The 144,179-nt window shown below is 42.0% G+C and overlaps 2 protein-coding genes across 2 annotated transcripts; both read left to right on the top strand.

Annotated features, from left to right (window-relative positions):
- The first annotated feature begins 46,844 nt into the window (after positions 1-46,844).
- Positions 46,845-85,547, top strand: dmac2 (distal membrane arm assembly component 2). The gene is given in 7 exon segments (XM_060905735.1): positions 46,845-46,881; positions 50,929-51,113; positions 62,550-62,630; positions 66,091-66,230; positions 80,561-80,723; positions 83,444-83,580; positions 83,583-85,547. Coding segments are annotated over 7 exon segments (768 nt in total). The 5' UTR covers positions 46,845-46,863; the 3' UTR covers positions 83,627-85,547.
- On the top strand, positions 85,459-140,373 carry sirt2 (sirtuin 2 (silent mating type information regulation 2, homolog) 2 (S. cerevisiae)). The gene is made up of 16 exons (XM_060905734.1): positions 85,459-85,547; positions 85,706-85,752; positions 106,574-106,625; positions 108,862-108,972; positions 109,089-109,130; positions 109,231-109,337; positions 115,485-115,541; positions 115,685-115,753; positions 115,837-115,966; positions 117,669-117,728; positions 124,641-124,696; positions 124,795-124,871; positions 127,910-127,961; positions 128,053-128,120; positions 135,620-135,686; positions 139,220-140,373. The coding sequence occupies exons 1-16, from the start codon at positions 85,532-85,534 to the stop codon at positions 139,343-139,345; spliced, it is 1,137 nt and encodes a 378-aa protein (XP_060761717.1). The 5' UTR covers positions 85,459-85,531; the 3' UTR covers positions 139,346-140,373.
- Positions 140,374-144,179: the final 3,806 nt, after the last annotated feature.

Below are 144,179 nucleotides of genomic sequence, written 5' to 3'. Positions count from 1 at the left end.
AATATCATGTATTGCATACTTTAGCATTTCTCCCTTAATGATGTAAATAAACAACAATAATTTTGTATCTCTTAAAGTGCTATTGTATGTAATGATTTTTAACAGACAATCTTTCCGTTTTGTGGCTGAATCTCAAATGACCTTCTATTTTGCATGTAGGGTTGTAGTCAGAGTTGGTGATTTAAAGGGCATATTCTGGACCAATTTCGTTTTTTATATATGAAAGTATGTCCCTTTCACACTCATACAGAAGGGTAATTTTGCACAAGGCCATCTGTCTACAGCAGAAAAAAATAAAATAACAAAACGCATCTGGAAAAATCCCAAGGGAGTCTGGAGCCAGATTCGTGACGTTACCTGCGGAAGCGCCAGCAGGCTGCGAGAGCTTTGCACGGTTTCAGTGCACAGCCTGTGTAGACCAAGCGCTCCCATTTCTCTCATTGTCCGGTCTTTTGGGAAACAATGAGTACTAATCCCATCAAGATTGGTGTTGCTACACCCTCCTACAATACATCTGTTAACCATTTTAATAATTACGTGATAACGTTGAAGAAATTTGCAGAAAACCACCAGGTCATTTCCTCATAAACAAACCAGCGCTGACGTAGGATTCAGAGGGAGGCGTCCCGCACGTGACGTCACGAAAATCAATGTTTGCCGGGAAATCCAAATGCCAAGTTTTTTCAGAGGCGGACCAATTCGCCTCAAATGGCTTGATTTCAACTGAATTTTTCTGGTATTGCGCAAGGTAAAAAAATTGCAGAGAATGCAGAATGTGACAGATATTTGACCAAAGTTTAATATAAAATAGGAGAATTACATTGATCTTGCTCCTGAATTTACCCGTGATATGCACTTTAAGTTGATGACGTAAGTCTAGAAGTTATATTTAACAGTTATTGCACAAAATCGAGTCGTACATGAACTGATAGCCGACGAGGTGCGTAGCTCAGAGACGTTTATTAGCCATGTACGACAAGATTGAGTGGAATAACTGTTTTATTCTATCCACATTCACTGGATTTTGAGAAACAGAGCTTTTTTATTTTTCATCTCATCTCATCTCATTACCTGTAGCCGCTTTATCCTGTTCTACAGGGTCGCAGGCAAGCTGGAGCCTATCCCAGCTGACTACGGGCGAAAGGCGGGGTACACCCTGGACAAGTCGCCAGGTCATCACAGGGCTGACACATAGACACAGACAACCATTCACACTCACATTCACACCTACGGTCAATTTAGAGTCACCAGTTAACCTAACCTGCATGTCTTTGGACTGTGGGGGAAACCGGAGCACCCGGAGGAAACCCACGTGGACACGGGGAGAACATGCAAACTCCACACAGAAAGGCCCTCGCCGGTCACGGGGCTCGAACCCGGACCTTCTTGCTGTGAGGCGACAGTGCTAACCACTACACCACCGTGCCACCCCCATCAAATCATTTCATTTCATTCCATATTTTGTTGCTTTTTTTTTTGTATTTTTGGGGGTTTTCTTCTTCTTCAGGGTTTTTTGGCAGTTGACGAACCAACTTAAAAGTGCATTACTGCCACCGACTGGGCTGGAGTGTGGAACAGGAGATATTGGGGGAAAAAACAACTATATTCTTTTAGCCATTTCTGCTTCTTTTAAATACTTGATAACAATTTTGGGGGTTTTGTTTCCGAATAGAGTTTTATTTCATCCTCAGTTGGTTCAGTTACACGTACCGCCATGTTGTTTTTTTTTTCTCTACTCACAGTATATGCGCTGATAGCCTGGTAGTAGACTAGCCAATCCGAGCGCGCAATTGCTCATATCCAGTGAATGTGGATAGAATAATAATATTTATCCATGGGAAGTTACTCATATTCAGAGCACCTGTGCATGCCATTGAGTTTGCTAGATTTTCTTGAGTAAAAATATCTGATAAAGGACTCTTCACTAGCGTCTTTGGACTGACGACACAGCCAATGTTTGTTCTTTGCTGTCAAATGTATTACGCTGCAATATAAAAACAAGAGACAATTTAAAAATCCAAAAATAATAAAAGACTATTATGATGATACTTTTATGAAGGAGAAAATAGAAAGCATTCAAATAAACATCTACTTACTGTATATATTACCAATTTTGCTGCAGGAATAGTAATGATTATCACATTAATCACTGTAAATTTGGTTTAATTTAACTCTGTGTCCTAAAATAGCGCCTCATCCGATGTATCCTGTTATTTTGCGTTGTTTTTTATATTGTACACACAGGATGTCACAGGATGCTACATCGAGGTCATGAAGTTAGTGTGTGTGAAGGATGTGGGCTTAAAAGCCTACATCAGCGCAGGTCACACAAGAGTAGTTGGCCATTTTATCCAGAAAAATTGAGTCCTCGAGACAAATAATTTCACAGGATTAAGATGCTGTCTTCTCCAATACCCTCTGTGCAAAAAAAATCTTTTCAACTTTAATAGAATGATGCCATCAATTGATTGATTGATTGATTGATTCCATGCTTTTTAGGCTACATCCACACGACAACGGCAACGAGATTTTTTTTTAGCAGGTAAAAAAAATATCATGTTCACATGGGCAACGGATCAGTAAAATATCAGGTTCATATGGCAATGCAACGCTTGCTGAAAACGATGCAATACACATGCCACACCTCTACGTGCGCTGTAAGACGGTCCCATCGGAGACACCAGAACAATAGAAGAAGTAGACGCATGCGCATAAACCCCTTCTTCTACCCGGCCTGAAGCACTCACAGGAACAAACACACAACAACAAGAAGAAGATGGCTGCGACTACGCGAGGAAATCGTGCCTTCTGTGTGTACAAATTAGTTTTATTAGTGTGCATAGTTTTATATAACTTAATTTTCTTATTGTGTGTGAACATTTTGAAAAGCATTTTTATATAATTTATATAACTTTTTATATTGTGTGTGAACATTTTGAAAAGCAGTCTTATCCAATAAAAAAAAAGAAATTCAAGAAATGGTTCAGTTACTTGTTTATTTAAAAGAAAAGCTGTATACAAAAGTGAATGCAATGCAGTGGTTCGTACAAAACAGTCTGTTGAAGGGTCTTCTGACCCTTTTCCCCTCTGCCTCCATTATAGTCAGGTAACTGTTGCTTTGTGTGGAAGGCTGTACTTTCTGTTCATCCAAGCAGGTGTAAATTGTCTGTCTGGCAGGTCAGTCAGGTTAATGTGTAAACAATTTCAAAACATTTTTATCCAATAGAAAGCAGGCAAGAAATGGTTTGAGTCACTTGTCTATGTACAACACCCGCACAGTTTACTAATGGCGCTTTTCCACTACCAACGCGGCTGAGTTGGGCTGAGCCGTGCCGTGCTGAGTCGAGCTGAGCGGGGCTGTTGGAGTTGCATTTCGACTACAACCGCGCTGAACCGTGCTGGCTGGAAGTGGGTGGACACATTGGGTGGAGTTAGCGAAAGTGGGTGGACGTCAGGTGATGTCGTTAGGCGGTGCAAACAGTGACATCAGTGACCTTTTAAGCGGTAGTCTCACGACCCGGATAGTAAACAATAAACATGTAGGACATGGAGTCGTTAGTGTTGCTGGTCTTGGTGCTGTGGCTTGTTGTCACCGACAACGCCAACAGATACTGGCAAGAGCGTATAGATGAGGTGAGGCGCATAAGGCTTCATAATTCTCGTAATTCGTAATTCTCCTTCTTCCGGGTTTACGGTGTTTACAGATCCCAGCGTGCTCACGGGGCATGTGTGGGCGTGTGAGGACACTCCTCCTCACCAATCAGTGCACAGGGGAGTGTCTCCTCATGCCCCTAGCCTCACTCAGCTCGGTTTGGCTCGCTTCAGCCCCACTCCAAAACCGTGCGAGTTTTGGGGGCTGAGCAGGGCTGAAGCGAGCTGAGTCGTGCTGTTCTTATATAGTCGAAACGCGAGCCGTGTCGGGCTGAAGTGAGCTGAAAAAGGGTAGTGGAAAAGGGCCATAAATCCACACTAAAGAATACTATATACAAAAGTGATTGGTACATTAAAAAAGCAGTGAACAGAAGTGACAGATGATGCGCGCGAGAGTGCTGCTTGTTCTAGGCTACATCCACACGACAACGGCAACGAGATGTTATTTAAAAAAATATCGCATCCAAATGGGCAACGATCAGTAAAATATCAGGTCCATATGGCAACGCAATGCTTGCTGAAAACGATGCAATACACATGCCACACCTCTAGGGGCGCTGTAAGACGGTCCCTTCGGAGACACCAGAACAATAGAAGAAGTAAGGACGCATGCGCATAAACTATTATGCGCGAGACTTCATATTAGCCACAAAGTCAGAAAAATCTGTTCGTAAAATTACATTATAAGGACCAAATACAATGAAAAGTATTTTTCCAGTCTCACCTGTGAAAGGTAATCCCATGTGATCTCGTTTGGATGGTAAACCTGTTGGTACAGTTAAATGCAGCACATGAATGAGGCATCTTTATTCTCCGCTTTGACCTATCCAATATGGCGGCGAGGATGACGTATGATTCTACGCGGAAGGCGGCGTCTTTAATGGTCCGGAATAAATTGAATGCTACACGTTGATGGATTAATTTGTTCTTCTACGCCCTTTTTGAGGAATGTATTGTAGGACTTAAACCAACATCTGAAGAGGTGAGATCGCTCCTTTTTTTCCCTATTTTTGCTGGCGGGATTGACTCTGCCCTAAGGGCTATTCTCTCTCTCTCTCTCTCTCTCTCTCTCTCTCTCTCTCTCTCTCTCTCACTTTGCACCATTACACAATAAATATTCACAGTGAAAATATTTTTAAGCGTCTTTCATGAACCAAGTTATAGGATTTGTTGACAACTCGCATCGAGTTCGTTACACTTCTACCTGGCGTGAAGCACTGACAGTCATGTGGTTGTGACGTCATCATAAACAAATCCATTCTACTCATCCAGATGACTTCGCAATGGCAACGTTGCCAGATCTTTCCACTCTGGGACCCGTTCTCAAAAGATTGCGTTTTGGGGCACCCAAAACGCCATTGCTGTGTGGACGCCAGGCCGAAACGATAAACAATTGTATCGGATTCACCTGAATCCGTTGCCGTGTGGACAGGGCCCTAGTCATGTGGTTGTGACGTCATCGTAAACAAATCCGTTCTACTGATCCAGACGACTTCGCAACGGCGCCGTTGCCAGATTTTTCCACTCTGGAACCCGTTCTCAAAAAATATCGTTTTGGGGCACCCAAAACGCCGGTGCCGTGTGGATGCCAGGCCGAAACGATAAACAATTTTATCAAATTCACCTGAATCCGTTGCCGTGTGGACAGGGCCTTAAGTGGATTTATAACCGAAACTCGTTTTAGCATGACAGATTATGGTTAGATCAGTGCAGAGTTTCCCAAAAGCATTGTAGCACAAAGATCATCGTTAAATGGTAGAGTGAGCAGCACAGTGAACACTCTCTCTCCTAGTTAAGATGTGTTTGTAATGCAGCAGAGTTGCAAATGACTCCATCAGAGAAACATCTACTTGGCTGGTGCTGCTGCTTCTGCTTGCGCCTCTTCTGTCTTGTCTTTTATCTTCAGAGCTATACGCTAGACCAAGGAGAGTGGTAACCAATACATCACAGAGACAGAGAGATAAACAGAGAACAAGAAAGGTAGATAGATAGAGAGAGATTAATGGAGACAGGGAGCAGTACAAGTCAAGGGGTCTAGCGAAAGAAAATGGAAAAACCATAAATGAATGATATGAATAGGAGAAAAGATGGATAGATAATGAAAGAGAGAGAGAGGGGAAGAGTGATAGAGAGGGAAAGAGAATGGAGATAGACTGTAGTAGCTGTATGCTGACTGAGACTAAAGGAAGCATCAGATCTTCAAAGTTCACCAATCAGCCACCAGCCAGCCATGAAAATCATGCCCTCTATTCCTCAGGTATTTGGCAGCACTCTGGCGGTACGAAACCACATGCAGCCGCATTTGGCTCACTCTCACGGTGCACACTAGCATCCACACACACGGCGGCATGCTTGGACCAGGGCCACAGCTCATTCACACACGTCTCTGTCCTCCTCAAGCCTCGACAGAAATAATCCTGCCAATTAGACACGAAACACGAGGTCTCCTAAAGGGAGAAGTTTACACACACACACACACACACACACACACACACACACACACACACACACACACACACACACACGTCTGGATTATGTAACACTTGTCACAGCATGTACTTTTAAGTAGGACCTGAGTCTAAGCCATAAAACTCCATGTTAGCAACCTTAAATAGCCAATGACGTCATTCTATCCACTTTAATGTGAGGACATTTGCCTCCCACCCACCCATTCTCCCTTTGAGCACTGCAAAATGATTACTTGTCTCTGCACATAATGTGATGGTTCCCAAAAATGAAAATGCAGATGAAAATGTAATGGCATACAATTATTATTAGTGAAAAGGTTTTATTTTATTTGAGCATTTAAAGACTAAAAATCACTGAACTTTCGATTTCTGCTGCAATACAGAATTTGACACCAATAGCATGGACCTGGGGCGGCACGGTGGTGTAGTGGTTAGCACTGTCGCCTCACAGCAAGAAGGTCCTAGGTTCGAGCCCAGTGGCTGGAGAGGGCCTTTCTGTGCGGAGTTTGCATGTTCTCCCCGTGTCCGCGTGGGTTTCCTCCGGGTGCTCCGGTTTCCCCCACAGTCCAAAGACATGCAGGTTAGGTTAACTGGTGACTCTAAATTGAGCGTAGGTGTGAATGTGAGTGTGAATGGTTGTCTGTGTCTATGTGTCAGCCCTGTGATGACCTGGCGACTTGTCCAGGGTGTGCCCCGCCTTTCGCCCGTAGTCAGCTGGGATAGGCTCCAGCTTGCCTGCAACCCTGTAGAAGGATAAAGCGGCTAGAGATAATGAGATGAGATGAGATGAGATGAGATGAGAAAAGGTTTTATTTTATTTGAGCATTTAAAGACTAAAAATCACTGAACTTTCGATTTCTGCTGCAATACAGAATTTGACACCGATAGCATGGACCTGGGGCGGCACGGTGGTGTAGTGGTTAGCACTGTCGCCTCACAGCAAGAAGGTCCTAGGTTCAAGTCCAGTGGCTGGCAAGAGCCTTTCTGTGCGGAGTTTGCATGTTCTCCCCGTGTCCGCGTGGGTTTCCTCCGGGTGCTCCGGTTTCCCCTACAGTCCAAAGACATGCAGGTTAGGTTAACTGGTGACTCTAAATTGACCGTAAGTGTAAATGTGAGTGTGAATGGTTGTCTATGTGTCAGCCCTGCGATAACCTGGCGACTTGTCCAGGGTGTACCCCGCCTCTCATCCATAGTCAGCTGGGATAGGCTCCAGTTTGCCTGCGACCCTGTAGAACAGGATAAGCAGCTACAGATAATGGATAGATAGCATGGACCCTTGTGTCAACATTTCGGGCTCGTGTTGCTCAGATAATGGTGTGAGGAATGTTTTCTTGGCACACATTGGGACCCTTAATACCAATCAAGCATTTAATTGAGTACCACAGCCAATCTGAATTTGGTTGCTGACCATGTGCCTCCATTTATGGCTACAGTTTATCTTATAATGGCTACTTGCAACATGATACTACTTCATATCATGAAGCACAATCTGGCTCCATGAACATGACAAAGAGTTTGGTGGACCTCAGCGGCCTCCAGACCCAAATCTAGTGGATCACTTTTGGGATGTGGTGGAACAGGAGATTTGTAGGATGAATGTGAAGCAATTATGTGTTGCAATCAGAATCTCAAAAGGATGTGTCCAATATCTTGTGGAATCCATGCCATGAAGATTTGAGGCTGTTCTGAGAGTAAAGTGGGGTCCTATCCAGCATTACTATGTTTCAGATCAAATCAGTAAATTTTTTTAAATTTAATTAATTAATTATTTATTATTATTTTTTCCAAATGAATTAGAAACTATAAATCATACTTTATCTGAATGATGTAGATAAACTAAATGATATAACTGTACTGTGATGAAACATCAGTGCTGGTGTTAATATTGAATTTCTTCCCAAATTTATAAAAAAAAAATGGCATTTCGTGGATTGAAAATGGCTCAACGTTCCATCTACTGTTAAAAACCATCCTGCATCTTTCAGGGCCGAAGCTTATGTAGAGTAAACCGTTTGGTACTTCTCTACATCAACCACATGATCAAAATGTGCTACGTCATGAGCGTCCGCCATGATGGTGGATATACAAAGCAACTAGGACAGCAGCTGCTGAAAGTGTGTCTGTAAACAGAGCTATTTTGGTTTTATCCTCTGTTAGATCAGCCCTGCCGATGTTGTTCAGCTGTGCTCGTCTCCTCTCCGTACTAAGCCTCAGAGTTTCCTGGCTCTCTTTCCCAATCACGGACGGAATTCTAAAAAATTGGAACGTGCCATGGTCACGAGTACTGTTGTGACCACAACCATATACAGCACAAAGATATGGCATAGCTCAAAGAACACTTAAAGCAGTGGAAAAACAAAGAGAGTTGCGCGTGCATGACTATGTTTTGTATAGAATGTCGCTTGACCCCGCATTTGTATATCCACCAACATGGCTGACATCCGGGTTTCTATTTTGCTTTGACGTCACTTGCAAGTCAAGGATAGCTAATCAGCGGTGGGCGGCCCACCTTCCCCAGCCCCCACCCTTGAGTATTATTATTATCAAATAATAATAATAATAATAATAATAATAAATAAGGCACAAAATTATGGCATTAAACACTATATTGCCAAAAGTAAGTGGACACCTGACCATCACACTCATATGTGGTTCTTTCCCAAACTGTTGCCACAAAGTTGAAAGCACACAATTGTGTTGAATGTCTTTGAATGCTGTAGCATTACAATTTTCCTTCAGTGGAACTAAGAAGCCCAAACCTGTTCCAGTACGACAATGCCCCGTGCACAAAACAAACACCATGAAGACATGATTTGCCAAGTTTGGAGTCAGAGCACTTGAGTGGCCTGCAGAGAGCCCTGACCTCAACCCCACTGAACCCCATCAGGACGAATTGGAACCCTGACTGTGCACCAAGTTCTCACCCAACATCCGTGCCCAACTTCACAAATGTTCTGTTGGCTGAATGGGCAGAAATTCCCACAGCCACGGTTCAGAAATCTAGTGGAAATCCTTCTTAAAAGAATAGCGGGTGTTACAGCAGCAAAGAGGGGACCAACGTTGGGAATATGATGCTCAATAAGCGCATATGGGTATGACGGTCAGGGGTCCACATACTTTTGGATATATAATGTAGGTAGTGATGGTTGGGTGTGCTGCGATATCAAATCAAATGATCTCTTCACATTCTCTATCAGAACTGTGTATGTATGCCAGCATTTACGTTTATGTAATGATAATAATGTCAACATTTTAGTGGTAATGTCACAAAAGCAAAGATTTGGACCCAAATGTACTTAATAAAGCACTGTGGCTGTCATATTAATATAATTGTATTGATTTGGCCAAATGTCAAAGCATATTAATTCATTACCAAGTGTTGTAGTACTTGAGGCCGGTCTTGGTCTCAAGACCAGCCTCAAGACCAATTTTTGAAGGTCTCGGTCTCGTCTTGGCATCGACCGCATTTTTTCTTGGTCTTATCTTGGCCTTAGTCATAGAGACTCAGGATTTAATTTCAAGACCGGTCAAGACCTCAACTGCAGGGATTTCACTAAATTGCCTATGCAGTGTCTGATTTATTTCTTGACATCAATAACGTGACTCATTGCTAATTTGAAAATTTTCTTCCTCTTAACAGCCATCACCCCTCCCCACCACTATTCACACACACTGGTCTGGTCCTGGTCTTGACTCGGTCTCGCCCTGCCTTGGTCTTGGGCTTGTCTTGGTTTCGAGACACTTTGGTCTTGGTCATGACTTGGTTTCAGTTTATGTGGTTTTGACTACAACACTACCATTACCCATTCAGTTTTGAACACTCGGTGGTGTGGAAACTTCAAGTCAAAATAGCCAAAACACACCTTTGAAACCTTTACTGTGAAAGTAGGAGGTATGTGGCTCTCTGCAGCCGATATGCACATTACAGAAAAGAGCAATAAGGACAATAAACAAAACAGGATACAGAGATCACACAAACTCACTATTCATAAAATCACACATTTTGAAATTTATGGATCTGGTCAAATTCAGAACAGCACAAATAATGTACAAAGCGAGAAATAATCTATTGCCAAAAAATATACAAGGAATGTTTAGTGAGAGAGAGGGGGGATTTAATCTAAGGGGAGACCTAAATTTTAAAAAACCAAAGGTTCGAACAAATATGAAAAGCATGTGCGTATCGAGCTGTGGGGTGACTTTATGGAACAGACTGGAGACAGAAATAAAACAAAGTGCAAATATAAATCTGTTTAAAAAAAGGTACAAAAAATATTTTTAAACAAGTATATGGAAGAGGAAGTATGTTAACGGAGGATGATGAGGGATAAATCTATAAATAGAATAGGGTTGATTGTTATATTAGAATTAGCTTAGTATATGGTATATATTTATTTATGGGGATAGTTTATATATTTATATTTACAGGGATAGGTATGTAGTAGATATTTATTTTGTAATTATATATTTATATAGATATTTATGAAGTGTATATATGGTATATAGTATATATATATATTTTTGTAGTTATATATTTATATAGATATTTATGAAGTGTATATATGGTATGTAGTATATATTTATTTTTGTAATTATATATTTATATAGGGCGGCACGGTGGTGTAGTGGTTAGCGCTGTCACCTCACAGCAAGAAGGTCTGGGTTCGAGCCCCGTGGCCGGCGAGGGCCTTTCTGTGTGGAGTTTGCATGTTCTCCCCGTGTCCGCGTGGGTTTCCTCCGGGTGCTCCGGTTTCCCCCACAGTCCAAAGACATGCAGGTTAGGTTAACTGGTGACTCTAAATTGACCGTAGGTGTGAATGTGAGTGTGAATGGTTGTCTGTGTCTATGTGTCAGCCCTGTGATGACCTGGCGACTTGTCCAGGGTGTAACCCGCCTTTCACCCGTAGTCAGCTGGGATAGGCTCCAGCTTGCCTGCGACCCTGTAGAAGGATAAAGCGGCTAGAGATAATGAGATGAGATATTTATATAGATATTTATGAAGTGTATATATGGTCTCATCTCATCTCATTATCTCTAGCCGCTTTATCCTTCTACAGGGTCGCAGGCAAGCTGGAGCCTATCCCAGCTGACTACGGGCGAAAGGCGGGGTACACCCTGGACAAGTCGCCAGGTCATCACAGGGCTGACACATAGACACAGACAACCATTCACACTCACATTCACACCTACGGTCAATTTAGAGTCACCAGTTAACCTAACCTGCATGTCTTTGGACTGTGGGGGAAACCGGAGCACCCGGAGGAAACCCACGCGGACACGGGGAGAACATGCAAACTCCGCACAGAAAGGCCCTCGCCGGCCCCGGGGCTCGAACCCAGGACCTTCTTGCTGTGAGGCGACAGCGCTAACCACTACACCACCGTGCCGCCCTGGTGTATATATGGTATGTAGTATATATTTATTTTTGTAATTATATATTTATATAGATATTCATGAAGTGTATATATGGTATATATTTTTATAGGTGTATTAATGTAGTTTGGATTTCGGGGTAGTTAAAAAGGGGTGGGAAATTAAAAAAGTATTGTACTTCTTCCCACTCCTTTTTCGAGCAATGTGCGGTGTTTTGTAATGTCTTAGCTCTTTATGTTATTTTATTTATTTTTTAATTTCTGGTTTTCTTTCTTTTGTAAGTACAAATAGTTACATACATTTTTTATACATGTTCGAAATAAAAAATAAATTCATTAAAAAAAAATCATTCATTCATTCATTCATTCATTCATTCATGTTTCATGTGGAATGGTTTAATTTTCATCTTGTGTCAGTTCATAAGTCAGCATTTCCATTTCCTGAAGTGCTCACACCAGTTAGAACACTATATCACAAACACACAGATCAGACCCCACTAAACGCATTTAAATGATTTTTTATGCTACATTTCATTTCCATTCTGGACTACAACTGTTACTAATATATTATTTGTCATGTTGTATGGAACGTTATTGTGCTTTGCAGCCTCATTGATTTGACAGAATTCACTATCAAAAAGCTTTCTTTCAGTGTCAGAGAGAAAGCTATTATTAGTGGTATGGTACAATCGTTTGCGAAGAAGAATATCTACTTGGGTGTGTAAAAATAACACACGATGGGACAAGATAATGATTTTCTTTATTGAGGACAACTCAGGAGAAGTAGGCAGTGGAGTAGAGTGCAGATCCTGATGTGATAATTACCCGAAAGGTGTTTGTTTTTCAGCATATCCTAGAAATAGAAAAGTAACACTTCTTTTTCAAACTGAAGGACTTTGAGGCTGTTTATTGGGATTCAATGCAAAAGAAATAACTGATTCCATCTACATTCCAACACTAAGACAGATGATTGGCGTAGATAATGAATGTTACTATAGCCAGCATGTGGTAACTTTTATCCATGCATGGAAAGTTAATACTTTTAAATATATTCAGCTACATTAATCAAATAGTTTATTTACTTTTAATTCATTTAAGAAGATGAAATCGGATTATTATTATTATATGTTTTCTTACTGTTATGTTGTTTAGGCTATAAGGATTTGGATAAGGAAATTTAAAAGACTTCCCTTTTGGGAATCTTTCATCTGATTGGCGAAAAAAACTCCTTTAAAGACAAGAAGAAAGCATATTTACAACTAGACTGCATTTCCGCAGAGAAAATGCAAAGTGTGCTTGCTGAGCTGTAGCAGAACAGCTATCATGCTAGCATGCTAAGAGCTAGCATACTAACATGCTAATAGCTAGCATGCTAACATGGTAACAGCTAGCATGCTAACATGCTAACGGGTGCATCGATCCAAAAGCTGTATACAAGCACACTACACCAGTGGATGTGTGGTGAAGTGTTACTGAGCAAAACTCCATTCATTTGAATGGGGCCAAAAATAAATGGAAGCCTATGGACGGAAAAAAGGACGTGTGAAAACCAAGAAAAAGACGAGTGCAGGTCTCAGATGAAGGGATGGATATGTGTGGGGACTTGCCCTGAGGCATCATATAAAGTCTCTTGAAGTTTGGTCACTCAGTTAAAAAATTTGACGGAGAGTGTAAGCTTTTTTCCCGAAACGCCATTAATTTTCAATGGGGCCAAAAATGAATGGAAGTGAATGGATGAAAAATTGGGGGATGAAAAGAAAGGAAAAAATGAGTGCGGGTCAGAACCGAATGCATATATGTGTCTGGGGAGTTGGCCTGAGGTATCACATGAGGTTCAGTGCGTCTGCGATGAAGCGTGTCCGAGCAGGACGATTCGATTCGTGAGCACTATTCATTCTCTATGGGAAAAAAATGACAGAAAAACGACAAGAATGAGAGAACAGGTGTGTCGATCCAAAAGCTGAGAACAAGCACGCCATTCCAGATCGGCCCCTACGTTTCAGCGTTGGAACGGTGTCTCTATCTCGAAAGCCCTAGGAGGAGTAGTGGATCCAAAAAATGGGTGAAAACGAATAATAATCTCATCTCATTATCTCTAGCCGCTTTATCTTTCTACAGGGTCGCAGGCAAGCTGGAGCCTATCCCAGCTGACTACGGGCGAAAGGCGGGGTACACCCTGGACAAGTCGCCAGGTCATCACAGGGCTGACACATAGACACAGACAACCATTCACACTCACATTCACACCTACGGTCAATTTAGAGTCACCAGTTAACCTAACCTGCATGTCTTTGGACTGTGGGGGAAACCGGAGCACCCGGAGGAAACCCACGCGGACACGGGGAGAACATGCAAACTCCGCACAGAAAGGCCCTCGCTGGCCACGGGGCTCGAACCCGGACCTTCTTGCTGTGACGCGACAGTGCTAACCACTACACCACCGTGCCGCCCCACGAATAATAATAATAAAAATAAACTTAAGAAGAACAATAGTGTGCTTTTTCCAGCACACTAATAACTGTTGATGGTTAGATAGTTTTTTTTTTTTAAATCTGGCAGACGGTCCCTTAAAAGACAACCTGACAATTCAGCTAGGACGGAGCTCCTCTTCAACACTCAAAACCCTAAAACCCTTGGACATGGTTTCTAAAATGAGTATTAAAGATCTAGAACAGGGGTTCTCAGCCTTTCCTACTTTAAGATCCACCTATTCATACTTGTAACGAGTCGGGGCCCATTAAAAAAGATCCCCAAATATTTTGGCTCATCTATTCTATTAGAATCTAATAATCTATTATAAAATGTATTAATGATATGCAACATCACTCCCTGTTACAGATGTACAGATGGGAGCCCAGGAATTAAATAAATGAAAAAACAAATGGTTTTTAATTGTAGGTATTGTAGTATTTAAAACTGTCTGGTTGTGCCAGAAGCCAACATAAAACCATACATGCAGGGCATTCTCAGTCAAAAGGGATTAATGATCCAAAAGTGGAGTCTGGTCCATTAACACAAGAACTTATTGTCATTTTGTATACAGCAAACAAGCAAGTTATTCAAACCAAGAAGTACATTCAAAAGAAGTGGATATAGAAATGGGCGGTACGGTGGTGTAGTGGTTAGCACTGTCGCCTCACAGCAAGAAGGTCCTGGGTTTGAGCCCAGCGGCCGGCAAGGGCCTTTCTGCGTGGAGTTTGCATGTTCTCCCTATGTCCGTGTGGGTTTTCTCCAGGTGCCCCGGTTTCCCCCACAGTCCAAAGGCATGCAGGCTAGGCTAATTGGTAGCTCTAAATTGACCGTACATGTGAATGTGAGCGTGAATGGTTGTCTGTGTCTATGTGTTAGCCCTGCGATGACCTGGTGACTTGTCCAGGGTGTACCCCGCCTCTCGCCCATAGTCAGCTGGGATAGGCTCCAGCTTGCCTGCAACCCTGTAGGACAGGATAAGCGGCTACAGATGATGGATGGATGGATGGATATAGCAACCACTCAATGGGATTAGATCCTTACACATTAACAAAGAAGATTTTTTCCTATGATTAGGAAAATTATCCATCCATTGAGTTCCCCAACATCTCAAACTACCTGGTGCTGCAGACATCGTTCTACACGGACAAACAGATGAAAACCTGGAAGAGCATCGAGGTGTACAACTTTTTATATGTGGCTGGTTTAAAGATCTGGGGATCAGGACACTACAAGATAAATCTTGTGTCGTTTATGCCCAGGTAATTAGGCATTTTGGGGCTTTTTTTGCAATGGTTGCTAGGATGCTACAAGTTTTAATATTGAGTGTAAACAAACCACAGCCACTCAATTCTGAATCCTCTCTGCACTTCTCTTCCAGGTAAATTATTCACAAAGATCCACAGAAAGGGGTGGCACGGTGGTGTAGTGGTTAGCGCTGTCGCCTCACAGCAAGAAGGTCCGGGTTCGAGCCCCGTGGCCAGCGAGGGCCTTTCTGTGCGGAGTTTGCATGTTCTCCCCGTGTCCGCGTGGGTTTCCTCCGGGTGCTCCGGTTTCCCCCACAGTCCAAAGACATGCAGGTTAGGTTAACTGGTGACTCTAAATTGACCGTAGGTGTGAATGTGAGTGTGAATGGTTGTCTGTGTCTATGTGTCAGCCCTGCGATGACCTGGCGACTTGTCCAGGGTGTACCCTGCCTTTCGCCCGTAGTCAGCTGGGATAGGCTCCAGCTTGCCTGCAACCCTGTAGAACAGGATAAAGCGGCTAGAGATAATGAGATGAGATGAGATCCACAGAAACCCCTTTGAAGACCTGGGTATTCCAGGCATTATATACGTGTCAGTTTACAATATGGCGACCGTGACCAAACAGTAAACAAAAACACATCTGAGGACTGAAGCATGTCCTGAACTTCCAAACATCACGAAATAACAGAAAATGGCGAGAAACGTGATTTTCAAATCCAAACGAAATAAATCAGAGGAATTTCCCAACCTTTCACGAAGTGATCACTGCAAACTTGAGCGTTCTTCAACTCTGCTCCCTTTGATTGTGGTGAAAGGTTCAAAAGACACCTTTCTAGTCGTCTTTTGGTAAAATCCTTTGCTTTTTCACCCTTTTAATCACTTCACAGGGAACCCGGAAGAAACTTTCATCAGTTTCACAGTTCGTTCGATTTGAACAATGCAAATGAATGCAAGCGTAGGGCATTTTAATGACTAGCGAGGCACCCCAGCAATAGTAACACTTTGTGAACAGTGGGCTTAGCTGACCACCACTTCATGTCTTGCATATTTAATGTGGCAGATGTGACATCGGATGCAATCCAGCAATTGTACCCTACTAAAAATTGGTTTCAACTTGGTAAAAAAAATTGTGGCCCACTAGATGGTGCTCCATTTACCTTAAAATTTAAATTTAAATTAAAATTATTTTAATAAATTTAATTTAATTAATTTAATAAATTTAATTTAAAATTATTGTACCTACTATTCAAAAATGGAAACTGCAACACAAGCTAATAGAGGCCCATTGGGGCATGAATCATGCTGCCCCAGGCTCAGGGGAAAAGTAACAGACAGAACAATTAATTGGGTTGCCATATTGGGGTACTTTAAATATACTCTGCGGCCATCAAGATGTTCTTTTACAGCAAATAATCAGAATTAAATCTAATAAAGTGCAGCTAGTGTGTTTACAATGTACACAACCATTTCTACTGTAAGATGCGTTTCAAAGATTTGGAGACGGAAAGGGATTATGGGCTGGACAGTGTACATTAGAAATATGTGTCTACGACAGTGACCTTATTTCCCAAGCAAAAAAAGAAGAAAAATGTTTCTCTTTTGTCAGTGTCTCAGGGTTTTATTTATTCTGCTCCACTATTTCACACTACAGACGTTTTAATATATATATTTTCCTTCATTCTAAATCATCTTTCAAACTGTCATGAAACAGACAGATGCATGTGCAAGGCAAATTCTCAGAAACGTGATCAAGGCAAATGGTCAGTCACACAGCAAACAGGCATAAACTAGACAAGGCTAAATCAGTAAACATTTAACAGAATAAGGTCAAACTATTAAATCAAGACAGGTAGAGAAGAAAGGCTTGGAAATATCACTGACATAATGCTGGAGGCTCCACAAAGTAAAACTTAGGGCTCTCATTTATCAACCGAGCACATGCACAGACTTGTACGTAAATCGTGCATACACGTTTCTGTACATAAAATGTGATTTATCAAGTTCTTCTTCTGTATATACAGTATTTTTACACACACTCCTGACCATGCTATGGTAAAACCCCTAGTGGTAGAAAAGTATAATCATAGGTAAACCGATTATGAGCCGTTCCCATCACACGTATTGTCAATCAAATTATAATTCCCAGCAATTGCTGACTGTTGTGCTCACAATAAGGTGCACACACATGACTCAAATGAAAAGTAAAAGCACATGAATGGCACATTGAAAGATTGCCTGGGATGATGCCTTGCTTGAGGATTTGTCACATGTACAGTAGCTTTGCACAGGGAACATCTTTTAAGGTTTTGCTGAGTGTCAAGTGGCTCATCAGTCGATTTTGTTCACCCGGCATAGTTTTACTTAATCTCTGCCAGCAGTTCATTCCACTTTTGGAACAGCTATAAAAATTTACTGTTACGCCATTAAGACTCAAGTTTTTTGTACTTCAATGTTTTTGATCCATTGGTTAAAAACTTCCATCCATCCATTATTTGTAGCTGCTTATCATGTCCTACAGGGTCGCAGGCAAGCTGGAGCCTATCCCAACTGACTATGGGCGAGAGACGGGGTACACCCTGGACAAGTCGCCAGGTCATCGCAGGGCTGACACATAGACAAGCAACCATTCACACTCACATTCACACCTACAGTCAATTTCGAGCCATCAATTAACCTAACGCATGTCTTTGGACCATGGGGGAAACTGGAGCACCCGGAGGAAACTCACGCAGACATGGGGAGAAAATGCAAACTCCACACAGAAAAGCCCTTGCTGGCCACTGGGCTCGAACCCAGGACCTTCTTGCTGTGAGGCAACAGTGCTAACCACTACACCACCATGCTGCCCTCCACACCATTGCAGCTTTTCCAAAAGTAATTGAAACACATAGCCAAGTTCATTACCGCATATGGCATTTTTGGGGTGTTTATTTATGTAAATGAGTGTTGCTATGAATAAGCAGAGCAATTTAGGCCCAATTCCAAGCTTCATACACAGGACATGGAAATAAATAACTACATACCTGCCAACCTCCAGAGAACAAAAAGCGGTAGATCAGATTGCATGATGCAGTCGAGGCCTTCTGGGGGGGTCTGGGGGCATGCTCCCCCTAAAAATTGTGAAAAAAATGGTGCATTCTCCTGCATTCTGAATACCATATTTGAAGAAAATTGATCGGGAAATCGGACTGCCGTACCTCACAAAATACATGCTTCTCACCTTGCCTTGATGCTTTGATGTTGGATGATCTGATGACCAAGTCGACTTGAAATTCTTGTCATCGCGAATCATTTTTTCTTCAGAGTTTTCATTGTTCACAATCACCAGAGTATGTTTGGTTTTTCCAAATACTAGCACAATTTGTTGTAACATGTGACCTCATTGCTGATTGGCTAGAACTATAACAAGAACCAATGGAATGGGAAGATAGAGTGATACAATTTAGATTCAACATCATTATCGCACAGTTCCATTGGCTCTCGGCTTCACTTAATATGACTATTTGACGCTGTATACTTGGATCCCCTCTGCTGAAAACAGCTGAAGCGAGGTCAGGAGAGCAAAACCAACAGTGTTCACTGATTATTTTGTAATGCAATAGGTGGTATTCACCTGTCAAAAGCAGTAGACTACCGCGTGAATCGGTAGAGTTGGCAAGTATGTAACTGTACTCTCACTCACCAATCGCCATTTACACAACGCTTTATTGACATCTGTAATTTTTCTGAAATACTTGTTATAATGGTCCAATTACATATTCCTACACTGAGAATAAAATAAGATATTCCAATTGAATAAAATTTTTTTGCTTGATTATTGGTGAAGATATGAGCTTCTTTCCCCACACCAATAACCATGTTCCATGTTACACTGAGGAAGGCGTTTATAAGTGAACACCATCTCAATTATCAACTTATAAAGAAAGGTAATGTTAGCTTGCTAGCTAGCTTAGCCAAATGCTGCTGGGTTTTCAGTAGCTTGCGAGGTTTGTTAGCTAGCTACCTCATGATAATACTGTAGTGGAAATAACGTGTGGGTGGAGCACAGAGGACGGCAGGACAGAGATCAGGGTGAATAACAGGCTTTATTGCCATACTTTTCAGTCGGACAATTCAAAACCAACACTCGGAGACTCGCACACACACACACTGTAGTGTCCTCTCGGGAAGCTCCCCTCCGCTCTCACTCTCCCTCCTCAAATAGGGCGCGGTTTACTGGGGAAAACACACACAAAACACAGGTTAATTACACTCAGGTGTAGCGATTCTGCCACTTACCTTCCCTGACTCTGCCCTCCTGTCACAGACCGGCGCTTGACCACACCCCCGCTGCCACAAATACCCCCACCGCCCGAGTCAGGCTGGGCGCCCGTCCGGCCCGCAGCCGACTCCCCCCCCTTGACGGGAGAGGAAGTCCGCCACGACCATCTGCGCCCCCGGCCTGTGGACCACCTTGAAGTTGAAGGGTTGGAGTGCCAGATACCAACGGGTGATCCGCGCGTTGGCATCCTTCATGTGGTGGAGCCACTGGAGGGGCGCGTGGTCCGAACAGAGGGTGAAAGAGCGCCCCAGCAGGTAGTAACGGAGGGCGAGGACCGCCCACTTGATCGCCAGGCACTCTTTCTTGATTGTGCTGTAGCGCCCCTCACGCACTGACAGCTTTCGGCTGATGTATAGGACTGGGCAATCCTCTCCCTCCACCCGCTGGGACAAAACGGCCCCCAGCCCTCTGTCCGACGCATCCGTCTGTAACAAAAAAGGGAGAGAGAAGTCAGGGGAGTGCAAAAGTGGCCCCCCACACAGTGCAGCCTTTACCTCAGAGAAAGCCTGCTGGCACTGCTCCGTCCACTGGACCGGATCTGGCACCCCCTTTTTAGTGAGGTCAGTCAGCAGGCTGGTGACATACGAATAATTAGGTATAAACCTACGATAATAGCCAGCCAGCCCCAGGAACTGTCTCACCCCCTTTTTGGTCTTGGGCCTCGGGCAGGCCGCAATCACTGCTGTCTTATTAATTTGGGGACGCACCTGCCCGTTACCCAAGTGGAAGCCCAGATACCGTACTTCCACCCGCCCAATCGCACACTTCTTCAGGTTGGCAGTGAGCCCCGCCCGCCTCAGCGACCTAAGGATGGCCCTCAGGTGTTGCAGGTGCCGCTGCCAGTCATTACTATAAATGATGATGTCGTCTAGGTAAGCGGCCGCATAGGTGGCGTGGGGCCGGAGGACCCGGTCCATCAGCCGCTGAAACATAGCGGGCGCCCCAAACAGCCCAAACGGAAGTGTGACGAACTGGTGTAAGCCGAATGGTGTGGAAAAGGCCGTTTTTTCCCGGGATAATGGAGTCAAGGGGATCTGCCAATATCCCTTCGTCAAATCCAGTGTCGAGTCAAAGCGAGCCGTGCCTAGTCGATCGAGCAGCTCATCAATACGAGGCATCGGGTACACGTCGAATTTAGACACCGCGTTGACTTTTCTATAGTCCACGCAGAACTGGACCGAGCCATCGGCCTTGGGAAGCAAGACCACCGGGCTGCTCCAGTCACTGTGGGACTCCTCGACGATGCCCATTTCGAGTATGGCCTGAAGTTCTTCCCGAACCACCTTTTTTTTGTGTTCGGGTAATCTATAAGGATGGCTATGCACTACCACCCCCGGGGGCATCTCTATGTGGTGTTCTATGAGGTTGGTGCGACCGGGCAGGGGCGAGAACACATCCGAAAACTCGGCCTGCAACTGGGCGACCTCCGTGAGTTGGGTTGGGGAGAGGTGGTCTCCACAGGGGACCGGAGAGGTACAAGATGCCAATGACCCTTTTTGGACCTCCGGCCCCAGCTCCGCCTTCTCCGGAACTACCGACACCAACGCCACGGGGACCTCCTCGTTCCAGAGTTTCAGCAGATTGAGGTGGTAGATCTGTAGCGCCCCCTCCCTGTCCGTTCGCCTAACCTCATAGTCGACGTCCCTGACTCGCCGTGTGACCTCAAAGGGTCCTTGCCACTTGGCGATTAATTTGGAGCTCGACGTGGGCAACAGGATGAGTACCTTATCTCCCGGAGTGAACTCTCTAAGGCGCGTGCCCTTGTTGTACAGGCGGGTTTGCCGTTCCTGGGCCTGCCACAAATTCTCCTGAGTTAGGTGAGTGAGCGTGTGGAGTTTTGCGCGCAGATCCATAACGTACTGAATTTCGTTTTTGCTCTGTGAAGGTCCCTCCTCCCAATTTTCCCGCAGTACATCTAAGATGCCGCGCGGCTTACGCCCATATAATAATTCAAACGGGGAGAACCCCGTGGAGGCTTGGGGGACCTCTCGCACTGCAAACAACAAGGGTTCGAGCCACTTATCCCAGTTACGTGCGTCCTCACTTACGAATTTTTTGATAATATTCTTGAGGGTGCGATTGAACCGTTCAACTAAACCGTCCGTCTGTGGGTGATACACGCTGGTGCGGATCGGCTTAATACCCAGTAGTCCATACAGTTCGCTCAGTGTTCATGTCATAAACGAGGTGCCTTGGTCAGTCAGAATCTCTTTTGGGATTCCAACCCGGGAGATGACGTGGAAGAGGGCCTCTGCAATACTACGTGCTGAGATATTGCGAAGAGGCACCGCTTCCGGGTATCGCGTTGCATAGTCCACCAGAACCAATATAAAGCGGTACCCTCGTGTTGACCGATCTAATGGCCCGACGAGATCCATCCCAACTCTTTCGAACGGGGTCTCGATTAATGGTAGGGGGTGCAAGGGCACTTTTGGAATGGCCGCTGGATTTACTAACTGGCATTTGCGGCACGCCGTACACCACTTACGGACATCGCCGCGAATCCCCGGCCAATAGAATCGGGCCATTATCCGGGCGAGTGTCTTATCCTGCCCGAGGTGTCCCGCCATGGGATTAAAGTGAGCCGCCTGGAATACCAATTCCCAGCGGCTCTTTGGAATTAACAACTGGGTGACTCGCTCCTTCGTCTGAGTGTCCTGCTTCACTTGGTATAACCTATCCTTCAAAATGGAAAAATAGGGAAGGACGGGGTGGCGTTCGGCTGGAGCGTTTGACCATCGATTACTCTCACTTGGTCAAACGCGTGTCACAGAGTCTCATCTCGTGATTGTTCCAGTGGGAAATCCGCGAGGGATTCCCCAATAGAAAGAGGAGGGGCCGGGGGCTCCTCACTCTGTCGCGGAGATGACGTAGACGGCTCTGCGACCGCAGCTCCAGCCAAAGCGACACCGTGACCCTCCCCTGTCAACCGGCAGGACCCACTCTTTACTAGGCGTGCCATCAACCCCCGAAATCCCAGCCAATCAGTCCCCAAGATCAAAGAGTGGGTAAGGCGAGGATTAACTGCCGCCTTCACTATCGATTTTTCCCCTCTGAAATGTATGTGGACCGACACCAACGGGTAGCTGTGAATATCCCCATGCACACACAACACCTTCACCCCTTGTGCTCCCGCCAATGCCTCGTCTTGCACCAGGCTTTGGCGGATCGAGGTCTGACTGCAACCTGAATCCACCAACGCCTGATATGTTGCCCCTTGTACACTTACCGGTATGCGATACGCTCCGGCCTGATCGAGGGCAGCTTCTGGCACGTCGGGGATCCGCACCACCACCCCCACCTCCATCGCTGCACACTGTTGCTGTAGGTGGCCTGGTTCCCCGCAGCGCCAGCAAACCGGCCCCGGCCTTCCCTCTGCAGAAGTGTTCTGAGGCTCACTCACCTGAGGGGGGGGAGAGACAGACACAGAAGGGAGAAACGGGAGGGCACCACGGGTGCGGCGGGCCGGCTGGGGTGGAGCCGGCCCCCGCCTCCGTGGTGGGGGAATGGGGCGAGGACGGGACACGGGAGGAGGGGGGAGAGAGAGAGAAGAGGAGAGAGAAAATGATGTCATCCGTTGTCCTGCCACCAGGACAGCCGCCAGATGATCCTCCGCCAGTCCTACGGCCTGATCCAGCGATGCCGGGCGGTGGCACTGGACCCACTCTGCGGTTCCGGCGGGTAGGCGGGCGATGAACTGTTCCAGCGCCACCTGGTCGATGATTCCCTCGGCGTCGCGATCTTCAGCCCTCAGCCACCGCCAGCAGGCGTCCCGGAGCTGCTGGCCGAATGCGAACGGGCTGCCGACTTCCTCCATCCGCAGCGCGCGGAAGCGCTGGCGCTGCTGCTCCGGCGTGCGCCCCACGCGCTGGAGGACAGCCCGGTGAAGGTCGGCATAGGCCAGCCGGCGGTCGGCGGGGAGCTGTAGTGCGGCTAGCTGCGCCTCTCCCGTCAGGAGGGGGAGGAGGCGCGCCGCGCGCTGCTCCACCGGCCACCCCGAGGCTTCGGCGACCTGCTCGAACAACGCGATGAAAGCCTCGGGGTCGTCCTGTGGGCCCATCTTGGTCAAGGTGAGGGGAGACGGGCCCGCGGCCGGGGCGCTGGTGGACCCCGCCGACGCGAGGAGATGCTGGAACGCCTCTCGGTCTTCCTGCTGAGCCAGCACCAGAGCTTCGAAGCGGCGCTCCTGCTCCTTCCGGAGCGTGACGAGTGCCTGGTGCTGGCTCTGCTGAGCCGTGGCGAGGGCGTGGACCAAGTCTGCGAACGGGGAGGATTCCATGGGGCTGCAGGACTGGTGCTCCACCTTTTCACGGGTTTCGGCACCACTGTAGCGGAAATAACGTGTGGGTGGAGCACAGAGGACGGCAGGACAGAGATCAGGGTGAATAACAGGCTTTATTGCCGTACTTTTCAGTCGGACAATTCAAAACCAACACTCGGAGACTCGCACACACACACACACACTGTAGTCTCCTCTCGGGAAGCTCCCCTCCGCTCTCACTCTCCCTCCTTAAATAGGGCGCGGTTTACTGGGGAAAACACACACACAAAACACAGGTTAATTACACTCAGGTGTAGCGATTCTGCCACTTACCTTCCCCGACTCCGCCCTCCTGTCACAGACCGGCGCTTGACCACGCCCCCGCTGCCACTAATACATACATGTTTCTAGCTAACACAAATGCTCCTTATACATTATTCTGAGCATTACCTACAGACTGTAGCAGCACTTAGATATATTTATCACAACAGGTATTTGCTACCAAACATCAAAATGACCTCTTAAGTTTAATTCAGTGTTTTCATACGGTAAAGCATCAAAAGATCTGGCTGGCTCGCTAGGCTAGCTCATTCAGTCACTTTACTGTAGATGTTTCTGCAGGTTGGATGTTGAACTCAGATCTTCAGCACACTGTTTTCTTTTGGAGAATTTAGCCCATAAGAAACCAGACCCAGTTCACCTGAAAGGAAAACTGTGAGGGATATACGACAGACCAAATGGACCACATGGAGCACTTTTTTTGTTTGTTTTTGACATTCTACCTCAAGTGAAAAAGATCTGTAATGTTACATACAGTATATTTTGGCATTTATGGTAAATTTATGTCTCATTTGGAAATACATCAGTTCGACTTTTTTCTTTTTTGCCTAATAACACAGATTTACCTTTTTATTTGCATTTCCACAACACTGCGGTTGGGAAGTAAACTTGAGAAAATATGTACATCAGGGGTCTTCAATCCTATCCACAAAGGGCCAGTGTGGCTGCAGGCTTTCATTCCAACCAAGCAGGAGCTACACCTGATTTCACTTGTTTAATCATTTCACCCTCGTCTCCAATCAACAATCAAGTGAGCCTCCAATTTGGCTGTAATGAAAGCCTGCAGCTACACCGGCCCTTTGCGGATAGGATTGAAGACCCCTGATGTACATGGTCAAAAAAAACCCTGTTCAGAATTAAATGATTGGTGAGAATCACTGAAGGGAATTGTATTATCAACACCATGTTCAAACTATTTTTATTAGTCCTTACATCTGGTAAGAATTTTTGGCAATTTAGCCTATGCCAAATGATAGTTTGAAACAATTACTTTCTTCAGTGAAGCAAAGATGCACATCACATTTCTCTCAGAAGGAGGTAATTGCATTGACTTTGCAGATTTTACAATGGCCATGGTTGGCACATTTCACAGGCCAGTGTGCAAACTGTGAACATGATCTGGAACTCCAGCATGAACTCTGTTGGGTGGTGGTGATGGAGATGTGGCATTAACTGATGAGTGACCCCTTTGAGAATGCACAAGAATCAGAAGCTCCTTTGTTTCAATGGCTTTTCGACACCAAGTAGTCTACAGTCATGGTGGTAGATCAACTATGCATTAGGCCCCCGTCACACTTACTGTATTCAGAATTAGCAGGAATCAAACAGAACCAGCCGGAATGTAAAATTTTTCAAAATTCGTGCCACATTCGGGTGGGAATTTCAAACTGACCAACATTCTTACAGCTTTGTAAGAATGCCGTTCGAATACTTAGAATGCGCTTCGAACCCACCTCGAATGATTCTTGCACATTCCGGGTGTATTAGCTTTCGAACGCAGTTCAAATGTAGTTGGAACACAGTAGGAATACCTAGGATGCTATTAGAATGCAGTAAGAATATTAGTAATGCACTTCGAATGCCGTACGAGTGCGGTTCGATTGCTGCCCAAATACCACCCGAAGTCTGGTTGGAAGGTGCCTTGAATGCTGTACGAATTCACCTCAAATGCAGTCAGGACACTCCCGGAATAGCTGCCGAATATGTTTCGAAGGTCTAAGAATTCAAAGAGAATGCAGCTCGAATACTTAGAATGTACTTCGAATATCCCGGAATATACGAAGAATTTTCATTCCGACGGTATTCCGGCTCATTCGAGGCACATTTGGGACATTCTGGCAGGATTTGAAGTGGCTTGCTATTTTGATTTTTCCCTCGAACATGATCAGAATGTTTCAAATGCTGTTGGAATGCTGTAAGAATATTTAGAATGCAGTCAGAATACACTTTGAATGCCGTTCGATATTTCTCCTCTTCGAATGCACCTCGGATGTTTTGAGCATGAGCAAAACATTCGGGCTGGCCACAAGAATGGGCCCAAATGTTTGGAATGCACTCAGAATGCAGTCAGAATTTTTAGAATGCACTTCGAATATCCTGGAATATACGAAGAATTTTCATTCCGACGGCATTCCGTCTCATTCCGCCTTAGTGTGACTACCCTATTAACAAGGCCTAACATGATGGCTTCCCAGAACAGTTAGAGGTACTACTTCCGTGACCTCATGTGGTACTTGTAACCTGTGATGCATGCATCAAGGAGGTCTATTCCCCCAATGAATGTGTTGTACTCTTTCACAATGTGTGGCCTATTCGCCATTGTTCATTGTTCGTGTGATCCCTTATATGGGTAAGTTGGTAAGTGCCAACCATTGAAGGGTGTCAGAGTTGAGGGCTATCAAATCTTTGCGGCCATGAGGAGGATTATGGCAGGCGTCAATCAGATGTTCAATGGTTTGCAGTTTCCCATATGTATGTAAATTTAAACTCTCTGCTCTAATTTTGAAGGGAAACTAATGGGTTTTGCCAAAGCCAGTATGTAGCCAGTTCAGCCAGACCCATGATTGATGTGGGAGCTGGCATCCAGCAAATTTGCTAGATGGTTCTTGGATTAAACTCTGTAGGCTGGTATTGTACATCTGCCATGCTTTCCTCCATCTGTCCTCTACCCAGGATGGTGATAGTGGGGAAGTCCTGGTAATTTCTTTTGCAACAACTGCAAAATGCTTGTGGTTGATTTGCTGAGGAAGAGCATCATGGTGTAGACTGGGCACCAGGCTGTCTGTCTGGTTTACCTTTGCAGCAAGCTTCAATACAAGATGCTTTCATCTGATGTTAGCAGGAGCAGTACCTGCAAGGACTGGGAGCATATTTCTTGAAGTTGAGACCAGGGCTTCAGAGATAATACCGAGGGCATCATTAATATCTAGCGCTCTAGTGTGACAACTGTGGTTCCAAATGGGGGAGGCGTACTCTGCAGTGGAGTATACAACTGCAAGTGTGAACATACAACAGTGTTAAAGTCTGCTTCCCAATTGGTTCCAGCAAGCTTTCTGATGAGGTTTACATACTTTTGGGTCTTTTCAGTCAATTTCTTAAGGTGTGGGGCAAACATGAGGCTCCACTCTAGAGTCAATCTGAGATAAACAGGTTCTGGTTGGAATCTCAGCTTCTTTCCTTCCTATATGATTATGAGCTCTTTTTTAGCTAGTCTGTTAACAAGATGGAAAGCAGAACATTCTGTTTTCTTTTGGCTTACATTTAGCTACCACGCCTCAAAATAATCACCCAGAATTCTAAGGTTATCTTCAAGGATGCACTGGATGGTGTCAAGAGACTTGTCCTATGTCCTGTGGCCTACTGACCTCCATGAATGTCTTGTTTGATTTGCTCCAGGGTTGTGCTTTGTCTTGAGGCCCAATTTCACAATAAGATGAGATCAGGGGAACAGGTTTGTTGGTGTACCACTTGATATTGACAATGCTTTCTTCTTTCTGTCTTTTTCACCCTAGCATCAACTGATCCTTTCCTCTCTTGGCAAGACTTTTCTCATCTTCAAGCAAACAACTGGTCAAACAATTGCTACAGATTTTTCCTACAAAGTAGATCTGTTGCTGAAGAAGCTTGAGCACCAGTGGTGCTGAAGAAAACATAAATGTCAGCAAATAATTTGTAGTTTTGTTTTGATGAGAGTGTTTCACATAGCTGGACCACAACATCACCTCCCATACCAGGTAAGGTTTTCTTCCCAGTGCCACATTCATTATCTAAACCACTCAATTCGCTACTGTCCAAATCATCAGACCCACTTGACTCATCACTCTCCATGTCTTTGTTGCTGGGAGTGTGATCAGGGTCTTCATGGGGAAGCCATGGTCTAAAGGAGAGGTCTTAGAGAAGCAGTTTTGGGACCAAAAGGTCACTGGTATGATTCCCTGGACCAGCAGGAATGGTTGATGTCCCCTTGAGCAAGGCATCTAACCCCCAACTGCTCCCTGGACACTACAGCACAGCTTCCCATTGTTCTGGGTATGTGTGCTCACATCCCCAAGTGGGTTAAATGCAGAGAAAGAATTTCACTGTGTTCTAATGTATATGTAATGAACAAAGGCTTAAAAGTCCCGAAATTCATCAGCATTATCTTCATATCCCTCATTTTCATCTCCAGTGATGATCTTGAGTGCATCCTGCACATTGTATTGTTTCTTTGTATCCATACTACTTCTTCTTTTGGTTGCTCCCATTAGGGGTCACCACAGTGGATCTGTTCCACATATTTGATTTGGCATAGGCTTTGCACCCTTCCTGACACAACTCTCCACAATCTATCCAGGCTTGGGACTGATACGAAGTATGGACTGGCTCGTACAACCGCAGTGGCCGGAGGAAACCCATGCAGACACGGGGAAAACATCCAAACTCCACACAGAAAAGCCCCCATCAGCTATGAGGTTCGAACCTGGAACCTTCTTGCTGTGAAGCGACAGTGCTAACTACTGCCCCTCCATGTCACCCATTGGTATCCATACTTCAAGTAATTAAAGTGACATTGAAATAGTCATTAAAATGACAAGTACATTGAAATCTTGTTTGTTTGTTTGTTTGTTTGTTTGTTTGTTTTATTTCCCTGTAAAGCATCTCAGCCAAGGTGAAATTTCAGGACTGGTGCAAAAAAATTGCTTCATAATGCATTTGATTAATAATTGAAATGATTTGACATTTTTATGTTTACATTTGTTCAACTATGAAGCACAATTAAGAATGAAACCTTAAATAAAACATAGAAATAAAATGAATGAAATGTCACAGTAATTCAGCTATAAAGGCAAACACTGGGCAAAAGTAAAACTTTTTTTTTTTTTTTATCCTGACACCCTGTAGGCCGAATTGGCCTGTCAGTTGCCAGCCTCTTATGAGGCTCTCTGTGTCTATCGAGAGCGCACTTAATCTACCGCCAGCTTGCTAGGCCTGTCCCAGCTTCACAACCATTCACACCTATGGTCAATTTAGAGTCACCAGTGAACCTAACCTGCATGTCTTTGGACTGTGAGGGAAACCGGAGCACCCGGAGGAAACCCATGTGGACACAGGGAGAACATGCAAACTCCGCACAGAAAGGCCCCCGTCAGCCACTGGGCTCGAACCCAGAACCTTCTGGCTGTGAGGCGACAGTGCTAACCACTTTACCACCATGCCACCATAAAACTTATTAACTATATAAAATGTATAACTTTTACATAAAAGGATAAAACTCTGTATAGACATGCTCAAATGTGCAATCAGATTGCCTTGCAATACTGGATTTCTGTGTGCTGGAAGCCTTTATTTAATACACATGGAAGCTCATTTAATTCAAAAACTGTACATATTACACACTAAATTTTGGAGACATTTCAATGTACCATGGTCTCATCTCATCTCATTATCTCTAGCCGCTTTATCCTGTTCTACAAGGTCACAGGCAAGCTGGAGCCTATCCCAGCTGACAACGGGAAAAAGGCGGGGTACACCCTGGACAAGTCGCCAGGTCATCACAGGGCTGACACATAGACACAGACAACCATTCACACCTACAGTCGATTTAGAGTCACCAGTTAACCTAACCTGCGTGTCTTTGGACTGTGGGGGGAAACCCTTGCCAGCCACAGGGCTCGAACCCAGACCTTCTTGCTGTGAGGCAACAGCACTAACCACTACACCACCCATGTACCATGGTAATTTACATAAAAAATACTAACCCCGTGTTGCAGTAAACTGTCACCTGCATTCATTAAATGATACTGGCAGTATCATTTAAACACATATCCAGATGTTATATCCATCATACAGTATGCATCCAGTAAAATCTTTAATGAGTAAGAAATGCCTCCCTACTACTTCCCAAAAAGGCTTTTGTTTGTACAAATGTTTTTGCATGCACAGAAAAAATGACATTCAAGCCCAAATATTTTCATCTGCCATGCTTTTTGAGTCAAACGAAAAGAAAATGTGTCTGTATTTTAAAATTAGCCGTAAAAAACATGGATTTCCAAAAAGCTACATAAAACTAAAACAAAAATAGGTTCATAGTTCAAATCACAGAGATGGAATATCTTGCTTCTGTCAATTAAATTTCTTTGTCACATTAATATTTATTTTTGGAAGGTTTTGGAACAATGGATCAACAGAAGATTAGCAGAAGTTGTTTTTTTTTATTCTGTGATCCTAATAACACGCAATCTGTGTCCACCTGATATCTCCTTTATGATCTGCCACAGCATTTTGCATTTCTTTGTTTCCATAGGGACGTTCTTCTTGTTTTTGCTGGAGGTCAGGCACACTTCGTTGGATATGAATCAGGAAATTAATTATACTTTGGGTGCAGATGGTACCTGTACCCTGGAGGATTTTGATGATTTTAGCTGCAGTTATATTAAGCTTCTTCTTCTCCTTCTCCTTCTTCTTCTTCTTCACCCCTGGTCATTTTGTTCTGCTGCCAAGCACATGAACAATTTTTGAAATTGTTTCAATTAAATAATGTTTAAACAGCCATGCATTAACAAAGCCTAACATGATGGTTTCCCAGAACATTACATGGCATTTAGCAGATGCTCTTATCCAGAACGACGTACCAGTAGAGGTACCACTTCCGTGACCTCATGTGGTACTTGTACCTCGTGACACATGTATCAAGGAGGTCTATTCCCTGAAATAGTGCGTTGTACGCCTTCACGTTGTGTGATCTTTTAACCTTAAATTATATTCAACCACAAAAGTCAAGTCAGTTTATTTTGTTTGGTACTTTTAACAACAGGCATTGTCGCAAAGCAGCTTTACAGAAAAATAAAGACTTTAATCATATGAGCTAATTTTATCCCTAATAAATGTATTTATCCCTGATGACTGGTGATGGTGGCAAGGAAAATCTCCCTCAGACCTTGAGAGGAACCGGACTCAAAAGGGAACCCATCCTCGTTTGGGTGATAACAGATAGTGTGATTATAAATAACTTGCTTCTATAACTGTGTCCTATATAGGGACAAAGTACAACTGTGTAACCAGGAAATTCATTAGAGTTTTAGCCTGAAGTCTATTTTGCTGAAGTTATCAAAATGTTTGAATGCAAAACAACTACATGACAAGTGCATTGCTAAAATTATCACAGCAAAACTGTAAGTGTCCAGAGCCATCTTCGAAGTGTGTCTTTAGACTGTCCATATGGGGCCGTCCTCCACAGGAGTGATGTGATAAGACTCCAGCCAGATGTAGGGAATCAGGATGGATCAGGTCCAAAAAGCAGGAGAGGTTAGCATCACTATTGTCTTAGGATCGATATGTAACTCAACAGAGAGAGACAGGCAGAAGGAGAGAGAGAGAGAGAGAACGAACACAGGTTGTTAGGTATGCCCATTGTCACCGAATGGTTAAGAAAAGTATATATTTTGTGCTGAGTGCAAGTGGGCACTCTGGCAAGATTAACTATAACAGCAGAACTAAAAGGGGAGAGCCAGAAGGTAACACAGTCATGAGGGAGCCCTGGGATTTAAAGCAGCCAGCCACTCCACCATCAACAAACCCGAGTGAACGAGTGAGAGTCGGGGGGGCAACAGCATCCATACATCCCAGTTTACCAAAACACTCTATGCCTGAGGACCCTCCAGGTCTACTCCTTTACCTAATAAAAAACTATTAACAAAAAGCTTGACTAAAAAGATATGTTTTCAGCCTAGGCTTGAACACTGAGACTGTGTCTGAGTCCCGAACACTACTTGGAAGGCTGTTCCATAACTGTGGGGCTTTGTAAGAAAAGGCTCTGCCCCCTGATGTAGCCTTCACTATATGAGGTACCAGTAGATAGCCTCCACCTTTTGCTCTAAGTAGGCGTGGTGGGTCATAAAGGACCAGAAGTTCGATCGGGTACTGTGGTGTGAGACAATTCAGTGCTTTATAGGTCAATAGTAGTATTTTATAATCAATACAAAATTTAATTGTGAGCCAACGCAATGTTGATAACATAGGGGTGATGTGGTCTCCTTGATATCTTCTAGTTCTAGTAAGGACTCTTACTTCTGCATTTTGAGCTAACTGGAGCTTGAGCTTTAAAAAAATCTTTAAAAAGTCTTTTTAGGAAGGTGGGAGTCCAAAGACTGACACAACTGCTCAATACAATATGCTCATGATCGCAGAACAAATCCAACCTCATCTCATCTCATTATCTCTAGCCGCTTTATCCTTCTACAGGGTCGCAGGCAAGCTGGAGCCTATCCCAGCTGACTACGGGCAAAAGGCGGGGTACACCCTGGACAAGTCGCCAGGTCATCACAGGGCTGACACATAGACAAAGACAACCATTCACACTCACATTCACACCTACAGTCAATTTAGAGTCACCAGTTAACCTAACCTGCATTTCTTTGGACTGTGGGGCACCCGGAGGAAACCCACACGGACATGGGGAGAACATGCAAACTCTGCACAGAAAGGCCCTCGCCGGCCACGGGGCTCGAACCCGGACCTTCTTGCCGTGAGGCGACAGCGCTAACCACTACACCACCGTGCCGCCCCACAAATCCAACCTGTTCAAATTTTTTTTAATAATACATGCATTCACGGGTGGCACAGTGGTGTAGTGGTTAGCACTGTCGCCTCACAGCAAGAAGGTCCGGGTTCGAGCCCTGTGGCCGGCGAGGGCCTTTCTGTGTGGGGTTTGCATGTTCTCCCTGTGTCCACATGGGTTTCCTCTGGGTGCTCCGGTTTCCCCCACAGTCCAAAGACATGCAGGTTAGGTTAGTTGGTGACTCTAAATTGACTGTAGGTGTGAACAGGTGTCTATGTGTCGGCCCTGTGATGACCTGGCGACTTGTCCAGGGTGTACCCCGCCTTTTGCCTGTAGTCAGCTGGGATAGGCTCCAGCTTGCCTGGGAGTCTGTAGAACAGGATAAAGCAGCTAGAGATAATGAGATGAGATGAGATATGCATTCACAGAAAACACTCTATAATGAACAATATGCAGTTCCAAAACATACAGTGTAAGTATTTAAATGTGCTGACTGCAAAGTTGAATTCTGGGCAAAATGTTCTGTATCTATAGCTGTTGGAGGTTGGAGATGTTTCGTTTCTGCACACACTGTGTACCCTATGTGTTACTGTTTTGCCGAGATAAAATGCGTCCCGCATTTTACGATTTTGAAAATTGCCGAAGCAACCGAGCAACAATATCTCGTGACCACCATGGGGTGTGTTTGACCTACTTTTAACCAAACAAGTTGGCATGGGCAAACATGGCAGTCTCCGCTCTCCCACCAGCTAAACACCAGTGGAAAAGAAAAGGAAAGCCTGCCTAGTGAGTGCAACTGCAAGATAGTGCAAGGTTAGATGATGTCATTTTTCTAGACAGATAATTAAATCATTCCAGCTAGCAATGAGCTAGCTTAGCTTTAGAATTCATGGGCTTGACTCCATGATAGTGAGTATGGAGTTATAGGGGCCTTTCACATGACGTTATCGTGACTGTGGATTTGTTTATCTGGCCAAGCCTTTTTTTCTCATTCAAAACTTTTTTTTTGACTCATTTGGCATGATGAATAGATATTTTTGTATTCCAATTAAACTGAATGCAATTAAGGTATTACTAGTACTGTTTTTGCCATACAAACTGGTCCTATGGAGGATGTGACGTCATCGCAACTACGGAATTGTTTACGTGACCATGTCGCCGGCCAATCTTTGCGTTTGACAACGACTGGCACAAGTGTATGTGAGTGACTGTAAGCCCAATTCAGTAAACATCTACAGGTAAACTTGTAAAAGTTACATCTAAAGGAACAATGCCAGAGACCTGTAGTGCTTTTGGATGTAATAACAGACATGGAGATAAGCCTGGTTTAACTTTTCTAATACAACCTACCTCCTTATATCCCTCACTTCACTATCCTCCAAACCAATTACTATTGTCCATCTCCAGTGCCTATTTGTACATATGCATCTCTGTCCCTACAAAGCACTGTATCTTATGCCCTGCTTGGCTTGCATTCTATGTATGATCTTGTTAAGTTTTCTCTACTCACCTCTAATTCATAGTAATAATAATTAACCCAAAATGTTATGGAATGGGGGTGGCACGGTGGTGTAGCGATTAGTACTGTTGCCTCACAGCAAGAAGGTCCTGGGTTCGAGCCCCGTGGCTGACGGAGCCTTTCTGTGTGGAGTCTGCATGTTCTCCCCGTGTCTGTGTGGGTTTCCTCTGGGTGCTCCGGTTTCCCCTACAGTTCAAAGGCATACAGGTTAGGCTAATTGGTGGCTCTAAATTGACCATGAGTGTGAATGGTTGTGTGTCTCTATGTGTGTCAGCCCTGCGATAACCTGGTGACTTGTCCAGGGTGTACCACGCCTCTCGCCCATAGTCAGCTGGGATAGGCTCCAGCTTGCCTGCGACCCTGTAGAACAGAATAAGCGGCTACGGATAATGGATGGATGGATGGATGTTATGGAATGTAAGGAATTAGTTCAATTCAGTTGAAGTTAAAAGAATAAAAATAATGTTTAATCTTTGTAACCTGAACTCAGACTTCTGTTTTCTAGAAGAGGCAGAATCCATACAGTCAAATGAATAGGCCAGACACATCACACTACTTACAATTTTACATTTTGATCAGTACAAACAATTTTGATCAGTACAACTCTCATACTCTCACAATACAACAATTACAGTTCCCTGTAACTAAGGGGCCCAAACTTGTTCCAGTATGACAATGCCTCTGTGCACAAAGCAAGGACCATGAAGACAACCCTAACTGATGCAATGAGTAGCTTCACATTTCTGAAACAATCATGTCAGAAGATATATCCTGTACTCATGGAAAAGATGTTACGGTTTATTGGCATTATCTTAGCCCGCTTCATGAGGTAGTCACCTGGAATGCTTTTCAACGAACAGGTGTGCCAGTGGGGGCGGCACGGTGGTGTAGTGGTTAGCGCTGTCGCCTCACAGCAAGAAGGTCCTGGGTTCGAGCCCCATGGCCGGCGAGGGCCTTTCTGTGCGGAGTTTGCATGTTCTCCCTGTGTCCGCGTGGGTTTCCTCTGGGTGCTCCGGTTTCCCCCACAGTCCAAAGACATGCAGGTTAGGTTAACTGGTGACTCTAAATTGACCATAGGTGTGAGTGTGAATGGTTGTCTGTGTCTATGTGTCAGCCCTGTGATGACCTGGCGACTTGTCCAGGGTGTACCCCGCCTTTCACCCGTAGTCAGCTGGGATAGGCTCCAGCTTGCCTGCGACCCTGTAGAAGGATAAAGCGGCTAGAGATAATGAGATGAGATGAGGTGTGCCAGTTAATTAGTGGAATTTCTTGTCTTTCCTTTTGACTGGTGCTGTAAATACAGATGGGTGGGAAATTAAAGCCAAAATGAACATAAAATGGACCAAACCAAGTAAAGTTCCTAGAACATTTTCAGTATGCCATGGATAACTTTACAAGAACTGTACTGGAGAAATAAACTCCATTCTTCCAAAAGATATTTACTTCATTGGTGCTTTGATGGTCTCTTTGTCTCTGTTGAAGTGCATAGAGCTATACTTTCTGCTCAGATTCAGTCAAATGCTGCAAAACTGCAAAACTGATGGTGCTTCACAGTACAAATGGATAATGACCCAAAACATACAATGAAAGCAACCCAAAAGCTTCTTAAGGCAAGAAAAAGGAATGTTCTTAAATGGCCGAGTCAGTCACCTGACCTTAATGCAATTGAGCTGCTTTTCACTTACTGAAGACAAAACTGAAGACAGAATGATCCATAAATAAGCAGCAACTGAAGGTTGCTGCAGTAAAGGCCTGGCAAAGCATCTCAAGGGAGGAAACTCGATATTTGGTGATGTCCATGGGTTCCAAACTTCTTCTTCTTTCTCTTCCTCTTCTTCTTATTATCAGTGTTCTGCCTTTGGGCCTCCTACAGGTTTGACAGCCTCCATCCTTCTCTATCCTTCACCATTCTTTTTAATTCTCCATATGGTCTTCCTCTTCCCAAGTTGCCCATTAGTGTAGCTCTTCTTCTTCCTCTTCTTCCTTCTAGTTTTCCTTCTGTTACTGTCTGATATAAACAATCCCCTCTCAATACATGTCCTAACCACTTCTTTCGCCTATCTTTTAGTGTTTTTAGCAATTCTCTTTCAACTCCAAGTTCTTGTAGTATGTTCTCATTTGTTCTTTTCATCTCCCATGTGATCCTTAACATTCTCTTCCATAACCACATTTACAATGCATCTAGCATATCTTCTTTCTTCCTTAGTGTCCATGTCCCTGATCTGTATAGGGTGACAGTCCAGACCCATCCATCCATCTATTATCCATAGCCGCTTATCCTGTACAGGGTCGCAGGCAAGCTGGAGCCTATCCCAGCTGACTACGGGCAAGAGGCGGGGTACACCCTGGACAAGTCGCCAGGTCATTGCAGGGCTGACATACAGAGACACACAACCATTCACATTCACATTCAAACCTACAGTCAATTTAGAGCTACCAATTAGCCTAACCTGCATGTCTTTGGACTCTGGGAGAAACTGGAGCACCTGGAGGAAACATGGGGAGAACATGCAAACTCCACACAGAAAGGCCCCCGTCAGGGCCTTTACAACTTTAAAGTTGTAGGCATGTTGTGTAAATCAAATGATGCTAACCCTCCAAAATCCATTTTGATTCCAGCTTGTAATGCAACAAAACAGGACAAACACCAAGGGGGATGAATACTTTTGCAAGACACTGTAAACCTCTGGTTTGTCTTGTAGCTGAAACTATTGTCAGAGCTGCTGTTACAGAAAATTAATCACCTTCCGACCAATCAGAATTGAGCATTAATTGGTGTTGTTAATACTGTTTATCTTAACTTCATTTTTAACCTTAACTTCACTACAAGCTTTCTCTTGGAATAAAACATTTACATACCCCAATATGCTTCCGCAGGTTGGATGGCAAGTTTTTGTAGGCTGTGATGTGGTTTGTTTTAAGCAAACAAAGCAAACATTTCCAAAGAAACAAATCTTTAATCCTTTCAGAAAACTGAAACATGGGTTCTAGGTATAGCCATGAGTGCGTGCATTCCCCAGAAGAACCGCCTCCTTCCATTCTGCCATCAACTGACTGTGTTAAATAATGCTGCTGAGAAATCATTGAACTTGATTTTATACAGTCTATGGACGTGACATGACCCTAGTGATTACTGATAGTCTGTCTCAGTGTCACCTGCAAAAAAAAAAAAATCACGTTTTAGAAAAGAAAAGAAAAAAACATCCACTTTCAAAGCTGCTTCATATAGTAACGAGGACCTTGATAGAAATGCAGTGAAGTGAAAGTCGTGAGTTTCCAACAAAAATAATACTCAAGTAAAGTACAGATACTCAAAAAGTGTACTTAAGTACAGTACTCAAGTAAATGCACTTTGTTACTGTCCACCTCTGGTATGAACACAACGTTGGTACAGCGATAGAAAAATGTCAGTTTACCCAAAACCTGACTCAACAAAACAGTTCCATTCTCAAGAAGGAATGAAATAAGCTTAATCCCCATACAGGTACACTCCCACATTTTTAACAAAACTTTTAAACAATTTTATATTTGTAGATCACAAGAAAAAAACCTGTCCCAACTCTCCCCATCTGGCCATTTTGAAAAAATCCTTAAATGTTTTTCCCCAGAATTTAAGTTGAATAAATTATACTATATATGATAACTTGAGGCTATATACTTTAATTCCTAACAAATCCCCAATTCACCACCATACATTACACCATAGGATGGAGGTAGAGGCGAAGTAGAAAATACAAGTTTTGGTTGAGAAAATTATCTAACTGCACAGACCTTACTTCAGCGTCCAGCTTTGTGGCTCCAAAGGAAGTCAGTTACTCTAAGAGGCAACATCTAACTTCTGATGTAATCAAAAACCTGATTGGTTGAAATGAATTTATGGTATAAATGAATCTCTTTGTCGAGTTACAACCCTGATTCCAAAAAAGTTGGGACAAAGTACAAATTGTAAATTAAAACGGAATGCAATGATGTGGAAGTTTCAAAATTCCATATATTATTCAGAATAGAACATAGACGACATATCAAATGTTTAAACTGAGAAATTGTATAATTTAAAGAGAAAAATTAGATGATTTTAAATTTCATGACAACAATACATCTCAAAAAAGTTGGGACAAGGCCATGTTTACCACTGTGAGACATCCCCTTTTCTCTTTACAACAGTCTGTAAACGTCTGGGGACTGAGGAGACAAGTTGCTCAAGTTTAGGGATAGGAATGTTAACCCATTCTTGTCTAACGTAGGATTCTAGTTGCTCAACTGTCTTAGGTCTTTTTTGTCGTATCTTCCGTTTTATGATGCGCCAAATGTTTTCTATGGGTGAAAGATCTGGACTGCAGGCTGGCCAGTTCAGTACCCGGACCCTTCTTCTACGCAGCCATGATGCTGTAATTGATGCAGTATGTGGTTTGGCATTGTCATGTTGGAAAATGCAAGGTCTTCCCTGAAAGAGACGTCGTCTGGATGGGAGCATATGTTGCTCTAGAACCTGGATATACCTTTCAGCACTGATGGTGTCTTTCCAGATGTGTAAGCTGCCCATGTCACACACACTAATGCAACCCCATACCATCAGAGATGCAGGCTTCTGAACTGAGCACTGATAACAACTTGGGTCGTCCTTCTCCTCTTTAGTCCGAATGACACGGCGTCCCTGATTTCCATAAAGAACTTCAAATTTTGATTTGTCTGACCACAGAACAGTTTTCCACTTTGCCACAGTCCATTTTAAATGAGCCTTGGCCCAGAGAAGACGTCTGCACTTCTGGATCGTGTTTAGATACGGCTTCTTCTTTGAACTATAGAGTTTTAGCTGGTAATGGCGGATGGCACGGTGAATTGTGTTCACAGATAATGTTCTCTGGAAATATTCCTGAGCCCATTTTGTGATTTCCAATACAGAAACATGCCTGTATGTGATGCAGTGCCGTCTAAGGGCCCGAAGATCACGGGCACCCAGTATGGTTTTCCGGCCTTGACCCTTACGCACAGAGATTCTTCCAGATTCTCTGAATCTTTTGATGATATTATGCACTGTAGATGATGATATGTTCAAACTCTGTGCAGTTTTACACTGTGGAACTCCTTTCTGATATTGCTCCACTATTTGTCAGCGCAGAATTAGGGGGATTGGTGATCCTCTTCCCATCTTTACAATCCGGATTCCAAAAAAGTAGGGACAAAGTACAAATTGTAAATAAAAACGGAATGCAATAATTTACAAATCTCAAAAACTGATATTGTATTCACAGTAGAACATAGACAACATATCAAATGTCGAAAGTGAGACATTTTGAAATTTCATGCCAAATATTGGCTCATTTGAAATTTCATGACAGCAACACATCTCAAAAAAGTTGGGACGGGGCAATAATGCCGCTTTTCCACTACAAACGCGGCTGAGTCGGGCTGAGCCGTGCCGTGCTGAGTTGGGCTGAGTCGAGCTGAGCGGGGCTGTTGGAGTTGCATTTCGACTACAACCGCGCTGAACCGTGCTGGCTGGAAGTGGGTGGACACATTGGGTGGAGTTAGCGAAAGTGGGTGGACGTCAGGTGATGTCGTTAAGCAGCGCAAACAGTGACATCAGTGAGCTTTTAAGCGGTAGTCTCACGACCCGAATAGTAAACAATAAACATGGAGGACATGGAGTCGTTAGTGTTGCTGGTCTTGGTGCTGTGGCTTGTTGTCACCGACAACGCGGACAGATACTGGCAAGAGCGTACAGATGAGGCGAGGCGCATAAGGCTTCAGAAATTCTCGTAATTCGTAATTATTCTCCTTCCGGGTTTGCGGTGTTTACAGATCCCAGCGCGCTCGCGGGGCGTGTGTGGGCATGTGAGGACACTCCTCCTCACCAATCAGTGCACAGCTGAGTTGTGCTGGTTTTTGGTAGTCGAAACGCGAGCCGTGTCGGGCTGAAGTGAGCTGAAGCGAGCCTAAGTGAGCTGAAAAAGGGTAGTGGAAAAGGGCCATAAGAGGCTGGAAAAGTTAAAGGTACAAAAAAGGAACAGCTGGAAGACCAAATTGCAACTCATTAGGTCAATTGGCAATAGGTCATTAACATGACTGGGTATAAAAAGAGCATCTTGGAGTGGCAGCGGCTCTCAGAAGTAAAGATGGGAAGAGGATCACCGATCCCCCTAATTCTGCGCCGACAAATAGTGGAGCAATATCAGAAAGGAGTTCGACAGTGTAAAATTGCAAAGAGTTTGAACATATCATCATCTACAGTGCATAATATCATCAAAAGATTCAGAGGATCTGGAAGAATCTCTGTGCGTAAGGGTCAAGGCCGGAAAACCATACTGGGTGCCCGTGATCTTCGGGCCCTTAGACGGCACTGCATCACATACAGGCATGCTTCTGTATTGGAAATCACAAAATGGGCTCAGGAATATTTCCAGAGAACATTATCTGTGAACACAATTCACCGTGCCATCCGCCGTTGCCAGCTAAAACTCTATAGTTCAAAGAAGAAGCCGTATCTAAACCTGATCCAGAAGCGCAGATGTCTTCTCTGGGCCAAGGCTCATTTAAAATAGACTGTGGCAAAGTGGAAAACTGTTCTGTGGTCAGACGAATCAAAATGTGAAGTTCTTTATGGAAATCAGGGACGCCGTGTCATTCGGACTAAGGAGGAGAAGGACGACCCAAGTTGTTATCAGTGCTCAGTTCAGAAGCCTGCATCTCTGATGGTATGGGGTTGCATTAGTGAGTGTGGCATGGGCAGCTTACACATCTGGAAAGACACCATCAATGCTGAAAGGTATATCCAGGTTCTAGAGCAACATATGCTCCCATCCAGACGACGTCTCTTTCAGGGAAGACCTTCCATTTTCCAACATGACAATGCCAAAACACATACTGCATCAATTACAGCATCATGGCTGCATAGAAGAAGGGTCCGGGTACTGAACTGGCCAACCTGCAGTCCAGATCTTTCACCCACAGAAAACATTTGGCACATCATAAAACGGAAGATACGATAAAAAAGACCTAAGACAGTTGAGCAACTAGAATCCTACATTAGACAAGAATGGGTTAACATTCCTATCCCTAAACTTGAGCAACTTGTCTCCTCAGTCCCCAGATGTTTACAGACTGTTGTAAAGAGAAAAGGGGATGTCTCACAGTGGTAAACATGGCCTTGTTCCAACTTTTTTGAGTTGTGTTGTTGTCATGAAATTTAAAATCACCTAATTTTTCTCTTTAAATGATACATTTTCTCAGTTTAAACATTTGATATGTCATCTATGTTCTATTCTGAATAAAATATGAAATTTTGAAACTTCCACATCATTGCATTCCAATTTGTACTTTGTCCCAACTTTTTTTGGAATCGGGGTTGTACTTCTGAGAGTTGCCGCCACTCCAAAATGCTCTTTATATATGCAGTCATGTTAATGACCTATTGCCAATTGACCTAATGAGTTGCAATTTGGTCCTCCATCTGTTCCTTTTCTGTACCTTTAACTTTTCCAGCCTCTTATTGCCCCTGTCCCAACTTTTTTGAGATGTGTTGCTGTCATGAAATTTCAAATGAGCCACTATTTGGCATGAAATTTCAAAATGTCTCACTTTCGACATTTGATATGTTGTCTATGTTCTATTGTGAATACAAGATCAGTTTTTGAGATTTGTAAATTATTGCATTCCTTTTTCATTTACAATTTGTACTTTGTCCCAACTTTTTTGGAATTGGGGTTGTACATGTCAATCCTGAGACACTAGTGGTGCTGACCTCTCCTCCTCTTCGGACCTGCCTGATCCATCCTGATGCCCTACGTCTGGCTGGCGTCTCATTGCATTGCCCCTGTGGAGGATGGCCCCATATGGACGGTCAAAAGACACACTTGGAAGATGGCTCTGGACACTTAGGCCAAGTTTACATTAGACCGTATCTGTCTCGTTTTCTTCGCGGATGCACTGTCCGTTTACATTAAAATGCCTGGAAACGCCGGGAAACGGGAATCCGCCAGCGTCCACGTATTCAATCCAGATCGTGTCTGGTCCGGTGCTGTGTAAACATTGAGAATACGCGGATACGCTGTGCTGAGCTCTAGCTGGCGTCGTCATTGGACAATGTCACTGTGACATACACCCTCCTGATTCGCTGGCGTTGGTCATGTGACGCGACTGCTGAAAAACGGCGCGGACTTCCATCTTGTATCACCTTTCATTAAAGAGTATAAAAGTATGAAAATACTGCAAATACTGATGCAAATACTGCCCATTGTGTAGTTATGATTGTCTTTAGGCTTGCCATCCTTCCACTTGCAAGTGGTAAGTGATATGCACTGAGATCACACACACAGCGGCTCAGTCCCGAATCACTGCTCGTGCGCTTCACTCGCGCGCTCTGTGAGCTGCGCAGGGCCGGAGTGCGCACCCTCCAGAGGGCACTCGCTGTTCAGGGCGGAGTGATTTGGAGCGCAGGATGCCTGCGGAGCCGAGCGTATCCGTGTATTGGTGTTGCTGTGTGCATGCGAATCGTGTATTGGTGTTGCTGTGTGCACGCTAATCGTTTTAAAAACGTTAATCTGATGATCCGCTGATACGGTCTAATGTAAACCCCACCTTAGTTGTGCTATGATGGCTGAGGACTACAATTGTCCTGATAACTTTAGTACTGCAGTTGTCATGAACAGTTTTGCACTCAAGCCTCGATCAATGAACAGTTGATAACTTCAACAAAATAGATTTCACATTAAAAGTATAATGAATTTCCATCCATCCATTATCTGTAGCTGCTTATACTGTGCAGGGTTGCCTGCAAGCTGGAGCCTATCCCAGCTGACTATGGGCGAGAGGCGGGGTACACCCTGGACAAGGGCTAACACATACTGTCGAGACAAACAACCATTCACACCTACGGTCAATGTGAAGCCACCAATTAGCCTAACCTGCATGTCTTTGGACTGTGGGGGAAACTGGAGCACCCAGAGGAAACCCACACAGACACGGGGAGAACATGCAAACTCCACACAGAAAGGCTCTCAACTGTCATGGGGCTCAAACCCAGGACCTTCTTGCTGTGAGGCGACAGTGCTAACCACTACACCACCATAATGAATTTCCTGGTTACACGGTTGTACTTTGCGACTATATAGGGCACAGTTATAGAAGTGAGTTATTTATAATCATACATACATGTTATTTACCAGCTAGAAGGTCTGTATCGTGAAATACCGTGATGGAGGTCTTGGAAGTACTGACTGAGGCCCTCTGGGCCGAGGTCACTATTCAAGGCCGAGGTCATGGTATTTCACCATACGGACCGACCTTAAGCTCGTAAATAATATATTAATTTTTTTCTTTACCAAATTCTAACAGAAAACAAGAGCGCCCGAAAGGGAAAACCGAGCCGAGCTGCCATTTTGAATCCTCGTTCACGGCTGTAATGCAAATTGCTTCCTCCTCGGTATACAAGTGCACTTCCATGGCAGGAAAAAAACTACATTTTGCCGCCTATGTAGTCCCCTATTTATACAAAATTGAGTCATTCAGGATTCAGCCATGTTTTTGCTCAGCGTTAGCAACAGTTACAGGTTTTTAGCTTTCTCCTGAAATGTTTTATTTTATTTCTTCTTCCTCAGGGTAGTAAAACTCACTTTTACTGTGAAATCTGTCGTTATCGCTATCCATGCTGTAAAATTAATGCTATTCTCCTGAGAAATGCTGGCAAAAATGTATAAGATTTTTGGTAACCTGATAAATAAATCTTATTAAAAAAAAGATAAATATTGACAAAAAAATGCTACTATGTTTGTTGTTGTCGTGAACGAGCGAGTCGCCAGAGGCCCGTAAGTGGGGTCCATAACCGGGGTCCGTATCGTAGGATATGGACCCGCTCGCCAGCCAATCAGAGCGCAGGATTTGATGGAACCCAGACTATGAAAAAAATTATATCTGTTATCACCCAAATGAGTATGGGTTCCCTTTTGAGTCTGGTTCCTCTGGTCCCCACCCACACACACACACACAAACTGACTTATGTTGATACAAACTGTCTCAAGTCTCCCCATTCCAACTCTCCCCACTCTTCCCTACAAGAATATTTAAGCAATATTATCCTCTTCTTCTTCTTTTGGCTGCTCCCGATTAGGGGTCACCAAAGCGGATCTTTTGTCTCCATTGCTCCCTGTCTTCCGCATCCTTCTCTACTACACCTGCCACTTTCATGTCCTCTCTCACCACATCCATGTACAGTATCTCCTCTTTGGCCTTCCTCGTTTTCGTGTGCCTGGCAGCTCCATCCTCCACCCAGGTGACAAACATCACTGAAAGCCTACTTTATATGCCCTTGCTGTCTTTCAGAGATAAAAGGACAAAAAATATAAAGTTTCATTTTTGGCATCCATTGGGTGGTGTAGTGGTTAGCACGGTCGCCTCACAGCAAGAAGGTTCCGGGTTCGAACCCAGTGGCCGGTGAGGGCCTTTCTGTATGGAGTTTGCATGTTGTCTGTGTGGGTTTCCTCTGGGTGCTCCGGTTTCCCCCACAATCCAAAGACATGCAGTTAGGTTAACATGGGGCGGCCTTGGGCTGAGGTGCCCTTGAGCAAGGTACTTGACCCCTGACTGCTCCCCGGGCGCTCTGGTGTGGCTGCCCACTGCTCTGAGTGTGTGCGTGTGTTCATTGCCATCAGATGGGTTAAATGCAGAGGATGAATTTCACTGTGCTTGAAGTGTGCATGTGACGAATAAAGGTTTCTTCTTCTCAACATTCTCCTTCCAACATGCTCTGCATCTCTTCTCAGGATGTGCCCGTACCATCTCAGTCTCATCTCTCTTAGCTTAATTCCCACGCTCTCCACATGTGCTGTCCCTCTGATGTGCTCGTTCCTTATCCTGTCCAACCTCCCATCGCAAACCTTAGCATCCTCAATTCCGCCACCTCCAACTTTGCCTCCTGTCTCTTTTGTGTCTAATCACAAGGGGCCCTGTATTGTATTATTTAAACCCATCTCATCTCATTATCTCTAGCCGCTTTATCCTGTTCTACAGGGTCGCAGGCAAGCTGGAGCCTATCCCAGCTGACTACGGGCGAAAGGCGGGGTACACCCTGGACAAGTCGCCAGGTCATCACAGGGCTGACACATAGACACAGACAACCATTCACACTCACATTCACACCTACGGTCAATTTAGAGTCACCAGTTAACCTAACCTGCATGTCTTTGGACTGTGGGGGAAACCGGAGCACCCGGAGGAAACCCACGCGGACACGGGGAGAACATGCAAACTCCACACAGAAAGGCCCTCGCCGACCACGGGGCTCGAACCCGGACCTTCTTGCTGTGAGGCGACAGCGCTAACCACTACACCACCGTGCCGCCTTATTTAAACCCAATATAGTAAGAAATACTATATTGGGCTTCAATAAGGCAGCTGGGCCATAGAAGGTTCACGCTGCACGCTGCATGCTGCACGCTACACGCTACACGCGTGTAAAGAAAAGTGGACAAACGTAGCATGACTTGCTCTGGGCCATAGAACGGCGTTCACGTTGCACGCTGCACGCTGCACACTTCACGCGTGAAGCGAGAAATGAACATGCACACTTTTTTCTAGGCGTGAAGATGGAAATTCCAGTCAATGCATGCGGTCACCGCCGCGCCAGCCAATCAGAACGGGTCTAGGGAGATAACTCTATGCTTTCAGGGGAAAACTTCAGAAAAAATATAATTGAATGGTATAATTGAAAAATAGTTCTTCATCGGGATTGTCAAGCAGATTATAGAATGTTCGGTGAAATTCACCACGGGTTTCTCTCAGAAGGAAGTGTTCTCGGCTCCAAATTCTGTTCCTTTTTCTCTTCCTCTGTCTCAGTAAAAGCAGAATGAGGCAATCGTCGTCATCCGAAGAGTCCATATTGTTGGTTACTCGGTCAAAGTAGAACAGACGCAACACGTGAACATCCAAGCATGAAGTTTAATGGCCCAGGGTCCGGTTCTTCACGTGAACGTGTAGCGTGTAGCGTGCAGCATGCAGCGTGCAGCGTGAACCTTCTATGGCCCAGCTGCCTAATACAGTACGATACAGGGCCCCTTGTGATTGATTAGACACAAAAGACCACTTATTGCATGTGTTTTTCATGAAAGGTACTTCTGGACTTGAATGCAAGCATAAACCACATTTCACATTAGTTAACACCTTGAGTCAGTCATTTTATTTCATTTTATCTTTGCGCCATGCGGCACGGTGGTGTAGTGGTTAGCGCTGTCGCCTCACAGCAAGAAGGTCCGGGTTCGAGCCCCGTGGCCAGCGAGGGCCTTTCTGTGTGGAGTTTGCATGTTCTCCCCGTGTCCGCGTGGGTTTCCTCCGGGTGCTCCGGTTTCCCCCACAGTCCAAAGACATGCAGGTTAGGTTAACTGGTGACTCTAAATTGACCGTAGGTGTGAATGTGAGTGTGAATGGTTGTCTGTGTCTATGTGTCAGCCCTGTGATGACCTGGCGACTTGTCCAGGGTGTACCCCGCCTTTCGCCCGTAGTCAGCTGGGATGGGCTCCAGCTTGCCTGCGACCCTGTAGAACAGGATAAAGCGGCTAGAGATGATGAGATGAGATGAGATGAGATCGTTGCGCCATCTGCTGTTTGCTCTCATAGACATCCAGGGGAAAACAAAACAAAATGTAAAAAAGTTTGTCCCTCTGTGCTCGCCGTAGCGGTAGATTTTCAACATGGCGGCCTCCATGCTGGTGAGATAAAACCTTCATGTCGACATGTTTTCTAGTTCTGTGTGCCATTTCTGAATACATTTTTACTTAGTTAAGTCTGTTAACTTAAGCTGTTGGTTGTATTGAGTGATTTATGAACAATTTATCGATTAGAGATTAATTGAATAGTTTTGACGCTTAATCCAGAGGAGTTACAAACATAAATAAACATGGATAGTTCAGTCAGGGTGGTTATTAAATCTGAAAGAAACACGTTTAAAGGGTTTTATAACATGAATGTGGCATGTAATAAAATGTTATTGATTCAGTAACACTCCTGCCCTGTGTCCGAAATCGCTCCCTACTCACTATATAGGGCACTATATAGTGAGGACGCCATTTTGTAGTGCACAATAATGGTCATTAACCAAGCAATATATCCCATCATGCATTGCGGTTGCACTGAAAGAAATCAAATTAAAAATCTCAAATTTGATTTAATAAAAGGCAGCAGCGAAGAAGAAAATAAAGATGCAGGTACTTTGTATTGATTAATGTGGGACATACGCGCAGTATAATATGGATTTATCACAAAAATACATTTTTTTCGTGGTCCAAATCCTGCGCTCTGATTGGCTGGCGAGCAGGTCCATATCCTACGATATGGACCCCGGTTACGGACCTCTGGCGACTCGCTCGTTCACAACAACAACAAACATAGCAGCATTTTTTCTCAACATTTATCTTTTTTTTTAAATAAGATTTATTTATCAGGTTATCAAAAATCTTATAAATTTTTGCCAGCATTTCTCAGGAGAATAGCCTTAATTTTACAGCATGGATAGCGATAACGACAGTGTTCACAGCGAAAGCGAGTTTTACTACCCTGAGGAAGAAGTAATAAAAGAAAACATTTCAGGAGAAAGCTAAAAACCTGTAATTTGCTAACGCTGAGCAAAAACATGGCTGAATCCTGAATGACTCCTATTTGTATAAACAGGGGACTACATAGGCGGCAAAAGGTAGTTTTTTTCCTGCCATGGAAGTGCACTTATATACCGAGGAGGAAGCCATTTGCATTACAGCCGTGAATGAGGATTCAAAATAGCATTAATTTTACATCATGGATAGCGATAACGACAGCCTTCACAGCGAAAGCGAGTTTTACTACCCTGAGGAAGAAGAAATTAAAGAAAACATTTCAGGAGAAAGCTAAAAACGTGTTACTTGCTAACAGTTTGATCTCATTAGTTAATGAGGCCCATTTTGGACCATGTTATCCTCATACATAATATTACGTTAGGTAAAAACTTTAAACCAGTACCATCTCTTCTTCAAAGTTTCACCAAATGGCTTTATTTATGCAATATAAAGGTCATAATACTGTATAACTTTGGTCGAGCAAAAACATGGCTGAATCCTGAATGACTCAATTTTGTATAAATAGGGGACTACATAGGCAGCAAAATGTAGGGGTTTTTTTTCCTGCCATGGAAGTGCACTTGTATACCGAGGAGGAAGCAATTTGCATTACAGCTGTGAATGAGGATTCAAAATGGCGACTCGGCTCGGTTTTCCCTTTTGGGCGCTCTCGTTTTCTGTTAGAATTTGGTAAAGAAAAAAATAAATATATTATTTACCAGCTTAAGGTCGGTCCGTATGGTGAAATACCGTGACCTCGGCCTTGAATACTGACCTCAGCCCAGAGGGCCTCACTCAGTACTTTCAAGACCTCGGTCACGGTATTTCACGATACGGACCACCCAGCTGGTACATAACATATATTATTTACCAGCTTAAAGTGCATATCACGGGTAAATTCAGGAGCAAGATCGATTATTAAACTTTGGTCAAGTATCTGTCACATTTTGCATTTTGTGCAATTTTTTTACCTTGCGCAATACCAGAAAAATTCAGTTGAAATTGAGCCATTTGAGGCGAATTGGTCCGCCTCTGAAAGAACTTGGCATTTGGATTTCCCGGCAAGCATTGATTTTCGTGACATCGCGTGCGGGACGCCTCCTTCTGAATCCTACGTCAGCGCTGGTTTGTTTATGAGAAAACGACCTGGTGGTTTTCTGCAAATTTCTTCAATGTTATCGCGTAATTATTAAAATAGTTAACAGATGTATTGTAGGAGGGTGTAGCAACACCAATCTTGATGGGATTAGTACTCATCGTTTTCCAAAAGACCGGGCAATGAGAGAGAAATGGGAGCGCTTGGTCTACACAGGCTGTGCACTGAAACCGTGCAAAGCTCTCGCAGCCTGCTGGAGCTTCCGCAGGTGACGTCACGAATCTGGCTCCAGACTCCCTTGGGATTTTTCCAGACGCGTTTTGTTATTTTATTTTTTTCTGCTGTAGACAGATGGCCTTGTGCAAAATTACCCTTCTGGATGAGTGTGAAAGGGACATATTTTCATATTAAAAAAAAAAAAACGAAACTCATCCAGACAAACCTTGCATCGTTTTTTCATTAATTGTGCGGTGGTCTCTAGTATGAATGAATGCCCTGTGAGCAGGTTTTGGTGAAAAAAATGCTGCGGTGCTCCTGTTTCAGGCTGTTCTAGTTTGGTGGAGGAGTGGGTGGGGAGAGAATGACAGGATTTCAGCTCTTATTCATGAATATTCATGACATGTAAACATATCGCTTCTGATTGGCTAACAGCACTGTGACGCTCCCTCCAGTGGGTTATGGGCGAGGCCATGACTACTAATTTTCGAAGTGACGTAAGTTCGTAGGGCTTTTTCTGATTGGGTCATTTTTCCGTCTATTTTCTTTCATAGGCTAATACAGGGAATGGGGGAAGAAGAACATTTTCACGTGCAGCATGCATATGCAACTCGGAGTGACCTACAGTATTTCAAAAAGAGCAAGTATTAAATGGTTTGTCGTGGAATGACACCTTTAAGGTCGGTCCGTATCGTGAAATACCATGATCGAGGTCTTGAAAATACTGACCAAGGCCTCTGGGCCTCGGTCAGTATTTTCAAGGCCGAGGTCATGGTATTTCACGATACGGACCGACCTTAAGCTGATAAATAATATATTAATTATTTTCTTTGCCAAATTCTAACAGAAAATGAGAGCGTCCGAAAGGGAAACCATATTTCGAACAAACCTGCTACAAGCTCGTCAAAAACACGCCCTGGCTGCTTGTGGACGGTTTCCCTTCGTGAAAACCTCGACCAACTGCCGTTTACAGGCCACAAGGACTTCTCTTGACTTGTTGAACTCAGGATCCGTGAAGATATTTAGTTTCGAGCCGGACTGATTCAGATAGCACCGGATACTTGTCTGGAAAGACGTGAGCGAGGACGGCTCGTACACCTCGCCATTTTTCTTTGTTGCGGACATGAAAAAGTTGCTCAGCAACATGTTTAGTTCTTCGCCAGGTATGTCTTCCACCTTTCGACCTTCATGTAGGTTTTGACAGAACTTCCCAAAGACATTGCGGTCGTAGGGCGTCTTTTTTGTTGTATTTTCTGCCCTTTGCTCCTCAATAAATTGCTGGATTTGCTCGGCGTTAGCAACAGTTACAGGTTTTCGGCTTTCTCCTGAAATGTTTTCTTTTATTTCGTCTTCATCAGGGTAGTAAAACCCGCTTTCGCTGTGAACACTGTCGTTATCGCTATCCATGCTGTAAAGTTAATGCTGTTATACTGAGAAATGCGAAAATAAATGTTGACAAAAAATTGCTACTATGTTTGTTGTTGTTGTTGTTGTGAACGAGCGAGTCGCCAAAGGTCTGTAACCGGGGTCCGGATCGTAGGATTACGGACTGCTCGCCAGCCAACCAGAGCGCACGATTTGATGGAAACCGGACCATGAAAAAAATTAATTTATTATTTTTGAAAACCCACCAGCCGCCTGATCCGGCACGTTTTAATTGTGCGACAGTACTGACGTAAATACCAGCGTGACGGACTAGTGTCTGAAAGCGTTTTTTTTTTTTAAACCAATGATCTCACTATATAGTCCTCTATATAGTAATTCCCTCTATAGGGAGTAGTGAATGAGTGAGCGGTTTCGGATACAGGGCTGATCTTTTCTTCTGTCCTCTTCCCTTTTCTCGTTTCTATGATTAGGTTCAGGTGAGGAGGCAGTGTGCACTGGTGCCATGTCTCACTGTGGTTAGAAGGCAGTATGCAGCCAGTCCTCCATCTCTGTTCAGCAAACTCTTCTTTCAGTTAAATCAGCGCTTTGTTGAGGTGGAATATCTCATAAGACTAAGCAACTGGTTCAAAAATCGGGATGTGAGGCGTAAAAATATGTAAGTTATACTTCTTATGTTGAATCTTTTTTTTTTTTAATCCAAAGCAACTTAACAAGTGAGAGAGAATACAATCCCAGGCAACAGTAGCCTAGTAAACTAGACCCACCCGCCTAGCGGCCAAAAATATTTTTGCCTGCGAGTGGGTCTAGCCTCGCACCATATAAACAAAAACACCCCGGGCATCAAATCGTGCCCGCCAATCACAACGCAAGGTTTTTGTTTGGATTCTTTGGGCGGGCTTTTGCAGGAGTGACGACAAAGCTGCGCGACGCTGGAGAAAGCACAACAGGAAAGATGGCTACGGCTAGTGAACAGCGCACGTTTGACTCCGCTTTGGAATCAGTTTTAGAAGAATTAGACTTGGAGTTTTCATTGAAACATGAGCAGGAAGAGGCTCTCCGCTCATTCCTTTTCAAGAAGGACGTTTTCGCTGTTTTGCCGACCGGCTATGGCAAAAGTCTGATTTACCAGCTGGCTCCGCTCGTAGCCAAAAGGATGGGGCTAGTTTGTGCAGTACGAAGAATTAATAAACAGCTTTGAAACATTACTTTTTGATTGTTTCTTATTTTCCCGTTATTTTAAATTTAAGGGAAATTATTTCACCAAACACCACTAAATAAAAACTCTCAAAAACAGTTTAAGCAAACCCTTGAAAAACACTTGGAAAAAAAATGAGTGTATGTGGTACAGACTCCAAACTTGTGGTCATTATCTCCAAACTTCTTAATATCTAGAACCTGTTTATTAATTAATACGCATTTTGAAAAATTATTTATTTCAAGGTCTCCTCCACTGCTTTCTGTCGCTCTGACTACGTCACAGTCACTGTTGCGCTGATTGGTCAGAGCGTTGGCCTATACGCACAGAGACAGTTTGAAAGACAGCGGTTTGTTCCTCCTACCCGCTTCGGAAATGTCTACGGATCGAGTCCAGACTAAATATTCACATTTAGTCTGGCTTGCCAGGCTAAGGCAACAGTGTTACAAGAGTAACAATGCTTCTCATTTATTTAATTGTGCTTCTTTATTTCCCTCTCTTGTTTCGTCAAATTAAAGATTCGGACCGCAAAGTCGGATTCTGGGCAAAATGTTCTATTTCTATTGTCGTCGGAGTTTTGAGATGTTTTGCTGCTGCACACGCCGTGTATCCTATGTGTGAATGTTTTGCCGAGATAAAAAGCGTCCTGCGTTTTACGATTCTGGAGATTGCCGAAGCAAGTGAGCAACAATATCACGTGACCACCTTGGGGCGTGTTTGAGCTACTTTTAACCAAAACAAGTCGGCATGGACAAACATGGCGGACTCGGCCCTCCCGCCAGCGGAAAAGAAAAGGAAAGCCTGCCTAATGAGTGCAAGGTTAGGTGACGTCATTTTTCTGGACAGATAACTAAATCATTCTAGCTAGCGCTTAGCTATCTTAGCCTTAGAATGCATGGCCTCGACGCCACGGTAGCGAGTATGGAGTTACACACCTAATGTTTTGATCTTACGGAGAAAGAAACAATAACAGAAAAGCAGTGACTGAGAAGATATATTTGTCTTTTGTTTCACGGATCTATTCGTGAATGCCAACCAGAAATTACATACCTGCGACTCAAAACCCTCCGAGGTCGATGCAGAGTCACGATGTTTTCCGCGAGTCACCATCTTGGTGCCATAATTTATGCCTATCAGTTGAAGCTCCTAACGTTCAGCTGCTTCTGGAGGGCCATACTGTTTACCTTGAGGTAGGAAAACGGCCCCAAAATGCAGAAAAGCGACCTTCAGCACATCAAAATGATCACATCTCGTCTGCATGATATTGTTTTGGCGAGACATAGGAAAATGCCGTGCACAAAAAAAAAGAAATTAGAAAATTTCAGATGACTTTGCAGTCAGTCAGCACCTTTAACATTATTGTCAATTCTGTCATATGTACAGGACATAGACGGGATTGAAATATCATTTCTCTCAGACCCTCGGTGTAAACATAAATGCACAAAACAAAAGTATTATCTCTAGCTGCTTTATCCTGTTCTACAGGGTCGCAGGCAAGCTGGAGCCTATCCCAGCTGACTATGGGCGAAAGGCGGGGTACACCCTGGACAAGTCGCCAGGTCATCACAGGGCTGACACATAGACACAGACAACCATTCACACTCACATTCACACCTACGCTCAATTTAGAGTCACCAGTTAACCTAACCTGCATGTCTTTGGACTGTGGGAGAAACCGGAGCACCCGGAGGAAACCCACGCGGACACGGGGAGAACATGCAAACTCTGCACAGAAAGGCCCTCGCCGGCCCCGGGGCTCGAACCTGGACCTTCTTGCTGTGAGGCGACAGCGCTAACCACTACACCACCGTGCCGCCCCGTGTGTATATTATAAAATACAATTAAAGAAGGCACACTCATACAAACACACAAGCAGAAATAGTGCAAACGGCTTAACGGGTATGGGAGTATCGACAATATGCAAATAGTATTTAATTTACAGGTTGAGTAGTCAGCAGGAAAAAAAATTAAAGTGACGAGTGCCTGATTTATTTTGCATGACTGTAAGTCACAGTCCAAGTTTCTATGTTTTTGTGTAATTGTTGTGTTAATTCTTCTCCGTGCTTCACGGAATGCTGCGCTGAGGGTTTTTTTAATGCCTACACATTCCGGTCCTGATAGGAGCTCTCATTTCTCAGCCTCTCCCTTCCTGACAAGCCTCTCTCCTGCTTTGCTTCTGCGGACTCATTTTGTCTGAGAGACCCTTCCTGCACTGTTCTCTGAATCGAAATTATGGATTTGATCAACTGGTCACTTCACGCAATTGACACAATCTTCTCGACGAGAAGCCTGGGTTCGGGGGAACCTGCCTGTCCTGCCGGAACGTTTGCAGCCGGATACACCATGAATGCCTGGGAGAAGTGGCGTGTGGTGTGCTTGGCGATTCTTTCCGTGGAGGACATTGAGGATATTTACCTATTCGGAACCATGATCACAGGATTTTTGCTGATTGGACTTGGCATTGCCCTGGTGTATCGAGGAAATCAGTTAACGGTGGCAGCTGTTCAAAGCCCCACAAAGCTGCCCGACATGATTGAGGTGGTGGGCAGAGCTGTCGGCACTCAGACTGTGGCTGTTCAGAACTTGAGTCGCAACATTGATAACATCATGGAGAAGTTGATGGCTTTGCAAAGAGAAATGGATTATTTTGGTGGCCAGAATGGACAAGCGGGTTAAGCGAAAAAGGACACGTCTACCCATCTTAAGTCTGAACAAATTCCAATCTTATCTTGGCTCTCCTAGCCAGCACTGCCTTCAAGGCCGTCGCCGTAGAAACGCGATTCTCCCCCTGGAGTTCACTGCAGTGAGAGTCTCTCTGTGTGTGTGTTTTTTTCCCTATACTTTCTTTCTGTCTGTATTATGAAAGCTAAGTTGAACTGGAGTCAAATTCCTCGTGTGTGTAACATACCTGGCAATAAAGTGATTCTGATTCTGCAAAAAGTTATTTGGAAGTTGGCGGGATGCACAGGAAATCCTGTGCTTCCTCCCAATGAGGAAGCCCAGAAAGGGTGTAAGGATGCCTCTGAAAACTTGATTAATTCATTAATTAATACATAGTAAGCGTTTTATCCTGGTTAGGGTTGTTGTGGATCTGGAGCCTGTCCCAGGAACACTGAGGCAGGAATTCACCCTGGATGGGGCGCCAGTACACCCTGCACTCACTTTTATATGAATGGACTTTCATTCTAGGATTTGATTTGTACCTGTTGTTTGTTTAATTAAGATTGTTTTAGTGGTTCTGATTTGTGTACCATTTTATTACTTTTTTTTTTTGTAACGTTTTTATAGTTTGTTCCTGAACATGGCACTTGTCAGGGAGTGTAAAGTATTCTGTCAGAGATGGTTGGGAGATGGATGTAAGTGCAGAAGGTGTGTTTATTAATACAAGTGAAGACACAATCCAGAACGGCAGGCAAAATCGTAAAATGGTAAAACAGGCAATAGGTCGAACGAGGCACAAACCGACTATCGTAGATTCAGCAGACTCAAAGACGAGAAACAGGAAATCAGGGCTCAGGAAGCCAAACAAGGAAATAAGGCTCGGTAATGTGTCAGCAATGCAACTCAATACTTCACAAAGTAAGTGTGCTTTTACAGTTTTTATATACAGTGCCTTGCAAAAGTATTCATTCCCCCTTGGTGTTTGTCCTGTTTTGTCGCATTCCAAGCTGGAATTAAAATGGATTTTTGGAGGGTTGGCACCATTTGATTTACACAACATGTCTACCACTTTAAAGGTGCACATTGTTGTTTTATTGTGACACAAACAATAATTAAGATGAAAAAACTTTACACAGAATGGTGTAAATCCAGAATCCTTTACACAGAATGGTGCGAAAAACAAAAAACGTTGACAGTTCTGTGGGTGGAAATGCCTCGTTGATGATAGACGTCAGAGGAAATTGGTCAAATTGGTTTGAGCTGCCAGGAAAGATATAGCAACTCTTTACAACTGTGGTGAGCAGAAAAGCATCTCAGCATGCAACAGCGGAAGACCACATTGGGTTCCACTCCTGCAGCCAAGAACAGGGATCTTAGAATCAACAACAAGTTCCTATTAAAGTGGCCAGTGAGTGTATACACAGTGTCTTGCAAAAGTATTCATCCCCCTTGGTGTTTGTCCTGTTTTGTCGCATTCCAAGCTGGAATTAAAATGGATTTTTGGAGGGTTAGCACCATTTGATTTACACAGCATGCCTACCACTTTAAAGTGCAAATTGTTGTTTTATTGTGACACAAACAATAATTAAGATGAAAAATAGAAATCTGGAGTGTGCATAAGTATTCACCCCCTTTCGTACAAAACCCCTAAATAAGAGCTGGTCCAACCAATTCACTTCATAAGTCACATAATTAGTTGATTAAGATCCACCTGTGTGCAATCAAAGTGTCACATGATCTGTCACATGATGTCTGTATAAATCAACCTGTTCTGGAAGGACCCTGATTCTGCAACACTACTAAACAAGCAACATGAAAACCAAGGAGCACTCCAAATGTCAAAGTTGTGGAGAAGTATAGATCAGGGTTGGGTTATAAAAATATCCCAAACTTTGAATATCCCAGGGAGCACCATTAAATCCATTATAGCAAAATGGAAAGAATATGGCACCACTACAAACCTGACAAGAGAAGGCCACCCACCAAAACTCACAGACCGGGCAAGGAGGGCATTAATCAGAGATGCAACAAAGACACCAAAGATAACACTGAAGGAGCTGCAAAGATCCACAGTGGAGATGGGAGTATCTGTCCATAGGACCACTTTAAGCCGTACACTCCACAGAGTGGGCGGGGTTTTATGGAAGAGTGGCCAGAAAAAAGTCACTGCTTAAGAAAACACGTTTGGAGTTTGTCCAACAGCATGTGGCAGACTCCCCAAACACATGGAAGAAGATTCTCTGGTCAAATGAGACTAAAATTTATCTTTTTGGCCATCATGGGAAATGCCATGTGTGGTGCGAACCCAACACCTTGAGAACACCATTCCTACAGTGAAGCATGGTGGTGGCAGCATCATGCTGTGGGGATATTTTTCATCTGCAGGGACAGGAAAGCTGGTCAGGACTGAAGGAAAGATGAATGGCACTAAATACAGGGCAATTCTGGAGGAAAACCTGTTTGAGTCATCCAGAGGTTTGAGACTGGGACAAAAGTTCACATTCCAGCAGGACAATGACCCTGAACATACCGCTAAAACTACACTGGAGTGGTTTAAAGGGAAACATTTAAATGTCTTGGAATGGCCAAGTCAAAGCCCAGACCTCAATCCAATTGAGAATCTGTGGCATAACTTGAAGATTTCTGTACACCAACACAACCCATCTAACTTGAAGGAGTTGGAGCAGTTTTGCCTTGAGGAATGGGCAAAAATCCCAGTGGCTAGATATGCTAAGCTAATAGAGACATACAGTACCCCAAGAGACTTGCAGCTGTAATTGTAGCAAAAGGTGGCTCTACAAAGTATTGACTTTGGGTGGGAGTGAATACCTATGGACGCTCCAGATTTCTGTTTTTTCATCTTATTGTTTGTGTCACAATAAAAAAACAACGTGCACCTTTAAAGTGGTAGCTGTGTTGTGTAAAACAAACAGTGCAAACCCTCTAATAATCCATTTTAATTCCAGCTTGTAATGCAACAAAACAGGACGAACACCAAGGGGGATGAATACTTTTGCAAGGCACTGTAGGCACGCTGATTGCGCCTTAATCCTGTGCAGGTGCGAGTTGTTTACGGCACGTGTGCGAGAATCCGTTTGAGAGTCTATCTGATGCACGTAGGTGTGACACTCTTGCACGAAATTAGTACAAAAATTAATGTAGATATAAATATCTTACGACAAATTATTATGGCATGTTATAAAAAAATCTGAGTCTTCGTCTCAAATTTACGAGTCCAAATGCAGTTAATGCACGGGTCCAAGTCTGAGTCACCAGTGCTCTAGTCACGAGTTCTTAAAATTAGGGCACAAGTCGGACTTGAATCCAAGTTCTGGACTTGAGTACGTCAAGTCTGCGTGAGATTCACGATTTTTTGCACTGAATCACGCAGTGGAAGGACGTCTGTGATTGGTTGACAGCAGGAAGTCGACCAATGAAATCGTGTCTTGCTTTGTCTTCCTTATTTCCACGTTACCGGCCGGAAAGACGCGGCTGGCGAAAATGAGTGACCACGATTCTGGATCAGAGGGCCCTCCAAGTTCTAAAAAACACAATTTCCAAGTATCAAGGTGCAGCTAAGTATGATCCGAAGTTTTATTCCAATTGGACTAAAATGTATCCATGCGTTATCACTGATCCAGTGAGCAAGCACCATTTCCGATGCACTGTTTGCAGCAGGAGGATCAGTTGATCAGACCTTCGAGATGTTGAACGTCACATGCAAAGAAAGTCTCACAAAGATCTTAAAGCAAGATCATCAGGATCACTCTTGACCGCGTTTGCAGTACAGACTTTTGTCCGTGAGAAGGTGTATTTTTATATTTTATCATGTTTGAAAAAAGTTAAACGTGCCTTGTTTCAGTTAATTGAAGCTCAACTAGATCTATTTGCCAAGTTGCTAAGTTAAAGTAAAATGATGTCTTATTCTGAATCGTCCCGTAGAGACGTTATCATAAATGTATAGCCAATTTTTTTTTTCAACAGGAACTTTGCATGGTGTGTTTCATTTGTTACAGTAGTAGCCGAGCGAGTCTGTGTTGGTGACGGGAAGTAAAAAATAAGCACATAAACGTATAAATCTATAACTACAGTTAGGTCCATAAATATTTGGACAGAGAATATTTTCTAGTTTTGGTTCTGTACATTACCACAATGAATTTTGAACAAAACAATTCAGATGCAGTTGAAGTTCAGACTTTCAGCTTTAATTCAGTGGGTTGAACAAAATGATTGCATAAAAATGTGAGGAACTAAAGCATTTTTTAAACACAATCCCTTCATTTCAGGGGCTCAAAAGTAATTGGACAAATTAAATAATTGTAAATAAAATGTTCATTTCTAATACTTGGTTGAAAACCCTTTGTTGGCAATGACTGCCTGAAGTCTTGAACTCATGGACGTCACCAGACGCTGTGTTTCCTCCTTTTTAATGCTCTGCCAGGCCTTTACTGCAGCGGTTTTCAGTTGTTGTTTGTTTGTGGGCCTTTCTGTCTGAAGTTTAGTCTTTAACAAGTGAAATGCATGCTCAATTGGGTTGAGATCAGGTGACTGACTTGGCCATTCAAGAATATTCCACTTCTTTGCTTTAATAAACTCCTGGGTTGCTTTGGCTTTATGTTTTGGGTCATTGTCCATCTGTATTATGAAACGCTGACCAATCAGTTTGGCTGCATTTGGCTGGATTTGAGCACACAGTATGTCTCTGAATACCTCAGAATTCATCCGGCTGCTTCTGTCCTGTGTCACATCATCAACAAACACTAGTGACCCAGTGCCACTGGCAGCCATGCATGCCCAAGCCATCACACTGCCTCCGCCGTGTTTTACAGATGATGTGGTATGCTTTGGATCATGAGCTGTACCACGCCTTCACCATACTTTTTTCTTTCCATCATTCTGGTAGAGGTTGATCTTGGTTTCATCTGTCCAAAGAATGTTCTTCCAGAACTGTGCTGGCTTTTTTAGATGTTTTTTAGCAAAGTCCAATCTAGCCTTTTTATTCTTGAGGCTTATGAGTGGCTTGCACCGTGCAGTGAACCCTCTGTATTTACTTTCATGCAGTCTTCTCTTTATGGTAGATTTGGATATTGATACACCTACCTCCTGGAGAGTGTTGTTCACTTGGTTGGCTGTTGTGAAGGGGTTTCTCTTCACCATGGAAATTATTCTGCGATCATCCACCACTGTTGTCTTCTGTGGGCGTCCAGGACTTTTTGCATTGATGAGTTCACCAGTGTTTTCTTTCTTTCTCAGGATGTACCAAACTGTAGATTTTGCCACTCCTAATATTGTAGCAATTTCTCGGATGGGTTTTTTTCTGTTTTCGCAGCTTAAGGATGGCTTGTTTCATCTGCATGGAGAGCTCCTTTGACCGCATGTTTTCTTCACAGCAAAATCTTCCAAATGCAAGCACCACACCTCAAATCAACTCCAGGCCTTTTATCTGCTTAATTGAGAACGACATAACGAAGGAATTTCCCACACCTGCCCATGAAATAGCCTTTGAGTCAATTGTCCAATTACTTTTGGTCCCTTTAAAAACAGGGTGGCACATGTTAAGGAGCTGAAACTCCTAAACCCTTCATCCAATTTTAATGTGGATACCTTCAAATGAAAGCTGAAAGTCTGGACTTTATGTCCATGTCCATTATATAACTATAACTTGAATATGTTTCAGTAAACAGGTAAAAAAACAAAATTTGTGTCAGTGTCCAAATATATATGGACCGAACTGTATATAAGTGGAAGTTGTTAATATATCACTGTCATAATGGTTTTGGTTAGGATGGTATTACTTTGAGTAATTCACTAATTTTACTGTATATTCATTTAATATCATCTTTCTACTATTTTATTTAACGTTATAAACTCGAATGAGTAAATGTAATTTATAAAATAGGACAGAATATTAAATTTACTCGGCTTGTGTTCTGTTCAAATAATTTTTTTTTTGTAATGATGTAATTATTTATTTACTCTTTCATTTAATAAAGGGCAAAATAAACCTCAAACTATGCTGCGATAAATTGCAAACACATGCCCTTTTATTGAGTTAAAACCTTGATTTAGAAATGACTTGGTGGCAACACAAATTGCGTTTCCTGTTTTTCTATGAAGTGACATGCACATGCAGTTTTGTGGTGAAAGCTTATCAAAATGCGATCCTTGCACATCTTTCATGATCATGTTGAAATGTGTTATTGTTTACCTGGCATTGTTTTGGTTAATACATGTGGTGTCCTCGTGAAGCCATTGTTTTCCATCAATAGTAACAAGAAGGTGAAAACTAAATAAGGCCACCAGTCCCCTCTTAAAGCAGATACGCAGAACCATGGCCTCACTTTTTCTTTTTAAATGCCTTGAGACCTCAAGAATGGCACAGGAATAGTTTTAAGCGTTAACAATAAATCTAATACAGTAATTTTGATGATTAAAGTGATTCATATAGGTAGCCGTCTGAGTGAATGACCTTGACATCTGTGACGTCACCGCAGGAAGTCTATCGGTCTCATTGCCATTTCCGCTATACTAAAACACAGCTGACTGCAACTTCGAGCCTCCATTTTGAGCTAATTTATCACCATGCCACATAGAGGTGTTGCTGGCGGGTGCAGCAACACGACAGAAGGTGGATTTACGTTGCATTCATGGCCCAAGAATGTTCAAACTGCAAAGATTTGGACGCGTTTTGCGAGAAGTTCACGGGCACATTGGGCGCCTACGAAGTGGTCTCTCCTCTGCTCTGCACATTTTACTGAAGACTCGTACGAGACCTCCGATCTGTTGAGGAGCGTTGGTTATAAGCCCGTATTGAAAGAGGGTGCAGTACCAACAATTAAAGGGAAATAAAACTACAAGAAAAGGAAAGTAAGTTCAGTTGCACCAGTTCTCCCGGAGTGTGAGCCGAGCAGTAATGGCGGAGTACTCAGTATGAAGAAAATGGAGAATGAGTGGACCAGCTGTCTGATTTCTTCGCTGGATATGCTTGCCTCAGCAGCAATATCTCACCCTTACGTGGAAAAAGTAAATGAACAAAGAACTGAAAGTCAGATTGTTTCAAAAACAATCGACCACAAGATCGGCCTTCAAGAAGCGAGAACACAGACGGGTATGATGCGACTCTCACTAGGTTACATCACAACAACACCACTCGTTGTTTACCTTCATTTAGATTAATACATGTAACTTGTATTATGTATTTAAGTTACCGGTATAAGATTATTTAATTTGCTTCAGAATGTGATTGTCTCAGTTCATCTGATTATTTAATTAGCCTTTTACGTTTTATCAGTGAAAATGCATGCATGTACATGTGTGTTGCATAAGTTATAACACCCATCCTGTTTTAATGAGAGTCACATGAGACCGTCAATTGAATTCCATCCAGTTCTCTAGACAGCTTTGTTCTCTGGCTTTATTTCGTAAGGTGGGGGCCTCCGTGGCCGACATGTTACTATCAGATTCACTTTCCAATGGTTCGAACTGATACGGTTCTACGTGTATAGCGGTAGCATGTGTACCGGTACACACTCCAATTTCAGGACCATCACAGTCAGATGTATTACTATCTGAGGAATCCAAAGAATCTCCAATAAATCTGAGCGAAGAAGCCATTGCAACCACTCTCGCCTGCCGAGTCTGGCTTTGGTCTATAGCTGTCAAAGGCCTCGGCCTTAAAACCGGTTACCACAGTGACATCACTCACTCAGGGCGGGCTGGCTCAGCGGGGCAGCTCGAATGCCAACTTTGCGGTCAATTTTAACTCTCAAAAATATATTTTTATTCCCATTTATGTAGCATACAAGAGTCAAGGATGGAGATACTATCCACTCAGAAATGTATTTAAAAATAAAGGTTCTGCGTATCTGCTTTAAAGTTGGCAAAATCATTTTTGGCTGGGGGGCCCCCACTAGGGCTTTGCCCTGGACCTGACCGGGTCCCTGCAGCCCCGGCTTTCTCACTTCTTTTTTCATTTTGGGGTTGACAGCTACGTTCAACCATGTTAACAGTAAAAAGTGACCGTGTCAGTACCACCATAAAATGCTCCTAAAAGTCACCACATTCCACCAAATGGGTTCCCTTTTTTCAAAATTTTCCAGGTAAGGGTACTCTCACTCCACGTGCCTTTGGCATGGCACGCAGCCCTGCAGGCCCCCCGAAAGTTAGGGCTTTATTTTGATCCTAGGAAGAACACTGATATAGCATGATAAGCTATACATCTCGTCTCCTTTGCAGGATCTATGTTTACGCACAGAAGAAATACGGTGTCAATGTCGCAGCGGCGTACTCCATCCTGAAACTGGGAGGAAGCTTCAGGTACTCGTAAAGAAAATGCCATAACACGAGCCATACAGTAATTGATTACATACATATTGGTCTGTGTACAGAGCAGTGTGGATGGAGCACTTTTTTTGGTTTTATCCTCCAGCACGCTGTACAACCCCGACTCCAAAAAAGTTGGGACAAAGTACAAATTGTAAATAAAAACGGAATGCAATAATTTACAAATCTCAAAAACTGATATTGTATTCACAATAGAACATAGACAACATATCAAATGTTGAAAGTGAGACATTTTGAAATTTCATGCCAAATATTGGCTCATTTGAAATTTCATGACAGCAACACATCTCAAAAAAGTTGGGACAGGGGCAATAAGAGGCTGGAAAAGTTAAAGGTACAAAAAAGGAACAGCTGGAGGACCAAATAGCAACTCATTAGGTCAATTGGCAATAGGTCATTAACATGACTGGGTATAAAAAGAGCATCTTGGAGTGGCAGCGGCTCTCAGAAGTAAAGATGGGAAGAGGATCACCAATCCCCCTAATTCTGCGCTGACAAATAGTGGAGCAATATCAGAAAGGAGTTCGACAGTGTAAAATTGCAAAGAGTTTGAACATATCATCATCTACAGTGCATAATATCATCAAAAGATTCAGAGAATCTGGAAGAATCTCTGTGCGTAAGGGTCAAGGCCGGAAAACCATACTGGGTGCTCGTGATCTTCGGGCCCTTAGACAGCACTGCATCACATACAAGCATGCTTCTGTATTGGAAATCACAAAATGGGCTCAGGAATATTTCCAGAGAACATTATCTGTGAACACAATTCACCGTGCCATCCGCCGTCGCCAGCTAAAACTCTATAGTTCAAAGAAGAAGCCGTATCTAAACATGATCCAGAAGCGCAGACGTCTTCTCTGGGCCAAGGCTCATTTAAAATGGACTGTGGCAAAGTGGAAAACTGTTCTGTGGTCAGACGAATCAAAATGTGAAGTTCTTTATGGAAATCAGGGACGCCGTGTCATTCGGACTAAAGAGGAGAAGGACGACCCAAGTTGTTATCAGCGCTCAGTTCAGAAGCCTGCATCTCTGATGGTATGGGGTTGCATTAGTGCGTGTGGCATGGGCAGCTTACACATCTGGAAAGACACCATCAATGCTGAAAGGTATATCCAGGTTCTAGAGCAACATATGCTCCCATCCAGACGACGTCTCTTTCAGGGAAGACCTTCCATTTTCCAACATGACAACGCCAAACCACATACTGCATCAATTACAGCATCATGGCTGCGTAGAAGAAGGGTCCGGGTACTGAACTGGCCAGCCTGCAGTCCAGATCTTTCACCCATAGAAAACATTTGGCGCATCATAAAACGGAAGATACAATAAAAAAGACCTAAGACAGTTGAGCAACTAGAATCCTACATTAGACAAGAATGGGTTAACATTCCTATCCCTAAACTTGAGCAACTTGTCTCCTCAGTCCCCAGACGTTTACAGACTGTTGTAAAGAGAAAAGGGGATGTCTCACAGTGGTAAACATGGCCTTGTCCCAACTTTTTTGAGATGTGTTGTCATCATGAAATTTAAAATCACCTAATTTTTCTCTTTAAATGATACATTTTCTCAGTTTAAACATTTGATATGTCATCTATGTTCTATTCTGAATAAAATATGGAATTTTGAAACTTCCACATCACTGCATTCCATTTTTATTTACAATTTGTACTTTGTCCCAACTTTTTTGGAATCGGGGTTGTATTTTAAATGAATCAGTGATTTACATGGTAAGGTGAACAGTGTGGATGAAGTGTACACCTGAATGGTTAGAGCAATAAAGATCTATATTGGGGGAAATTACACTGATTTGTATAACTGTATGTGCCTTGCAAATCTATTCACCCCCCCCCCCCCCCCCCCCCTTCCAAGTTTTGTAGAAATACAGTTGACTTAATTGGGATTCATTTGTGTTATACAATATGCCTAACATTTTAAAGGTCCAAAATATGTAATTAATTAATTAAAAAAAGCGCAGATATTTGTTGGTTGCGTAAGTATTCACCCCTCTGAGCATCGACCATACTTGGTAGAACCACTACCTTTGCCTGCACTCACAATTGGAATATGTTTTTATCAGCGCCAAACATCTGTATCCTGAAATTGCTCGAGGCGTGTCCGATTGGAACGAGACCTTTGGCGAACAGCAATTTTCAAGTCTAGCCATACATTCTGTGTCTGTGGATCTCTCCAGTTCTTTCATAGTTACCCATGGTTGCTTCTCTTCTAGGTAGTCATGGTTGGGCCATATTCTTTCCATTTTTCTTAAAAAAAAAATTTATTTAATGGTCTTCCATAGGATGTTCTGTTGTTGTTGTTTTTTCGTTTAAATTAATTTATTTAATGCTGATTTAGACTTTTCCAGAAAATTGGCCTGGATTTGTTTTGATAGTTCATTTGAGAACAAACTGGACCTTCTGGGAACAGGTGTACTTACTATATATTGAGCACAGGCCATCCTTAAAAAAAAAAAAATCTGTTTCCTGTCCACTGGGGAGCAAAAAAATTTTCAGGAGGGAGGGAGGGATTTTTTTTTTTTGTATTTTTATTTATATATATATATATATATATATATATATATATATATATATATATATATGGATAAGAAATTGCAATGCTGTGTTTGCTTTTTCTTTCAGTACTTTTTTATTACAAAAGCAGACACATTTAATAAAATATTAAGATCTATTAGGTTCTCCTACAGATCTGTCAGGGTCATTAACAAAGTAGGTAATGAATGTCGCATAACAAAACTCAAAAGTTGTTTGTAACGTCTCGGATGGATCAAGATCAAGCGAATTTTCCAGTAACAGTTTGTGATGGTCTGACACATGGACTTTTTGTAGTTCTAAATCAACCGTTAGGCCTAGTTCGGATAAAATGATCACTGAATGATTTGTTTTTCTGAATCTTTACTATTTTGTTGTTCGCTAGAATACCATTTTGCGATTTCACACTTAAGCAAATGTTTGAAAACTCCGGATCTCCTTCCTTCATGGTGGCTGCCATTTTTTTGTGCCGCACGGCGCATGCGCAGAGCTGATTCGATTCTATATTCTGCTCGGAATGCATAAATGCCAAGTTCGATTTTAGATTTACGAACCCGAAAAAAATGTCGAAAAACCGGCATTAAAAAAAAAATTTCAACCGCACAAACGGCACTCACCTGGCCGGTGGACCAGAAACAGAACATTTTTAATAATTGAGAACGTATGTAATATACGTTCTTAATTAAGAACGTATATTGCTAACCATAAATTGTATGTTTTTATTTGTAATACAATCCTAGTTAATGTCAGTTTCAGTTCCAGGTTATAACACTACAAAAATAGAGCAAAGTGAAAGGGGTGGTGGCGAATATTTATGCAAAGCACCGTAGATACAACAGTGAGTGTTAACAGTAAACGCTTGACTGCCTGCTTGATTTTGTTTGCAGATTTGCTGGACAGACCGAATGGTTTCGTGTTGATTCAAAGGGAAAGTTTAGTTTTGACTTTGTGAACACGCCAGACTCCACTATAGAAGAGATTGACTTGAGCAGGACTGTGATCAACCACGCTGGACTGCACAACCTCAGTAATCCTCTCTCGACATGCTCACACAACACTGTACAAAATTTTCAAAGCATTTTCCAAAATTCAAACCTTACTAAACATCAGAACAGTGTACAAGTATCGACTGATCCTTGGCAGAGGTCCCAAAAACAACTATAGTACAACCCCAATTCCAAAAAGTTTGGAACACTGTTAATAAAAGCAGAATGTGGTGGTTTGTAAATAATGGAAACCTGATATTTAATTGAAAATGGTACAAAGACAACATATCAAATGTTGAAACCGAGAGGTTTGGGTTTGTTTTTTGTTTTGTTTTTTTTAAATATATGCTCATTTTGAATTTAGTGCCAGCAACATATTTCAAAAAAGTTAGGACAGAGGCAAGAAAAGACTGGAAAAGTTGTGATGTTTGTTTAAAAAAAAAAAAGAAGCTAATACAGTTAATTGGCAATAGATCATTAACATGAAGAAAGTCTCGGAAGTAATGGTGCGTTCATGTGCTATGGGAATTATGGTAAATACCAAACGCCGACATGGAAAGCACACATGAACGCCCCCTCTTGTGGTATTTTCCACTGGGCAACTCGTAGAAAATTTTGATACGTGAGTTGCCGAGATGGGCGGCACGGTGGTGTAGTGGTTAGCGCTGTCGCCTCACAGCAAGAAGGTCTGGGTTCGAGCCCCGTGGCCGGCGAGGGCCTTTCTGTGCGGAGTTTGCATGTTCTCCCTGTGTCCGCATGGGTTTCCTCCGGGTGCTCCGGTTTCCCCCACAGTCCAAAGACATGCAGGTTAGGTTAACTGGTGACTCTAAATTGACCGTAGGTGTGAATGTGAGTGTGAATGGTTGTCTGTGTCTATGTGTCGGCCCTGTGATGACCTGGCGACTTGTCCAGGGTGTACCCCGCCTTTCGCCCGTAGTCAGCTGGGATAGGCTCCAGCTTGCCTGTGACCCTGTAGAAGGATAAAGCGGCTAGAGATAATGAGATGAGATGAGTTGCCGAGATGAGATGAACTTTAACCTTTTCAACATGGCGGCGAGCGGTACAAGACTAGCTTATGAACCAAGAAAGAAGTGGTTTTCACCTACGGAAAGCTGACTCTCACCTTTTAAACGAGTCATGTTATGTATATTATTATAATACGTATATTATAGCCTAATACAAAATATTCTGTGGCTGTCCAAAGAATGCCAACAATGATCTAGATACTGGCTACTCTCATTGTGGCTACAGCCAAATTTCCAAAAACTGCGTGGCATTCAATGTGTTAAGAAAATCTCTACTTGTCATGATCAGGAAATATTCAGCATTTTTTGACTTTTGATAACTCATATTCCTGCTGCAGCTGATGAACAAGGCAATCTATAATTGTTTTAGCCAAATAACAGGCCTGATTCTGAATCTGGTCCACCATCTTTAATTTGTCAACAACAACAAAAGCATGTGAACACAACACACTGGTAAATACCACTTCCCAACTGGAAAATATCATCTTCCCATAGCACATGAACGCAGCATAAAGATGGGGAGGTAGGCCGTGGGCCGACGTAGATTATTGTGGTAAAGTGCCTCATAAATAACGTGAAGAGTATATCTCTACATGATAAAAAATATCAATGTTTTTTTGCTATAAAATGAAAATGTTCTACTAAAAATACACTTTTGCTAGTTAGTAAATTGAACTTGAAAGTGGTCGATTTCGTGTACAGTTGCCATAGCGATGAACACGCTTTAGCCAATCAAATTGCGCCTAAGCCATCAGCTCGGTACATCCAAGATGGCAGCGCTCAACTCTGGGTGTGCGTGCCATGTTATCAATTTGGACAACGAGCCCATCATATCCTTTTCGGATACCTCATGGAAAAAATTATCCGAACGTATGGATACTTGGGCAGCTCTAGATCGCCCTGAAAAATTGTTAGCAGTCAATTTCGACAGCCTTTCACGTACCAGTGCTGGCTATCATCGCCGCTGTTACCAAAAGTTTACCGACCAGAGACGACTTGAACAAGCAATAAGAAGACGAGAAAAAGGCTGCTCGCGGACAACAATACAAAATCATGAAGTTCCCATGCCTTCTCCTCCGAAACTATTAAGATCGGTATTAAAATCATCAGCCGAGAGAGGCTCAAAACACGTTCTACCACACGAATGCATAATCTGTTGTAAAAACAAAACTACTCTGGACAAAACAAGTCGTAAATGGAAGAAAGAAAAGTTGGTAACGTGTGAGACCGACGCTGCAAAACTTTTGCAGGCGGCCAAACTGAAGAAAGACAAAAGAATATTAATACAGGTAAATATTTTTTGTTATCATCGAGTCATTCCACGCCTATCAATAAGTCTTTTAAAATGAGTTCAAATATCAGTTTTAATATGAATGTACAAAGGATTTAATAATGCAAATCCCTGTGTTAGGGATCAGTGTTTTGTACATCATTGAACTTTGAGCATGGTTTCATTTAAACTGGTTCAAAATTTGTAAGTGTTAATAATGTTTTATATTGCAGTGTGATTTAAAATGTAAAACATAATTAACTGTTTCAAGAAAAACAGTTGTAGTTGTTCATTATCACTGTATGTTTTGTAAATATGAGACAATTTCTTTCCATACTGATGGAGTACCTTTTCTCATAAATTTCATTTTTACACAGACGGTATTCATTTTTAAATCTATTTTATTGCATAGTGAAAGGCAGTTGTGAGGAGAACATTTTATTTTTAGAAAGAGGAAGGTCTGCTGATTAAATTGATATATAGATATTGTAGTCACCAAAAAAATGAGGCCATTGAAAAATTTAGGCACAAATACAGCTTCGGCCCACGGTCTAAGGGGTTCACCGCTCTGTGAAAGACTGCGTGGGCAAACAGTGCAACAGTTTAAGAATAACGTTCCTCAGTGTAAAACTGCAAAGAATTTGGGGATCACATCATTTACCATATATAATATCATTAAAAGATTCAGAGAATCTGGAGAAATCTCTGTATGCAAGAGACAAGGCTGAACACTGACACTGGATGCCTGTGATCTTCAGGCCCTCAGGAGACACTGCATTAAAAGCAGACACATGTCTGTCGTGGAAATCACTATATGGGCTCAGGAACACTTCAGAAAACCATTGTCTGTGAAAACAGTTCATTACTGCATCCGCAAATGCAAGTTAAAACGGGATATAAACAATATCCGGAAACACCAACACCTTCTCTGGGTCCGAACGCTTTTACGATGGACTGAGGTGAAGTGGAAAATTGTCCCCACATCTGATGAATCAAAAGTAGAAATTCTTTTTAGAAATCATGGACACCACGTCCTCCAGGCTAAAGAGGAGAGGGACCATCCGGCTTATCAGTGCACAGTTCAGAAGCCGGCGTCTGTGATGGTATGAGGGTGCATTAGTGCACATGACATGGGTAGCTTGTACATCTGGGAAGGCATCATTAATGCTGAATGATATTTACATGTTTCAGAGCAATATGCTGCCTTCCAGACAAAATCTTTTTCAGGGAAGGCCTTCCTTACTTCAGCAAGACAATGCCAAACCGCTTTTTGCACATATTAAAACTGCATGGCTCTGTAGTAAAAGAGTCCAGGTGCTAAACTGGCCTGCCTGCAGTCCAGACCTGTCTCCCATTTAAAACATTTGGCGCATTATGAAGCACAAAATATGACAAAAGAGACCCCAAACTGTCGAGCAGCTGAAATTGTAAATCGGGCAAAAATGGGACAACGTTTCTCTTTCAAAACTGCAGCAATTGGTCTCCTCAGTTCCCAAGCGTTTACAGAGTGTTGTTAAAAGTAGAGGTGATGCAACATGGTGGTAAACATGCCCCCGTCCCAAATTTTTTTTTTAAATGTGTTGCTGACATCAAATTCATCAAGAAAATACGATACAAGAAATAGTTTCAACATTTGATATGTTGTCCTTGCACTATTTTCAGTGAAATTTAGGTTTTTCATGATTTGCAAATCACTGCATTATGTTATTTACATTTTACACGGTGTCCTAACTTTTTATTGGAATTGGGGTTGTATAATAAAGCTATACAGCCATGCCAGTACAAGAGACACCTGAAAATGACATTTTTCTTTTAGCTCAGGTGAAGCAGTGATCAAACCAAACAAACTAGAAGGGCGCTCGGAGCGTGCAGACCTCCGACAAGGCCAACTGCCTATTTTGCAATGTAGCGAAAGTGACACTAAATTTGTGGATCTGCTCCAAAATTTAATGGGTACTTCCTTGGCCCATGCTACATCATTCCACCAAGTTTCATGGAAATCGGATCAGTAGGTTTTGTGCAACCTTGCTTAGAGATGGGCAGACGAGTGACATTGAAAACATGGTGGAGGTAAAAATGTAGAAAGAGGTGATTATTATTAAGCATCACTCGCACACGACTTGCTGTTTGTTTGGGTTTTTTTTCTTTTCTCCATGCCTGTATAGTTTCTTGTTATAAACGTTAACAGCCCCACTTTAGTGATGGGTGGATGAAGTTAATTTCATCCTAAATATTATGTACACTTAAAAAAAAAAAAAAAACCCACACAAACAAACAAAAAAAAACTTCATGAGCTTTTTTTTTTAATTTTGATGTTCTGATAATCCTATTCACTTGTCTAAAATGGTGCAGTAAATATGCGTCATAGATTGGTACATATTATTCGTTATATTCCTACGAAAATCTTTGAAACAGCGCTCCTCCTTCTTGTGTTAAAGTGCCATTCCACCATTGGATGTATTCTTTGGCATAAAATACAATATATTTGATGACATGACTAGACAGAGAAATCTTTTAGCTTCAAAATGATATATCAAACATAATTTTTTGACAAGTATATTAATTTTGCGACCAAAGTCACCTACCCTTTTAATTTCCGTGCGGTAGTGAAACGTGATGTCATCGGCAGGTTCCCCTTCTTGTGTACCACGTGTCGGTCTATTTTTAGACCAGGAAACCCCCAAAGTGAGAGAGTCATTTCTCCTCGTATATGGGGGCCAAAAAAATTGCGAAAAATTTTGAGTTAATCTTTCAGTTAGCTAGATTTATTGGTATTAGCTAGATTTATTGGTATTGTTTTTATCGCGTTCTATCCGCCATTGCTGATAATATGTGCCATGTCACACGTCACGTGGTACACAAGAAGGGGAACCTGCCGATGACATCACGTGCGGAAATTAAAAGGGTAGGTGACTTTGGTCGCAAAATTAATATACTTGTCGTTGTCAAAAAATTATGTTTGATATATCATTTTGAAGCTAAAAGATTTATCTATCTAGTGATACCATTTATATATGTTGTCAAAATATATTGTATTTTATTCCAAAGAATACATCCAATGGTGGAATGGCACTTTAAGCGAATTTTGAAACTTCGTGTGTCAGCGATCTAAATTTGACACAAGTTTCAACACACTGTGAAACACTGCTCTGCAATAGTTGTTCTGTTCAAAGCAGCTTCAGTGCCTTGTGTACAAATGTCCCATCACTACCTGCATTATACTATTGTAGTATATTATGTAGTGCAGTAGCAGGTTGTTCTGGCTGTAGTCTATAGAGGATGTGCAGTCACGTGACCCGTCCGTGTTTATTCCGCCATATTGGACGGCTTCAGGATTGTTTACCTTGCGCGAGCGTAATGGATCCAGGGAGTAACCCCCAAGAAAATTCGAAAAATACCCCATCTACATCACATGATTACTTGTCTAAGTTTGTTCAGCATAAGGTGACGTGAGGCAGAGTTACGTGGAAAAGTGTTCCAGGTTGGGGATTGCAGATCCGTACAACTTGCCGCAATCCTTGTTCAGGGAAATTCGGAGCTGCGGTGCCGGCGATTTGCCCGATCTGGCCTACCACGACATTTACAATTTTCTTCTTAATCGTGAATCGTGTTACACTGGCAAAGCCCTCAAAGCTTACAAGAGCCTGGAAGCTTATAAATATTTTGTTGCGGGATGGGCATCCCAACTATACCTCTGGAAGGTTCCGAAGAAGAATGTCTACTTGATAACCTCACGGGTAAGTGGCATTAAGACGTTTATCATAAAGAGACTATGCAGGACGTTTTATCGTAAGAATGTTCGAAATCTAAACTCAGTTCCAGATAATGACAGGGTTGTAAATATGTATGTTTTTGTCTGAAAAAAAAAAATCACAAATCACCGACTATGCAGTTATCATTCAAAGGACTCCCTAAAGTGAATGACGCATGAAATGGAATGACAGGTAGTAAATTTGAACAATAAATGGTCCCTTGTCATTCAGATTCTTACAAATGGAATAACGATTGAAATCTTTAGTTTTAGACCTCCCTAGGATAAGATAAGTGGGTGCTTGGTGGGATATCAGCTTTTACAAATGGAATGACAGGGTTTCTATATGTATTGACTTACTTTGAGCTAATGTTGTCAGTGATATCACCTTTTACAAATGGAATGATAAGGTTTCTAGGTGGAATGACATACTTTGAGGCAATGTTATCAGTGATATCAAATTAACAAATGGAATGACATTGTTTCTAGGGTTAGGGTTAGGTTATAGGTGATATCACTGATAACATTGCCTCAAAGTATGTCATTCCACCTAAAAACACTGTCATTCCATTTGTAAAAGGGGATATCACTGATAACATTAGCTTAAAGTATGTCATTCCACCTGGAAACGCTGTCATTCCATTTGTAAAAGGTGATATCACTGATAACATAACCTAAAAGTATGTCATTCCACTTAGAAACAATGTCATTCCATTTCATGAGCTGAAAGCATGTCATTCCACCTACATTTCAGTCGTTATTCCATTTATAAGAATCTGAATGACAAGGGACCATTTATTGTTCAAATCACTAGCTGTCATTCGTCATTCCATTTCATGCGTCATTCACTTTAGGGAGTCCCTCATTCAAGCCGAAAATCAACTTAACAGATGTACTAGGAGTACTGAATTAGAAGATTACACCTACCTGATATGAAGTGTTCACTACAAATTCGGCTGGTAGAACTGGGGTACCAGTTTTCTCTTCGCACAGCGGACACCCATTTTGCGCGTCTCTCCTCGTCTGCGGGGAATCTATAAAATGACAGGCCCTCCTTTTGGTCCTGTCTATTGCTACAACCAAATGCTGAACAAGATATAACCATTCTCGAAAGATCTACTCCCACACACTTGATAATTAGAACGGGTTCGTCTAAGTTCTATGCGCGGCCATGCCGTCCAAGATGGCAGATAAACAAATATCACGTGACGTCACGTGCACACTCTTTATAGGTCATGGTGTCTGTGTCGGATATCAGGATAGTTTTGCACTATATTATAATACGGGTTGTTTTACAATCAGGGTACAAAGTTTGTGTCACAGGGGTCCAAAATTCAAACTGGTTCTTGTACCAGTTTTGAAGTGAAGGACAAGTTAAAGAACAGATAGGCATGTGTAATAGTTTGTATTATAACCAGATTAAGTGTAGCTTTAAGCAGGGCTGGGAGAAACAAATGAAGTGATTCTCGGAGAGGACTTTTTTTTTTTTTGACAATTCAGAATCCACTACTTCCATAGTGCTTTTAAATACAAGGCTGTAAGCTTTGTGTTAGTTGTCTCTAATATTTATGTCCCAATATCTTGACCACATTTTAGGATGAAAATAATCATTTTAGATATGTTATTTTATATTGAAAAATTAGCTGTCTCGGAGAGGACATTTTTTTTGACACAATTGCATACTAATGTGATCAAAATAGTCTGAAAACTTACTGGCATTCAATATTAAAACTTAACTATGTTTCCAATGATATGGAACCAAATATTTGTTTTGTGGTATAAAGAATGATTTAAGTGCATCCCTTTTGGAGCTACCTGTGGTCAAAAAAGCACTTTTTCTAAATGACACGAGTAATTTTGCTAAATATGACATATATTGCCATACATTCACCAAAAATAACGTTATCACCAAATTTTTTTTTGCATGGTAAATAGAGCTATCACAGGGCTACAAGTTTATTTAGTCAAGCCTTTTGATATTGAAGATAATAAGTGTTAAATGTGATTTTTAGCTTGCGTATCCTGATTGTAAAACAACCCTGAATAGAGAGCATCTTAACAGCTTATTAACAGAGACTTGCATGCTCGCATACTCCGACTCAAGATTAAGACAAATAATAAACAAATATGCTGCATTTAACCAGCAGTGGACAAAGTACCCAACTTCATTACTTAAGTCAAAGTCCAGATCCCGCTGATCAAATGTTACTCCGATACAAGTGAAAGTCGTCCAGCCAAATTTTTACTTAAGTTAAAGTACTGAAGTACTCGCTTTTAAGAATACTTAAGTATTAAAAGTACATTTTCTGTCAACGCATCATTGTATTACAACCCCAATTCCAAAAAAGTTGGGACAAAGTACAAATTGTAAATAAAAACTGATATTGTAGTCACAATAGAACATAGACAACATATCAAATGTCGAAAGTGAGACATTTTGAAATTTCATGCCAAATATTGGCTCATTTGGAATTTCATGACAGCAACACATCTCAAAAAAGTTGGGACAGGGGCAATAAGAGGCTGGAAAAGTTAAAGGTACAAAAAAGGAACAGCTGGAGGACCAAATTGCAACTCATTAGGTCAATTGGCAATAGGTCATTAACATGACTGGGTATAAAAAGAGCATCTTGGAGTGGCAGCGGCTCTCGGAAGTAAAGATGGGAAGAGGATCACCAATCCCCCTAATTCTGCGCCGACAAATAGTGGAGCAATATCAGAAAGGAGTTCGACAGTGTAAAATTGCAAAGAGTTTGAACATATCATCATCTACAGTGCATAATATCATCAAAAGATTCAGAGAATCTGGAAGAATCTCTGTGCATAAGGGTCAAGGCCGGAAAACCATACTGGGTGCTCTTCGGGCCCTTAGACGGCACTGCATCACATACAGGCATGCTTCTGTATTGGAAATCACAAAATGGGCTCAGGAATATTTCCAGAGAACATTATCTGTGAACACAATTCACCGTGCCATCCGCCGTTGCCAGCTAAAACTCTATAGTTTAAAGCAGAAGCCGTATCTAAACATGATCCAGAAGTGCAGACGTCTTCTCTGGGCCAAGGCTCATTTAAAATGGACTGTGGCAAAGTGGAAAACTGTTCTGTGGTCAGACGAATCAAAATTTGAAGTTCTTTATGGAAATCAGGGACGCCGTGTCATTCGGACTAAAGAGGAGAAGGACGACCCAAGTTGTTATCAGCGCTCAGTTCAGAAGCCTGCGTCTCTGATGGTATTGGGTTGCATTAGTGCGTGTGACATGGGCAGCTTACACATCTGGAAAGACACCATCAGTGCTGAAAGGTATATCCAGGTTCTAGAGCAACATATGCTCCCATCCAGACGACGTCTCTTTCAGGGAAGACCTTGCATTTTCCAACATGACAATGCCAAACCACATACTGCATCAATTACAGCATCATGGCTGTGTAGAAGAAGGGTCCGGGTACTGAACTGGCCAGCCTGCAGTCCAGATCTTTCACCCATAGAAAACATTTGGCGCATCATAAAACGGAAGATACGACAAAAAAGACCTAAGACAGTTGAGCAACTAGAATCCTACATTAGACAAGAATGGGTTAACATTCCTATCCCTAAACTTGAGCAACTTGTCTCCTCAGTCCCCAGACGTTTACAGACTGCTGTAAAGAGAAAAGGGGATGTCTCACAGTGGTAAACATGGCCTTGTCCCAACTTTTTTGAGATGTGGTGTTGTCATGAAATTTAAAATCACCTAATTTTTCTCTTTAAATGATACATTTTCTCAATTTAAACATTTGATATGTCATCTGTGTTCTATTCTGAATAAAATATGGTATTTTGAAACTTCCACATCATTGCATTCCGTTTTTATTTACAATTTGTACTTTGTCCCAACTTTTTTGGAATCGGGGTTGTATTTCCACAATGCTTACAAAACCTAACGCCATTACCAAAGACAGAAATGTGAATTTACAAAATGAACGCATGCTGTGCCATCATGGTGGTTTAACGTTAAGCTAGCTAGTCAGTGAAACTCCACTTGACATGCTAGCAAACGCTTTTCAAACTCAAAATCATATTGGGTAGCTAACACTACTAGAAAAGAAAGATTTCTACATTTTGTTTATTTGGCAAGATTATGCTAAAACGTATTTCTGAAAGGTCTTCAGATAAGTTAACGTTATTCATCTTAGCGTAACTCCATTTTTACATGCTAACTAAGAGTGTCCAAGTTAACTAGCTATGTGTTAGCGTTAGCCGTGGACAAGGCTACGGCAACTTGGCGGGTAAATCCATAGAAAGTCATTTGACTAACCAGACTGCATAGCTACGTTTGCAACGTTATCGCTAGCTCTAAAAGCACAGACAACTTCGTTGCAAGCTTTCTCTTGGAATAAAACGTTTATATACTTCAATGTGCTTCCGCAGGTTGGACGGCGAGTTTGTGTAGGCCGTGATGTGATTCGTTTTCGGCAAACATTTAAAACGAAACGAATCTTTAATCCTTTCAGAAAACTGAAACATGGGTTCTGGGTATAGCCATGGGTGTGTACGTTCTCCAGAAGAACCGCCTCCTTCCATTCTGCCATCAACCGATCGTGTTAAATAACGCTGTTGAGAAATCGTTGAACTTGATTTTATCCAGTCTATGGACGTGACGCAACCCGAGTGATTACTGATCGGCTGTCTCAGTGTCACCTGCGAAAAAAACAATCACGTTTTAGAAAAGAAAAGAAAAAAACATCCACTTTCAAAGCTGCTTCATAGTAACGAGGACCTTGATAGAAATGTAGTGGAGTAAAAAGTACGATATTTGCCTTTCAGACGTAGTGAAGTTAAAGTCATAAGTTTCTAAAAAAAAAAAATACTCAAGTAAAGTACAGATACTCAAAAAGTGTACTTAAGTACAGTACTCAAGTAAATGTTCTTCGTTACTGTCCACCTCTGTATTTAACAAAGACAAATGTATACTTGTTGCTGTGGCGATACTTTTTTGAGGAGATATTTAAAATTTATAGAAAGAGGCTACCATTATCAGTTCTTTATAACCGTCAGAGGTGAAGTCCTCAAGACAGCAAACCTTGCATTTTACGATTACTCTGTGACAAGCTGCCTTTTTTTTTTTTTTTGTCTTACTAAATTTGAGCCAATAATAAATGTATTACATGGACGTTCCACAACATTATATACCGTATGACTATGGACCCTTTTCACCTGACGTCACGACAAACGCGGCCGCCATTTTGGACATGTACTACCAGTAGTTTACCACAGCCGACATTGAGGAACGGCAGCAAAGAAAGTGTTTATTTTCAGCAAGACTTCCATCATGCCACTATATTGTTGTGCACCTGGATGTAGTAACCATCAACAAACAAGGCAAGGGTTATCATTTTATCGGATCCCGGTAGATGCTGACCGACAGAGAAGATGGATAGCGGCACACCAACGCTTGTGTAGTGATCACTTTGTTGGAGGTAAGACGAATAAAATTAGCCAGAAAAGGCATTACATTGCTGTTAACATTCCATTCTAGTTTACCGTAATTATGATCTGGCAGCTATTTACACCGGATCCAGTGTAAATAGCTGCCGGAGCCAACGTCTGAGGTTCCGGAGCGCGCTAGCTCGCGGCCGGCCGGAGCACGCTCCGGCAAGCTCGGACGTTGGCTCCGGCAGCTATTTACACTGGATCCGGTGTAAATAGCTGCCAGATCATAATTACAGTAAACTAGTAAATACAGTTTTCTGCATCTCGCTCCTTTTTCTTTTATGTTTGTCGCCTTCCTCGCATTCAAACCGATTCGAGCCGAAGTCCACTACATGTCCAAAATGGCGGTCGCGTTTACGAAGGTCACGTGACTGAAAAGGGTCTATAAATGGATGCTAAAAAAAAAAAAGTGGAAATTCCTGTTGTATGAGAGGAATAAAAGACTTTGGAACATGCTGTCAAAGGAAAATAATCAATTACATGTGCAGAGATGTACACTCACTGGCTACTTTATTAGGAACATCCATACACCCACTGTTGAATGCAGTTCTCTAATCAGCCGATCCCTTGACAGCAGCACAACGTATAAAATAATGCAGATACAAATCAAGAGCTTCAGTTAATGTTCACTTCAAACATCAGAATGGGAAAAATTGTGATCTCTGTGACTTTCACTGTGACATGGGTGTTGGTGCCAGATAGACTGGTTGAGTATTTCAGAAACTGCTGATCTCCTGGGGTTTTCACACACAACAGTCTCTAGAGTTTACACAGAATGGTGCGAAAAACAAAAAACGTTGACAGTTCTGTGGGTGGAAACGCCTCGTTGATGATAGACGTCAGAGGAAATTGGTCAAATTGTTTTGAGCTGCCAGGAAAGATGTACTGTAGCAACTCTTTACAACTGTGGTGAGCAGAAAAGCATCTCAGCATGCAACAGCAGACAGAAGACCACATTGGGTTCCACTCCTGCAGCCAAGAACAGGGATCTTAGAATCAACAACAAGTTCCTATTAAAGTGGCCAGTGAGTGTATACACAGTGTCTTGCAAAAGTATTCATCCCCCTTGTTGTTTGTCCTGTTTTGTCGCATTCCAAACTGGAATTAAAATGGATTTTTGGAGGGTAAGCACCATTTGATTTACACAGCATGCCTACCACTTTAAAGTGAAAATTGTTGTTTTATTGTGACACAAACAATAATTAAGATGAAAAAAACTGAAATCTGGAGTGTGCATAGGTATTCACCCCCTTTTATATGAAACCCCTAAATAAGAGCTGGTCCAACCAATTCCCTTCATAAGTCACATAATTAGTTGATTAAGATCCACCTGTGTGCAATCAAAGTGTCACATGATCTGTCACATGATGTCTGTATAAATCAACCTGTTCTGGAAGGACCCTGACTCTGCAACACGACTAAACAAGCAACATGAAAACCAAGGAGCCTCCAAACAGGTCAGAGACAAAGTTGTGGAGAAGTATGGATCAGGGTTGGGTTATAGAAAAAAAAACAAAAAAAAAAAGCCTTTGAATATCCCAGGGAGCACCATTAAATCCATTATAGCAAAAGGGAAAGAATATGGCACCACTACAAACCTGACAAGAGAAGGCCCCGCCCACCAAAACTCACAGACCGGGCAAGGAGGGCATTAATCAGAGATGCAACAAAGACACCAAAGATAACACTGAAGGAGCTGCAAAGATCCACAGTGGAGATGGGAGTATCTGTCCATAGGACCACTTTAAGCTGTACACTCCACAGAGTGGGGCTTTATGGAAGAGTGGCCAGAAAAAAAAGTCATTGCTTAACAAAACACATTTGGAGTTTGGATGTGGCAGACTCCCCAAACACATGGAAGAAGATTCTCTGGTCAAAAGAGACTAAAAATTATCTTTTTGGCCATCATTGGAAATGTCGTGTATGGTGCAAACCCAAGACCCTGAAAACACCATTCCTACAGTGAAGCATGGTGGTGGCAGCATCATGCTGTGGGGATGTTTTTCATCTGCAGGGACAGGAAAGCTGGTCAGGACTGAAGGAAAGATGGATGGCACTAAATACAGGGCAATTCTGGAGGAAAACCTGTTTGAGTCAGCCAGAGGTTTGAGACTGGGATGAAGGTTCACATTCCAGCAGGACAATGACCCTAAACATACTGCTAAAGCTACACTGGCGTGGTTTAAAGGGAAACATTTAAATGTCTTGGAATGGCCTAATCAAAGCCCAGACCTCGATCAAATTGAGAATCTGTGGTATAACTTGAAGATTGCTGGACACCAATGCAACCCATCTAACTTGAAGGAGTTGGAGCAGTTTTGCCTTGAGGAATGGGCAAAAATCCCAGTGGCTAGATGTGCTAAGCTAATAGAGACATACCCCAAGAGACTTGCAGCTGGAATTCCAGCAAAAGGTGGCTCTACAAAGTATTGACTTTGGGGAGTGAATACCTATGCACACTCCAGATTTCTGTTTTTTTTTTTTTTTATTATCTTAATTATTGTTTGTGTTGCAATAAAACAACAACTTTCACACTTAAAGTGGTAGGCATGTTGTGTAAACCAAATGGTGCTAACCTCCCAAAATGCATTTTAATTCCAGCTTGTATTGTGACAAAACAGGACAAACACCAAGGGGGATGAATACTTTTGCAAGGCACTGTAGTTATTTAATAAATCCTTTTGTCACATCTTGTTTTGTTTTGTTTTAATATCAGTAGAACAACTTTTGCAAAAACTTAAACTACATTTCTGCTGTTATGATGGCTTAAGTGCTTTTTCTCAGCTGAGACCAGTTGCTTGATCTTTTGAACCATACCTGACCTGGATTTCACAATCTATTTCTCTTGACAGCGAGTCAGTGCAAACTGCGCTCCCTCTCCGTGCAGGGCTGTCCGGAGGTCGATGACTGGTTCCTTGCTCGCTTACATGTTTTCGGCGAGACCCTTCAGGAGTTAAACGTATCCCACTGCCCTCGTATCACTGTGGGAGGTTTAGCTGCACTACAACACCTCAGGTATATCAGTTTGGTGTAAACTTGCAAATTAAAAACAATGTTGGGTAGAATTTAACACAGTAGGAGCTATGAAGTAGACTTTAACGTTATCTAAGCTACCATAAGTGAATACAACATGTATGCAAACTCAGTGTATCTCCAAATACATGTTACTGAAGTAATATATCACGAAGCAGAGCTGTTGCAATGGGCTAAGAGATTCAGAATGCAACTGCCTTGCATAAGTATAGACAAGGACCCTCCCCTTGAACTTTCCTACATTTTGTAGTTACAACCTGTAAATGAAATGCACTCAGTTGGGAGTATATGTAATACATCTACATGCGCCACAAAAAGACTTCATGGAATAGTGGTGGGAAGAAAGGCATTATTGAGGGAAAAGATGAATGCCATATGAAATCATGTTTGAAGTTCGACAGAATGCATGTTGGACACTGAGCAGACGTGTGGAAAAGAGGTCTCTGGTCTGATGAGACCAAAATTTTGGCCCTAACACAAAGTGCTACGTTTGGTGCAAACCCAATATTACTCCTTACTCATCTCAGAACATCATCCCCACGTTGAAGCATGGTGGTGGCGGCATTATGCTGCGGGGATGCTTTTCATCAGAAGGGACTGGGGAATTGGTCAGGGTTGAGGGCAAGATGGATGGAGCTATATGCAGGGCAACCACAGAAGAAAGTCTGTTCCAATCTACAAGAGAGTTGTGACTATGGCAGAGGTTCATACTGTATTCCAAAAGGAAAACGACCCTCAGAATACTGCCGATGATGCACTGGAGTGGTTCAAAAACCAATAATGTGTTAGAATGGCTCAGTCAAAGCCCAAACCTCGGAGATTTGAAAATTGCTGTTTACCAAGAGTTTCCATCTAATCTTGCAGAGCTTGAGCAAGTTAACAAGAAGAACAGGCAAACATATCAGATGTGCAAAGCTGATGGGCATATCCCAGAAGACTTGAGCTATAATTGCAGCCAAAAGGTGACTCTACGAAGTACTTTCCCAGGGGGTGAATACTTATGCAATCAGCAAATGTCTTCTTTGTTTATTTTAAAGGTATAATTAACCTTTGTGTCACAGTAAAATATATTTTTGCACCTTCAAATGTTAGGCTGATTGTGTAAATCAAATGGTAAGCCCGTTTGAGCAGAAGAGTGCTTGGAAATGAGAACAGGCACCTAAATACAGTAATATTTTGTACATATGGCAGTATAGTTATTGTACCACAGTTAGTGGTTATTTCTACAACTTTTTTTTTTGGCTTCAATCTGCTTCTTATGTTATCATAACAAATACCAGACTTTGTTGCACTGAGAATGTCTTCATGTTCAAAAATCTACTCGAGAGAGACGATTTATCATTTCAAGGTTTAAAGTGCTGATGACACGTTTTTGACATCTTTGGCGATGTTTTATAACACAAAAAGTAATTCCCGATGATCCATATATTAATTCACGAAGGCGCCTATTTTACAAGTTATGATAAAAAACACGGCTATTTGGGCAAATTTGACGGGGCTGCAGCACCCAGGAGACGAAAGAGGAGGAGGAGCTATATGACGTCAGCGAAAGAACCTTCCTCCTAACTTACCAGTTTGTCATTATTAGTGTGTATATATATATTAGTTATTATGCCTTCGCGTTGTGTTGCCGGCTTTTGCTCCAAAACCTACAAGGACGGGGTAAGTTTATTCAAGTTTCCCAGAGATCCCGAGCTGCATGCGAAGTGGGTAAAGCAAGTCAGGCGCACTCGTGACAAGTGGGAGCCCTCACCAACATCCGTCCTGTGCTCTGAACACTTCGATTTGGATTGTTTTGACACCCTTCCCAGCTTAAAAGAATCTCTTGGGTGTTCAGTTCAGCACAAACGTGTGTTACTACATCAGCAGTGCCTACACAGTGTTGCCAGATTGGGAGGTTTCCTGCCCAGTTGAGCGGTTTCAAGTGCATTTTGGTGGGTTTTGAACATATTTTGGGCTGGAAAACGTCAGCAGTATGTGTTGCCAGATACTGCTGAAGTTTTCCAGCCCAAAATATGTTCAAAACCCACCAAAATGCACTTGAAACCGCCCAACTGGGCAGGATTCCTCCCAATCTGGCAACACTGCCAGTATTCCGGAGGGGGTCTACTAGTAGCTATGCCGGATCCAAAGACAGTCCTCCTGTCAGAACATGTGTTGTGAAACGACATAAGATAAAGGTACGTAGAGCTATAGATTCTACATGATAATCATAAAGTCGGCGTGATATCAGTCATGTATTTGCTTGTGAAAGCTTGCGACTTTCATGTAACTGCCGCCTAGCAATGAGAGGCAAAGGGTAAAGAGGGTAGGCTATCATAGATTCTATTCGGAAGAGATCAACACAATTCTAGACTCCCAGAAGAGGAAGAGCTAGCACTAGAGAGTTCACCGGCGTTTTCATGCGCCATTTCCATTGAGTAGAACCAGAGTAGAACAGCCAGTGAACCGCAGCGTGTTCTTCCGCTGACGTCACAACATGGCCGCGAGCCACGGACCCAGTTTTCTTGCGCTGTGCAATTAAAAGTTGGATATTTGCGTAACAACAGCTTCTTTTCATGTAATTATAACAGAAATCTAACATGTTTGCCATGTTGTATAGTTTATTTAAGAAATTGCATAGAGTCATGTTCGTGTCATCAGCCCTTTAACTAGTCTATTTTAAAATATTCATCTCGATCTCTGTGCATTTCTTCTCTCAGGAAGCTACAGCAGCTGGATATATCCTCACTTCCGCAGCTGAAAAGTCCAGGCCTGGTGCGCATCCTTGTTGAAGAGATGCTGCCTCACTGCAAGGTCATTGGCGCTGAATATGATCAAGGACTCCAGATCCAAACTGACAAGAGCCCACAGATCCAGACTCGCTGAGATATAATCGGGCATAACAGGACCATGGACGCTGATATACACATGCCGCTCCTGCTGACGTTTAGCCATCTAATGGCACCAAGCTTGAAAATATTTGTTGTAATTCAAGTGAGAGAGGGATATTTGTGCACGAATTATTTATACACATAAAACTGGTCACTAATGTGTAGATTTGTGGCTTTAGTTGAAGGATCTAAGACAGAAGTGTACCTTTTTAAACTAGTTGTTGTATCTTTGCCTGGTCTCTATGTTGTCCAGTACGTTTCTTGACTTCATGAGAACTGTGTATGCATTAAAGCCAGAGCATTTTTAACATAGTTACTGGGAGACCAAATGGTCTCCCAGTGGCCAGATTTGGTCTCCTAGTCAATGGCAAACCAGCTTCACTGGGAGACCAAATTTTAAACCAAGTTATGTCTTATCATTTGGTTCAATCAGTTGCAATTAATTAACCAAGTACCATGTAAGTATACATATAACATAGATCTTCGTTTTCCTTGTTAAAAGATGTATACACAAGATCATGTTGGTTAAGAAAAACAAAACTAAAATTTGGTTACTGAGATGGCTGATGTCAGAAGCCGATGTCATTACCGTGTAACTTTTGAGTGTCTTTGGCATAACATTTGTACTTGGTAATTGCTCTTGATAGCTGTGTAGTCACTATAGTGTGTTTGTCTGTATGGTGATTGGTGAACCATTTTGCATCACAGAATACGCCGCAGCCGCATGGACTCTGGGGCCTGTGATTGTATTGCCCAGACCAGTTGGTCTCCTAGTGGAAAATCCTTAAAAAATCTCATCTCATCTCTAGCCGCTTTATCCTTCTACAGGGTCGCAGGCAAGCTGGAGCCTATCCCAGCTGACTACGGGCAAAAGGCGGGGTACACCCTGGACAAGTCGCCAGGTCATCACAGGGCTGACACATAGACAACCATTCACACCTACGGTCAATTTAGAGTCACCAGTTAACCTAACCTGCATGTCTTTGGACTGTGGGGGAAACCGGAGCACCCGGAGGAAACCCACGGGGAGAACATGCAAACTCCGCACAGAAAGACCCTCGCCGGCCACGGGGCTCGAACCCGGACCTTCTTGCTGTGAGGCGACAGCGCTAACCACTACACCACCATGCCGCCCTCCTTAAAAAATGCTCTGGTTAAAGCAGATATTACGAGAGGCTTCATGAGAGACCTGAGCTAGGTCTGACCATGCACCAGCTCTGAAACACAGGCTGCATTGGTAGACTATCTTTACATATCTCTGCTGGGGGGGAAGATAGAGTTGATGTACACTGTATTAGACTGTGAAGAAATTATTTCTAGAAAGTACTTCGTATTGTTCTTTATCTGTCCAACACGTGTTCAGGTGATAAATCTATTAAGAGAGTGTCTTAAATCCCATAAGCCTTATTACAGAGGTGTGGGACTGTAAAGGGACTTAGTGTCCATGAAGTCGAAGATGAACATGTCCTTTCAGGAGAGGTACACACTGTTTTTTTTTTTTTAACCGAGCCATTTCTCATATTTTACGTTTTCTAGATGATAGAACTTTTTCCATGAATAAAATGCAACATTTTAGTGAAATTTAACTGAATGTTATGAGTGAGACAAATTTGACACTGCATTACAAAGCAAACCACAAGGAAAATGTTTGGGGTCTTTTTTTTTTTTTTTTAAACAATATTATGTTTAGATATTGTATTTGATCCTGATTTTAATGGTGGCGATAAAGTGTAACTGTTTAAACATTTGTGTGTATGTAAACATGCAGGAAATCATATGTATTTTTCAAACGAGGTTTCGGTTTCCAGTCGGACGACTTATCGCGACGCACAACAACAAGCACTTGTCCCTTTAAACGAATAGCTGGTGTTTTAAACATTTTATTTAAATATACAAACGGGGGTTAGGTGTCTACAGATGTCTGACAACCAAGGTAATAGTCTTAATTAAATTATAGCTCGATATCTCTAAACAACCACGATATTACGTTAAAATGTTTAATTAGCCTACTTTGAGGCTGTCAAGAAGCTAGCTAGCTAGCAAACAAGTAAGCACTGAGCCTTTTGTAATACTGTCTATTCTGTTTCGTAGAAGAAAATAAAAAAGGTGAGGAGCAGCCTGATACACCTGATCACGAGGTAACATCTTACTAACTATAAGCTTTTGATTTTAAGAGTGTTGTGATGACAAGTGGGCACCCAGTTTTTCTGTAAATTTAGTTAAAATGTGATGTGCACAAACGCGCATGCGCAGAGCCTTGTAATATAATGTACTGCTTAATATTGTAAAGTAATTTTAAGATGTAGAGTTTGAGGTGAACTGGTAGTATAAATGGGCTAGTACTATAAATCTGTCTCAGGCAGATTATTTTGCATGTTTGTGGAATCAAGCTCCACCAATGTCCTCAAGGAACAAATACACAGAAGGGTATAAGAAAGCAAGGCTGGGGCTGATTGCTTTCCAGCCCAGACTGTAGACTCATGCAGCCTGTTTGTGGTTCTCCACTATAGTTGCAAATTGGTGTCACCTCACTTAACAAGTATTCTGAGACCAGGCCTTTAAATAAAATCAGGGTGTTTGTGTTCATATGCCTTCCTATTGATCTCATCTCATCTCATTATCTCTAGCCGCTTTATCCTTCTACAGGGTCGCAGGCAAGCTGGAGCCTATCCCAGCTGACTACGGGCGAAAGGCGGGGTACACCCTGGACAAGTCGCCAGGTCATCACAGGGCTGACACATAGACACGGACAACCATTCACACTCACATTCACACCTACGGTCAATTTAGAGTCACCAGTTAACCTAACCTGCATGTCTTTGGACTGTGGGGGAAACCGGAGCACCCGGAGGAAACCCACGCGGACACGGGGAGAACATGCAAACTCCGCACAGAAAGGCCCTCGCCGGCCACGGGGCTCGAACCCGGACCTTCTTGCTGTGAGGCGACAGCGCTAACCACTACACCACCGTGCCGCCCCTTCCTATTGATTATAAAATTAATTGATATTAAATTTTATCCACTCAAATATAATAGTGTTGGTAGAATTTTTCATTGGAAGTACCCAAGGGGGTCCAAAATGCGTGTCTCATACATCCCAGAAGGAAAATAAACCCTTGCTGAAAAATATTTATTGGTGTTATTATTTTGTGTCACCCATTTAAATATGATCAATATTGTCCATGCACCATGAAGAAAAGCACATTTAGAAAATATTTCCAATACTAGTCAGAAATTTTCCCGCCAAGAAATTGATTTTTGGTGTCCCAAGTAATTAAGTCAGTACACTAACAGTACTAACTACTAGAGACACCTAGGGAAAATGGACAGAACTATTCTAATGAGATGACTGCAGTGCATTGTGGGAATCCCACAAGTTCAAGGGAGGGAAACATTGAATTTCATATTGTGGTAGTTTTCCAGCATTGTTCAGGTTTGTATGGCAATTTTTAACAGAATTTATAATAGCAGTCAATACACTAACACTTCTAGAATGATGTAGGCCCAGCTTTGTCATGAAAACATGTTTGTGCCATGAATGCGAGTTAGAAGACCTTTCAACTAGACTACAATGCACAGGCATCATATACACATCTGCACCCTGGTGACCAGATGATGAACTATTTGTCCATACACTAACACCGGGGTCTGTTTGTGTACTGACTATTGTGTTAGTGTATTGACCAATTTGATAGGATGACAGTTTGATGTCTCTCGATCCCTTTTGTCAACCTACTAGTATATAGGCCTATACCTTGTACATGTATCCTACCAGGATATCTTTAAAGGTTTTCTGATTAGGCCTAGTCAATTTCTGAGAGTGTCTGTGTACTGACTTAAAAATTTGAATTTGCCCCTCCCCCCCGTACTCACCTTTTACAAACTGTTAATTTTACTTCCAGCTTCCCCTACTTACTACCTGGTTGAATGATTGATCTTTACTGTTCTGCTCAAATAATCAACTTTGTTGTCTTATTTTTGAACACGTCAGTACACAAACGCTGCACCCTTTTAATACATACAGTGGGGCAAAAAAGTATTTAGTCAGCCACCAATTGTGCAAGTTCTCCCACTTAAAAAGATGAGAGAGGCCTGTAATTTTCATCATAGGTATACCTCAACTATGAGAGACAAAATGGGGGGAAAGAATCCAGGAAATCACATTGTAGGATTTTTAATGAATTAATTGGTAAATTCCTTGGTAAAATAAGTATTTGGTCACCTACAAACAAGCAAGATTTCTGGCTCTCACAGACCTGTAACAACTTCTTTAAGTGGCTCCTCTGTCCTCCACTCATTACCTGTATTAATGGCACCTGTTTGAACTCGTTATGAGTATAAAAGACACCTGTCCACAACCTCAGACAGTCACACTCCAAACTCCACTATGGCCAAGACCAAAGAGCTGTCAAAGGACACCAGAAACAAAATTGTAGACCTGCACCAGGCTGGGAAGACTGAATCTGCAATAGGTAAGCAGCTTGGTGTGAAGAAATCAACTGTGGGAGCAATTATTAGAAAATGGAAGACATACAAGACCACTGATAATCTCCCTCGATCTGGGGCTCCACGCAAGATCTCACCCCGTGGGGTCAAAATGATCACAAGAATGGTGAGCAAAAATCCCAGAACCACACGGGGGGACCTAGTGAATGACCTGCAGAGAGCTGGGACCAAAGTAACAAAGGCTACCATCAGTAACACACTACGCCGCCAGGGACTCAAATCCTGCAGTGCCAGACGTGTCCCCCTGCTTAAGCCAGTACATGTCCAGGCCCGTCTGAAGTTTGCTAGAGAGCATTTGGATGATCCAGAAGAGGATTGGGAGAATGTCATATGGTCAGATGAAACCAAAATAGAACTTTTTGGTAAAAACTCAACTTGTCGTGTTTGGAGGAAAAAGAATGCTGAGTTGCATCCAAAGAACACCATACCTACTGTGAAGCATGGGGGTGGAAACATCATGCTTTGGGGCTGTTTTTCTGCAAAGGGACCAGGACGACTGATCCGTGTAAAGGAAAGAATGAATGGGGCCATGTATCGTGAGATTTTGAGTGAAAACCTCCTTCCATCAGCAAGGGCATTGAAGATGAAACGTGGCTGGGTCTTTCAGCATGACAATGATCCCAAACACACCGCCCGGGCAACGAAGGAGTGGCTTCGTAAGAAGCATTTCAAGGTCCTGGAGTGGCCTAGCCAGTCTCCAGATCTCAACCCCATAGAAAATCTTTGGAGGGAGTTGAAAGTCCGTGTTGCCCAGCGACAGCCCCAAAACATCACTGCTCTAGAGGAGATCTGCATGGAGGAATGGGCCAAAATACCAGCAACAGTGTGTGAAAACCTTGTGAAGACTTACAGAAAACGTTTGACCTCTGTCACTGCCAACAAAGGGTATATAACAAAGTATTGAGATGAACTTTTGTTATTGACCAAATACTTATTTTCCACCATAATTTGCAAATAAATTCTTTAAAAATCAGACAATGTGATTTTCTGGATTTTTTTTTTCTCATTTTGTCTGTCATAGTTGAGGTATACCTATGATGAAAATTACAGGCCTCTCATCTTTTTAAGTAGGAGAACTTGCACAATTGGTGACTGACTAAATACTTTTTTGCCCCACTGTATATTTATTGTTCTATTGTGATAAATATACATTTTCAAATAAATTATTTATAATAAGGCCCAGATTTGTAATTGGGGCCAATTACATTTTGATTTTGGTCAGAGATTATGGATTTATTAGGCATTTCAGAGATCTGTTTGTGTACTGACAGAGACAAGGGCGACCTTGAAATGACCTTGACCTTTGAACTTGAATTTTGCCATATTGAGCAATAAGAAGATACTTTGATAAAACTCCAAAATTGGCTACCAGAAGTCTGCCTTATGAACTTATCAGTTTGCTCAAGGTCCATATCCCAATTTGCAACTATAGTGGAGAACCACCCGTAAATGGCAGTCACACCCGGTGCCTGTTTCACTTTGTGTAAATATAAGGACAATAAACAAAACAGGATACAGAGATCACACAAACTCACTCATAAAACTCATGTGTGATTCATAAAATCAAATAATCTATTGCCAAAAAATATACAAGGAATGTTTAGTGAGAGAGAGGGGGGATATAATCTAAGGGGAGACCTAAATTAAAAAAAAAAAAACAAAGGTTCGAACAAATATGAAAAGCATGTGCGTATCGAGCTGTGGGGTGACTTTATGGAACAGACTGGAGACAGAAATAAAACAAAGTGCAAATATAAATCTGTTTAAAAAAGGTACAAAAAAAAAATTTTTAAACAAGTACACTACCATTCAAAAGTTTGGGGTCACTTTGAAATGTCCTTATTTTTGAAAGAAAAGCACTGTTCTTTTCAATGAAGATCACTTTAAACTAATCAGAAATCCACTCTATACATTGCTAATGTGGTAAATGACTATTCTAGCTGCAAATGTCTGGTTTTTGGTGCAATATCTCCATAGGTGTATAGAGGCCCATTTCCAGCAACTCTCACTCCAGTGTTCTAATGGTACAATGTGTTTGCTCATTGCCTCAGAAGGCTAATGGATGATTAGAAAACCCTTGTACAATCATGTTAGCGCAGCTGAAAACAGTTGAGCTCTTTAGAGAAGCTATAAAACTGACCTTCCTTTGAGCAGATTGAGTTTCTGGAGCATCACATTTGTGGGGTCGAAATGGCCAGAAAAATGTCTTGACTATATTTTCTATTCATTTTACAACTTATGGTGGGAAATAAAAGTGTGACTTTTCATGGAAAACACAAAATTGTCTGGGTGACCCCAAACTTTTGAACGGTAGTGTACATGGAAGAGGAAGTATGTTAACGGAGGATGATGAGGGATAAATCTATAAATAGAATAGGGTTGATTGTTATATTAGAACTAACTTAGTATATGGTATATATTTATTTATGGGGATAGTTTATATTTATATTTACAGGGATAGGTATGTAGTAGATATTTATTTTTGTAATTATATATTCATATAGATATTTATGAAGTGTATATATGGTATATATTTTTATAGGTGTATTAATGTAGTTTGGATTTTGGGGTAGTTAAAAAGGGGTGGGAAATTAAAGAAGTATTGTACTTCTTCCCACTCCTTTTTCGAACAATGTGCAGTGTTTTGTAATGTCTTAGCTCTTTGTTATTTTATTTATTTTTTTTATTTCTCGTTTTCTTTCTTTTATATGTACAAATAGTTACATACATTTTTTATACATGTTCAAAATAAATAAATTCATTCATTCATTCATTTTTCAGTGCTGACACATCTGTAACATACACTATATTGCCAGAAGTATTTGCTCACCCATCCAAATTATCGGAATCAGGTTTTCCAATCACTTCCATGGCCACAGGTTTATAAAATCAAGCACCTAGGCATGCAGACTGTTTTTACAGTTTGGAGCTGGCCCCTTCCTCTTCCAACATGACTGTGCACAAAGCAAGGTCCATAACGACATGGATGACAGAGTCTGGTGTGGATGAACTTGACTGGCCTGCACAGAGTCCTGACCTCAACCCGATAGAACACCTTTGGGATGAACTAGAGCGGAGACTGAGAGCCAGGCCTTCTCATCCAACATCAGTGTGTGACCTCACAAATGCGCTTCTGGAAGAATGGTCAAAAATTCCCATAAACACACTCCTAAACCTTGTGGACAGCCTTCCCAGAAGGGTTGAAGCTGTTCTAGCTGCAAAGGGTGGACCGACGTCATATTGAACCCTATGAATTAGGAATGGGATGTCACTTAAGCTCATATGTGAGTCAAGGCAGGTGAGCAAATACTTTTGGCAATATAGTGCATCATCAGCAGTGATTGTGAAGGCATATGTGAAACACCCGCACATGTGTCGACTAACGAATGCAGGTGAAATGGATTATTTACTTTATCATTTCCCCTCTGAAAATCCCTTCGGAAGAGAAAATCAGCTAAGCAGGCACTAGCCAAAGTAGAAATTATACTAAATTAGACAGAAGAGAGGACTCGAGGTTTAGTGTGTTTTTGCATTGCAAACAAAAGGGTTACAATTTAGTTGTAAATGTATTTGTTTAATATATTTGGTAAGCACCAGTCAGCAAAGCAAATTCCTTGTATGTGAGAACATGCTTGGCAGTAAACTTGATTCTGATGTGGAAGAAAGACAGCATATATCCAGTGGAGTATTGTGAACCTGAAATGCTTTTTTTTTTTCTTCTAAAAATCTGACTTGATGGGATCTGTGTGTAACAGTTTACATCACATTTTTCTTATTATTCCACTTTGTGAAATTATGCATTAGGCCCAAAAAAAATAGTGTGTTTCCGGTAGCATGAAATACTAAAATAAGGTCGGTAGGTAGGAAAGGTTTTGTTTTTGTTTTTTTTCTTAATTTTTTTTTATTTTGTTTGAAAAAATTAACACAAGTAAACATCTTACAAAATAGTATTTTGGCACAGAATCCTTTATACCACACATCATAATAAAATAAGTGTTTTAAATCTTTAAACGAATAAAAAAAATCGCGAGAGTTCGAGTTATGATCTACGGAAGCGATATTTCATGATATTTTCATGTAATAACGTGAAAACACCTTATCAAGAAATAACGTGAAAATAACGTCCTAGGCTAGGCTACTTCCATTAAAAGCAGACGGCCTAGCCTAGCCTACTGTAGAACTTGGGTCGAGCAAAAACACCGAGCAAAAACATGGCTGAATCCTGAATGACTCCTATTTGTATAAATAGGGGACTACATAGGTGGCAAAAATGTAGTTTTTTTTTCCCTGCCATGGAAGTGCACTTGTATACTGAAGAGGAAGCAATTTGCATTACAGCCTTGAATGAGGATTCAAAATGGCGGCTCGGCTCAGTTTTCCTTCCTCCTTCAGTATACAAGTGCGCTTCCATGTTTATGCAGGAGGGCTGATAGAAGTGGTGAAACATTTTACTTTTTATCGTTTCTTTCACAACTTGAATGCATTGAAACAAAAAATTATGACAAACTAACGCCGCTTACACTAAAATATCGAGGGAAATTTGTAATAAAAACGTTACGGTCTGCAATTTCGACACGGAAATTCTCGATCGATCGGGTTACCGGAAACGCACTTTTTTTAATTTTTTTATTTGGCCTTATAATATCGCTCATAATTATTTGTATAACCTTGGTTGTCACACCCAGGCATCACTGTGCACTGCTGCTTTAAAGTTTTACCTCCAGAAAGCACATTTAGCTAAACTACAGACATGTTTTCTGCAATGATTACCAAAACCCGTGACACAGGACGGGATGTGACATATTATTGCTCATGGTCACCTCCCCGTCCTGTCACGGGCATATTATCGCTCATGGATATTGAACTCTTGTCACGTCCCGGGGGATCTTACCTTAGCTGTCCTGTCATGTGTCATGGTATAGTTTGGATAACATACTCTAGTTAGTTAAGAATAATCAAAAGAAATAACAAACAAATTAGTGTGTATGTGTTGTTATTTATTTCTTATGACATGAGAAGATGAAGTCAACACACGACTGTTTCAACGGGTTATTTATTAATTAATAAATTATATCCCATCACGGACAGTAAGGTAGGTGTCCCGTCCCATCCCATCCCGTATCACAGGGAAGTCACTGCCTGAGTGATAATATGTCACGTCCCGTTCCGTGTCACGGGTTTTAGCAACAACCGTTTTCTGCACTGAATCTGACGTTAACATCTTCGTCTACTTGCACAAGACAACGTGCGCTTCCAGTATTTGCCATCACCAGTCTAGATAAGTCCACTCAAAACAAGTCTCTGATTAACCATAGCAGTCACATTCTTAAGTTTCAGAACCATATACAGATACGATACAAATACAAGATTACAGCGTCTTGATTACATTAGTTTACATACAATCCTGATTCCAAAAAAGTTGGGACAAAGTACAAATTGTAAATAAAAATGGAATGCAATAATTTACAAATCTCAAAAACTGATATTGTATTCACAATAGAACATAGACAACATATCAAATGTCGAAAGTGAGACATTTTGAAATTTCATGCCAAATATTGGCTCATTTGAAATTTCATGACAGCAACACATCTCAAAAAAGTTGGGACAGGGGCAATAAGAGGCTGGAAAAGTTAAAGGTACAAAAAAGGAACAGTTGGAGGACCAAATTGCAACTCATTAGGTCAATTGGCAATAGGTCATTAACATGACTGGGTATAAAAAGAGCATCTTGGAGTGGCAGCAGCTCTCAGAAGTAAAGATGGGAAGAGGATCACCAATCCCCCTAATTCTGCGCCGACAAATAGTGGAGCAATATCAGAAAGGAGTTCGACAGTGTAAAATTGCAAAGAGTTTGAAAATATCATCATCTACAGTGCATAATATCATCAAAAGATTCAGAGAATCTGGAAGAATCTCTGTGCGTAAGGGTCAAGGCCGGAAAACCATACTGGGTGCTCGTGATCTTCGGGCCCTTAGGCGGCACTGCATCACATACAGGCATGCTTCTGTATTGGAAATCACAAAATGGGCTCAGGAATAATTCCAGAGAACATTATCTGTGAACACAATTCACCGTGCCATCCGCTGTTGCCAGCTAAAACTCTATAGTTCAAAGAAGAAGCCGTATCTAAATATGATCCAGAAGCGCAGACGTCTTCTCTGGGCCAAGGCTCATTTAAAATGGACTGTGGCAAAGTGGAAAACTGTTCTGTGGTCAGACGAATCATAATGTGAAGTTCTTTATGGAAATCAGGGACGCCGTGTCATTCGGACTAAAGAGGAGAAGGACGACCCAAGTTGTTATCAGCGCTCAGTTCAGAAGCCTGCATCTCTGATGGTATGGGGTTGCATTAGTGCGTGTGGCATGGGCAGCTTACACATCTGGAAAGACACCATCAATGCTGAAAGGTATATCCAGGTTCTAGAGCAACATATGCTCCCATCCAGACGACGTCTCTTTCAGGGAAGACCTTGGATTTTCCAACATGACAATGCCAAACCACATACTGCATCAATTACAGCATCATGGCTGCGTAGAAGAAGGGTCCGGGTACTGAACTGGCCAGCCTGCAGTCCAGATCTTTCACCCATAGAAAACATTTGGCGCATCATAAAACGGAAGATACGACAAAAAAGTCCTAAGACAGTTGAGCAACTAGAATCCTACATTAGACAAGAACGGGTTAACATTCCTATCCCTAAACTTGAGCAACTTGTCTCCTCAGTCCCCAGACGTTTACAGACTGTTGTAAAGAGAAAAGGCGATGTCTCAGTGGTAAACATGGCCTTGTCCCAACTTTTTTGAGATGTGTTGTTGTCATGAAATTTAAAATCACCTAATTTTTCTCTTTAAATGATACATTTTCTCAGTTTAAACATTTGATATGTCATCTATGTTCTATCCTGAATAAAATATGGAATTCTGAAACTTCCACATCATTGCATTCCGTTTTTATTTACAATTTGTACTTTGTCCCAACTTTTTTTGGAATCGGGGTTGTACAAAAACCATTTATGTGGAGCATCACCCATGCAATTCTTACTGTATATGAGGTCCATGCTATGAATTCTTACTATAGAAATGGTAATGTATTAATACAAGCAAAGTAATATAAACCTGTGACTGTGAAATTTAATTAACTCGTCATGACCGTTAGAAGCTCTTGTACATGGCCATGATGATCACACTCGTAGTAGCACTTTTGTCCAGAAATCAAATTCAAAGGCATCAATAAAAATCGGTATGATTTAACCTTAAAGCAATAACTAACTATTTAAAATGTTTCAAATACGCGCATCCAAGCGTGAGAAAATGTCTTCCAATGCACAGTTAAAATAAACCACAGTAGTCTGTTCTGTGATGTGGTTAGCTTCTATTACTATCTCAGTTAAACTGTTTAGTAAACCAGACCTTATGATGAGAGTGGCTTTTTACAGCACATGCCTCAAGATTTTATACTTTAAAAATGTAATGTATTCAACATAAAACCGAAGCAAAGGGACTACCTTGGATTTATTGCAAACCAGTGTACAAATGATCAAGGATAAACTTTGTAAGCTTGATTAGCAACCTAAAAACTTTTGGTTCAGCTCAATATTCAAATAATTTCAGGTTCTGACCTGAAACTGCGGCGTCTTATTGCCCTATTTTTGTCTTGTATTCTTGTATTGTATTCTGACTCAACCCTCTTCCTGGTTAGTCTACCTTCTAGGTTAGAGACGGGAGCTCATCTATTCTGTGCACAGTTACCCCTTTTCTATCAAGAAGGAACAGGTTTCATTTGGTTTTGGCGCCAAATTTTGAACCGTTCAGAGTATTTCAACCAAGAATTAGTTGGTCTGGAACCCGAAAAGTTGGTTCCCAGCTGGAACCAAAAAATATCTGGTTTTTCCAGTGCAAACTGTGACAATATCATTGGGTGTGTCATTAGTTTGGAGAGTTTCTGTGTCTTTCTGTCATTACACTGTCAGAAATAGGGGGACAGTAGGAGTCCATTTCTGTCCCCCAAGGTACATTCTACAGTAATATACCCCTTAGGGCTCATTACTAGACCTCAAGGTAACTTTGTGTACCTCTTTAGGGCCAAAAAATGTACATATGTTCCCAAGCAATATATAAAGTATACAAATAAGTGCCTTAGATAAATAAGTGACAAGCTGTTGTACCCTTAAAGGTACAATAAATATATGTCATTTACCAGCTGGGAGGTCCGTATCATGAAATACCGTGACCAAGGTCTTGAAAGTACTGACCGAGGCCATTTTGAATCCTCGTTCACGGCTGTAATGCAAATTGCTTCCTCCTCAGTATACAAGTGCACTTCCATGGCAGGAAAAAAACTACATTTTGCCACCTATGTAGCCACCTATTTATACAAAATTGAGTCATTCAGGATTCAGCCAGGGTGGCACGGTGGTGTAGTGGTTAGCGCTGTCGCCTCACAGCAAGAAGGTCCGGGTTCGAGCCCCGTGGCCGGCGAGGGCCTTTCTGTGCAGAGTTTGCATGTTCTCCCCGTGTCCGTGTGGGTTTCCTCCAGGTGCTCCGGTTTCCCCCACAGTCCAAAGACATGCAGGTTAGGCTAACTGGTGACTCTAAATTGACCGTAGGTGTGAATGTGAGTGTGAATGGTTGTCCGTCAGTGCGTTTACATGCACATCCAAATCGAGCTGCTGTCGGTAATCGAGCTAAGGGTCCCAGCAGGGGTGCCAGAGAAATCCAATCCTACATGCACACAAGGAAATCGAGCTATTGTGTGAGGTACATTGTGCACCCGAGCCACAGGTGGCGCTACATGCCCCATCGTGTTAGTACACTTCCGGTTGTCGTCATGAAGAAGAGCTATTCAAGAGTATAAGCAAAGTTATCAGCAGTGTTCCCAGATACTGCTGACATTTTCCAGCCCAAAACATGTTCAAATCCGCCAAAATGCACTTAAAACCGCCCAATCTGGCAACACTGGCAGTTCCGTGTTCACAAGTTCCATGCTCAAGCTGTTAGGCTTGCTCTAACAGACTGTATGGCTACAAACTGTCCTGCGCAGACCACTGTTTTGTAAGACAACTTATTTTGCACAATTGTATATTTTTCTAAAGTCCATTTTTTGCTTACAATTTAACTTGTGTCTTAATAAACACACAAAAAAGTTCAATTGTTTTGTTTTTATTGACATTCTTCAGATGTTGGACATATACATACACACACACACACACACACACACAAATACAATGACTTGTTTATGTACACAATTCACAGCTATGCAACAGCTGTACAGATGTATTTGGTGATACAGTAAGTGAGCTAAATTTTAACAGTGCAAACAATGCCACAAAAAGAAAAGATTCATGCCGTTGTCATGATTCGTTGTCATGCCGACCGAGGCTGTTGTGTTTCCCGCTTGTGGTCTCGTCACTCGTCACTTCCGGAAGGGGCAGCGCTGAAGTAAGTAGCTTGACTACGTAGCTCGATAGGGTTTACATGCACTAAGTAGCTCAGCTAAAATCGCATAATCTAGGTCATGTAGCTCGATTACGAGAAATCAAGTTCGGTTCGATTTCAGCCTAGCTAAGGTGTTTCCATGGCATTTAGAACTTCGATTTCAGTCGAGCAACAGCAGAAATTCGATTTTCTCTATGTGCATGTAAACGCACTGATAGTCTATGTGTCAGCCCTTTGATGACCTGGCGACATGTCCAGGGTGTACCCTGCCTTTCGCCCGTAATCAGCTGGGATAGGCTCCAGCTTGCCTGCGACCCTGTAGAAGGATAAAGCGGCTAGAGATAATGAGATGAGATGATTCAGCCACGTTTTTGTTCGGCGTTAGCAACAGTTAGAGGTTTTTAGCTTTCTCCTGAAATGTTTTATTTGATTTCTTCTTCCTCAGGGTAGTAAAACTCTCTTTCGCTATGAACACTGTCGTTATCGCTATCCATGCTGTAAAATTAATGCTATTCTCCTGAGAAATGCTGGCAAAAATTTATAAGATTTTTGCTAATCTTATAAATCTTATTAAAAAAAAAATGTTGACAAAAAATGCTGCTATGTTTGTTGTTGTGAACGAGCGAGTCGCCAGAGGTCCATAACCGGGGTCCATAACTGGGGTCCGTATCGTAGGATACGGACCTGCTCGCCAGCCAGTCAGAGTGCAGGATTTGATGGAAACCGGACCGCGAAAAAAATAATGTACTTTATTTTCTGAGAGTGTAGTATTTGGTCCACGATTGTTTTTTGGATGAAAACAAATAACAGAACAATGGTTTGCAAGTAATCCGTGCATTCCACCATATTGCTACTAGTGTTTGCTTCCACTGTGCATTGTGCAACACCCTCCATTCATGACGCATCCTTGATTACAATGGTTCTGCTCAAAACTGGTGGAAATTTGGATTCGCTGGCTGGCACCAAAGTCCAAAGAATCCTGAACAGAAACAATTCAAGAACACGTTCCCTTTGGGCAAAAAGCAGTCAGTGTATAAATCAGGCCCGAGTCCTTCATTTCTAGGTGAGTTTCCATTAACCTGTTTTAATGCGCAATTTGAAATGGTGAACTAAAAATGAGAAATGGAAATGTGCAAATTTTTGAAATAAACTCTCATATCGCAAAAAAGTTCATACACTCGTATGAGGTAGTTTCTTAGACAATTTAACAAAGCGTTATTTTGTAAAATTGAAATGGAAGCACTTTTTTTTTTTTCCACATTTAAGTCACGGCTATTATGCTGGAAATAATCGAAATTACCATGAGAACACTTATCATCTCTTGGAGATCCGTCAAGATGTTTAATTGGAATGACTACAAATGTGATCTCCGTGACTTGAACCATGGAATGTGTATTGGTGCCAGATGGGCTGGTTTGAACATTTCAGAAACGTCTGTTCTCCTTTGATTTTCATGCAGTCTTTAGATGTTATGCAGAATGAAACAAATATATCCATCTCAGGCTTGTAGTACTCAAGTCCAAGACTTGGACTTGAGTCCGACTCGTGCCCTAATTTTAAGGGCTCATGACTTGACTTGAGCACTGATAACTTGGACTCGTGCATTAACTGCATTCGGACTCGCAAATTGGAGACGAGGACTCAGATTTTTTTTTCTTTATTTTTTGTAACATGCCATAATAATTTGGCACAAGATATTTATATCTACATTAATTTTTGTACTAATTTCGTGCAAGAGTGTCACACCTGTGTGCCTTGGCACGTGCACCAGATAGACTCTCTGGCGCGCTCTGGACAGTGCACGCACCAAGCGGACAAATGACTCGCACCTGCACAGGATTATAGGCACGCCTATATAAAAACTGAGAAAGCACACTTACTTTGCGAAGTATTGAGTTGCATTGCTGACACATTACCAAGCCCTATTTCCTTGTTTAGCTTCCTGAGCCCTGATTTCCTGTTTCTCGTCTTTGATCCTGCCTCATGTATGATAGCCTGTTTGTGCCTCGTTCAACCTATTGCCTGCTTCACCGTTTTACGATTTTGCCTGCCATTCTGGATTATGTCTTCACTTGTATTAATAAACACACCTTCTGCACTTACATCCATCTCCCAACCATCTCTGACAGAATACTTCACACTCCCTGACAAAGAGAATGCACATTCACCTGTTCATATGTCACGTTCAGGAACAAACTAATGTTAATGGCGCTGAAACTTTTAATGAAGAAAAATAAAGAAAAACTGTTAAATTCCGAGTGGTGTCCAAACTTTTGACTGGTACTGTGTATTTCATATTTTTCTATAAAAAAGGTTCTGGGTTCAAACCTTGTGGTTACCCAGGACCTTACTGTGTGGTGTTTGCATGTTCTCCTCGTACCTGCAGGTGCTCTGGTTTCCTCCCACCTCCCAATCCAAAGGCATATAGATTGCCAACTGGTTACTCTAAATTGCTCAAGGGCGTGAACGTGAGGGTGAACGGCTGTTTATCTCTGTGTTAGCCCTGTGATAGATTGGTGACTTGCCCAGGGTGTACCCTGCCTCTCGCCTGAAATCAGCTGGGATTGGCTCCAATTTCCGCCGCAACCCTGATGGACCCTGGTATAAATAATGGCTGGAACTAAGTGGATTAGCATGACAGTACCCCTGTGCAAATCAAAGTGAAGTCAAAGGTTTGCCAAGGTTGGGGTAGAAGAACTTAAGTATCCTGCACAGATCCCTGACCTCAATTGCACAACAGGCCTCCTCACCCAACATCAGTGTCTGATGTCACTAATGCTGTTATGGCTGAATGAGCACAAATCCCCAAAGCTACACTCTCAAATCTAGCGGAAAGCCTTCCCAGAAGAGTGGAGGTTATTATAACAGCAAAGAGGGACTAAATGCTAGTGATAGCTTTATTTGTGATAAGTGCAGATTAGTTAGCTCTCTGATGGAGAAGATTGCAGCTTTGGAGGTACGTATCCAGACTTTAGAGAGGGCTAGTGAGAATGAGAAGTGTAGTTTCTGCAGGAAAAAGTCTGGATGCCCTAGGTGGAGTTAATAATCCCCCAACTCCGGCCTTAGAGCCCTCAGCATAGAGCCAAAGCTACCGCTGAGGCTCACCCATGGGAGCACTAGTCCTCTCTTCTCTGCATCACGTGTCGAACAGGTTTGCTCTCCTCAGTGATGCACCTGCTGAGAAACCTGAAGGAGCTCTGGTTATAAGGGACTCCATCATACGGCACGTGAAATTATCTAGGCCTTTAGGGGCACCAGCAGCTTTAGTCAGGTGTATACTGGGAGCCAGGGTCCCGGACATAGCAGGTAATCTTAGGCTCCTAGGCAAGCACAGGTTCTCAAAGATAGGAGCTAATGATATACGCCTTTGTCAGTCTGAGGTTACTAAGAGTAACTTTGTAGACGTGTTTAAATTAGTGAAGGCGATGTCCAATGCTGTAGTATGCTCTGGCCCCATCCCAGTGCGGTGTGGCGGTATAGCTTACAGCAGGTTATGGTCGCTGAACTACTGGTTGTCCAGGTGGTGCTCCTGAAAACAGTGTGGGCTTTATAGATAATTGGAGTAATTTTGAGGGCACTGCTGGCCTGTTAGGGTGGGACGGTATCCATCCCACTAGGGAAGGTGCTGCTCTCATTTTTTGCAGCATACAGTAGCTCATAGTCTCAGAACAGGTCTAGTTAACTTCTGACAATCCAGAGCCAAGGCCAGGGAGCAGACGAACAGGCTAAACTGACTGTCTGCTAGCTGCACAGAGTCATCACTCAGGGTCCACTACATCTAGACTGTGTCTGTTCCCCAAGCTCAACAAAAAGTAGAAATACTCAGAGAGTTTGTTCCAGTAACCTAATCAATATAAAATTAGATCATACTGACTGTACAGCCGCTGCCAGCACCTTTGATCTAAAGGTGGGGCTATTAAATATTAGATCTCTTACATCTAAAGCACTAATTGTTTAATGAACTTATTACTCATCAGGAGTAGGGATGTCCCGATCAGGTTTTTTTGCCCTCCGATCCGATACCGATCATTTGATTTTGAGTATCTGCCGATACCGAGTCCCGATCCGATACTTCTTATAATCCATAAAAAATAAAGACGAGGAAAGAAACGGATCCAGGATGTTCCTCATTTTTTATTTAACACCTTATTTTAACATCCAACAACTCCATTAGCAAACAGAGCACTTACGTGAGGCAGTTTGAACAATAAATAACAAATTTAAAAAAATAACCTTAAAATACCTGGCAGGAATGTAAACAAATAAAAAAAAATAAAGTGCCACAGTGCCAGTAATTTGCTTTTAAGAACGCATCTCACAGTGGTGTACAGTAATTTCAATTAAGGAAATGAACGTTTTTCTTGATGAAAACAAGCATTTCTACCCTTTCAGGTTTGAGCCCGTTTCTTTTGTCATCCAACAAAAAAAAAAAAAAGATCTCATTCTTTGCTTTCCGCTTCGAACTGCTTCCGTGTTCAACTTTGCCGGCAACAGGCAGCCAATAACCAATAGCGTCTCCGCTACAAAGTGATGTCATGCCGCACGCGTTGATGTTGCTGTGTTGAGACAAGAGGTCTGGTCTCACTCTGTGCCAACGCATAGCTATTGATGTGTTAAAAATGAGAATATATTATATAGATATATATCCGATCTCTGATCGGGAGGCAATGCCCGATTCCGATCGAGTCTGAAACCATGTGATCGGGCCCGATTTCCGATCACGTGATCGGATCGGGACATCCCTAATCAGGAGTTTAATGTACTGTGCTTAACAGAAACATGGATTAAACCAAATGAATATATAGCATTAAATGAAGCTAGTCCTCCAGGATACAGTTATATACACCAGCCTCGTCTAACTGGCAGAGGAGGAAGCGTCACGTTATTTATAATGATTATCTAGGTGTAACACAAAAACCTGGTTATAAATTTAATATATTTGAAGTTCTTCATACTAGTATAATGCATGTAGCCTTGAAAAATAGGTCTACCCAGCTAATTCCGTTGCTTATTATTTACAGGCCCCCAGGGCCATATTCTGAGTTTCTTTCTGAATTTGCAGATTTTATCTCAGACCTGGTTATGTCCTTAGACAAAGCTTTAGCTGTCGGAGATTTTAATATTCACTTTGATAATCCAGAAGACCCTTTGAAAACAGTGTTTGTGTCCATTTTAGATTCAGTCAGGATTAATCAGAATGTCATAGAACCGACCCATAATGGTGGTCACACCCTCGATCTAATACTAACATTCGGGTTAAACAGAAAATATAGTCATACTTCCACAGTCTGACGTTATCTCAGATCATTATCTCATCTCATTCAAAATATGTCTGAATAATAATATAGGCACCTCACCACGCGACTGTATTAAACGTACACTCACGTCAACTACTACACAAAGTTTTATAAATGATCTCCCAGAGTTATCAACTTTGATTGGGTCACTGTCAGACCCTGCAGAACTTGATCAGGCAACTGAATGCTTAGAGTCAACGTTCCGCCATACTTTAGATAATGTAGCTCCACTTAAAAGGAAAATGATCAGAGAGAAAACATTAGCACCCTGGTATAACGATTACACTCGCACTTTAAAACAGACCACTCGAAAATTGGAACATAAATGGCATCAAACAAAATTGGTAGCATTCAAATTAGCGTGGAAGGAGAGCTTCCTGAAGTATAGAAAAGCTCTTAGTGCTGCTAGATCGACATATCTCTCCTCCCTAATAGAAGATGATAAAAATAATCCTAGATTCCTATTTAATACTGTAGCAAAATTAACCAGGAAAAAGTCCACTATAGACACATGTACATCTGCAGTATGTAGTAGCAACGACTTCATGAATTTTTTTCAATGACAAAATCGAAAATATCCGACAAAAAATTCAAACTACTAATTTCAGGTCAGACAATGTAAGTGACCCTGTAGTTAACAATATAACTGTATCAGATCAGCAATTAGAATGTGTTACTCCCCTTAGAGAAATCGAACTACTTTCATTAATCTCCGCGTCAAAATCCTCAACTTGTGTACTAGATCCCTTACCTACACGTCTGTTCAAACAGATAATACCTGAAGTAATTGAACCGCTTCTAAAAATAATAAATTCTTCTCTTAGAATTGGCTATGTACACACATCCTTTAAACTTGCAGTTATTAAACCCCCGATTAAAAACCTGACCTTGATCCCTGTCAGCTGTCCAATTATCGGCCAATATCAAACCTCCCCTTTATCTCCAAGATCCTTGAAAAAGCTGTGGCACAGCAGTTATGCTCATATTTACATAGGAATAACATCCATGAAATGTATCAGTCAGGATTTAGTCCTCATCATAGCACTGAGACAGCTCTGGTTAAAGTAGTAAATGACCTACTGTTGGCGTCTGATCAGGGCTGTGTCTCGCTGCTTGTGTTGCTTGACCTTAGTGCAGCATTTGATACCATTGATCATTCCATTCTTCTGGATAAACTAGATGTTGTGGGAGTTAAGGGAACGGCCCTCTCCTGGCTCAGCTCTTATTTAACTGATTGCTATCAGTATGTTGATGTAAATGGTGATTTTTCTAGATGTGCTGAAGTAAAGTTTGGTGTTCCACAAAATTCTGTCTTGGGTCCACTGCTTTTTCTTTTTTTTCTTTATATACGTTACCTCTGGGTGATATTATTCGTAAACATGGTATTAGTTTCCACTGTTATGCTGATGACACAGTTGTATGTTTCTGCAAAATCAGATGAGAGACACCAGCTTAATAGAATTGAGGAATGTGTAAAGGACATTAGACACTGGATGCTTATTAACTTCCTTCTGCTTAACTCTGACGAGACAGAAGTACTTGTTCTAGGACCACATGCAGATAGAAGTAGGTTTTCTGATTACACAGTAACTCTGGATGGCCTTTCTGTTTCTTCACGTGCAGCAGTAAAAGATCTCGGAGTGATTATTGACCCCAGTCTTTCATTTGAAACTCATATCAATAACATTACCCGGATAGCTTTCTTTCATCTCAGAAATATTGCTAAGATAACTTAAATGTCACTACACAATGCAGAAAAACTAGTTCATGCTTTTGTTACCTCCAGGTTGGATTATTGTAATGCCTTACTGTCTGGGTGTTCCAATAAGTGCATAAACAAGCTCCAGTTAGTTCAAAATGCAGCAGCAAGAGTCCTTACTAGAACTAGAAAATATGACCACATCACCCCTGTCTTATCCACACTGCATTGGCTCCCAATCAAATTTAATATTGTTTATAAAATACTACTATTGACCTTTTAAAGCACTGAATGGTCTCGCACCACAGTACCTGAGCGAACTTCTGGTCCTTTATGACCTGCCACATCTACTTAGATCAAAAGGTGCAGACTATCTGCTGGTACCTCATATCGTGAAGGCTACATCGGGGGCAGAGCCTTTTCTTACAAAGCCCCACAGTTATGGAACAGCCTTCCAAGTAATGTTTGGGACTCAGACACAGTCTCAGTGTTTAAGTCTTGGCTGAAAACACATCTGTTTAATCAAACCTTTGGTTAATAGTGTTTATGAGGTAAAGGAGTAGATCTGGAGGGTCCTCAGACATAGTGTTTTGGTAAACTGGGATGTATGGATGCTGTCAGTCCCCCATTCACTTGCTCACTCGAGTTTGTTGACAGTGTCGTGGCTGGCTGCTTTATGTCCCGGGGCTCCCTCATGCCTGTGTTACCTTCTGGCTCTCCTTTTAGTTATGCTGTCATAGTTAGTTTTGCCAGAGTCCTTGCTTGCACTCAGCACAAAATGTATACTGTTCCTTCTCATCAGGTGACATTGGGCATACCTAACAACCTGTGGTTCCCCCCCACCCCACTCTGTCTGTCCCTTTGAATTACATGTCAATCCTGAGATCGAGATGCTGACCTCTTCTGCTCCTCAGACCTGCCTGATCTATCCTGGTACCCCATGTCTGGTTGGAGTCTCATCACATCGCTCCTGTGGAGGACGGCCCCGTACGGACAGTTGAAAGTCACACTTGGAAGACGCTCTGGACACTTACAGTAATGCTTTTATGGCTGAGGACTACAGCTGACTTGCTAACTTTAGGACTGCAGTTGTCATGAACAGTTTTGCACTCAAGTTTTCATCAATGAAGAGTTATAACATCAACGAAACTGACTTCATGTTAAAACTGTTAAAAATGTTGTAATCAAGTTGTCTGTTATCACCCAAATGAGGATGGGTTCCCTTTTGAGTCTGGTTCCTCTCGAGGTTTCTTCCTCATGTCGTCTGAGGGAGTTTTTCCTCGCCACCATCGTCACAGGCTTGCTCATTGGGGATACATTAGGGATAAAATTAGCTCATGTTTAGTCATTAAAATTCTGTAAAGCTGCTTTGCGACAATGTCTGTTGTTAAAAGCGCTATACGAATAAACTTCACTTGACTAAATCTCTTCAGTGTTCAAAAAGCACGTGTGTATTATCTTCATCCCATAGCCGACAAGTGCTGTAGGAGCACCAATGATAACACTTTAACAGTCCATTATTGGTGTGTCTAGGGCATTTTAAACTTGGTGGAGCCCATCTCTCCAAGCTTGATCAATGGACAATTTAGAGTTGCCACTTAGCCTAACTGCATGTCTTTTGGACTGCGAGGGAACCCACACAGACATGGGGAGAACATGCAAACTCCACACAGAACTCCACCCACCCCCCACCCCCCAATCGTCCACTGGGCTCAAACCCAGAACCACCTTGCTGTGAGGCGGCAGTGCCAACCACTACACCCCCGTGCCACCCTACATGTGTTATCGTTGTTCATAAACTTTTAGCCATATCGTGCATATATAAGTTTTAATAGACCTCATTCTTCTGACTAGGTCTAATTAGTTTTATTTTTATTTGAATGCTTCTTTATGTATTTCGAAGGATCTTGAAGACTGACTGTCTACTAAATCCCAACATTTTCTCCAAGCATAACCATCCTGAATTTTGACGAGCCTGTAGCTGCTTTCATTTTCTCAATGTGTTTATGACGCTCTAGGCTGAGTCAGACGACAGCAGTGAGGAAGGCGACGCTTCTGGAGACAGTGAAAGTAAATATCAATATTTTTCTTTTTAAATAAAGTTTGAGAAATTGTTCAATTGTGACCTATTTCTGCACATTCCGGGACAAACTGTATAGCTTGGACTTCAAAACTTGAAATTTGTCCACTTTTCAATATGTACATTTCAAATTCTTCTAATTTTTTTTTCTTTTTTATTCTATGTATATAGCTACTTTTGTCTTTGCCTTTTCTTCTATCTTAACTGTTCAAGCACCAGTCACCAAAGCAAATCCCTTGTACGTGAGAACGTACACTACCGTTCAAAAGTTTGGGGTCACTTTGAAATGTCCTTATTTTTGAAAGAAAAGCACTGTTCTTTTCAATGAAGATCACTTTAAACTAATCAGAAATCCACTCTATACATTGCTAATGTGGTAAATGACTATTCTAGCTGCAAATGTCTGGTTTTTGGTGCAATATCTCCATAGGTGTATAGAGCAGGGGCGCAGATAGGATTTTTTGAACTGGGGGGGACTGAGCTGTCAGCAAATGATTCCATTTTGTGTGTGTGTGTGTGTATATATATATATATATATATATATATATATATATATATATATATATATATATATAAAATATAAATGTGTGTGTGTACTGAAGCTTCAATATACATTCGAATTGTGAGTTTTCTAACTGAATGAACATTGGTAGACAAAGGCCTACCTGGTCAACATTGCTCGGTTTTTGAAAAAACGCTGTAATTGTTTTTTGTTTTTTCATTGTTGACCCCACCAGGGATTGCCTGCAGGCCAGGAGGACAATGTTAACATCTTGAATCTCATAATTTCAGTTAACAGTTGCTGCTTACTAAAATAACATTATACATAAAAATAACATTAAAAGATATTCACCTACAGCCTAGAATGCTGTTATTTTACATTTAGCCTACTTCAGGTAAGTCCAAATTCCTTCTTATTATTATCAGACTAGCTACTCAACATTACAAAACAAGTATTTGTCACATCTGGGAAAGGCAACAGGCAGAGGATATTTACATCTTTTGGTTCTTGAAACAAACGCTATGATTTTTTTTTTTCCCCTCTTCTCTGGCTTAATGTGGCAGAAAGATCACCAGCTCAGTAATTAGACAGTTGTTTATGATCACTGTGGTTACCGCGACAGGCAAAATCCCCAGCTCCCCTTAGGACCCCGGGGTCGAGATGGTGCGTTACATTTACATTGGAAGTCGGAACTTGGAGCTCCGAGCAACATAACCTCAGAACTGAGCGCTTCCCAGTTTAAAAACTGGGACATCATGGAACATGGAATTCGAAAAAAAATGGCCAGTTAATGAAATGAAACGAAAACCCCAACGTTTATGCTGGGAGATGCTGGATTTCAATGCTTTTCCAACTTCAAACTTCCAACTTACGAGTACAACTGAACGCACCATTAGTCGCAGCAGAAACACCGTTGCTATCAAATGGATGAGCTGTGCAGTGTTATTAACCGAGAATTACGTGGAAAATGAACACCTTGCTTTCCCAACTCTGCAAGGATCTGCTCCAGCCTACACCGATTCAAGAAGGGGAAAATGTGGATTGATCACTGACAAGGCTGCTGCTGCTGCCATTTCAACTTTGTGCTGCAGTGTAAGTTAGTCTAACTAACGGAACATTAATCCTCACTTTTTCTACCCATGTGTGGCGCCTTACGTAGGGACAGTGGGTGGGGGGGGACAGATGAGGGTCACTATAAATCTGGGGGGGACATGTCCCCCCCTGTCCCCCGTGCTATCTGCGCCCTTGGTATAGAGGCCCATTTCCAGCAACTCTCACTCCAGTGTTCTAATGGTACAATGTGTTTGCTCATTGCCTCAGAAGGCTAATGGATGATTAGAAAACCCTTGTACAATCATGTTAGCACAGCTGAAAACAGTTGAGCTCTTTAGAGAAGCTATAAAACTGACCTTCCTTTGAGCAGATTGAGTTTCTGGAGCATCACATTTGTGGGGTCGATTAAATGCTCAAAATGGCCAGAAAAATGTCTCGACTATATTTTCTATTCATTTTACAACTTATGGTGGGAAATAAAAGTGTGACTTTTCATGGAAAACACAAAATTGTCTGGGTGACCCCAAACTTTTGAACGGTAGTGTACTTGGCAATAAACTTGATTCTGATTCCGAATACGTCGCTAACACGGTAGTCTACACGATTATAATATTTGATTGAGTAGATTTGAGGTTTGTAGTTTCACTCTGTTCCTTTTTGTTTTTATAAAGTGGATTTCTTGCGCAGTCTCTTCTCTCGGACTCTCGGACTGAGCCCTGGAGAGAAAGTCCTTGATGAACTGAGCCTTGCTGGAGTTGCTCGTTATATCCAGAGTGGTAAATGTAAGTATGAGCTCTGTAATCCATTCAGAGGTCCTCGCTTCTATAATGTAGATAACTAATGCTGGAACTCATCAGCACCTTGTTTAACTCCAGTTACTTGTTATTGTGTTCTTTAGGCAAGAATGTTATCTGTATGGTGGGTGCAGGAATATCAACCTGTAAGTACATCATTTCGGCATTCAGTGACTTGGCGTTTATTTTTTGTCGTAATCTTTGAATACAAGCGTTTTAACGTGTCTGTCTCTCTCTCCCATGCAGCGGCCGGCATCCCTGACTTCCGCTCTCCTGGAACCGGCCTCTATTCCAACTTACAGAAATACAACCTGCCATACCCGGAGGCCATCTTTCAGATCGACTACTTCAAGGTCTGTGTCGTTTTTAAAAGCTTTTATTTACTGCCACTCAGGTTTCAATGGTGTAAATGTCATCTCTGTGAACAAGTGGAGACACTGATTACCCTAACACTACGTTCACACTGCAAGGCTTAACGCTCAATTCCGATTTTTTTGTGAAATCCGATTTTTTGTGAGGTCGTTCACATTAACAAATATATGCGACTTGTATGTGATCCTCAGTATGAACGAAAAGCGACCTAAAAGTGTTCCGCATGCGCATTGCAGGATACGACGACGTCACACGCAGTGAGCATGGCCAGTGTTTACGGAAGTAACCTAAAGTTTCCTGTGTATGACAGTAGCCAGCATGGAGTACCTGGCGATGATGCAGTTGTTGTTGCGACGGAGCCAGAACATGCACAATAGCCTGATGTTAAGGAGGAGGTTGAGAAGGAAGAGGGCAAGGGTTTTGGCTCAGGCGTTCTGCGGGGTAGTGACTGCAACCTCCGTTCAAAGGAACGTGTGGGTGCGGAGTCGCATTGATGTCATGCGCCATGTTGTTGTAACTTTTTTTGAGAGACCCGCCGCCTACTTCAGCGCAGAATAGTGACGTTTGTGGCTTGTTGATGACGTGCAAGTCGGATGAATGCGACCTGGCGGTTCAGACTGAAGTCGCATATGAAAAGATCGGATAGGAATCGGAATTAGGACCACATATCCAAACGGCCTGGGTCGGATTTGAAAAAATCGGATCTGTGTCGTTCATATTGTCAATAAAAGATTGGATACAGGTCACATATGGGCGAAAAAATCAGATTTGAGTCACTTCAGCCTGCAGTGTGAACGTAGTGAAAGTGGCACTTTATGTGCAATTTTAATTAAAACTGACCCACTTTCTTATAGTCCACAAGAGTACGGGCTCCAAAGTGGAAAAACTGTCGAACTGGATGCGATTTCATTGAAGTACAAATTTTCAAGTACTGCGCAGTGATGTTTGTACGGTACATGGTGGTAACTGTAATAACAACTGAAGTGGGGGGGACACATTTCAACCGCATGTGAAGCTCTGCTCTAAATGTGTCTCACATCAGAGTATTCCACTACAAAAGAGACAAATATTTTCTTAAAAAAATAATCTATAACCTCGTCATATGGAGAGTGTTTTCTGGAGAGAACCTTCCTGATGGACAAAGGATCCTGTTGGAGGCACTTGGTTTACAAAAAAAAAAGTAACCTCCACTTGAGTTTCTTTCTATTACATCCCAAAGTAAAACCTAGTTAGTGCTAAAAATGCAGTTCTGAATTGAAGCAGTAAAATCTAAATGTAATCATTAAAAGAGAATTAAATGAAAGGACCATAAGGTCAAAACTGAGACCGCATTTGACGCTTACAAACATATTTATAAGAACTTATAAAGGGACATTACTGCTGTAGGTAGGGCTGGGATGACCCTGTAAAATAAGGTATAGGAAACTCCAGTATATATATTTGTGTGCATATACACACACACATCCGGGCCCGTTTACACGAGGACGCTGTCGGGTAAAAACGACTAAATATTTTATCGGAAGTGCCTTTCGTCTACACGGGGACGGCGTTTCCAAGGCTGAAAAACGGAAAAAATTGAAAACGCCTTCCAGAGTGGATAAGTTAAAAACAGCCCCCGTTGCATATCCGTCTAAACTACCCAATACGCGAAACTCTGCTCGGATCTGCTCACGTCGGGTACGCGTTTATGCCATACATATGTCATATACTGTACATGCCAGCCCAGGAAGTAAGAAAGTACGTAAAAAAGTAAGAGCATGTCTGATTACATCGATCCAACGGACCTTCAAGCTGCTCTGGCAGCTTTAATAAACGTCCAGGAGTCCTTTGAACATCTATACCGAATCTGCACATATACCGTTAATGAACAGAGGCGGGTATAGTATGCTCTTACATTTTTACTTACTTTCTTACTTACCATAGCCAGAGTAGTCAAAGTTTTCGCGGCGCAGATGTGCAGATCAGACAAGACGGAAGACGTTGCGCATGCGTGCAGACATAGCGGAGGTCTTTCACAGCACCACCTAGCCGCCTGGCATGCACATCCAATTGAATTCCACACATTTATGCGTCACCGTATAGACGCAGGTTTCCTCCTTGAAAACGGTCGTGTAGACGCGGAAAAAAGTGAGAACGAAAACGGACTTTTGCGTTTTTGTTTCAGACCGTCCCCGTGTAAAGTGGGCCTCAGTGGATATGAGCAATTGCACACACTGGTTACTCTACTACTAGGATATCCGCTCATATATCATGAATAGAGAAAAATAAAATGGCAGTTTTGTTATCAAGTATTTAAAAGAAATAGAAATAGCTAAAAGAATATTGCAATACTCTTATTGGCAACTAATTGCAATTAAATATTATACTTATCGGCCTATTCTGTTTGTAGCCATGTCGAATTTAGTTCGTTTGGTCCACGGTAGGCGTCGCTTATCCGCACGATCTTTGCGAGACTTCTAAACATGAAGTGTCAGCCAGGTGTCAGTGCCGCCATTTTGAAAACTGTTTTCCAAATGAAATATTGCACAAAAACGAGTTTAAATGACGATTACTGCCTACTTTTTTAAATCAAAACAAGCAAAACTTCCAGCTTGATTACATCAGCATTCAATAGGGCGCGTGCGTATTTTGACAACCCCGTGTCCGAAATCGCTCCCTACTCACTATATAGGGCACTATATAGTGAAGACGCCATTTTGTAGTGCTGTCCGAAACCTTAGTGAGGATTATTTACACCCTATATAGTGCACTCAAAGTATCCCACAGTGCATCACGAAAAGTAGTGTACAACGATGGTCACTAACCAAAGCAATATATCCCATCATGCATTGTGGTCACGCTGAAATAAATCAAATTAAAAGTCTCAAATTTGATTTAATAAAAGGCAGCGGCAAAGAAGAAAGTATTCAGCCTTGATTTAAAAAAAAAAAAAGAACCGAAAGATGTAGGTACTTTTGTATTTATTAATGTGAGAAATACGCTGAGTATAATATGGATTTATCACAAAAATACATGCGTGTATTTATTATTTTGAAAATCCACCAGCTGACTGATCTGGCACGTTTTAATTATGCAACAGTAATGATGTAAATACCAGCATGACGGACTAGTGTCCGCAAGCATTTTGGGTTGTTTTGTTTTGTTTTTTATTTTACCAATGAGCTCACGATATAGTCCTCTATATAGTAATTCCCTATATAGGGAATAGTGAACGAGTGAGTGATTTCGGACACAGGGAACGTTGGCAGATGTTGGTCACTTTGATTTGCGCTGTACGTTTTACTTCCGTCCTACGATGTCTCGCACAGGTCTCAACAAATCTTGTTTACGGCCATTGCTTTGACATACAGACTGATATATTACAGAGCATATTTCAAACACTCATAACTTGCTATAGCAGTGACCAAAATAGCAATCAAAACTGCATTCCTATATTTAATAAAATGTGAGAAATAGAATTTTGATGATAATAAATTTGCCTTCAGTTCCCCTTTAAGTAAAATGAGGTGTGTTTGTTTTTTTTGTTGGTTTTTTTTGGAATTCCAGCAGGGACACTGGAATGAAATGGCTGCCATACATAGAAATGCTGATTTAAGAAAAAATTGGAGTGGTGTCTTAATTTTTTCCAGAGCTATAAAATATACATACACACATACTTGAACTAGTTGCAGGAGTTAGTTGGTGTCATTCAAAAAAACAACCATGATTGTTAAATAGCCCATATAATTTTCATCCGTTTTTCTGTCAGACAAAAATTGCACGTTGTAAAATAATTGATTTAGTCGTGAGTTGAGATCAGCGGTCGTAAAACATGTAATACAGTGGTGCTTGAAAGTTTGTGAACCCTTTAGAATTTTCTATATTTCTGCATAAATATGACCTGAAACATCATCAGATTTTCACACAAGCCCTAAAAGTAGATAAAGAGAACCCAGTTAAACAAATGAGAGAGAAATATTATACTTGCTCATTTATTTATTGAGGGAAATGATCCAATATTACATATCTGTGAGTGGAGAAAGTATGTGAACCTCTAGGATTAGCAGTTAATTAGAAGGTGAAATTAGAGTCAGGTGTTTTCAATCAATGGGATGACAATCAGGTGTGAGTGGGCACCCTGTTTTATTTAAAGAACAGGGCTCTATCACAGTCTGATCTTCACAACACATGTTTGTGGAAGTGTATCATGGCACGAACAAAGGAGATTTATGAGGACCTCAGAAAAAGCGTTGTTGATGCTCATCAGGCTGGAAAAGGTTACAAAACCATCTCCAAAGAGTTTGGACTCCACCAATCCACAGTCAGACAGATTGTGTACAAATGGAGGAAATTCAAGACCATTGTTACCCTCCCCAGGAGTGGTCGACCAACAAAGATCACTCCAAGAGCAAAGCGTGTAATAGTCGGCGAGGTCACAAAGGACTCCAGAGTAACTTCTAAGCAACTGAAGGCCTCTCTCACATTGGCTAATGTTCATGAGTCCACCATCAGGAGAACACTGAACAACAATGGTGTGCATGGCAGGGTTGCAAGGAGAAAGCCACTGCTCTCCAAAAAGAACATTGCTGCTCGTCTGCAGTTTGCTAAAGATCACGTGGACAAGCCAGAAGGCTATTGGAATAATTCTGTACATAGATGAGACCAAAATAGAACTTTTTGGTTTAAATGAGAAGCGTTATGTTTGGAGAAAGGAAAACACTGCATTCCAGCATAAGAACCTTATCCCATCTGTGAAACATGGTGGTGGTAGGATCATGGTTTGGGCCTGTTTTGCTGCATCTGGGCCAGGACGGCTTGCCATCATTGATGGAACAATGAATTCTGAATTATACCAGCGAATTCTAAAGGAAAATGTCAGGACATCTGTCCATGAACTGAATTTCAAGAGAAGGTGGGTCATGCAGCAAGACAACGACCCTAAGCACACAAGTCGTTCTACCAAAGAATGGTTAAAGAAGAATAAAGTTAATGTTTTGGAATGGCCAAGTCAAAGTCCTGACCTTAATCCAATGGAAATGTTGTGGAAGGACCTGAAGCGACTTGTGTGAAAATCTGATGATGTTTCAGGTCATATTTATGCAGAAATATAGACAATTCTAAAGGGTTCACAAACTTTCAAGCACCGCTGTATGATGAGCTCACAGATGTAGTACGACTGAAACCAGAAACAACCGATGAGACAGTTCTGGCCTTGTCAGAATTTTGTATTTAAATCTCGAGTGTAAGGTTTTATTCCTTTGTAAGGATAAATAATTGCAAGTATTTATTCTTGACCAAGAAGGCAGTAATTTATTTTGTGACAAAATTGTAAGGATTTATTCTTAATATTGTTCTGTTCTGTTCTATTTTACTATTTCAGCTAGAAAGCATTGAATTCTTCTGTGACCTTCTGTTTCCTGTGTAACTGTGTATCAAGTTACTGTGTGACCTTCTGTCTAAGCTAGACACATTGCTTGAGACGTAATATTGATGTCTTTTGGAACATTCTATCAGAACTGTGCTATCTCTGACCTAAGGTTGTGCGTAAATGTTGATATCTGTTAGAACATCTGCTGGTGTGGGGTGTGTACGGAGCATTGTGACATGATTGATCCAAGGTTTCACTGTTTCACTCTCACACTCACACACACACACACACACACACACACACATATAAAACCCCTTGTATACTCTCGTCTCACGGGGGACTTGTGAATGAAGATTGCGAACTCATGGGGTTCCTGTCTTTCTTTCGCGACTCACCCCCAGACGTCTGGGTGACACTGGGGGACTGATCTCGAGATGGTGAGGACCAGAGGTGAAGAAAAACCTAACATCGAGTGTGACTGCTGTCTAGAAAGTCACCAATAGGAGGACGGTATAAGATGACGCAAAACACACATGACCTACTGATACAAATACAGTTATGGCAACGACACTGGCAAAACGTGAACGCGGTTTCAAAACGGACAAGAAAATAATCGTATTACCCCAAGCTTACCTTTCTGTAGTCTGTTATTAAAGAAGCTTCATTGTATAATCTGACAAGGCGGACACGACCAAGTTTTATTAGGAACCTGCACAGTGTGACAACTTTAAAAGACTGCTGAAATTACCCGGTCTAAACCAGGCTTTTAATTTCCCATCAGAAACATCCAGAACCTTTCTTTGCTTTGGCCAGAGAGCTCTACCCCGGACAGTTTAAGGTAGGAACTCCATAATTTCCCACATAGACCTGAGAACATTGGTGGTCACGTCTTCAGAGAGTCACAGCCCACACTGAAGAGTCTTTTTTTTTTTCTATATTGTATTTGTCTTTATTTGACACTCTCTGTTTTGTTTTATTTAGCCTACTGTGTGTCATTACTTCATGAGGATGTTCAAGGATAAAGGCCTTCTCAAACGCTGCTATTCGCAGGTCAGGCGTGTGTGTGTGTGTGTGTGTGTGTATTGTCACGTTAATGGTCAGCGTTGTACAATCCAGACTTCTGTATCTGTTAGAACATTGATACGTTAGAGCGAGTGGCAGGACTGGAAGGAGATGACTTGATCGAAGCCCATGGAACCTTTCACACTTCACACTGTGTGAGTTTCCTCTGCCGGAAGGAGTACAGCCTGGAGTGGATGAAAGGTGAAATACAGTTTTGTTTGTTTTTTTCATACACAACTGGAGTTTCAGGACAGAGCAGAAGTGATTTAAAGGTCATAAGCAAGGGTCGGAGGTGAAACGTAGAATATCAACTTTATTGTCTAGAACAGGGGTGTCCAAACTGATCCATAAAGGGCCATGTGGCTGCAGGTTTTCATTCCAGCCCTGCAGCAGCACACCTAATTTGGCTTATTCAATCAACTGACACACCCACCCTTTAATCAAGGGTGGGTGTGGCTGCAAGTATTTGACTGTGTGAAGACGGTTCAGTTGATTGAATGAGCCAAGTCAGGTGTGCTGCTGCATGGCTGGAATGAAAATCTCCAGCCACACGGCCCTTTATGGATCAGTTTGGACACCCCTGGTCTAGAAGAACGACCCAAAAAGCAAATTCAATCTTCCTAGTGTCTAATTTGCACCCTTAAATTGAATAAAACGGTTAAAATATTCTGTTTTGCCCAATTTCTGAAGGTTTGTGTACACCTCACTTATGCGCGCTTTCACCGCCAGGGGGCCGTCGTCGTGACGTCATTCAAGGCAAACAGACTGGGAGCAGTTCTGTGTTTACTTGTGAACCCGAGCACACGTGTACGGACTTTGATCATGAGAGGTTGTGTAAAATGTCTGATAGCGATTTTGAAGCAGGAACTCTCCAAATTAAATATCGAGAGGTGAAACCATATATGTATGAACCTATGGCCGTTGCGAAGCAATCGGTGAATGTGGCTCACTGGTTTGACCGTGCGGCCTCGGAATCGGACAGCGACTCGGCCGACTCTGATCGCCTTGACGCCGGACCTCAACAAGACTCACGCCCAAACGATTTATCCTGGTAGTTATGATATATTCCTACTTTCGTCATAATACTAAATAAGAGCCCTTTTGAAGAATAATTAAACCGCCCTCCCTAGTGGATATAGGCAACGATTACTTGACAGTGCGCCGGTAGGCCACATTAGCCTGCCATCCGCGGCATTATACTATTTATAGCCGACTCTAAGCGAGGAAATATCCCTTTGTCTCATTTCTACAATGATTGTACAGGATCCCTCAGGATTCTTGACTTGTCAATTGCAAGCAAAAGTAAAAATGTTTACCTCCAATCTTCTCCTTTTTGCTTGAGCGTTGCTGCTCCGTTTCTTCTTTGACTGCTTGATTTTGTTTCACGCGCACAATCCACTCTCTCCGCCTCGTCTCCTCTTTCGGAAAAAGCCAACCCACTCGTGCCTCCTCTTCTGGAAAAAGCCAATCCACTCTCTCTGCCTCTTCTCCTCTCTCAGTAAAAGTAAAAACTTCTTCCTGAACCGGTCCCGTTGTTACTGTTCACTACACAACAATAAGGCATGTTTTTTTTTTCTTTGGAAATTCCCGAACGCACGTCTGCACTCAAGCCGAACGGCAATGTAAGCAAACGGAAGTGGACTCAACTCAAGTGGTTTGTTTGTCTTAAATGACGTCACACGCCGAGTGGTCACGAAAATAGCCGAACAGAAATTCACCGCGATCCGCGCTAACTTATTTTAATTATTACTTATTAACAATACTTCTTGGGACCAGAAGAAAATTACAGAGGGTTTTTTACCATATAAAGTTTCAAATGTGCATAAAATTAAAACCGTTGCCTATGAGCTTTAATGTGCTTTAAATGCTTTTGATTTTTATTATTTATACATCAAACTCATAGACAAGATCTTTGCTGAGGACATCCCGAAGTGTGAAGCCTGCAACAGTCTCGTCAAACCTGGTGAGTTCAGACTTGTAAAACATTGATAGAAATTATGATAAAGAAATAGAAAGTGTGCACTATTTTTGATCGGTTATATAAGTTTTAGTGAAGAATGTGTGTTTGGCTAACGGTTTGATAAGTGACCTAAATATTAGACATTTTATCTAGCCAGATAGACTAGGTGTATACAAAGTATAGTGATCTTAAAATCTTCAAATATACACTGTCTTGCAAAAGTATTCATCCCCCTTGGTGTTTGTCCTGTTTCGTCGCATTACAAGCTGGAATTAAAATGGATTTTTGGGGGGTTAGCACCATTGATTTACACAACATGCCTATAGCTTTAAAGTGAAATTGTTTTATTGTGACACAAACAGTAATTAAGATGAAAAAAAAAAAAACAGAAATCTGGAGCGTCCATAGGTATTCACTCCCACCCAAAGTCAATACTTTATAGAGCCACCTTTTGCTGCAATTCCAGCTGCAAGTCTCTTGGGGTATGTCTCTATTAGCTTAGCACATCTAGCCACTGGGATTTTTGCCCATTTCTCAAGGCAAAACTGCTCCAACTCCTTCAAGTTAGATGGGTCATGTTGGTGTACAGCAATCTTCAAGTTATGCCACAGATTCTCAATTGGATTGAGGTCTGGGCTTTGACTAGGCCATTCCAAGACATTTAAATGTTTCTCTTTAAACCACTCCAGTGTAGCTTTAGCAGTATGTTTAAGGTCATTGTCCTTCTGGAACGTGAACCTTCGTCCCAGTCTTAAACCTCTGGCTGACTCAAACAGGTTTTCCTCCAGAATTGCCCTTTATTTGGTGCCATCTATCTTTCCTTCAGTCCTGACCAGCTTTCCTGTCCCTGCAGATGAAAAACATCCCCACAGCATGATGCTGCCACCACCATGCTTCACTGTAGGCATGGTGTTCTCAGGGTGTTGGGTTTACACCACACATGGTGTTTCCCATGATGGCCAAAAAGTTCAGTTTTAGTCTCATTTGACCAGAGAATCTTCTTCCATGTGTTTGGGGAGTCTGCCACATGCTGTTGGGCAAACTCCAAATGTGTTTTCTTAAGCAATGGCTTTTTTTCTGGCCACTCTTCCATAAAGCCCCGCTCTGTGGAGTGTACAGCTTAAAGTGGTCCTATGGACAGATACTCCCATCTCTGCTGTGGATCTTTGCAGCTCCTTCAGTGTTATCATTGGTGTCTTTGTTGCATCTCTGATTAATGCCCTCCTTGCCCGGTCTGTGAGTTTTGGTGGGTGGCCTTCTCTTGTCAGGTTTGGTGCCATATTCTTTCCCTTTTGCTATAATGGATTTAATGGCGCTCCCTGGGATATTCAAAGTTTGGGATGTTTTTTATAACCCAACCCTGATCCATACTTCACAACTTTGTCTCTGACCTGTTTGGAATGCTCCTTGGTTTTCATGTTGCTTGTTTAGTAGTGTTGCAGAGTCCGGGTCCTTCCAGAACAGGTTGATTTATACAGACATCATGTGACAGATCATGTGACACTTTGATTGCACACAGGTGGATCTTAATCAACTACTTATGTGACTTATGAAGTGAATCGGTTGGACCAGCTCTTATTTAGGGGTTTCATATAAAAGGGGGTGAATACTTACGCAGACTCCAGATTTCTGTTTTTCATCTTAATTATTGTTTGTGTCACAATAAAACAACAATTTGCACCTTTAAAGTAGTAGGTATGCTGTGTAAATCAAATGGTGCTAACTCTCCAAAAAACCATTTTAATTCCAGCTTGTAAGGCGACAAAACAGGACAAACACCAAGGGGGATGAATACTTTTGCAAGACACTGTATGTAAACATTTTTCTTCAGTGAAGGCACTGATCTTTGATCCTAAGCCATAGGAATATTACTTTTTTTTCAATGCTTATTATCTAAAAGCAACATGACCATCATCAGTGGCTTAACTCCCAGATCAAACCCCAAGCCGAAGGCCGACAAGGCAAAGAAAACTCCCCAAAATGACTGTAAGGTGGAAGAATCCTTGTAAGGGAAACTCAGCTCAGCAAAAGACGTTCATCCTCCTCCCACTGGTGCTGTGAATCATGTCAGCGACTCTGGTTTATAGGATGAGTGATAACAATACCAGTATACCAGTTATCAGTGGAATCAGCACAGTGTATGTGAGGATATGCCGGTCAAAGAGGTGGGAGGAAGCATGTGGGCTGTCCTTTATTTTCAGAAATGATGCAGTCCAGTATGATTAATTAGCTGTTGTTAAAAGAAAGCTTTGTAATTTTAATGCTCTCTGCTGCATGTGAGGTAAATTGCAAAACTGTGCATGGCTCCTGAGTTGCCTTTTAAGGAAAAGGAGAGAAGCTCAGCAAATGGGATCCAGCTGGGGCCAGGGTTAATTTCTAGGCTGGAAAAATGTAAACTGATGCCAGAAATGAAGAAGTTATATAAGAATATTGTGTGTGACAGTGTTCCTGAGATATGGGTCTGTCTCAGAAACTGGGTACTGTGGGGGTACCCCAATAAATACACTCACAGTCAATAAACTATACAGTTTTGAATGGTGATGTTGGTTTTACAACCCCTGGCAAAAAGTATGGAATCGCCAGTCTTGGACGAGCACTCATTCAGACGTTTTATTCTGTAGAACAAACTGAGATCACAAACATCTCATCTCATCTCATTATCTCTAGCCGCTTTATCCTTCTACAGGGTCGCAGGCAAGCTGGAGCCTATCCCAGCTGACTACGGGCGAAAGGCGGGGTACACCCTGGACAAGTCGCCAGGTCATCACAGGGCTGACACATAGACACAGACAACCATTCACACTCACATTCACACCTACGGTCAATTTAGAGTCACCAGTTAACCTAACCTGCATGTCTTTGGACTGTGGGGGAAACCGGAGTACCTGGAGGAAATCCACGCGGACACGGGGAGAACATGCAAACTCCGCACAGAAAGGCCCTCGCCAGCCCCGGGGCTCGAACCCAGGACCTTCTTGCTGTGAGGCGACAGCGCTAACCACTACACCACCGTGCCGCCGATCACAAACATGATACAATAATAAAGTCATTCCAAAGTGCAACTTCTTGGCCTTCAGAAACACTAAAATAAACGAAGAAAATACATTGTGATAGTCAGCAAATGTTACTTTTATAGACCAAGCACAGGGAAAAAAATATGGAATCACTCACTTCTGAAGAAAAAAATATGGAATCACTCAATTTTCAGGTAGAAAATAAGGACTCACCCAGTCAATTTCCTTTCCCTAAATTGACACCTGCCTCAGATTAGATCTGCTCGTTAGTCAGCAGTTAGAAACAGTGCAGTTATCACACCTTGGAGGGCTGCTGGACCAAGTGGATTGGCAAGAATCATGGCTCCAACAAGAGAGATGTCTCTTGAAACAAAAGAGAGGATTGTCAAACTTCTTAAAGAAGGTAACTCTTCACGCATGGTTGCCAAAGATGTGGGCTGTTCACAGTCAGCTGTATCTAAGATATGGACCAAGTACAAACAGCATGGGAAGGTTTTTAAAGCCAAGCGTACTGGTAGACCAAGGAAGACATCAAAGTGTCAAGATAAAAAACTTAAGGCCATATGTCTTGAAAACCGAAAAAGTACAACAAAACAAATGAAGCATAAATGGGAGGAAGCTGGAGTCAATGTACAAGTATGTGACCGAACCGTGAGAAATCGCCTAAAGGAAATGGGATTTTCATATAGGAAAGCTAAAAGAAAACCATCATTGACACCTAAACAGAAAAGAACAAGACTACAATGGGCTAAGGAGAAGCAATCATGGACTGTGGATGACTGGATAAAAGTTATCTTCAGTGATGAATCACGAATCTGCATTGGACAAGGTGATGATGCTGGAACTTTTGTTTGGTGCCGTTCCAGTGAGATTTATGAAGAGGACTGCCTGAAGAAAACATCCAAATTTCTACAGTCCTTGATGATATGGGGCTGCATGTCAGGCAAAGGCACTGGGGAGATGGCTGTGGTTACTTCTTCAATAAATGCACAGGTTTACATTGACATTTTGGACAGTTTTCTTATCCCTTCAATTGAAAAGATGTTTGGGGATGATGAAATAATTTTCCAAGATGACAATGCATCGTGCCATAGAGCAAAAACTGTGAAAGCATTCCTTGGTGAAAGACACATCCAGTCAATGTCATGGCCTGCAAATAGTCCAGATCTCAACCCAATAGAAAACTTGTGGTGGAAATTGAAAAAAATGGTCCATGACAAGGCTCCGGCCTGCAAAGCTGATCTGGCAACTGCAATCAAAGAGAGTTGGCACCAGATTGATGAAGAATACTGTTAGTCACTCATCAAGTCCATGCCTAAGAGACTGCAAGCCGTTATAAAAGCCAGAGGTGGTGCAACTAAGTACTAGTGATGTGTTTTGAATGTTCTTTTGTTTGTCTGTTTTTCATGATTCCATATTTTTTTTCCCTCAGAATTGAGTGATTCCATATTTTTTGCCCTGTGCTTGGTCTATAAAAGTAACATTTACTGACTTCCACAGTGCTTTTTCTTCATTTATTTTAGTGTTTCTGAAGGACAAGAAGGTGCACTTTGGAATGACTTTATTATTGTATCATGTTTGTGATCTGAGTTTGTTCTACAGAATAAAACGTGTGAATGAGTGCTCATTCAAGACTGGTGATTCCATACTTTTTGCCAGGAGTTGTAATATGAAATAAAATGCTGAAAAAAATAATACAGATAAAACTAAATCTTTGATGTGAATATTCATAATTTGGTAAAAATTCTGCAGACATGTGGAAAAATGGCGGCTTGATCTGGGACATGATAAACGGTCGACTACATCGCATTCCCTTAAAAAGGTTGTCATCCACTGAAAAGTCTACAGTTATCACTAATTGTATTTTAAGTTGTAACTTTATCCACCTAAGGATTGGTGCGCTCACAGAATAATCATAACCGTAATAAAACATCATGCAAAATATTTGATCGCCGTTGTAACTCCATTTTCCGCAAACCCAAAACCAATACGATCGTGTGTTTGGATCTAAACGGAAAGCCTCAGGGTCAAGGTCACTACCTCACCAAAAGTAGTAACTTAAAATCACTGCGCCATAGAAAAATCTAGTTATAAATCTGTGATTTTGTTTTTTAAAACCAAAGCTGAAAGTTAGGTATAGAATATGTTTCTTACAGAATACAGGTAGTCGTCGACTTACGACCTATGCGACTTTACGGCCGTCTGGTTATGACTGGCAAGTGTTTCCCAGCTGAGCTAGCTGAGCGTACGACAGTTTCAGCCCCAGCTCCCGGCAGCGCCTCTCGCCACGTACAACAGTTTCCGCCCCAGCTCCAGGCACATGCGCAATCTTTCTCGCGCTCCCTCGCGCACTCCGTCATACAGTTTCCGCCCCAGCTCCTGGTTTATGAAATGAGCAAATGCTCCCGCCAGCCCGAGCGCTGCAACAGCTGATGACGACGTAGACGACCCACAGCCAAGCACCAGTGATGCCAGCGGTCACTAAATTTTGTATTTTGCTATGTTTTACATTTGTATTTTGGTATGTTTCAAACTAAAATGTTTTCTATTTTTCACACCTGTATTTCGTATTTTTTGTTTTGCACATATTAAACGAATTGTACTGTACGCAGTGTAGTATGCAGTGTTTGACTGAAACCAAATAATGAGCCAAGGTAATGAAATAAGAAAATGTTGATAAAATAAGACTTTAAGATGATTACAATATCATCACACATCACAATATACTTACGTTCATTTAACATAGGCCCGACCAGATCGGTTTACGACCGGTCAGTCGTAACCAAATGCAGTCGTAAGTCGACGACTACCTGTATGTTACAATGGTAGCTGGTCTTGTATGAATTTCTGAGCTATAAAATTAGTCATGGTCTATTTTTTACTGTAGCGTGTTATTTGTGTGCGGGGAAGGACACACATTAACAATTTGCATGTGTAGAATGGAATTTTCCACTCCAGCAGAAGTTGATTGTGCTTCCATTTGCGGTCTTTCTGTTACGCGGGTGATCTGTTCGGACGTTATCACTGAAAAGGTGAGTTTTGACAGTTTTATTTTGTTTTAGTCTTGCAGTATAAGGCAATAGGATGTTTCTTTTTCATCTTACTTTCATATTTCGTAGTGTTTGCGTATTTTTGGCCAACATTTTGCAACCATGGTCAATTTAGATCGAACTTTTGATAGAATCTATGGCCAGTCATTCTGCCCCGTCCGGTGCGGTAGTGATGTCCTGTTGCTCGCGCGCCGCAGCAGAGGCCCGCGCGACCTTCAGCCCGTACAGTCACTGTTCTTTTACCACCGCCGTTATTCTCATCTTTCCGGTGTGTTCTTGATTTTTCCATTGTGTCCTATTTCGCCATGTCAAATACCCAAAATGTATCATATTATTCATATTTAAGTGAATAATCAATTCAGTCTTCATAATTTGGCATTTTTAACCCAAGCAATCAAAAAGAGGAAATTTATTCAATATTTTCACTCATCTGTGAAGGAGGGGCTTTAATTCTTCATGATGGAGTTATTTTATATGTAAATCAATTTTACAAAAGCATTTGAATTGTAATCAAAAGAATTTTCCACAGTGGAGGCCAGATAAAGCAAGATGCTATCTTTATTCTTATTAAACATGACAAAAGAAACATTGAGTGTTAAGTAAATGCAAAAAAAATAGTAAAATTAGAAAAATTTATTTTTTGACCATAATGTCCCAAACGAGAGAGCAGTTTCTGAGACGGACCCATATCCTTGTATAAATTATTTCAAGTCCATTAAAAATGTTAAAGATTTCAAACTGCGCTTTTTAAAACCCAAGTTGGTAAACTTTTTTTTTTTTTTATTTCAGTAATCTGTATGTAAATCATCTCCTTTTAATCTTTCTCACATCTGTACTCTGGCTCTTCTCAGATATTGTGTTCTTTGGCGAGAATCTACCTGCTCGATTCTTCAGCTCAATGAAAAAGGTCCGTAGGAAAGAAAGTCAGCCATGAAAGCAGTTTAATTTGTGCTGAAGAGTGGCATTCATTCTGGGATTCCATTGACTTGTTCTCTGTGTGTACAGGATTTTCCTCAGTGTGATCTTCTTATCATCATGGGCACGTCTCTGCAGGTTCAACCTTTTGCATCTCTTGTCAGCAGGTGAGAAACACATAACGGTCAGCACGGGTATATTGCATTCTTTCGATATTTTTTCATACAGCAAGTTTATATGTAGTTTTAGATCCAGCACTCTAAATCCTGTGTACTCTGAGAAAAAAAAAAATTCAAAATATCCCACATTCCAAGATGATACTGTCAAAACTAACCAGGAATTTAAAATCAAATATATGCAAGTTTTAGAGAGAGAAGGAAAGTAAAGGATAGGAGAGAGCAAAGCAAAGGAGAAATCCAGGGTATATTGGGAAAAGAATCTTGGAGATGGAGTTGCCAGGTAGAAGGAAAAGAGGAAGACCAAAAGTAAGATTTATGGATGTGGTGAAGGAGGACATGAGGATGGTTGGTGTGGCGGAGGACCGGAGGAGATGGAGGGACATTATCCGCTGTGGTGACCCCAACAGGTACAGCAAGATGATGATGAGCATCATCGTCATCAAGTTCTCCCAAAATAACAATAGTCAATTTTACCAGCGTATTATAATGGTATAAAGTCTCCTCCAAACACATTTACAAACAAAATTCTTTTGTTTTCGCTATACACTGAAGACATTTGTGTTTGACATCAAAAGATGAATGAGATGATAGAATTTCAGCTTTCATACATCAAGTTGTGTGAAACTATCAAGAACATTTTTGTTTGAATCCATCCAATTTTTCAAGTGATCAAAAATTTTGAAGCGTGTAACTGACGGGTGTTTCTTGTTGCCCACATGTCCCATTAGATTTATTGTTTAAACAGCGACCATCTCTAAATGTCTTCTCTTGGTTTCACCTGTCAAGACTGCATTTGTTCTTGAAAAAGATAAACCAATGTGTTGACCAGAGAGCAATCAATGGGAGAAAAGCAAACCAGTTTGAAGCTGATGAAAGAGGGGTGGAATTGATCAGAACCCTTGCACAAGCATTGGGCATAGCCAATCCTTGTGGCCATAGGCTGATATGGAATGTCCTGAAAAAGAAATGAACCACTGAGGTATGAACAACCAGGCATTGAACAGGTCCAATAAAACAACAGCAGCTGATAACCGAAACATTGTGAGAGCTCTGGGGGGGGGGACAAAAGCCAGTGACATCACCAACAGGGTAGGGGTGAAGGTATCACAATCCAACTTTCAATGAAGACTTCAAAAGCAGAAATATAGAGGCCATAAAACAAGATGCAAATCACTCATCGGGAATACGAATTAGAAGGCCAGATTGGAATTTGTAAAGAAATACCGAGATGAGCCACAAAAGTTCTGGAACCAAGATTAACCTCTACCAAAGTGTAGAGAAAGAAAAGATCGTCTCATGATCCAAAACGTACAGACTCATCAGTGAAGCATGGTGGTGGTAGTGTCAACAGGCTTGGCCTTGCATGGCTACTTCTGGAACGTGCTCACTAATATTTGATGATGTAACTCACGATGGAGCAGCAGAATGAATTCGGAAGTCTACAGAAACATTCTGTCTGCCAATTTGAAGAGAAATGCATCCAGTCAAATTGGGAAGAACTTCATCATGCAGCAAGACAATGACCCGAAACGCACTGCTAACACAACAAAGGACGTCATGAGTAGGTTTTGGACTGGCCAAGTCAATCACCAGACCTTCACCAAATTCAGTATGCATTTCACTTTCTAAAGCGGAGGCTGAAGGTAGAAATCCCCCGAAACAAGCAAGTGAAAGAAACCGCTGTACAAGCCTGGAAAAGCATTACAAAAGAAGAATTTAACAGTTTTTGAGCATAATACGGGTACCAAGAGCACAATGTATGAAAGGGGTTAACCCATTCAGTGAAGCTAAAGCTTTTGTACATTCTTCATTAAAGGAGAACCGAAGTCATTTTTAAACTTGCTTTATTTCTTAATTAACGTGTTATTCAATTACGTTTTCGGTTTTAGGAACCTTATGTTGTGACTCATATTGGCAATTAATTGCAATTAAATATTATACTTATCGGCCTATTCGGTTTCTAGCCATGTTGAATTTAGTTCGTTTGGTCCACGGCAGGCATCGCTTATCCGCGCGAGCTTCACAAGACTTTGAAACGTGAAGTGTCAGCGCCACCATTTTGAAATGTTTTCCAAACGAAATCTCATGCTCATTAGAATCTCATTATCTCTAGCCACTTTATCCTTCTACAGGGTCGCAGGCAAGCTGGAGCCTATCCCAGCTGACTACGGGCGAAAGGCGGGGTACACCCTGGACAAGTCGCCAGGTCATCACAGGGCTGACACATAGACACAGACAACCATTCACACTCACATTCACACCTACGGTCAATTTAGAGTCACCAGTTAACCTAACCTGCATGTCTTTGGACTGTGGGAGAAACCGGAGCACCCGGAGGAAACCCATGCGGACACGGGGAGAACATGCAAACTCCGCACAGAAAGGCCCTCGCTGGCCACGGGGCTCGAACCCGGACCTTCTTGCTGTGAGGCGACAGCGCTAACCACTACACCACCGTGCCGCCCCTTCAAACGAAATATTGCACAAAACCGAGTTTAAATGACGATCGCTGCCTACTTTTTTCAAACTTTCCTGATTGCTATCAAAACAAGCAAAACTTCCGGCTTGATTACATCACCATTCGAAAGAGGGCGCGTGTTGGTCACTTTGATTTCCGCTGTACGTCTTACAATGTCTCGCACAGGTCTCGACGAATCTCGTTTACAGACGTTGCTTTGACATACGGACTGAAAAAAATGAAAATAATAGTTATTATGTCCTTCTTTTCAGTTTAATATACTAAAAACACCCAATATTTTGAAATAGTGCAGTTTAAATGTAATTTTGTCAATGTTCTGAAGAAATATATCAGCATTTTATCTTGGGACACTGAGTCTTCTGAAAGGGCACCGAATTCATAGAATCATTCATATAGCGCATTTCAAACACCTCCTAACTTGCTATAGCAGTGACAAAATGGCGATCAAAAATGCATTCCTCTATTTAATAAAATGAGAGAAATAGAATTTTGATGATAAATTTGCCTTCAGTTCCCCTTTAATTTGACTAACCTGCTCTGTCAACAGAGTTCCCAACAACTGCCCTCGGCTCCTCATCAACATGGAGAAGTCAGGACAGGTACTGACGGTTTGTGTGCTTACAAAGTAATTTGTCTTTACGTTTTAAACGTTTCCCACCAACTATTGCTAAGCGTGTTTATCTCTGACAGTCGGACTTTGCAATGGGCTTGCTGGGATTTGGAGGAGGAATGGATTTTGATTCAGATAAAGCCTACAGGTGAGTGCTCAGGGCTGTTCAGTGGAAGTTTTGAAATGTAACTCAAATGCAGCTTATGATGTATTCTAACGATGTCAACGTTGCTCTTGCGGCCACAGTAACCCGAATAAATATGTGAATTAATTTTGACTTTAAATAATATCTAATCTAATATGAAAGTACCTCCCTCACCAATCACAGGACTAAGGACACTCATTGTGCCCGCATAGCATTTCTGAAAACTATGCGCCTCTTCAAGTTAAAGCAACCTAGCAAAGGAAAGTGAGTCTATAATACTAATAGTAGTATTGGATAGATTGGTACATGTAAAGTTCATCTGTCTTACATTTTTCTATCTTCATTAGTTTTGCTGGGAATCTTAAACCGAGGGCTGTCACTAAAGTGTACTCATTAGGCCACGCCCAGACCGTTCTCAGATCGTTTATTTTTCAACTTGTGTATACAAGATTGAGTTTACACTATATTTTTAAAAATATTCAGGGTCAGTCAGAAGTTTGGACACGCCTATTCATTCATTCATTCATTCATAGGTTTTTCTGTATTTTGTTAAAAGTTTCATCAGCTGTTCATACAAAGTGCTTCAGTCTTTCCATACCTGAAACACGCACTTAGCTAAGGAAAGATGTTTTTCTGAATCATCCGGTTTCTCTGGAAATTGCAGCGTATGGGCCAAAGACAAAAATAATTTTCAAAAAGGTGAAAATGCTACGCTATGCGTCAGGGGTGGAATATACTTGAGGACTTTTGTTACTGTACTTAAGTTTTGTTTTGGGGTATTTATACTTGAGTATTTATGGAAATTGGATACATATTTTAAAAAAAACCTTTAGGTTTTCTCTTTACACTTTTTATTTAGACTTTCAAAATACCTGTGACAAAACTCAGAGGTCTCTCATTCAGCCAGTGACATTGAGGATGAGCAGCACCCTGACATTATATCAATTATTTATAAATGATAACTGCTTATACAGAGCACCTAGTCATGACCAAGACCAGAGTGTACTGAGACCAAGACAAGACCAGTTGTGGGGTTGAGATCAAGAGTGTACTGAGACCAAGACCAGACCTTTTGAGGGGTAGAGACCAAGAGTGTACTGAGACCAAGACCAGACCTTTTGAGGGGTTGAGACCAAGAGTGTACTGAGACCAAGACCAGACCTTTTGAGGGGTTGAGACCAAGAGTGTATTGAGGCCAAGACCAGACCTTTTGAGGGGTTGAGACCAAGAGTGTACTGAGACCAAGACCAGACCTTTTGAGGGGTTGAGACCAAGAATGTACTGAGATCAAGAGTGTACTGAGGCCAAGACCAGACCTTTTGAGGGGTTGAGACCAAGAGTGTACTGAGACCAAGACCAGACCTTTTGAGGGGTTCAGACCAAGAGTGTACTGAGACCAAGACCAGACCTTTTGAGGGGTTGAGACCAAGAGTGTACTGAGACCAAGACCAGACCTTTTGAGGGGTTGAGACCAAGAGTGTACTGAGGCCAAGACCAGACCTTTTGAGGGGTTGAGACCAAGAGTGTATTGAGGCCAAGACCAGACCTTTTGAGGGGTTAAGACCAAGAATGTACTGAGATCAAGAGTGTACTGAGGCCAAGACCAGACCTTTTGAGGGGTTGAGACCAAGAGTGTACTGAGACCAAGACCAGACCTTTTGAGGGGTAGAGACCAAGAGTGTATTGAGGCCAAGACCAGACCTTTTGAGGGGTTAAGACCAAGAATGTACTGAGATCAAGAGTGTACTGAGGCCAAGACCAGACCTTTTGAGGGGTTCAGACCAAGAGTGTATTGAGGCCAAGACCAGACCTTTTGAGGGGTTAAGACCAAGAATGTACTGAGATCAAGAGTGTATTGAGGCCAAGACCAGACCTTTTGAGGGGTTGAGACCAAGAGCGTACTGAGACCAAGACCAGACCTTTTGAGGGGTTGAGACCAAGAATGTACTGAGATCAAGAGTGTACTGAGGCCAAGACCAGACCTTTTGAGGGGTTGAGACCAAGAGTGTACTGAGACCAAGACCAGACCTTTTGAGGGGTTCAGACCAAGAATGTACTGAGATCAAGAGTGTACTGAGGCCAAGACCAGACCTTTTGAGGGGTTGAGACCAAGAGTGTACTGAGACCAAGACCAGACCTTTTGAGGGGTAGAGACCAAGAGTGTACTGAGACCAAGACCAGACCTTTTGAGGGGTTGAGACCAAGAGTGTACTAAGACCAAGACCAGACCTTTTGAGGGGTTGAGACCAAGAGTGTACTAAGACCAAGACCAGACCTTTTGAGGGGTTGAGACCAAGAGTGTACTAAGACCAAGACCAGACCTTTTGAGGGGTTGAGACCAAGAGTGTACTGAGACCAAGACCAGACCTTTTGAGGGGTTGAGACCAAGAGTGTACTAAGACCAGACCTTTTGAGGGGTTGAGACCAAGAGTGTACTGAGGCCAAGACCAGACCTTTTGAGGGGTTCAGACCAAGAATGTACTGAGATCAAGAGTGTACTGAGGCCAAGACCAGACCTTTTGAGGGGTTGAGACAAAGAGTGTACTGAGACCAAGACCAGACCTTTTGAGGGGTAGAGACCAAGAGTGTACTGAGACCAAGACCAGACCTTTTGAGGGGTTGAGACCAAGAGTGTACTAAAACCAAGACCAGACCTTTTGAGGGGTTGAGACCAAGAGTGTACTAAGACCAAGACCAGACCTTTTGAGGGGTTGAGACCAAGAGTGTACTGAGACCAAGACCAGACCTTTTGAGGGGTTGAGACCAAGAGTGTACTAAGACCAGACCTTTTGAGGGGTTGAGACCAAGAGTGTACTGAGGCCAAGACCAGACCTTTTGAGGGGTTGAGACCAAGAGTGTACTGAGATCAAGAGTGTACCGAGACCAAGACCAGACCTTTTGAGGGGTTGAGACCAAGTGTGTACCAAGACCAAGACCAGACCTTTTGAGGGGTTGAGATCAAGTCGAGACCAAGGCAGGGTGAGACAGTCAAGATCAGAACCAGACCAGTGTGTGCAAAGGGGGCAGGGAGGGGGGACGGCCGTTAACAGGAAGAACATTTTCAAATTAGCAATGAGTCATGTTATTGGTTGCATTTAAAGCAGGAAATTTTACATCCAATCACAGTCACGATGTTGACAAATAAATAATACAATGCAGAGGCAATTTAGTTGTGGTCTTGACCGGTCATTAAATAAAATCCCGAGTCCTCCATGTCTGAGACTGAGACCTTCAAAAAGTGGTCGTGAGACTGATCTCAAGTACTACAACACTACTATACAGTACCAGTCAATAGTTTGGACATCCCTACTCATTCATAGGTTTTTCTGTATTTTCTACATTGTAGAACAATACTGAAGACATCAAAACTATGAAATAGCATCTGGAACATTTATGGAATTATGTGATAAACAAAAAAAGTGTTAAATGTTTCATATTTTAGATTCTTTGACGTAGCCAGCGTTTACCTTGATGGCACTTCGCACACTATTGGTATTATCTTAACTAGCTTCACGAGGTAGTCACATGGAATACTTTTCAATTAACAGTTGTGCCTCGTCAAAAGATAATTGGTGCAGTTTCTTGCTTTCTTAATGTGTTTGAGATCAAACAGTAAATAATAAAAATACAGTAAATAGCCCTATTCGGCAACTGTACTAATCCATATTATGTCAAGAACCGCTCAACTAATAAAGAGAAACAACATCCATCAGTACTTTTAAAGCATATACGCAAAACCATGGCCTCACTTTTTATTTATAAATGCCTGAAACCTCAAGAATGGCATAGGAATAGTTTTAAGCGTTAACAATAAATCTAATATAGTAATTTTTACGATTAAAGTGATTCATATAGGTAGCGGTCTGAGTGAATGACCTTGACATCTGTGACGTCACAGCAGGAAGTCTATCGGTCTCATCACCATTTTCGCTATACTAAAACACAGAGCTGACTGCAACTCCGATCCTCCATTTTGAGCTAATTTATCACCATGCCACATAGATGTGTTGCTGGCGGGTGCAGCAATGTGACAGAAGGTGGATTTACGTTGCATTCATGGCCCAAGAATGTTCAAACTGCAAAGATTTGGACGCGTTTTGCGAGAAGTTCACAGGCACATTGGGTGCCTACGAAGTGGCCTCTCCTCTGCTCTGCACATTTTACTGAAGACTCGTACGAGACCTCCGATCTGTTGAGGAGCGTTGGCTATAAGCCCGTATTGAAAGAGGGTGCAGTACCAACAATTAAAGGGAAATAAAACTAGAAGAAAACAAAAGTAAGTTCAGTTGCACCAGTTCTCCTGGAGTGTGAGCCGAGGGTTGTTGCTAAAACCCGGGACAGAACGGGACGTGACATTATCGCTCGGGCAGTGACCTCCCCGCAGTTGTTGCTAAAACCGGTGACGTCCCATCCTGGGTTTTAGTAATTGCATGAGCCGAACAGTAATGGCGGAGTACTCAGTATGGAGAAAATGGAGAATGAGTGGACCCAGCCGTCTGATTTCTCCGCTGGATATGCTTGCCTCAGCAGTAATATCTCGCCCTTACGTGGAAGAAGCAAATGAACGGAGAACTGAACAAACAACTGAAAGTCAGATTGTTTCAAAACAATCGGCCACAAGATCGGCCTTCAAGAAGGCGAGAACACAGACGGGTAAGATGCGACTCTCATTTAGATACAAAACAACAAAAACAGCAACACTTTTTGTTTACCTCCATTAAGATTAGTACATGTAACTTGTATTGTGTGTTTACTGTAAGTTACCGGTATAAGATTATTTAATTTACTTCAGAACATGATCGTCTCAGTTCATCTGATTATTTAATTAGCCTTTTACGTTTTATCAGTGAAAATGCATGCATGTACATGTACAGGGAGTGCAGAATTATTAGGCAAATGAGTATGTTGACCACATTACCCTCTCTATGCATGTTGGCCTACTCCAAGCTGCATAGGCTTGAAAGCCTCCTACCAATTAAGCATACCAGGTGATGTGCATCTCTGTAATGAAAAGGGGTGTGGTCTAATGACATCAACACCCTATATCAGGTGTGCAAAATTATTAGGCAACTTCCTTTCCTTTGGCAAAATGGGTCAGAAGAGGGATTTGACGGACTCAGAAAAGTCAAAAATAGTGACATATATTGCAAAGGGATGGAGCACGCTTAAAATTGCCCAGCTTTTGAAGCGTGACCATCGAACAATCAAGCGCTTCATTCAAAATAGTCAACAGGGTCGCAAGAAGCGCGTTGAAAAAAAAAAGGCGCAAACTAACTGCCTGTGAACTGAGGAAAGTCAAGCGTGAAGCTGCCAAGATGCCACTCGCCACCAGTTTTGCCATATTTCAGAGCTGCAACATCACTGGAGTGTCAAAAAGCACAAGGTGTGCAATACTCAGGGACACGGCCAAGGTAACAAAGGCTGAAAAATGACCACCACTGAACAAGACACACAAGATGAAACGTCAAGACTGGGCCAAGAAGTATCACAAGACTGATTTTTCTAAGGTCTTATGGACAGATGAAATGAGAGTGAGTCTTGATGGGCCAGATGGATGGGCTCGTGGCTGGATCAGCAAAGGGCAGAGAGCTCCAGTCCGACTCAGACGCCAGCAAGGTGGAGGTGGGGTACTGGTATGGGCTGGTATCATCAAAGATGAGCTTGTGGGACCTTTTTGGGTTGAGGATGGCGTCAAGCTCAACTCCCAGTCCTATTGTCAGTTTTTGGAAGACACCTTCTTCAAGCAGTGGTACAGGAAGAAGTCAGCATCCTTCAAGAAAAACATGATTTTCATGCAGGACAATGCTCCATCACACGCATCCAAGTACTCCACAGCATGGCTGGCCAGAAAGGGTCTAAAGGAAGAAAGATTAATGACATGGCCTCCTTGTTCACCTGATCTGAACCCCATAGAAAACCTGTGGTCCCTCATCAAATGTGAGATCTACAAGGAGGGGAAACAGTACACATCTCTGAACAGTGTCTGGGAGGCTGTGGTTGTTGCTGCACGCAATGTTGATCGCAAACAGATCAAAACACTAACCGAATCCATGGATGGCAGGCTTTTGAGTGTCCTTGTAAAGAAAGGCGGCTATATTAGTCACTGATTTGTTTTTTTGTTTGTTTTTGAATGCCAGCAATGTATATTAGTGAATGTTGAGTTGTTATATTGGTTTCCCTGGTGAAAATAAATGAGTGAAATGGGTATATGTTTGTTTTTTGTTAAGTTGCCTAATAATTATGCACAGTTATAGTCACCTGCACACACAGATATCCTCCTAAGATAGCTAAAACTAAGAAAGCCCGACTCCAACTTCCAAAAATACTCAGCTTTGATATTTATGAGTCTTTTGGGTTCATCAAGAACATAGTTGTTTTTCAATAATAAAACTAATCCTCAAAAATACAACTTGCCTAATAATTCTGCACTCCCTGTATGTTGCATAAGTTTATAACACCTATCCTGTTTTAATGAGAGTCAACCCACAATCAATGAAGTCAAATCAGTCTTAGTTGAGCAAGTCGGTAACGCTATTTCTTACTTTCACCATAAATTATTTATTTATATGACTTTGGTCTATAGCTGTCAAAGGCCTCGGCCTTAAAACCGGTTACTGCTGTGACGTCACGCACTCAGGCATGGCTGGCTCAGCGGGGCAACTCCGATACCAACTTTGCAGTCGATTTTAACTCTCAAAAATATATATTTTTTATTCCCATTTATGCAGCATACAAGAGTCCAGGGTGGAGATACTATCCACTCAGAAATGTACTCAAAAATAAAGGTTCTGCGTATCTGTTTTAAGACATGAAGTGTCTTTTAATTAATAAAAATAAAGAAAAACCATTGAATTAGAAGGTGTGTCCAAACTTTTGACTGGTCCTGTATAAGAAAACGAACGTGACTTGAGGACAACGTGAAATGGAAATTCAAACACATTTTTATGCGCTGTAACCAATTTCAGAGTGAAACTGCATATTTGGACTTTTTTATTCCTATTTCCTATTCATCTTCAGTGACTCCTTTATCTTGGTCCGGATTGTGCTGGGTCCAGAGCCTATTCCAGGAATACACCAGTCCAGCATGGCATGGGTGTGTCGTGTCGTGTCGTCCCCCCCTCAAAAAAGAATTTGTTTGGCTTATGAAAATCGCTTGTTCCAAATCAAACAGTCCGAACTAAAAGCTAACCTCCAGTCAGAAGTGGAGGACTACTTACTTGAAATGGTATTAGTCATTAGAGGACATAATGTTGCCCGGCGTGAGGCCAGAAATTAGTATTACTTTAATGCCATAGCCAGTGCTCATACTCACCCCATGACCATCTTGTCATGTTTCTGCCGATCAGATTAGTAATATGGTAAAACATTAGAGGCACTTTAAATGCAGGCAAATGTCACTGCACTTTATTACAGGGCTGGATGCAAATGAATCATGCGCAAAAACACAAGCTTATCTTAGAAGATGGTTATCATATTGACAGCGCTTTTGTGTTTGATCACAGGGATGTTGCACATTTGAGTACGTGTGATGACGGTTGCTTGGCGCTAGCAGAGCTGCTGGGTTGGAAGGTAAAGTGTTATGCACATTTCACACATACAGGCATGCTCGAATATGTCGATCAATTTTATTCAGCTGGAATATACGCTAACCGTGCACACCGGCTCATTGATGCAATTTTCTAATCAGCCTATCATGTGGCAGCAGCATGATGCATACAATTGTGTCGATACAGGTCAAGAGTTTCAGTTAATATTTGTATCAAAACATTAAGATCTCAGTGTCTTTGACTGTGGAATCTGAACTGGAATCAGAGCTAGCAAAAATATCACCAGGTGTTTTTTTTTTTTTTCCCTCCTTTTCTACTTATTTTCAACTGCCTAGTTTAGATGAATCTCAGCCCACTCCTCAGGTGGTCACCTATGGAATCAATTTTGTGCCAAAATGTTCATACAATACTTTTGAAATATCAAACAAAAACGACAAATTAAAATACAAAAAAAAAGTAAAAAAAAGTAAATTTTTTTAGACTGGCAAACAAATTATTCGTGTAATCGTGCAAAATATCAGTCTATTACTTTTCAGAAACCTTTTATTTTTGTTCCGCGTCTTTCTCAGTTTTGTTTGACGTAATTTATTTTGGTTGCGATTCCAGCGTTCTCGTTTGCGCTCCCTGACTTTTTGCTTGCAGTTTTGGCACAAACTTGATGTGTGGGTGGGCTGTCCAGGAATGCATTCCCATTGGCTAACTTGTGTTTGACTGACAGCTACGCTCAGCCATTCCCTACTCGGATTCTGGCGGACTGTTTGACAAGTGACCGATCCATTGACAGTAAACAAGGATCGAGTGGACTTCAGTGGCGACTATGATACTGAATTAATTCAACAAAGTGTAACTTCAATATCATAGTCGCCACTGAAGTCCACTCGATCCTTGTTTACCGTCAATGGATCGGTCACTCGTCAAACAGTCCGCCAGAATCCGAGTAGGAAATGGCCGCATCAGCCTCCGGGGAATGGCTGAGCGTAGCTGTCAGTCAAACACAAGTTATCCAATGGGAATGCATTCCTGGACAGCCCACCCACACGTCAAGTTTGTGCCAAAACTGCGAGCAAAAAGTCAGGGAGCGCAAACGAGAAAGCTGGAATCGCAACCAAAATAAATTACGTCAAACAAAACTGAGAAAGACGCGGAACAAAAATAAAAGGTTTCTGAAGAGTAATAGACTGATATTTTGCACGATTACACGAATAATTTGTTTGCCAGTCTAAAAAAATTTGACTTTTTTTTTTTTTTCTTTTTTTTGTATTTTGATTTGTCGTTTTTGTTTGATATTTCAGAAGTATTGTATGAACATTTTGGCACAAAATTGATTCCATAGTCACCTGGGTATGACTTTTAAACCGCAACCGGTGGTGAGTCTCAGGTCCGGAAGGACTTGAGTATTGGGGAAAGTGAAGTTACCCCTTCATCACCATTGCTCCCAGGTCCGGCCTGACCCGGAGTGGTAGCACCCGCCTGGGTTCCAGCAACAGGTTAAATAGTCCATCACCAATAAGGCGCTGGCAGCAGGGCGCTTTTCGGGTGCAGTGTGGCAGATGAACCCAACAGGGTCAATAGCGCACCTCTTGATGGCATGCGGAAGAGCCACTCAGATGGCCAATGGATAGCATCACTCAGCAAGTCAGTTGTCACTGCGGGGCAACTTCTATACCCGTCAGGTCTGTGGTACTTTTGTGCACCACTTGGCATCAGGTCTGGAGGTCCAGAGAGTCAACACGATGGCGGTACAACATCATTTGTCTTAGCTTACTGTGCAAGGCGCTTCATTAGGAAAGGAGAATAAGTCTGGTGCAGGCCTCGCGGCCCATCTGTGTTTCTCTGCATCCTAATGAAGCGGTCATCATCGCTAGCGATGGACAGCCAATGACGACGATTTGAGTCACCACAGCCTTCCTGTGAGCTCAAACAATTCTTCTCTGACCATTCTTCTTTGACCTCTTTCGTCAACAACGCATTTCCACCCACAGATCTGCTACTCAGTAGATGTTTTTTGTTTCTCGCGCCATTCTGTGCAAACTTTAGAAACTGTTCTGTGTGAAAAATTCCAGGAGTCCAGCAATTTCTGAAATACTCACACTAACCCATCTGGTATAACGACCATGCCACAGTCGAAGACACTGAGGTCACATCATTTCCCATCCTGATGTTTGATGTGAACATTAACCGAAGCACTTGAATGGTATCTGCATGAGTTTAGCGTCGTACTATTGACACTACTGCACTATATTTTTCATAGATTTGATAATTGTACGGTATGAACGTGCAGGGGCGCTGCCAGAAATTTTGGGCCCCATGAAAGATTAGAATTTTGGGCCCCCCAACTTTGCCCACCCTCGTCACAATTGCACTATTGTCATTATTTGACTTTTGATAGCCCATGGACCTCGAGTTTGTGACTTTATTACATTTTATGTATTAACCTACCAGGGACTAGATGAAAACTGGTCAGTGACTAATTCTGGTGCATTTACAATCACAAATGAAAATTCAAGATTTTGCCACATGCCAAAATGGTTTAGAACCAATGTGAACAATGTAAACCAACCAATGGTTTAGAACGTGTGAACATTCCACACACTTAACCATGTCAAACACTTGACTGGTGTCCGTTATTAGCAACACTTTAATCTAGCAAACTGTATATAGCGTTCGCTCATTAAAAACTTCAATCCTAAAGCATTTATGGGTTGTATTGCTGCTTACCTCCTTCTCCAAAGGGGGGTTCAGTGGTTTGGTAGGGCGGAGGTCCCCCTGAGGCTGAATCTGTGCATATTTAGGGCACCCCATTAGTTATGAAACTGGTTATTAGCACCAGCATAACGTAATATTTCATCTTGTTTATCACACAAGTCAATTCAGTTATTAAAATGGAAAAAATGTCACTGTACAAACTGTAAGTGTTCTGTTGATAGGCTAATCCAACCACGTTCATACTGTTCATTTACCATTCGCTAATATTTTGAACGCACATGTGAGCAATAGCTACCTTTCTTTGGGAAAAACTGAGTGACCAGTTGCCTGCCTCTCCAGTCCCTCTCAGCTTTCAGCTGCCTTTCTTTACGTTTTTGACAGCCACGCTTCATCTTTAGCGATCATAGACTGTACGCACTCCACTGCTGGCTGGCTGGCTGCTGCACCGCGACACAGCAGCAAGTAGCGTTGCACTGATCAGCACACAGATTTAACGCATCGCGCTTCTACCAGAACTGGACCGTACCATTTCGCAAAAGGGGGAGGGTTAAATGACAATATGTTGAAGAACTCAAGAAATAGACAACCTTGTTCAATTAGCTCATTTTACCAGATGGAATATTGCATTGTTTTTATTTCAAAAGTCTTATTAAAATCATTAAAAGCATATTATCAGCCCCTTAAAGGGCCCCATGGCAGTGCTGGGCCCCTAGAATTGTTCTAACCTTTCCCCCCCTGGCGGCGCCCATGTGAACGTGCACGTGTTCATAATAGTGTCCAGTGAGTGCACATCACATGAGCCACAGTTTGATAATTGTGCTTCCTTTATTCCACTTTCTTCCATTTCAGGCTGAGCTAGAGGAGCTGGTGAAGCGTGAACACACTCTTATTGACAGCAAAGACGCGAAAAAGAAAGGCGAACAGACGAGTCCGAGCTCTGCGGCCTTGGAGAAAGACGTCAAAAACACAGACTGAGAAGACAAAGTAATGAATCGGAGTGAAATATTGAAAACCAGTCTGGTTCTGATGGTTTGACTCGCACTCTTTGATTCTCAGAGGCTACTGTCCCTTCTCATCTCTCTCTCTTTTGAAATTTGTGTCATACTAGATATGCAATGGGCTTAAAATTTAACTCCTTGGATATTTATATCATGGCAGATTAGGAAAACTAGAAAACTCGGAGCAGCAATATTCATTACATAAACTATGAATTGTACTGTATGCATCGAGGCAAGACAGGCGCAGGTGACGGAAGAGCCAACGTTCTTACATGACCGTGACTGGTTCACCGTAATCCTGAAATCCATAAGGCTTTTAACAACCATTTTGTCTTTTTTTTTTTTTTTAATTAATGATTAGTTATGCATACTTTCTGAGATGAAATGGTGTAGATACAGGAAGCTGTTTACTATCTTGACAGCTGAAGTAAAAGTGTTTTATTAGCAGAAGGTGGCCGAGGTATTTGGTAATGCTTAAAATATCTCAAAACTTATGGAAATTGTGGTTTTGTGTACAGGCTCACTAAGGTAAATGGCTGTAACTGGTTACAGAATGAAAAAACAAACAAAAAAATCATTAAATAAGTTCAGTCGATGTCTAGGCAAATAAATAGTAGCTAGATCATATCATATATGATATGATAGAGGGCTGTTTGATGGTAAATATACCTACATTTGATCAAATTGATGCCTTTTGCCTTCGTAGGGCACCCTTTTTTTTTTTCTCGTTATCACACTTTCTTTGGCTCATCAAAGTTCTTATTCTTTTTTTTTTTTTTTTAAAGAAAGTGTTTTCCTATTAATGAATCAAGCTATCCATTACAGTAATATAATCTGATATGTTTAATTTAAATTGCTTAATTTGTTTTTTTTCTTTGTTAATGTTGGAGTGTTTACCATCTGTGCCATGATTATGCAAGAAAAGTTTCAGCTTATTTAAAAAAAAAAAAAATTGCTGTAATGTTTCATGAAGCATGTATAAGATGATCAGCAAGAAATGGAAATAAACACTACATAAATTCATGAATTAATTATTGGTTTGGGTTTTTTTTAATTATACATTTTCAGTTCTACCACAGGACTGTTGAATTCTCGCTTACGATTGGTTGGAAAGTGCGGACCGCAGCTATGACAGTAATTCCAGCTGCAAGGCAAATCACAGATTTAGCCTTCATCAATGCACTCGTAGTATGTTATCGTTTTTATAATTACAGCTTACTCATGGACTTCTAGACCACCAAACAGTAAATAATAAATAATGCAAATGCAGTAAATAGTATGGAATACTACAATAACTGTAGTAATCCATATTATATCAAGAACCGCTCAACAAAATAAAGAGAAACAACATCCATCATTACTTTGACATGAAGTGTCTTAATTAATTTAAAAAAAAAAACATAGTACTGTACGTTTTTTTTTTTAAGGAGTGTCCAGTATCAGTACTTTGTAACAGTCAAGAGGTAAAGTTTTCTGAGATGGGAGATAAAGCCTTCATGATGGAGGGTGTGTGTGTGGGTTTTTTTTGGGTTTTTTTTTAAATTGGCTTCAAGAGAAAGGAAGAAATGTATGTTGAGATCCTGGGGCGTGTTATTCTCAGAAACGAACACTCAACCCATCAGGTTTGATTTCAAGTCAAAACGTCATGGCTGGTAGCAGCAAAGAAAAAACTTCTGACTTGGTATGAGTAAGATATACAGTGCCTTGCAAAAGTATTCATCCCCCTTGGTGTTTATCCCATTTCATCGCATTACAAGCTGAAATTAAAATGGATTTTGGTCGGTTTGCACCATTTTTGCTTTACACAACATGCCTACCACTTTTAAGGTGCACATTGTTCTTTTACTGTGACAAAAACAATAAGATGAAGAAATAAATCTGGTGTGTGCATAGGTATTCATCCCCCTCAAAGACAATACTTTATAGAGCTACCTTTTGCTGCAATTACAGCTGCAAGTCTCTTGGGGTATGTCTCTATGAGCTGGGCACATCTACCCACTGGGATTTTTGCCCATTCCTCAAGGCAAAACTGCTCCAACTCCTTCAAGTTAGATGGGTTGCGTTGGTGTCCAGCAATCTTCAAGTTATGCCACAGATTCTCAGTTGGATTGAGGTCTGGGCTTTGACTAGGCCATTCCAAGACATTTAAATGTTTCTCTTTAAACCACGCCAGTGTAGCTTTAGCAGTATGTTTAAGGTCATTGTCCTGCTAGACTGTGAACCTTCGTCCCAGTCTCAAACCTCTGGCCGACTCAAACAGGTTTTCCTCCAGAATTGCCCTGTATTTAGTGCCATCCATCTTTCCTTCAGTCCTGACCAGCTTTCCTGTCCCTGCAGATAAAAAATATCCCCACAGCATGATGCTGCCACCATCATGCTTCATTGTAGGGATGGTGTTGGGTTTGCGCCACACATGGTGTTTCCCATGATGACCAAAAAGTTTAATTTTTGTCTCATTTGACCAGAGAATCACTCTGTGGCATGTACGGCTTAATGGACAGATACTCCCATCTCCACTGTGGATCTTTTGCAGCTCCTTCAGTGTTATTGTTGGTGTCTTTGTTGCATTTCTGATTAATGCCCTCCTTGCCCGGTCTGTGAGTTTTGGTGGGTGGCCTTCTCTTGTCAGGTTTATAGTGGTGCCATATTCTTTCCATTTTGCTATAATGGATTTAATGGTGCTCCCTGGGATATTCAAAGTTTGGGATATTTTTTATAACCCAACCCTGATCTATACTTCACAACTTTGTCTCTGACCTGTTTGGAGGCTCCTTGGTTTTCATGTTGCTTGTTTAGTCATGTTGCAGAGTCAGGGTCCTTCCAGAATAGGTTGATTTATACAGACATCATGTGACAGATCATGTGACACTTTGATTGCACACAGGTGGATCTTAATCAACTAATTATGTGACTTATGAAGTGAATTGGTTGGACTAGCTCTTATTTAGGGGTTTCGTACGAAAGGGGGTGAATACTTAGTACACTCCAGATTTTTTTTTCATCTTAATTATTGTTTATGTCACAATAAAACAACAATGTGCACCTTTAAAGTGGTAGGCACGTTTTGTAAATCAAATGGTGCTAACCCTCCAAAAATCCATTTTAATTCCAGCTTGTAATGCAACAAAACAGGACAAACACCAAGGGGGATGAATACTTTTGCACGACACTGTATATATTTATGTATGTTTGAAGCATTGATTGATAAGTAAATAATATTAAATTGTTTTTAACAGAACGTCATTCGGCTGTTAAAAATTTAATAAGGCATTAAAGTTTCTCATGCTAATCTTTTTCCATCTTTTCTAAGATATCTCGGGTACTTCAGCGTTCGCAGGGGCTGTTCTATCAGTGGGTTGTGACCAGCATTGTTTTCTATGCTTATGGTCTGCTGGACTCGCAGCACCACTGCAGGAGATACCAAACACCTCTCAATGAGCTGATCAGAAAGGCCAACTTTTATCACAGGACTGATATTAGACTCATTAGAACAATCACAGAGAAGAGGATGATCGCAAAACTGGAGCTCATCACAAACAGTTCTGCTCATCTTCTCCCTGTTGCTCTTTCCAGGAGCACATTTAGCTCTTGGCTCATACCACCACAGTGTTCGAGGAAGCGCTATTGGGAGTCATTTCTGTCAACTGCCGTGAGGCTTCACAGCAGTACACACCCCTAGCTTCTCATAAATGAACAACTGAACAGAATTTATTCATATACACACATACAATGCAGACATCAATCACCACCACATGGTTATGAACGAATGAATGACTGCTGCTGCTGTTCTGCTGTATTGCACCTTCTAACATAACACTGTACCTGCACATTATTACTGATGCCTCTTTGCACTGAGTTAATTGCTAATATTTATATTGAATGCTATTCCTTTGTCTAGTGCTTGAATATCCTTTGATGCTGTAGCACCCAAATTTCCCCTTGGGGATCAGTGAAGTCCCATTCATCCATCCATCTGTTTACATCCATCATTATCCATCTGTCTCCATCATCTGTGTACATCAATCCATCCATCCATCTGTCCATTCATCAGTCTCAATCCATCCGTCTCCATCCATCCATCCATCCATCCATCCATCCATCCACTTGTCTCTATCCATCCATCTCAATCCATCCATCTGTCTCAATCCATCTATCTGTCTACATCAATCCATCCATCAGTCTATATCCATTCATTCATCTCAATCCACCCATCTGTCTCCATCCATCCATCAGTCTCAATCCATCCGTCTCCATCCATCCATCCATCCATCCATTTGTCTCTATCCATCCATCTCAATCCATCCATCAGTCTCGATCAATCCATCCATCCCAATCCATCCATCCGTCTACATCGATCCATCTGTCTCAAACCATCCATCCATTTGTATCCATCCATCTCAATACATCCATCTGTCTCTATCCATCCATCAGTCTCAATCCATCCATCTGTCTCCATACATCCATCCACTTGTCTCTATCCATTCATTCATCTCAATCCACCCATCTGTCTCCATCCATCCATCCATCCATCCATCCATCCACTTGTCTCTATCCATCCATCTCAATCCACCCATCTGTCTCCATCCATCTCAATCAATCCATCCATCCGTCCATCACCATCCATCCATCTACATCGATCCATCTGTCTCAAACCATCCATTCATTTGTATCCATCCATCTCAATACATCCATCCGTCTGTCTCTATCCATCAATCCATCCATCTGTCTCCATACATCCATCCACTTGTCTCTATCCATTCATCCATCTCAATCCACCCATCTGTCTCCATCCTTCCATCCCAATCCATTCA

The sequence above is a fragment of the Neoarius graeffei genome, chromosome 23 (genome assembly GCF_027579695.1).
Source record: "Neoarius graeffei isolate fNeoGra1 chromosome 23, fNeoGra1.pri, whole genome shotgun sequence".
NCBI classification, from domain to species: domain Eukaryota; kingdom Metazoa; phylum Chordata; class Actinopteri; order Siluriformes; family Ariidae; genus Neoarius; species Neoarius graeffei.
This window is presented reverse-complemented; position numbering and strand designations above follow the sequence as displayed.

Coding starts and splice junctions, on each gene's coding strand:
- sirt2 (XM_060905734.1), top strand. Junction 106,626..108,861: donor CGCTTCTGGAGACAGTGAAA/GTAAATATCAAT, acceptor GTTTTTATAAAG/TGGATTTCTTGCGCAGTCTC. Junction 135,687..139,219: donor CAGAGCTGCTGGGTTGGAAG/GTAAAGTGTTAT, acceptor CTTCCATTTCAG/GCTGAGCTAGAGGAGCTGGT.